The following is a 112,553-nucleotide window of genomic DNA, read 5'->3' as shown; positions in this document are numbered from 1 at the left end:
TGGAGAGAGGATTCTGTAGTTTCTGTATCTGGTTTCTAAAACAAGAGGTTTATGTTGATATGAAGTTCACATGGCAGGTTTACTTTTCAAGTTATCATCTCAAGTTAAACAGGTGTTTTGACCACCCAAAGATCACTCCATCGAGTGATTATGTGTACAATGATTATTTATGATGTAGTGAACCAATTTGTATCTCTTCTTGAGGCAAAATGTTGTGATTTCTGTTCACATTTAAAATATTTTAAGGTAGGGCCTACATTCACAATTTCATAGGAAATAGCGCCACATCCAGTAGTTCATGGAAATGGGTAGGAGAGGATAGTTGTGAATACTCATTTTCCCAGTGTGCAAAGGTTTGTTGTAGCTTACTGTCACTATTGTATGTAATAGCATATTTTCATCGCAGGGTGGTGACAAACACACAGGAATGTTTGGTGTATTGTTACAGTACTGCAGTCTGGAGGCACTGAAGAACTTGGAAAAAATGTAATTGTAATGCCATATAACGTTGTACATATAATGTAATGCCAGTGACAGCTTAACAGCTTAACAGCTTCTACCCCCAAGCCATAAGACTGCTGAACAATTAATCAAATGGCTACCCAGACTATTTGCATTGACGGTGCTGCTACTCTCTGTTTATTATCTATGCATAGTCACTTTACCCATACCTACATGTACATATTACCTCAATTACCCCGACTAACCTGTACCCCCGCACATTGACTCGGTACCGGTACCCCCCGTATATAGCCTCGTTATTGTTATTTTATTGTGTTACTTTTTTTTTTTACTTTAGTTTATTTAGTAAATATTTTCTTAACTCTTATTTTTCTTAAAACTGCATTGTTGGTTAAGGGCTTGTAAGCATTTCACGGTATTCGGCGCATGTGACAAATAAAATGTGTTTTGATTTGATTTGACATATAAAGAATCACATTTGAAATGAGAATATAGTATCAGATTTGAAATGACAACACATAAGGCATATGGCTGATAAAGTGAACAAATGGCAGGAGGAGTGAATAGTTTGTCCTTCCTGTTTTAAGAAATGTCGTCTGACGTAAATGCAAATGTTCCTTTGGGAGAAAAAAAACCTGTAATTGATTCTGCTTAGAGTGCACCTCTGCTAATCTCTGAGCCATAATTGTTATTTGGACTCCTCCCTGTGGGATGACATGTGATGGTGGTGACTGAGCACACAGTACACACACACACACACACACACACACACACACACACACACACACACACACACACACACACACACACACACACACACACACACACACACACACACACACACACACACACACACACACACACACACACACACACACACACACAAACACACACACACACACACACAGAAACACACACACAGACAGCCAGACAGCCAGACACACAAAAACATGAGTGTGGGTCTCCTGGGAAACAATGGAAGACTCACCTGTGCTGTATTAGTGGCTTCCTGGCTGGCTCCTCTAGGGTCCCGTTGACGAAAAGCATGTCTACACTGGGACTAGTCTGTGGTGAAAACGCTGTGCTGGGGAAATCATTAATTGAAATGAATACCCTTTGACTTGGCAGTTGAAATAATAGGTGTAGTAAAGTTTCAGTTACAATCATAGAGAACCTGAAATGTAGAAAAGTGTATTAGTGTAAACACATCTTACATCCATTTAAAGAATCCTTTAAAAAATGTGAAACAACATTTTGCTTGTGAAATGGAGTACCTCTATTATTTCTACAAGATTGGTGTTATTTTTCTCTTTGATTCCTCTATCTATCTTGATACAAGCTGGCTGCCACAAGGACTGTACTGTATGCAGTGAGTTCATGTTGCAGCATCAGTACTGTAACAGTGTTTAGCTGCAGATGTAAATCCTTGCCCCATAGTTTGCCTTTGCTGGCCTGGAGCTCCCATGCATGACCTACTTTTGGACTGGAGCACTCTCTCACGCACACACACACACACACACACACACACACACACACACACACACACACACACACACACACACACACACACACACACACACACACACACACACACACACACACACACACACACACACACACACACACACATTACTGTACCAAATAATACATCCCTTATCCTATCATGACCTCATGGTTGGATGAGGCTTTTTCTCTCTCTCGAAGTCAAAGTCCAGGGGTCAGAAGTAGTGCACTAGGGGATAGGGTGTCATTTGGGAAGGGGCCAACGTATTTATTGTTCTGTGAGGCCTGTTTCTTGTTAAGGAATTTAGTGAAAATACTCTCTGCAAATGACATATTTGTTTAAAGGGCCAATCTGCAGTTGCCACATCCATGTCTGGACTTATGAATTAATGATATATACCCATTGATTCTTGAAGAATATAACTTATAAATGTCTCATGAGCTTAGTTCAACTGTTGTACCCCATCAGAACCCAAAATATGAGCTTGTTATACTCCAATGTTTGTAAACATTTTAAATGTAAACAAACCCTGTATAGCCTCAACAAGTTTAAAACTATAATTTTGATATATTGGATGGTCAGTCCATGCATCAATAGCTCTGTCTATGAATTTAAGAGTGGTTACATTTCTCCATGCTCATCCCTCAGTTTTTTTTTACCAAAACAGAGGTGGGTTGACGGCTTTGTTATTGTTTCATCTGCGGATTGCTCCTTTAAGAAGGTTTGCCTATACTCCTCACCCCTACTCCATCTAGGCCGTCCACCTTGATGACTTCCTTTAGAATCTGAACAATGTAGAACAACAATGCAATAAAGATACAAATCTAAATGTGTCCAGACTAGCATATATCTGATTTACATTTGTTCCAAAGTAGGCCTATTAATATCATGACAAAGTAAGCCACATTTACATTCTGTTCTCCATTGATGCAGAAGTTATCTCTGCAATTATACACTAATCATGTTACCTGTAGTTTACACTGTACAATTGGTATTTTAATATAAGAAAACCTATGTAGCCTATAAATACATTATATCTGTGACAGGGTCATCTGGTGATAGGATTATCTGTGATAGGGTAATCTAAACCCTATCTAACCCTAGGCTAGTATGTAAACAAGCAAGACCTACCCAATCAAATACGACCTCGGGAAATAGGGCAAAATGGTTGAGTCAACATTCTTTCTACACAATTTCACCAAATCACTCATTTGCATCATCATGCTTTTAGATTGAATCTTCAAAACGTCAACATAACACCATTTTATTTATTTCATCCAGCTTTAACCCAAAACATACAAGGTTCAATAAAGGTTTAGTTGAAATACCCTATATTTACTTGTGTTGACAACTCACTCAAATATCAGTCAACTTTGAACTGACTTCTTTGCCCAGGGGTATACTACAGCAGTGGTTCCCAACCTTTTTCGCTTACTGTACCACCAACTGAATTTTGCTCTGCCCAGAGTACCCCTGAAGTACCCCCTCATGTGCATTTTACCAGTACGCCTATGGTCACATGAGTCTTCTCAAGTACCCCCTGTGGATAGGCCAAGTACCACCAGGGGTCCTAGTACCCCTGGTTGGGAACCACTGTACTACAGTGACAAAGGGGGACGAGAGTGCGCTGCGCTTTCCATGCTGCCAATAGACTTATATGTATTATACGAGCGGTTCCTCTTCATCCAATCACAAAGAGGGTAATATCCCATAGGTAAATACAATTGGACGCTTCAGACAGGGCGCATCAGATAGTCGACAGCTCCACCTCTGGTGGGAATTTATGTTTGGGAAGAGGGTACAGTCAGCGAAAGGAAATACACGGACTCCGGTGGCGTTGTAGCCTTTGTTGTCGTTTGCGTCTTTACTGTTAATTATTGGACCGATGGTTACTTATTTGTTTCGAAGTGTACGGTCATGAAGAACCCATATTAACCCCGTGATGCTACATGGACAGTCTGTGCGCTACCTTAATCTATGGCAGCAACGTGGGGGAAATGGACTGAATGCATGCTGATTACTTTCTCTACCACCACCACTTCAAGCAGGGACAGAATAAATACACATTTAGTTGTAAATTTACGTTTTATATAACAGGGTAGATGACAGCTTTTATTTTCGGAATATATCTTTTTTCCGTCTCCGAATCGTTTTCATCGTCTGGTTTTGATTGCTTTGGCGTGCACAGTCCCCATTAAAGAAGGATATGTTTTTTTTTCAATATGAGGAAGCAATATATTACAGAGATAGCAAAAAGAAAGAGGCCTTTCCGTTTTCAGGGCCGGATTTGAGTTCAGTAGGGGAATAATGGTGAAAAATCCAAATGGATAAAATATGGATATTGGAACAAAATATTAGAGCAGTGGGATTTCTATCGATAACGTTACGTGCAAGTTTGATGCATCAAAAAAAGAGAACAACCCATTTCTTCTACACTCAATAAATCTATTCGACTCAAATAAAGGGAAGTGGAACTGTTATTGGAATTGCCACATTTGCAGTTGTGCCAGCAGCTTAAATGCACATTTTTATATGAATTTTATGTTGCATTTTTATTGCAATTTGAGCTGGACCGAGCTTTGACTGTTCAATGGAAGTATGTTATCAGTTACCGGTTTTGCCTCTAGACAGGCCGGTTCCTAAACATGTTCTTAGCCGCAGGGGAGCCATTAGCTTCAGCTCCAATTCGTATTTTTTTGGTGGACCTGCCCCAAGACAGCTGGCCAAGGTAAGAGCAAGGGAAAGAGCAATCTGGGGTATAAACAAAAACAATTTGATGCTTTAATTTTCAGCTATCAAATCAAGGTTGTGCTTGATGGCAGGAAATATTTGTATATTTATATATTTTGATGGAAACTAAGTAGCCATATTCCTTCATCTGTTTACATTTTTAGTGGCCCACCAAATTAATTGTTATCACAACAAGCCTCATATTGATCTAGTAGACCCCTCCACAGGAATGCTCTCAATGGACTGATCTATCATTCTTTATAAATCTTTATCATATTCTCTTAGATCAGTGAGATGCCTGACTTGACCTGTGTGACAAAACCCTCATCCCTAATAATGTGACCAATGAAAACGTTAGTGATATTATTGTACTAATGTTTTAAGCCCCCCTAATCTGAAATGCATAGAGGTTTTGAGCCATAAAAGCTTATTGAAGTGAACCAAAACAGCTCATCTGTCTCTAAGTGAAGCACAATATTACATGGACTCGCTGGTCTGGGTTGTTGACAACATTGCACAGTAGAGGCCTTGTTTTTCATGCCATGTGTTCAAGACAGTTTTTGAAACGTGACAAGTGTTTCCGTATAGCTCAAACAGCTCTGGATAACTTGTGAAGATGGCACAGTAAACTTTTGAACTAGTCCATCATCTGTAACTGTAATGTTTTCCTTGGTGTTGAACCATCCATGCAGAAGGGTAGGCCTGGGATGGCCTGGTGTACGCTGGAGGTTTCTATGCTCCATATGACCTCTGTCTGCATCTGTATGGCAGATATACTGTAGTAGAAGCCTGTTGATATTTTAACAAACAAACCTACAGAAAACGGAAAAACGCATAATAACCACAATATAACCCTAAAGTATACACAAAGCTGTTATTTTAATAAAAGTTGCTCAATCTAAGTAGCCATAATAAAGGACATTGGATAACACATAAAGTGGAACTGACAGCCTTTTAACTACACTGCTCAATCTTATTAAATACTTTTTTTTACATAGTTGAATGTGCTGACAACAAAATCACACATAAATTATCAATGGAAATCAAATGTATCAACCCATGGAGGTCTGGATTTGGAGTCACCCTCAAAATTAAAGTGGAAAACCACACTACAGGCTGATCCAACTTTGATGTAATGTCCTTAAAACAAGTCAAAATGAGGCTCAGTAGTGTGTGTGGCCTCCACGTGCCTGTATGACCTCCCTACAATGCCTGGGCATGCTCCTGATGAGGTGGCGGATGGTCTCCTGAGGGATCTCCTCCCAGACCTGGACTAAAGCATCCGCCAACTCCTGGACAGTCTGTGGTGCAACGTGGCGTTGGTGGATGGAGCGAGACATGATGTCCCAGATGTGCTCAATTGGATTCAGGTCTGGGGAACGGGCGGGCCAGTCCATAGCATCAATGCCTTCCTCTTGCAGGAACTGCTGACACACTCCAGCCACATGAGGTCTAGCATTGTCTTGCATTAGGAGGAACCCAGGGCCAACCGCACCAGCATATAGTCTCACAAGGGGTCTGAGGATCTCATCTCGGTACCTAATGGCAGTCAGGCTACCTCTGGCGAGCACATGGAGGGCTGTGCGGCCCCCCAAAGAAATGCCACCCCACACCATGACTGATCCACCGCCAAACCGGTCATGCTGGAGGATGTTGCAAGCAGCAGAACGTTCTCCACGGCGTCTCCAGACTCTGTCACGTCTGTCACGTGCTCAATGTGAACCTGCTTTCACCTGTGAAGAGCACAGGGCGCCAGTGGCGAATTTGCCAATCTTGGTGTTCTCTGGCAAATGCCAAACGTCCTGCACGGTGTTGGGCTGTAAGCACAACCCCCACCTGTGGACGTCGGGCCCTCATACCACCCTCATGGAGTCTGTTTCTGACCGTTTGAGCAGACACATGCACATTATTGGCCTGCTGGAGGTCATTTTGCAGGGCTCTGGCAGTGCTCCTCCTTGCACAAAGGCGGAGGTAGCAGTCCTGCTGCTGGGTTGTTGCCCTCCTACGGCCTCCTCCACGTCTCCTGATGTACTGGCCTGTCTCCTGGTAGCGCCTCCATGCTCTGGACACTACGCTGACAGACACAGCAAACCTTCTTGCCACAGCTCGCATTGATGTGCCATCCTGGATGAGCTGCACTACCTGAGCCACTTGTGTGGGTTGTAGACTACGTCTCATGCTACCACTAGAGTGAAAGCACCGCCAGCATTCAAAAGTGACCAAAACATCAGCCAGGAAGCATAGGAACTGAGAAGTGGTCTGTGGTCACCACTTGCAAAACCAGTCCTTTATTGGGGGTGTCTTGCTAATTGCCTATAATTTCCACCTGTTGTCTATTCCATTTGCACAACAGCATGTGAAATTTATTGTCAATCAGTGTTGCTTCCTAAGTGGACAGTTTGATTTCACAGAAGTGTGATTGACTTGGAGTTACATTGTGTTGTTTAAGTGTTCCCTTTATTTTTTTTAGCAGTGTACTTTGCAGATGTGAAACAAACAGTCAATGATAATATCAGTAAATTATATCAAATTCCCAGTTGATGCTACAAAACCAACTTTATAAGAGGTTTTAAAAATAGGTTATATTTGACTCAACATTCCATGACGTACACTAAGGCATTGTTGGCAGAATAGATGGATGCAGTTCAATGCATGATTAATATAATTCACCAATACATTTCTTGCTAGTCCCAAAAATATTACCATCAGGTTGTAAATCACAGCCGGCCTGGTACATTGTTTGTTACCTCCATTCGGGATGCACTGTTTCAGTTTCAATTACTCAATATTTTGGACAAAAACGGACGAATGTAACTAAAGCTGGGAATGTCAATACAATCAGACTAGCAAGGGCAATGATCACAAGTCAGTCATAACGTGGCTAATAGGCCAGAGTATCTATTTATGTAGCAAGCTAAAAACACTGAGCCTAATGTTAGCTAGATAGCTAGCCAGCTGCTATGAGGATGTCATGTCATTGGAGGAGTGGGTGAGTGACTGACCTTTTCCCCTCATATAGTTTTTCGGTGGCTATACACTATGCTAGAGATGCAGGTGTCATTTGGTTAGCTAGCAAGAACTTGAAAGACTGTTATCCAGTTAGCTAGCATATCTCTTGCGTTCGCAAATTCACTCTGGCTATCTAGCTACTCCGATTTCAGAGCACTCTCATCTGAGTGTGCCGGAGCGCAGAAAAGCTGATGAATTTATGAACGTGCAACACCCGCTGAATATGACAGTGTCAGTAAACGTAGGCAAAAAAAAGTTAGTCAACTCTGCTAGGGCGAGTAAAATGGTCAGAGCTAACTTTAGCCAGTTAGCTTGGGTGCTTGGTAGGGACAAGCGTGCATTGGCAGGCAAGCTGCAGAAGGACGAGTAGGCTACAATTCCCCATTGTTTATCAGTGCAATTTTGCCAGCCATCTAGCTGAAAGTTTGAGAGGGTTTATCTAATGTTCCTTCGTTAGATTTTAGCACATCTTGCTCTGGCTAGCATTAGTTGTTGATCACTACCTGCCTCCGTCCCATCTGGGCTGGTCCGCGGAATACCCCTTTCCCTCCCGGAGTGCTTTGATGGCGCGCCAGCGAGATGCAAGGGATTCCTTCTGCAATGCGACCTGTACCTTGCTTGCTACGCCGAGGCTGTCTCCGGGAGAGACAGGGTTGCCACAGCCATCTCGGCACTGACCGGACGGGCCCTGGACTGGGGTGCCATGGTCTGGGAGACGGGCGGACCCGAGGTCGAGTCCTATGAGCACTTCACCCTCCTCTTCCGCTCGGTGTTTGATCATCCTGTGGAGGGCCGAGAGGGGGGTGAACGTCTACTCCGACTACGCCAGGGATCTAGGACCGCCTCTGAGTTTGCCCTGGAGTTCCGGACCATCGCGGCCTCCACCGGATGGAACGAGTCGGCTTTGGTCACCGTTTTCCACAGCGGACTGCAGGAGGAGGTACAGATGGAGTTAGCCTGCCGTGATGACAACCTGTCAATTGACCAGCTCATCAGCATGGCGATCCGGTTGGACAACCTCCTGCAGTACCGAAGAAGACCTGCGCGGAATCCGGAGCCCATGGCTACATCTGCTCTAAGGCCAGAGCCGATGGAGGTGGGCTCTGCACGTTTGTCCGAGGCAGAGTGTAGGAGAAGGAGGAATCTGGGCCTCTGCTCCTATGGTTGAGAAAGGGGTCATTTCTCCCCTCGGTCCACGAAGTCCTGGATTCGAGGTGTCGGACGGGGCGTCTCCAGTACCTCATTGACTGGGAGGGGTACGGCCCAGTGGAGTGGTGCTGGTTCCGCACTGTGTTCCTGTGGTCGTCCCCGAGGCTGGTGTTGTCCTGCCGGGGGGGGGGGGGGGTACTGTCACGGATCCCCCCTGTACTGCTGCTCATACCGTTCACCAGTTCCGGAGGTCTACGTCACCGGCTTTCTAGGCGTCACTGGCGTCACTGACCTGGTTCATTACCACCAACCCCAGTCTGTTCCCCATTGTCCTTGTCGATTATTGTCCCATGTCCGTTGGTCTCGTGAGTGCCGTGTATCGTGCTCTTGTTATTACGGGTCTCATCCTGTGGATTGTTTAGAGGTTTACACCTCGCTCTTTTGTTTGGTTTACAACCCTGTGTTTTATTTATTTATATATATATATATATATATATATATATATACGTGTTTGTGTTGGGTGGAGTAATAAAAAACCCTAATACGTATTCCTGTGCCTGTCTTCTAATCATTATACAACGTGACTAAGTATATGTAATTCCCAAACATTCTACGAATTTATGAAAACGTTACAATTACCATATCTAAGTGCTCGCTTGTCAGAAAATTTAATATTTAAAAGTTTAATATTCTTCCTGGGGGTGTAAATCTAACTCTGTGTTGTTTTTATCGCACTGCTTTGCTTTATCTTGGCCAGGTCACAGTTGTAAATGACAACTTGTTCTCAACTGGCTTACCTGGTTAAATAAATAAAAAATTATGAACAGATTTGAATAAGATTTCATGTTGCTAAAATGCTGTCAGTTCCACTTTAAGGTACCCTTTAAGGGGGTTGTAGAGAGATTTTTTTGGGCTGCATGTGACTGATAAAAGTTAATTTGATAGAAAGGGTTTATACAGTGGGGGGAAAAAAGTATTTAGTCAGCCACCAATTGTGCAAGTTCTCCCACTTAAAAAGATGAGAGAGGCCTGTAATTTTCATCATAGGTACACGTCAACTATGACAGACAAAATGAGAAAAAATATCCAGAAAATCACATTGTAGGATTTTTTATGAATTTATTTGCAAATTATGGTGGAAAATAAGTATTTGGTCAATAACAAAAGTTTCTCAATACTTTGTTATATACCCTTTGTTGGCAATGACACAGGTAAAACGTTTTCTGTAAGTCTTCACAAGGTTTTCACACACTGTTGCTGGTATTTTGGCCCATTCCTCCATGCAGATCTCCTCTAGAGCAGTGATGTTTTGGGGCTGTCGCTGGGCAACACGGACTTTCAACTCCCTCCAAAGATTTTCTATGGGGTTGAGATCTGGAGACTGGCTAGGCCACTCCAGGACCTTGAAATGCTTCTTCGAAGCCACTCCTTCATTGCCCGGGCGGTGTGTTTGGGATCATTGTCATGCTGAAAGACCCAGCCACGTTTCATCTTCAATGCCCTTGCTGATGGAAGGAGGTTTTCACTCAAAATCTCACGATACATGGCCCCATTCATTCTTTCCTTTACACGGATCAGTCGTCCTGGTCCCTTTGCAGAAAAACAGCCCCAAAGCATGATGTTTCCACCCCCATGCTTCACAGTAGGTATGGTGTTCTTTGGATGCAACTCAGCATTCTTTGTCCTCCAAACACGACAAGTTGAGTTTTTACCAAAAAGTTATATTTTGGTTTCATCTGACCATATGACATTCTCCTAATCCTCTTCTGGATCATCCAAATGCACTAGCAAACTTCAGACGGGCCTGGACATGTACTGGCTAAAGCAGGGGGACACGTCTGGCACTGGAGGATTTGAGTCCCTGGCGGCGTAGTGTGTTACTGATGGTAGGCTTTGTTACTTTGGTCCCAGCTCTCTGCAGGTCATTCACTAGGTCCCCCCGTGTGGTTCTGGGATTTTTGCTTGTGATCATTTTGACCCCACGGGGTGAGATCTTGCGTGGAGCCCCAGATCGAGGGAGATTATCAGTGGTCTTGTATGTCTTCCATTTCCTAATAATTGCTCCCACAGTTGATTTCTTCAAACCAAGCTGCTTACCTATTGCAGATTCAGTCTTCCCAGCCTGGTGCAGGTCTACAATTTTGTTTCTGGTGTCCTTTGACAGCTCTTTGGTCTTGGCCATAGTGGAGTTTGGAGTGTGACTGTTTGAGGTTGTGGACAGGTGTCTTTTATACTGATAACAAGTTCAAACAGGTGCCATTAATACAGGTAACGGGTGGAGGACAGAGGAGCCTCTTAAAGAAGAAGTTACAGGTCTGTGAGAGCCAGAAATCTTGCTTGTTTGTAGGTGACCAAATACTTATTTTCCACCATAATTTGCAAATAAATTCATTAAAAATCCTACAATGTGATTTTCTGGAAAAAAAATTCTCAATTTGTCTGTCATAGTTGACGTGTACCTATGATGAAAATTACAGGCCTCTCATCTTTTTAAGTGGGAGAACTTGCACAATTGGTGGCTGACTAAATACTTTTTTCCCCCACTGTAAGTAGTTATTAGGTAATATGTAGTTGATAAATCATTAACAAGCTGTTGTTTTACTACTTTTATTGATATAGAACCGTAGACTATACTTGATTTGTTTATCGTTCCTAGCGTTAGGACAATGACTGGAAGTCTATGGGTATCTGCTAACATGCTAGTAGATACCCATAGATTTCCAGTCATTGCGCTACCGCTAGTTAGCATTGGCTCGCGAAACTACCTCTCTTTCTTCATACTGGACGCAGACACATAAAAATGGTATCCACAAGTTCATTGCCAAAATACCGAAGTATCCCTTTAAGAGTTTCTGAGGGGTTTCTTTCTTTTAGTTGAAGACATCATCATTGAATATAGTTGTTTTCTGTTATTATTGAGATATTATCTTCATATACATACTTTATTCTAGTGACTCAAAGTGAGGTTAAATTGTTATATGTTTACATAATAAGATTGCAAATGGAACTATTCATGAGGCCGATATGACATGATGGTCCTTACCTCACACTCCCCTGCAGGCTTCACAGCCCTGCATCACTCTGTGTTCTGTGAGAGGCCAGTAAGGGTCTGTGATTAGTTTATGAACCCCTCACAATGCTCCAGTCCAGACTGTTTGCCTTTCCCCTATATCGCTGATTGTCTTTTATGGCCCTCCCTGAGCCAGACCACGTGGTCTGTCCCATTAAGAGAAGGGCCCATCCAGAGCAGACACACACACCCTCTGAAGTGGGATTTACTACAGGCAACGCACTGGAAGGAATGTGGAGATGCTCACGCTACTTTCCACACTGAAGTGCCACAATTCATGGGGATACTTTGAATTTGTGAAGCACCTTAGAACAGTTTTAGCTCTTGTTTCTTTTACAGTTTAGAGACCGCTTGTGTTTTGGGGACAGGACACTCAAAGGCTAAGGGAGCGTTCATCTGTCCTGTACTTTCCTCCTCTTTTCAGCTTTATTAGTTACATCTCTGTAGTCAGCCAGCCCATTAGAATTGATATGGGATAAACCTGAGCAATGCAGGGTTGACTTGCCCTAGAGTAATAGCCCAGATTAATAAGCCTGATTGGTCTGACTGCTTGATTGATGGATACAATTCAGAATTGAAATGTCAAGGCACCTCAAACACAGTCATTTGTTGCAATGGACTTACTGTACAGCTACAGCACAATGAAAATTACAGTCCAGGTATTTCTGAGTCGCTCAGTGACGCAGCTGCAATGCATTTTTTCAGAAGCACGCCAGAATGTGTCAACGGCTGTGGAAGTGAATAATCTGTTTTAGCTGTTTAGTCATGTAGCCAGCCAGCCAGGCTACTCATCAGACTAGCTCATAGTTAATAGACCTGGCTGTCTGTGACTAAGGTGTGTGTATACTAAACTTTGCTCAGATGTTTAGACCTTTTGAATAATAAATGATGATGCAGATGGAGATAAGGGGACTGCTGTTGAATGGGCAGGGATGGGCCAGTGACGTAAAGAGGTGTCAAGATGCTGTAAGAGTGATGTGGGTAGGACCAGGGAGCCTGTTTAAACATGACAGCCAAAGCCCCTGTGACTGTGTGAATGTGTGTCCATAGTTGAACCACATCAAAGGCATCTGATCTGACTGACAAACAGTCATCTGAACATGTGCATTGCATTATCTGTCCTCTGCAGCAACAAGATAGTTTTGGACTGCAGGTACTGTCTCTAGCCAAGTGGTATTGTCTCTAGCTAAGTCAGGGATGGGCAACTTTGATGGGTTAGAAAAATAAAGAAAAACTCTTGAATGAGTAGGTGTGTCCAAACTTTTGACTGGTCGTGTGTGTGTGTGTGTGTGTGTGTGTGTGTGTGTGTGTGTGTACGTACACACAGTGGGGAGAACAAGTATTTGATACACTGCCGATTTTGCAGGTTTTCTTACTTACAAAGCATGTAGAGGTCTGTAATTTTTATCATAGGTACACTTCAACTGTGAGAGACGGAATCTAAAACAAAAATCTAGAAAATCACATTGTATGATTTTTAAGTAATTAATTTGCATTTTATTGCATGACATAAGCATTTGATACATCAGAAAAGCAGAACTTAATATTTGGTACAGAAACCATTGTTTGCAATTACAGAGATCATATGTTTCCTGTAGGTCGTGACCAGGTTTGCACACACTGCAGCAGGGATTTTGGCCCACTCCTCCATACAGACCTTCTCCAGATCCTTCAGGTTTCGGGGCTGTCGCTGGGCAATACGGACTTTCAGCTCCCTCCAAAGATTTTCTATTGGGTTCAGGTCTGGAGACTGGCTAGGCCACTCCAGGACCTTGAGATGCTTCTTACGGAGCCACTCCTTACTTGCCCTGGCTGTGTGTTTCGGGTCGTTGTCATGCTGGAAGACCTAGCCATGACCCATCTTCAATGCTCTTACTGAGGGAAGGAGGTTGTTGGCCAAGATCTCGCAATACATGGCCCCATCCATCCTCCCCTCAATACGGTGCAGTCGTCCTGTCCCCTTTGCAGAAAAGCATCCCCAAAGAATGATGTTTCCACCTCCTTCTTCTTCCTCCAAACACGGCGAGTGGAGTTTAGACCAAACAGCTCTATTTTTGTCTCATCAGACCACATTACCTTCTCCCATTCCTCCTCTGGATCATCCAGATGGTTATTGGCAAACTTCAGACGGGCCTGGACATGCGCTGGCTTGAGCAGGGAGACCTTGCGTGCGCTGCAGGATTTTAATCCATGATGGCGTAGTGTGTTACTAATGGTTTTATTTGAGACTGTGGTCCCAGCTCTCTTCAGGTCATTGACCAGGTCCTGCCGTGTAGTTCTGGGCTGATCCCTCACCTTCCGTCATTGACCAGGTCCTGCCGTGTAGTTCTGGGCTGATCCCTCACCTTCCTCATGATCATTGATGCCCCACGAGATGAGATCTTGCATGGAGCCCCAGACCGAGGGTGATTGACCGTCATCTTGTTGCCTTCTCACCAAGCTGTGTGCCTATTGTCCTGTAGCCCATCCCAGCCTTGTGCATGTCTACAATTTTATCCCTGATGTCCTTACACTGCTCTCTGGTCTTGGCCATTGTGGAGAGGTTGGAGTCTGTTTGATTGAGTGTGTGGACAGGTGTCTTTTATACAGGTAACAAGTTAAAACAGGTGCAGTTAATACAGGTAATGAGTGGAGAACAGGAGGGCTTCTTAAAGAAAAACTAACAGGTCTGTGAGAGCCGGAATTCTTACTGGTTGGTAGGTGATCAAATACTTATGTCATGCAATAAAATGCAAATTAATTACTTTAAAATCATACAATGTGATTTTCTGGATTTTTGTTTTAGATTCCGTCTCTCACAGTTGAAGTGTACCTATGATAAAAATTACAGACCTCTACATGCTTTGTAAATAGGAAAACCTGCAAAATCGGCAGTGTATCAAATACTTGTTCTCCCCACTGTGTATATGTGTGTATATATATATATATATATATATATATATATATATATATATATATATATATATACACACACATACATACACACAGTGCCTTGCAAGAGTATTCATCCCCCGTGGTGTTTTTCCTATTTTGTTGCATTACAACCTGTCATTTAAATGGATTTTCCTTTGGATTTCATGTAATGGACATACACAAAATAGTCCAAATTGGTGAAGTGAAATGAAAAAAAATAACTTGGTGCGTACATATGTATTCACCCCCTTTGCTATGAAGCCCCTAATTAAGATCTGGTGCAACCAATTACCTTCAGAAGTCACATAATTAGTTAAATAAAGTCCACCTGTTTGCAATCTAAGTGTCACATGATCTCAGTATATATACACCTGTTCTGAAAGGCCCCAGAGTCTGCAACACCACTAAACAAGGGGCACCACCAAGCAAACGGCACCATGAAGACCAAGGAGCTCTCCAAACAGGTCAGGGACAAAGTTGTGGAGAAGTACAGATCAGGGTTGGGTTATAAAAAAATATACAAAACTTTGAACATCCCATGGAGCACCATTTAAATCCATTATTAAAAAAATTGAAAGAATATGGCACCACAACAAACCCGCCAAGAGAGCACCCACCAAAACTCACGGACCAGGCAAGGAGGGCATTAATCAGAGAGGCAACAAAGAGACCAAAGATAACCCTGAAGGAGCTGTAAAGCTCCACAGCGGAGATTGGAGTATCTGTCCATAGGACCACTTTAAGCCGTACACTCCACAGAGCTGGGCTTTACGGAAGAGTGGGCAGAAAAAAGCCATTGCCAAAAGGCATGTGGGAGACTCCCCAAACATATGGAAGAAGGTACGCTGGTCAGATGAGACAAAAATTGAGCTTTTTGGCCATCAAGGAAAACGCTATGTCTGGCGCAAACCCAACACCTCTCATCACCCCGAGAACACCATCCCCACAGTGAAGCATGGTGGTGGCAGCAGCATGCTGTGGGGATGTTTTTCATCGGCAGGGACTGGGAAATTGGTCAGAATCTAAGGAATGATGGATGGCGCTAAATACAGGGAAATCCTTGAGGGAAACCTGTTTCAGTCTTCCAGAGATTTGAGACTGGGACGGAGGTTCACCTTCCAGCAGGACAATGACCCTAAGCATACTGCTAAAGCAACACTTGAGTGGTTTAAGGGGAAACATTTAAATGTCTTGGAATGGCCTAGTCAAAGCCCAGACCTCAATCCAATTGAGAATCTGTGGTATGACTTAAAGATTGCTGTACACCAGCGGAACCCATCCAATTTGAAGGAGCTGGAGCAGTTTTGCCTTGAAGAATGGGCAAAAATCCCAGTGGCTAGATGTGCCAAGCTTCTAGAGACATACCTCAAGAGACTTGCAGCTGTAATTGGTGCAAAAGGTGGCTCTACAAAGTATTGACTTTGGGGGGGTGAATAGTTATGCATGCTCAAGTTTTCAGATTTTTTGTCTTATTTCTTGTTTGTTTCACAATAAAAAATATGTTGCATCTTCAAAGTGGTAGGCATGTTGTGTAAATCAAATGATACAAACCCCCCCAAAAAATCAATTTTAATTCCAGGTTGTAAGGCAACAAAATAGGAAAAATGCCAAGGGGGGTGAATACTTTCGCAAGCCACTGTGTGTGTGTGTGTGTGTGTGTATATATACAGTGGGGAGAACAAGTATTTGATACACTGCAGATTTTGCAGGTTTTCCTACTTACAAGGCATGTAGAAGTCTGTAATTTTTATCATAGGTACACTTCAACTGTGAGAGACGGAATCTAAAACAGAAATCCAGAAAATCACATTGTATGATTTTTAAGTAATTAATTTGCATTTTATTGCATGACATAAGTATTTAATACATCAGAAAAGCAGAACTTAATATTTGGTACAGAAACCTTTGTTTGCAATTACAGAGATCATACGTTTCCTGTAGGTCTTGACCAGGTTTGCACACACTGCAGCAGGGATTTTGGCCCACTCCTCCATACAGACCTTCTCCAGATCCTTCAGGTTTCGGGGCTGTCGCTGGGCAATACGGACTTTCAGCTCCCTCCAAAGATTTTCTATTGGGTTCAGGTCTGGAGACTGGCTAGGCCACTCCAGGACCTTGAGATGCTTCTTACGGAGCCACTCCTTAGTTTCCCTGGCTGTGTGTTTCTGGTCGTTGTCATGCTGGAAGACCCAGCCACGACCCATCTTCAATGCTCTTACTGAGGGAAGGAGGTTGTTGGCCAAGATCTCGCGATACATGGCCCCATCCATCCTCCCCTCAATATGGTGCAGTCGTCCTGTCCCCTTTGCAGAAAAGCATCCCAAAAGAATTATGTTTCCACCTCCATGCTTCACGGTTGGGATGGTGTTCTTGGGGTTGTACTCATCCTTCTTCTTCCTCCAAACACGGTGAGTGGAGTTTAGACCAAAAAGCTATATTTTTGTCTCATCAGACCACATGACCTTCTCCCATTCCTCCTCTGGATCATCCAGATGGTCATTGGCAAACTTCAGACGGGCCTGGACATGTGCTGGCTTGAGCAGGGGGACCTTGCGTGCACTGCAGTATTTTAATCCATGACGGGTAGTGTGTTACTAATGGTTTTCTTTGAGACTGTGGTCCCAGCTCTCTTCAGGTCATTGACCAGGTCCTGCCGTGTAGTTCTGGGATGATCCCTCACCTTCCTCATGATCATTGATGCCCCACGAGGTGAGATCTTGCATGGAGCCCCAGACCGAGGGTGAATGACCGTCATCTTGAACTTCTTCCATTTTCTAATAATTGCGCCAACAGTTGTTGCCTTCTCACCAAGCTGCTTGCCTATTGTCCTGTAGCCCATCCCAGCCTTGTGCAGGTCTACAATTTTATCCCTGATGTCCTTACACATCTCTCTGGTCTTGGCCATTGTGGAGAGGTTGGAGTCTGTTTGATTGAGTGTGTGGACAGGTGTCTTTTATACAGGTAACAAGTTCAAACAGGTGCAGTTAATACAGGTAATGAGTGGAGAACAGGATGGCTTCTTAAAGAAAAACTAACAGGTCTGTGAGAGCCGGAATTCTTACTGGTTGGTAGGTGATCAAATACTTATGTCATGCAATAAAATGCAAATTAATTACTTAAAAATCATACAATGTGATTTTCTGGATTTTTGTTTTAGATTCCGTCTCTCACAGTTGAAGTGTACCTATGATTAAAATTACAGACCTCTACATGCTTTGTAAGTAGGAAAACCTGCAAAATCGGCAGTGTATCAAATACTTGTTCTCCCCACTGTGTATATATATATATATATATATATATATATATATATATATATATATATATATATATATATATATATATATATATATATATATATATATATATATATATATATAGAAACATGTGGGTGGAAATGTATCTGCGGGCCAACTCCCGTGGGCTAAGTTCTTCTGAAAAAATACATTGATATTGGTTATTTCAGCTTTTAGCATAGGCTGTTTCACCTTTCAGCGCAATGGTCATTTCAGTTTTGTCGGCCTACACCCTAAGGTTCTATACAAAATAGCGATGACAGTACGCTACATGGTACATGGTGATGTGTCCGTTACAACCTTACAATACAGTATGCATTCCACAGGCCTGTACTTGATAGGATAGCCTTGTTCAAACTTCAGGTAAATTTACCTATCACACTGTTCATGGACCAGTATCCTGTCAGATTTGAATATATGGTCAACTTTAGTTTGCATTAAGTCTGAATTTGCATACTTGACAGCTCTGAGGCCTAAAGGAAGGATGAACTGATACTAAACGCAAGCCCAGGTTGCGTCCCAATAATCTGTCCTTTGATAAAGAAAAGTTTGTCTTCTGACCTTATTTGCAACTAGTTTCATTTGCTTGTTTGTGTCATGCCAAACCTGAATTACAGGTTAGTCTTCTTTCAAACCAGCTCACAGGTGATTTCAGAATGAAATGCCTTGTAAATCCATGAATGGGAGGGCCTAGGATGCGTCTTAATATCTTATTGTAGCTCTCCCCAACCCGCCAGAAACATGATGAGCTGGAAAAACAAACAAACCTGTGTTATGCTGTTTCCAGCACTCAGATGGCTTTATCATCATCACACTAGACTATGGGACAGAAGCTACGTCCCTATGGGCCCTGTTCAAAAGTAGTGCACTATATAGGGAATAGGGTGCCATTTGGGACGCAGACAAGAGACCTGTCCAGTATAAGATTGTTTGTTGTCACATTATTACACTGGAAAGTAGTATGTGGAATATTATCTATGGTGCATTCGGAAAGTATTCAGACCCCTTGACTTTTTCCACATTTTGTTATGTTACAGCCTTATTCTAAAATGGATTAAAAAAATTATATATATCCTCATCAATCTACACACAGTACCCCATAATGACAGTGAAAACAGGTTTATAGAATTTTTTGCAAATTTATGAAAAATAAAAAGCAGAAATACCTTATTTACATAAGTATTCAGACCCTTTGCTATGAGACTCGTAATTGAGCTCAGGTGCATCCTGTTTCCATTGATCATCCTTGAGATGTTTCTACAACTTGATTGGAGTCCACATGTGGTAAATTCAATTGATTGGACATGATTTGGAAAGGCACACACCTGTCTATAAAAGGTCCCACAGTTGACGGTGCATGTCAGAGCAAAAACCAAGCCATGAGGTCGAAGGAATTGTCCGTAGAGCTCTGAGACAGGATTGTGTCGAGGCACAGATCTGGGGAAGGGTACCAAAGAATTGCTGCAGCATTGAAGGTCCCCAAGAACACAGTGGCCTCCATCATTTTTAAATGGAAGAAGTTTGGAACCACCAAGACTCTTCCTAGAGTTGGCCAGGCATCCAGCTCTAGGAAGAGTCTTGGTGGTTCCAAACTTCTTCCATTTAAAAATGATGGAGGCCACTGTGTTCTTGAAATTGAGCAATTGGGGGAGAAGGGCCTTGGTCAGGGAGGTGACCAAGAACCTGATGGTCACTCTGTCAGAGCTCCAGAATTCCTCTGTGGAGATGGGAGAACCTTCCAGAAGGACAACCATCGCTGCAGCACTCCACCAATCTGGCCTTTATGGTAGCGTGGCCAGATGGAAGCCACTCCTCAGTAAAAGGTACATGACAGCCCGCTTGGAGTATGCCAAAAGGCACCTAAAGGACTCTCAGACCATGAGAAACAAGATTCTCTGGTCTGATGAAACCAAGATTGAACTCTTTGGCCTGAATGCCAAGCGTCACGTCTGGAGGAAACCAGGCACCATCCCTACGGGTGAAGCATGGTGCTGTCAGCATCATGCTGTGGGGATGTTTTTCAGCGGCAGGGACTGGGAGACTAGTCAGGATCGAGGGAAAGATGAACGGAGCAAAGTACAGAGAGATCCATGATGAAAACCTTCTCCAGAGCGCTCAGAACCTCAGACTGGTGTGAAGGTTCACCTTCCAACAGGACAACGACCTTAAGCACACAGCCAAGACAACGCAGGAGTGGCTTCTGGACAAGTCTCTGAATGTCATTGAGTGGCCCAGCCAGAGCCCGGACTTGAACCCGATCTAAGAGCTTGAGAGGAACTGCAGAGAAGAATGGGAGAAACTCCCCAAATACAGGTGTGCCAAGCGAGTAGTGTCATACACAAGGAGACCAGAGGCTGCAATCACTGCCAAAGGTGCTTCAACAAAGTACTGAGTAAAGTGTCTGAATACTTATGTAAGTATCATATTTCAGTTTATAATTTTGCTAACATTTCTAAAAACCTGTTTTTGCTTTGTCATTATGGGGTATTGTGTGTAGATTGATGAGAAGAAAAAAAAACAATTTAATCCATTTTAGAATAAGGCTGTAACTTAACAAAATGTGGAAAAAGTAAAGTGGTCTGAATACTTTCCGAATCTCTTAAATGGATTTCCATTTTATCTTTGAAAGAGCTTATTTTACACAGTAGCTCAGCATGAACATGTTTTTGTAGGACACTGCATGCTTAGTTTTTATATTCCCATTTCCACCAAATGGAAAAGAGGAAGTTAACTCTACAACTGACATTTGATTGATATTTAGGTCTGCTTTCAAATGTCTGCAATCTTTTTGTATAAAAATGTTCTAACAACTAACCTTTTGAAATATGACATGTTTAACGTTGAGGTCTGATGTTTGTCATTATTAATAATTTCTAGGAATACGCATTTATCGTAGGGAAATCGTAACTGTCTTCGCCACTAGTGTATTAGTGGCCCCGCAATGACACTGAAGTCGAGGGAATAATCAGGAAACATCCCAAGTGTCCTGTTAGCTAGATTCTAGAGTGGAATGTTTGCATAGCTGTCCTTGCAGGAACTCTGCTGCAGCATGGAGGACAAGAATTTCCCAAGCCTTGTGTGTTGAGTTCACAAGACTTCCTGTGCCGTGCTGTGGGTTTGAGGCCCTTGCCTGATGATTTTTGGGCCGTCATGTGTCATGGTGGTCTATTTCTGGTCCCCGTTCACCACACTTATCAGCTGTGATGTCGACGTAGGTTGGGGGTCTAAATCGGGCTGTGCTCTGCCTGGGTATGAGGGCATACCTAACCCCTGTTTTGGGACAGCATTTATTCAAGGCTACAGCCCCAGAGCATCTCAGAGAAACGTTCCCCTTTGTCTCTCTCCCTACAACAGCCTGCCAGACTGACTTGTATTGCGTAAAATTGAAACGTATGTTAATAGTATAACTGAATCTTTCTCTAAGCTTATGTAGCGAAAGGAGCCACATTGTTCTGATGACGTTAAGTGCATAGTAGAACAGAGACTGGGAACGTCAGTGATCTCATTCCCCTCATGTTTTAATTGGGGGATTATTATCAGAGATGATTGCTCATAGTATAAACCTTTTGTCTTAATCTTGGCAGCAGAACCCACGCTTTTATATTGTAGGACTCATGTTGTGGCAAACTCAAGTACATGTACCGTAAGTGCAGGGAAATAACACTAGTTTGATCCTGGGAGGTCCAATGGGAATTGTTCTGATCTGGTCCTTGGTTGTGATTCTAACAATGTGGATTTCATAGAAGGTACAGTGAGGGAAAAAAGTATTTGATCCCCTGCTGATTTTGTACGTTTGCCCACTGACAAAGAAATGATCAGTCTATAATTTTAATGGTAGGTTTATTTGAACAGTGAGAGACAGAATAACAACCAAAAAATCCAGAAAAACGCATGTCAAACATGTTATAAATTGATTTGCATTTTAATGAGGGAAATAAGTATTTGACCCCCTCTCAATCAGAAAGATTTCTGGCTCCCAGGTGTCTTTTATACAGGTAACGAGCTGAGATTAGGAGCACACTCTTAAAGGGAGTGCTCCTAATCTCAGTTTGTTACCTGTATAAAAGACACCTGTCCACAGAAGCAATCAATCAATCAGATTCCAAACTCTCCACCATGGCCAAGACCAAAGAGCTCTCCAAGGATGTCAGGGACAAGATTGTAGACCTACACAAGGCTGGAATGGGCTACAAGACCATCGCCAAGCAGCTTGGTGAGAAGGTGACAACAGTTGGTGCGATTATTCGCAAATGGAAGAAACACAAAATAACTGTCAATCTCCCTCGGCCTGGGGCTCCATGCAAGATCTCACCTCGTGGAGTTGCAATGATCAGGAGAACGGTGAGGAATCAGCCCAGAACTACACGGGAGGATCTTGTCAATGATCTCAAGGCAGCTGGGACCATAGTCACCAAGAAAACAATTGGTAACACACTACGCCGTGAAGGACTGAAATCCTGCAGCGCCCGCAAGGTCCCCCTGCTCAAGAAAGCACATATACCGGGCCGTCTGAAGTTTGCCAATGAACATCTGAATGATTCAGAGGAGAACTGGGTGAAAGTGTTGTGGTCAGATGAGACCAAAATCGAGCTCTTTGGCAACAACTCAACTCGCCGTATTTGGAGGAGGAGGAATGCTGCCTATGACCCCAAGAACACCATCCCCACCGTCAAACATGGAGGTCGAAACATTATGCTTTGGGAGTGTTTTTCTGCTAAGGGGACAGGACAACTTCACCGCATCAAAGGGACGATGGACGGGGCCATATATCGTAAAATCTCGGGTGAGAACCTCCTTCCCTCAGCCAGGGCTTTGAAAATGGGTCGTGGATGGGTATTCCAGCATGACAATGACCCAAAACACACGGCCAAGGCAACAAAGGAGTGGCTCAAGAAGAAGCACATTAAGGTCCTGGAGTGGCCTAGCCCGTCTCCAGACCTTAATCCCATAGAAAATCTGTGGAGGGAGCTCAGGCTCGAAACCTTAATGACTTGGAGAAGATCTGCAAAGAGGAGTGGGACAAAATCCCTCCTTAGATGTGTGCAAACCTGGTGGCCAACTACAAGAAACGTCTGACCTCTGTGATTGCCAACAAGGGTTTTGCCACCAAGTACTAAGTCATGTTTTGCAGAGGGGTCAAATACTTATTTCCCTCATTCAAATGCAAATCAATTCATAACATTTTTGACATGCGTTTTTCTGGATTTTTGTTGTTGTTATTCTGTTTCTCACTGTTCAAATAAACCTACCATTAAAATTATAGACTGATCATGTCTTTGTCAGTGGGCAAACTTACAAAATCAGCAGGGGATCAAATACTTTTTTCCCTCACTGTAGGTTATTTGACCCCAGCACACAGTCCGTTTGGACTACTAGGTATCACTGCATTTTTATCAACACTGAGTTGATTTGACTTAAATGATATCTCTCTCATTGTGTGTCCCATGTTTCATATTGACTATTCATACAGTTGAAGTCGGAAGTTTACATACACTTAGGTTGGAGTCATTAAAACTTGTTTTTCAACCACTCTACAAATTTCTTGTTAACAAACTATAGTTTTGGCTTTAGAAGCTTCTGAAAGGCTAATTGACATCATTTGAGTAAATTGGAGGTGTACCTGTGGATGTATTTCAAGGCCTACCTTCAAACTCAGTGCATCTTTGCTTGACATCATGGGAAAATCAAAAGAAATCAGCCAAGACCTCAAATAAAATATTTGTAGACCTCCACAAGTCTGATTCATCCTTGGGAGCAATTTCCAAACGCCTGAAGGTACCACGTTCATCTGTACGCAATAATACGCAAGTATAAACACCATGGGACCATGCAGCCGTCATACCCCTCAGGAAGGCGACGCTTTCTGTCTCCTAGAGATGAATGTACTTTGGTGCAAAAAGTGCAAATCAATCCCAGAACAACAGCAAAAGACCTTGTGAAGATGCTGGAGGAAACAGGTACAAAAGTATCTATATTCACAGTAAAACGAGTCCTATATCGACATAACCTGAAAGGCCGCTCAGCAAGGAAGAAGCCACTGCTCCAAAACCGCCATAAAAAAGCCAGACTACGGTTTGCAACTGCACATGGGGACAAAGATCGTACTTTTTGGAGAAATGTCCTCTGGTCTGATGAAACAAAAATAGAACTGTTTGGCCATAATGACCATCGTTATGTTTGGAGGAAAAACGGGGAGCTTGCAAGCCGAAGAACACCATCCCAACCGTGAAGCACGGGGGTGGCAGCATCATGCTGTAGGGGTGCTTTGCTGCTGGAGGGACTGGTGCACTTCACAAAATAGATGGCATCATGAGGAAGGAAAATGTATGTGGATATATTGAAGCAACATCTCAAGACATCAGTCAGGAAGTTGGTCGCAAATGGGTCTTCCAAATGGACAATGACCCCAAGCATACTTCCAAAGTTGTGGCAAAGTGGCTTAAGGACAACAAAGTCAAGGTATTGGAGTGGCCATCACAAAGCCCTGACCTCAATCCTATAGAACATTTGTGGGCAAAACTGAAAAAGCGTGTGCGAGCAAGGAGGCCTACAAACCGGACTCAGTCACACCAGCTCTGTCAGGATGAATGGGCCAAAATTCACCCAACTTATTGTGGGAAGCTTGTGGAAGGCTACCTGAAACGTTTGACCCAAGTTAAACAATTTAAAGGCAATGCTACCAAATACTAATTGAGTGTATGTAAACTTCTGACCCACTGGGAATGAGATGAAAGAAATAAAAGCTGAAATAAATCATTCTCTCTACTATTATTCTGACATTTCACATTCTTAAAATGAAGTGGTGATCCTAACTGACCTAAGCGGGAATTTTTACTAGGATGAAATGTCAGGAATTGTGAAAAACTGAGTTTAAATGTATTTGGCTAAGGTGTATGTAAACTTCAGACTTCAACTGTATGTACTGTATGGCAACTCCCAAAACCGCAATGCCTTTAGCAAGGCACACATACTGTTGAAGCCAGGCAAGGCAGTCATCTCTTTCTGACCTTTTTGGTTTCTCAAACCCCACGTCATGAATAACGTGACATTGAGGTGTAGTACTGTGGTACAACGTGCCCCTCTACCCTCCCCCCTTCTCTGTGAGAGTGTTTATGATGGTGTTTGGCCGTTGCCACAGTGCAACACCATCCGTCCATATGGGGCTGAAGGGAGAGAGCGTGGTGTGTGCCCCTCACACCAGCCCTTCGCTTGACTGGCAGTCAGTCAGCCAGCCCAGCCAGTCAGTCAGGCAGTCCCAGGAGTGTTAGGACTGGGCAGTCAGTCAGGTGATAGGTAGCTAGAGCTGGAGTTAAGACAGCTGCACAAGGCTCTGCTTACTCCCCGTCCGTCCCCTCCTGCCTGCCTGGGCCTTGAGCTGTCCTTCATCTGCCTGTCTGCTAATATTTATCAGGGCTGGACCCACGACACAGAAACACGCATGTACATCCAGGGAGAGGGACTATGAACCTCGGCAACGCGGTCCAATGGGAATTGTACTGATCTGGTCCTTAGTTGTGATTCTAACAAGGTGGATTTCCCACAAGGTAGGTCCTCTGACACCAGAAGACAGTCAGTTTGGACTACTAGGTAAACTCTCTCTGCTTCTTTATCAACACTGAGTTGATTTGACTTTGAAAAGGTTATCTCTAGCGCAGACAGATGACTGTGTGTCTGTTTACTGCCTTACTAGGAAAGGAGGTGTGGTGAGTCACTATGATTTCACATTGTGATGGTGTGTACAGTATGTCTGCTATTCTCAGGGACTGATATTTTGACTGGTTTCATCAGGAACAGTTAAGACTTTATAATGATACAGTGTAAGCAGAATACCACATTAGATATAAGTGACATATATTGTTAGGAGTAGTTTTGTCAAATGTTTTTGTGTTTTTAGTTTAGGACACCAGTGGGGACCTGTTAAGGTTCCATCATGATTTGAGTTTTTAATGACAAACGTTCTGTTCAAAATCATTGAGGCATCTTTGGGTGGTGGGAAAGTAAGTGAGTGGTTCTCTTTGCTCGATGTGGTTTGTGTGATTTCCCAGTGGCCAATACTGAAACCCATCCTGTTGCTGCTAATTAGACAGCATTCTCTGGGTGAGCAATTTCCCACAGGCCAGCAGTGTTTAGCTTCATTAGCTGAAACTGATCTTGGGTAAGGGTTTGGACAACAGTACTGAGAATCTTTCACAGATCCCTTTAAATCCCATTAACTACGTACTTTACCAAGAAGAGGCACATTTTAATTGAGAGTTTGTATTGAGAGTTTGACTACCATCTTAATTATAGGTCTAAGTTAAAGACAGTGATTTTTGTGTATGAAAGAAGTGGTAGTTAGTGGTAGTAGTAGTAGGGTAAATCCATGTGAATTCAATTACTTTTTGACAGCATCCCTTTTTGATTTTAAACAAAACATTTCCATACATGATTGCCCATGGAAGAAGCGGTCAGAAATTGACTTTTTGGACCTGAATGCCAAAACATTCAGGAGATAATGGCACTCAAAGTTGACCCATTTTGCATACACCACCATACCAAATTGCAGCAGTCTGAAGGGATAGGTCCATTCTATGAATTCCATTTCTATGATTGAAATTACACCTACCCTGTGTTCAAGAGCATGTTATGTCTCAACCGATGGCGGGCACAAAACAAAAACCTCAGATTATATAAAATAGGGTCTAAGCTACAACATATGCGAATATGATTTTTTTTTAACTTTACGCATTTTTGGATAATTGACAATTAAGCTTAATAAATGACATAATTTGTATAAAACAGTTTGACAACCCTGTTTGTACACTTTTAAATGATATCAGTCTCACCGTTTTTTATTTTCCAGTGATGAAGACATGGATGTCTCATGGTATGGTGGGGTATGCAAAATGGGTCGACTTTGAGCACCTTTATCTCCTGAATGTTTTGGCATTCAGGTCCAAAAAGTCCCTTTCTGACCACTTCTTCCATGGGCAAACATGTACGGAAATGTTTGTTTAAATCAAAAGGTATGCTGTCAAAATGTTATTGAATTCAAATGGATTTACCCAATAGTACTATTAGTAGCAGAAGTAGTGGTTGGTTTATAGGTTTATTGATTTAGCAGCAGAATCATAAACATATAATCCATTTCACAAGACATAACATATACTGCACATACTGTACATACATTGCACAGGAATTTTTTGGCTCATTTTATTGGTGGCTTAAAATATGAGGTCTTGATAACACAGTCTTAGGAGTTTTGTGATGGATAACTGAATTGGGACAACACAGAGTTGAAGTAAAATATCTGAATGTGATGTTGAGTTGGAAGAAATTGTGGGTAACAAGGAATACCATTGCATTTCTGTTCATTCACCAAACTTGCTGGTTTGGATGAAATTGTACCACTGTGTGATGTTTTAAAGGATGTTGTATCAGTACCAAATGTCTGATTTTACTTTTGACAACCATGGAATCAATCATGATGACGTACTGAGATTTATTTACTGAATGATGAAGCCAGTCCACTTGCTTTGAAGAGAGCAGGGGCCGATTCCACAAAGCGTCTGAGTAGAAAATATTTTACTCTTACTCTTATGGGTAAAAATAAAAGCTATGCATGAAGTCTCTTTGGTCATTAGAGTCCCACCTAGTCTACAGATAGTTAGGAGATCTCATGAGGTGTCCTAACCAGTTAAGAGGTGTCTTGATAATAGAAGAATGCAGCGAGTCAGTGGTTACTGCGCCACATGCAGTTGCTTTGGAGTTGTTGAAAGAATGTTTTGATATTTCTATATGATCAATCCAAAAATAATCTAGACCTACATGCTTTTGAAAATGATTTCACATGAGCCCTATTTCACATGATATGCCTAAATACTTATAACCACATAGGGTAATAAATAATGTCATTTTTCTTTCAATTATTGAATTAACCGACATCATGTTATTTCAAGTTATCCCTTTGGAGCGCAATAACACGTTGTTAAAAAATATGCCTAAAATTGGGCATGCCTAGAAGTTGGGCAATTAAAGGCATCTAGGGCCTATGTTAACTTTATTGTGTTCAATTAAAATTATAGACCCTTCAAACGTTTTATGCAACATTATCGGCAAGTGATTTGATGCCAACTGTGCCAAAGCGTTGTTAAATGGTAGTGACGAGTGTGTTTGATATAACGGTAATATTATAGGACCTTTCCTGGGATGCTTTGTGGATACGGGCCCAGAGTCGTGAGCAGCAGTCGTGTGTTGACTTGTGAATGTAGCATTGAATGTCAAACATTTTAACAGGAGCGAGTGGCATGAGGGATGGAGGCATATGTCTGTTCCAGCCTGACAGACGCCACAGTGTTTGGAGTGCAGCGAGGCAAGCCGGTAGTGACGCACGCTGGGCCTGACACAGCCCACATAGCGCCATGTGAAAGGAGATGCCAGTTGCTTGTCTGGATAGCTTGTGTGAAGCACATATGGGCAAGGTTGGTTGTCTAACAGCCCCCGTCCCTGTGAGAGCCTGATATATCCCGGCTCTGGCTGCCATAAACAAAACTGATTTGTCTAAACACTGGCGTTGTTTGTGTAAACACTGGCGCCTTCAAACCAAGGTTTTTATATACTGCTTTGTCTGTTTAGTTCATATTAGATTAGCTTTTTTAAACTATAGCCTAGGCTATATGTAATGTTGTAGTATTGTGTCGGCCCATAAACTAAGACCCTACTGTTTGTGCAATTGCCAGTATCTGGTTTGAATTGAGGATGATAAACTAGAGACAGTATCATGGAATAGATTACTCTAACTCAGTAAAAGAATAGTGAAGTAGTACAATGTCCAATCCATGTCAGCATACTGTATCATTAGCTGCCACATAAACACAATAGGAAAACACTCAGCTAACAGACACAGGGAGCAGCCAGTATTAACAGTAGCACTGTCAAACTTTGGCAAGGCTTCTCTTTTCACAGATAATCAAGCGGAAGAGACGTGCTTTGAAGTGTCAACAAAATCTTTGGCACGTTTTCTTGTCTCATAGTTCATACAACTGACTGTTTAACCCTTTACACTGCTACCCGTATACGGGTTGAAAATGGCAGATTTGGGCACTAAGCGGAACGTAGTGGCTGTACAGTAACATGCTATACACTGTATGGGTTTTGATTGACAGCCGTTCTGAACTTGACAATAGAACAAGCTTTCAAATCATGCCCACCTGACCCAGATTGCAATTTATAATGGGCCGTTTTTTGGATTGCAAAAAACAGTAATTGTGTGATGGCGGGGATGCAGGGTTGTGTTCCAAATGAAACTACTACAAGTGTGCTTGCACTAGTTCCTCAACGTTACAGCCAGGAGAGCTAAAAAAACAGCATATATATATGCATGCATGCATGCATGTATGTATGCATGCATGTATGTATGCATATACAGCGCAAACTGGCTCTAACCAGAATAGAAAGAGGAGTGGGAGGCCCCAGTGCACAACTGAGCAAGAGGACAAATACATTAGTGTGTCTAGTTTGAGAAACAGGCGCCTGACAGGTCCTCAACTGGCAGCTTCATTAAATAGTACCCGCAAAACACCAGTCTCAACGTCAACAGTGAAGAGACTACTCCGGGATGCTGACCTTCTAGGCAGAGTTGCAAAGAAAAAGCCATATCTCAGACTGCCCATCTTAATCTTTTCTTTTTATTGGCCAGTCTGAGATGTGGCGTTTTCTTTGTTCTGTGAAGGGAGTAGACACAGGGTTATACGAGATCTTCAGTTTCTTGGCAATTTCTCGCATGGAATAGCCTTCATTTCTCAGAACAAGAATAGACTTGACGAGTTTCAGAAGAAAGTTATTTGTTTCTGGCCATTTTGAGCCTGTAATCGAACCCACAATTGCTGATGCTCCAGATACTCAACTAGTCTCAAGAAGGCCAGTTTTATTGCTTCTTTAATCAGCACAACAGTTTTCAGCTGTGCTAACATAACTGCAAAACGGTTTTCTAATGATCAATTAGCCTTTTAAAATGATAAACTTGAATTAGCAAACACAACGTGCCATTGGAACACAGGACTGATGGTTGCTGATAATGGGCCTCTGTACGCCTATGTAGATATTCCATAAAAAATCTGCCGTTTCCAGCTACAATTGCCATTTACAACATTAACAATGTCTACACTGTATTTCTGATCAATTTGATGTTATTTTAATGGAGAAAAAAATTGCTTTTCTTGCGAAAACAAGGACCCCAAACTTTTGAACGGTTGTGTGTGTGTATATATATATATATATATATATATATATATATATACAGTGAGGGAAAAAAAGTATTTGATCCCCTGCTGATTTTGTACGTTTGCCCACTGACAAAGACATGATCAGTCTATAATTTTAATGGTAGGTTTATTTGAACAGTGAGAAACAGTATAACAACAAAATAATCCAGAAAAACGCATGTCAAAAATGTTATAAGTTGATGTGCATTTTAATGAGGGAAATAAGTATTTGACCCCTCTGCAAAACATGACTTAGTACTTGGTGGCAAAACCATTGTTGGCAATCACAGAGGTCAGACGTTTCTTGTAGTTGGCCACCAGGTTTGCACACATCTCAGGAGGGATTTTGTTCCACTCCTCTTTGCAGATCTTCTACAAGTCATTAAGGTTTCGAGGCTGACGTTTGGCAACTCGAACCTTCAGCTCCCTCCACAGATTTTCTATGGGATTAAGGTCTGGAGACTGGCTAGCCACTCCTTTGTTGCCTTGGCCGTATGTTTTGAGTCATTGTCATGCTGGAATACCCATCCACGACCCATTTTCAATGCCCTGGCTGAGGGAAGGAGGTTCTCACCCAAGATTTGACGATACATGGCCCCGTCCATCGTCCCTTTGATGCGGTGAAGTTGTCCTGTCCCCTTAGCAGAAAAACACCCCCAAAGCATAATGTTTCCACCTCCATGTTTGACAGTGGGGATGGTGTTCTTGGGGTCATAGGCAGCATTCCTCCTCCTCCAAACACAGCGAGTTGAGTTGATGCCAAAGAGCTCGATTTTGGTCTCATCTGACCACAAAACTTTCACCCAGTTCTCCTCTGAATCATTCAGATATTCATTGGCAAACTTCAGACGGCCCTGTATATGTGCTTTCTTGAGTAGGGGGACCTTGCGGGCGCTGCAGGATTTCAGTCCTTCACGGCGTAGTGTGTTACCAATTGTTTTCTTGGTGACTATGGTCCCAGCTGCCTTGAGATCATTGACAAGATCCTCCCGTGTAGTTCTGGGCTGATTCCTCACCGTTCTCATGATCATTGCAACTCCACAAGGTGAGATCTTGCATGGAGCCCCAGGCCGAGGGAGATTGACAGTTCTTTTGTGTTTCTTCCATTTGCGAATAATCGCACCAACTGTTGTCCCCTTCTCACCAAGCTGCTTGGCGATGGTCTTGTAGCCCATTCCAGCCTTGTGTAGGTCTACAATATTGTCCCTGACATCCTTGGAGAGCTCTTTGGTCTTGGCCATGGTGGAGAGTTTGGAATCTGATTGATTGATTGCTTCTGTGGACAGGTGTCTTTTATACAGGTAACAAGCTGAGAATAGGAGCACTCCCTTTAAGAGTGTGCTCCTAATCTCAGCTCGTTACCTGTATAAAAGACACCTGGGAGCCAGAAATCTTTCTGATTGAGAGGGGGTCAAATCCTTATTTCCCTCATTAAAATGCAAATCAATTTATAACATTTTTGACATGCGTTTTTCTGGATTTTTTGGTTGTTATTCTGTCTCTCACTGTTCAAATAAACCTACCATTAAAATTATAGACTGATCATTTCTTTGTCAGTGGGCAAACGTACAAAATCAGCAGGGGATCAAATACTTTTTCCCCCTCACTGTGTGTGTGTGTATATGTGTCTGTATATATATATATATATATATATATATATATATATATATATATATATATATATATATATATATATATATACAAATCAAATCAAATTTTATTGGCCACATGCGCCGAATACAACAGGTGCAGACATTACAGTGAAATGCTTACTTACAGCCCTTAACCAACAGTGCATTTATTTTGAATAAAAAAGTAGAATAAAACAACAAAAAAGTGTTGAGGAAAAAAAGAGCAGAAGTAAAATAAAATAACAGTAGGGAGGCTATATATACAGGGGGGTACCGGTTCAGAGTCAATGTGCGGGGGCACCGGCTAGTTGAAGTAATATGTACATGTGGGTAGAGTTAAAGTGACTATGCATAAATAATTAACAGAGTAGCAGCAGCGTAAAAAGATGGGGTGGGGGGGCAGTGCAAATAGTCCGGGTAGCCATGATTAGCTGTTCAGGAGTCTTATGGCTTGGGGGTAGAAGCTGTTGAGAAGTCTTTTGGACCTAGACTTGGCACTCTGGTACCACTTGCCGTGCGGTAGCAGAGAGAACAGTCTATGACTAGGGTGGCTGGAGTCTTTTACAATTTTGAGGGCCTTCCTCTGACACCGCCTGGTATAGAGGTCCTGGATGGCAGGAAGCTTGGCCCCAGTGATGTACTGGGCCGTACGCACTACCCTCTGTAGTGCCTTGCGGTCGGAGGCCAAGCAGTTGCCATACCAGGCGGTGATGCAACCAGTCAGGATGCTCTCGATGGTGCAGCTGTATAATTTTTTGAGGATCTGAGGACCCATGCCAAATCTTTTCAGTCTCCTGAGGGGGAATAGGCTTTGTCGTGCCCTCGTCACGAATGTCTTGGTGTGTTTGGACCATGATAGTTAGTTGGTGATGTGGACACCAAGGAACTTGAAGCTCTCAACCTGTTCCACTACAGCCCCGTCGATGAGAATGAGGGCGTGCTCAGTCCTCTTTTTTTTCCTGTAGTCCACAATCATCTCCTTTGTCTTGGTCACGTTGAGGGAGAGGTTGTTATCCTGGCACTACACGGCCAGGTCTCTGACCTCCTCCCTATAGGCTGTCTCATCGTTGTCGGTGATCAGGCCTACCACTGTTGTGTTGTCGGCAAACTTAATGATGGTGTTGGAGTCGTGCCTGGCCATGCAGTCATGGGTAAACAGGGAGTACAGGAGGGGACTGAGCATGCACCCCTGAGGGGCCCTTGTGTTGAGGATCAGTGTGGCAGATGTGTTGTTACCTACCCTTACCACCTGGGGGCGGCCCGTCAGGAAGTCCAGGATCCAGTTGCAGTTGCAGAGGGAGATGTTTAGTCCCAGGATATACAGTGGGGAGAACAAGTATTTGATACACTGTTGATTTTGCAGGTTTTCCTACTTACAAAGCATGTAGAGGTCTGTAATTTTGTATCATAGGTACACTTCAACTGTGAGAGACAGAATCTAAAAATGTATTCCAGAAAATCACATTGTATGATTTTTAAGTAATAATTTGCATTTTATTGCATGACATAAGTATTTGATCCATCAGCAAAGCAGAACTTAATATTTGGTACAGAAACCTTTGTTTGCAATTACAGAGATCATACGTTTCCTGTAGGTCTTGACCAGGTTTGCACACACTGCAGCAGGGATTTTGGCCCACTCCTCCATACAGACCTTCTCCAGATCCTTCAGGTTTCGGGGCTGTCGCTGGGCAATACGGACATTCAGCTCCCTCCAAAGATGTTCTATTGGGTTCAGGTCTGGAGACTGGCTAGGCCACTCCAGGACCTTGAGATGCTTCTTACGGAGCCACTCCTTAGTTGCCCTGGCTGTGTGTTTCGGGTCGTTGTCATGCTGGAAGACCCAGCCACGACCCATCTTCAATGCTCTTACTGAGGGAAGGAGGTTGTTGGCCAAGATCTCGCGATACATGGCCCCATCCATCCTCCCCTCAATACGGTGCAGTCGTCCTGTCCCCTTTGCAGAAAAGCATCCCCAAAGAATGATGTTTCCACCTCCATGCTTCACGGTTGGGATGGTGTTCTTGGGGTTGTACTCATCCTTCTTCTTCCTCCAAACACGGCGAGTGGAGTTTAGACCAAAAAGCTCTATTTTTGTCTCATCAGACCACATGACCTTCTCCCATTCCTCCTCTGGATCATCCAGATGGTCATTGGCAAAGTTCAGACGGGCCTGGACATGCGCTGGCTGGAGCAGGGGGACCTTGCGTGCGCTGCAGGATTTTAATCCATGACGGTTTAGTGTGTTACTAATGGTTTTCTTTGAGACTGTGGTCCCAGCTCTCTTCAGGTCATTGACCAGGTCCTGCCGTGTAGTTCTGGGCTGATCCCTCACCTTCCTCATGATCATTGATGCCCCACGAGGTGAGATCTGGCATGGAGCCCCAGACCGAGGGTGATTGACCGTCATCTTGAACTTCTTCCATTTTCTAATAATTGCGCCAACAGTTGTTGCCTTCTCACCAAGCTGCTTGCCTATTGTCCTGTAGCCCATCCCAGCCTTGTGCAGGTCTACAATTTTATCCCTGATGTCCTTACACTGCTCTCTGGTCTTGGCCATTGTGGAGAGGTTGGAGTCTGTTTGATTGAGTGTGTGGACAGGTGTCTTTTATACAGGTAACGAGTTCAAACAGGTGCAGTTAATACAGGTAATGAGTGGAGAACAGGAGGGCTTCTTAAAGAAAAACGAGTAGGTCTGTGAGAGCCGGAATTCTTACTGGTTGGTAGGTGATCAAATACTTATGTCATGCAATAAAATGCAAATGAATTGCTTAAAAATCATACAATGTGATTTTCTGGATTTTTGTTTTAGATTCATTCTCTCACAGTTTAAGTGTACCTATGATTAAAAAAAATGTTTTACAGACCTCTACATGCTTTGTAAGTAGGAAGACCTGCAAAATCGGCAGTGTATCAAATACTTGTTCTCCCCACTGTATATATATATCATAAAAATGCATTACAATTGCTTAGGAACTGTGCACACTTTGTGTGGCCACTTGGAGACACCAGTTAGGCCTCTCACTCAAGCCCTTGTCATTTCTTTGTCTTATGTTGCACCTACCCCACGTTTTCCAGGAGTAGTCTTATCATGTTACTGAATGTATCTAGAGTATTTTCCGATTTCGTTATCAACAAATGCGTCAAAGTACAGTAAATGTAAAATGCACATAAAATCAACAGTTTAATGTTTAGATTCAGTCTTGTGTCAGGTGAACTGTTGTGTTCTCACCTTTTGGTCTAATAATTTTCCCATTATCTCCAAACTGTTCCCTTTTAATTGCTACCATGGTTATGCATATACTTTTCATACTTTCAATTTAGCCCTATCCATATAGGCCAATTCCCACGAGTGTAAAGGGTTAAAGTAACGAATTACAGTACGTGTGATGCCCTAAGCTAAGCACACAACACAGTCCATACATGCACTAACAGGGTTGATTCTAGTTCATTGCTGTGCTGGTGGCCTGCTACTCATGGTCAGTAGGTTTCATATAGCGTAGAAGCGCTTGATGACCCACTAGGGCTGTTGCGGTGACCGTATTACCGCCACACCGGCAGTCACGAGTCATGAAGGCAGTCAAATTCCACGTGACCGTTTAGTCACGGTAATTAGGCTTCTCCAAGCTCTGATGCTGCTGATGGTCATTAGTAGCCTACCAAACTTGCTAACTGCCTGGTACTCAGCACTCTATTGTCCCTCTAATCACTCTGACATCAATGCAAATGTAATCGAAAATCCCATCAAACACTTCATGAGAGCCCATGAGCTCATGTCGCGCAACATTTCTATAGGCTTTGCAATTGCGCGAGAAAACAGAGTGATGGCCTCTACTAAAAAGAGGAGGATCCCATCACCTTTCTACAGATTTATTTCTCTACTTTCCTAATATTAAGCACATTGTTTATCTTTACAACAGGAGTATAGCCTACCTGGCTGGCATGAAAATGAACCACAGGAAAAGCGTCCTCCATTCGCTATTTAAGTGCATAGATTACATGTATTTTTTCCCACTGCCCCTGTTTCGAGACAGGTGCATGATAATGGTCCATTCTAAATCCAAACAAATTTCACACATATATTATTTAGTAGATGTAAAGACAAGATTAAATCAAGAATAGTCTGATGGGTGACAATATTAGCCTATCACTTGTGAATTATATATTATCACTTGTGAATGATGCCCAGCATAAGAAACAGCCTTTTTTTTGCTACTTTTTCGAATCATAGTCGCACACCTCATGTAGCCTAGCCCATAAGCCTATATGTTTTGATAAGGTTTGTATCACAACTAAAGTGGCCAAATAACTTCTTAAAATTAAGCACATTAATCCGCTTTACAAGGGGTATGGAGCCTATCTGGCATACATAAGCAGTGCGTGAGTTTCAAGTTTGGGGAAGATAATTTTCACCATAAAGATACACCTTTATAATAAAAGCATTACATGCATAATCGCATTTGCAGTCACTTTTGATAATTGTGTTTTCCCGCTAATGGAACATTTGCGCTTATAGCCTACTGCCATGTGCGCATTGTTGCGCTTATAATGTGAAGAAATAGCCTAATAGTTTAACAACATTTTAAGCTAAGTGTTCTGATCTGTTGCGTCAGCCACATTGTGTAAAAAAGTTTTTTCTGATGCTAGTGGTTGTATTAATTTGGGATCTATTGCACCCCACAACTGTCCCAGACTATGTTTGGAATATGTATTTATTGCACAGAATAGAATAGGTCGACTTTTGTACTATGGGGGATAGTAGATTGACATAGGCTAGTGCTTTTGCTGTTCGTTAGGCCTACTCATCTTGTTGGCTTACGAAAAGTAAATGTGGACAGTTTTTCCAAAATCTTCAATATGCACCTCGGAATTGGGTAAGGACGCGCGCAGTTGTGTCCCCGATGTGTCTGTCTTCACTTGTAGCCTGTGAGAAAGACCCGATCGCGTGACGGAGAGCCATGTGAGTGAGAGGTGCTTTGGATTGTGCAGCACACTCAGGGAGAAGGGCACAATGCACCACTCCGGCCCGCAAATGGGATGCTGCCATGAAATTCGAGGCATTATCAAGTGCTTGTCAAATTGTGAATGAGAGACTGAAGTGTGTACAGCCTGTGCAAAAAACAAAGCAGAGCTCATGCCTTTCAAGCAACTTTTTTCAAATCATCATTAGTCTCATCATGCAGCCTTACAATGTATTAAAAATCAAAACATATAGCCCAACGTTTGTAGAACAACTTAAGTTACATTAATACCTCTAAATTAAGCATATAGGAGGACCTATTTCTTTGTTAACCGCTCAACACAGAATAGCCACATGTGCGCACTCCCTCAAATCGTTTGTAGAAAATATTTATATTTTATTCAGCTTTGTTCAATTGTATTCTCCATACTATAAAATAATATAAAATAATGCCACGGAATTCTAAGCAAATCTTGTCTGCTAAATGAACTAGTGTAGCCCACAGCCCTTTGGCATAGCCACATCAGGACCTAACATAATGACAACTCAGAATGTGCTATTCTTTTCTTCTGAAATAGACTACATTTTACTCATATCATGCTTCTTTAGACCTGTCTGAAATAAAGAATGGATTCATTGTGAAGGTGTAGGCTATATTACATGGATTTATTAGACCTTTTAAAATGTAGATGTTCCAAAGGTCTGCATCAGTGGCTTGTAGGCTGTGTGTGGAAGCCAGGAGATGCTAAATGTGTTTATGTTAATTAACGGTAAATTACCATGAGACCAACAGTTATTTGCTTGACAATCACTGGCTGACGAAATTTCGTGACCGCCACAGCCCTACCCACCACCACAGTTTGTGTCGTCTGTCAGCTGGGCCATTCCATACGAGGTTGGCGCAAAGATATTTATGATGTTTAGGATCTTCCTGAAATGAAGTCCATAGAAAGGTCATTTGGTGGAAGGATGCATTTGGCATACTTTAAAAATCTGTATCCAAAATAACTACTGTAAAGTTGGGAAACGTGTGTGATTTTGGCCTTACCCAGGCCTTCTTTAAAACACTACAACGATGAGTCTGTAGATGCTACAAAACCAGTCTTGGTGTCATTTGAAACTTACTGTGTGCTCTGAACTGTAAGTAGTGTTTAGAGAAAGAATACAATTTCTGTACATTCATTTATTGATACTAGAAAATATATGTAAATATCTTAAAAGTACCCTTTTTGAGATTGAACTTCACTCAACCTTCTATGCAAGACTTAGTATGCAAAACTAACTATGCAAGAGATTGTCTTGTAGGCAGAACGCACCGGAGTAGGATTCTATTGCATTGACAGGCATGACACTACAGACCAGTGCGACATAACCAATCAGAGCTGCAGTATCCCTATATGCAAATAGACCATTGCCATACAGTTTATGGATCTGTGCCATTCCTTTGAACTGGACTGTGTTTACAGCATGAGTGGTCGCAAGTAGATGCACTTGTTTTGAGATCTGCATGTAGCCACTTGTGCACATTTGTTCATATTCTTTGCTAGTAAGTGAGTTAATGGCCCAGTTATAGCTAATTTCTAGTCATAAGTGGGGGAGGGGTTGCTTCCTACAAGAGCACAAAACGTGTGCATTTCTAGGCATTTTTGAAAAGCGAGTCAGGTAAATAAATGTTTTTCTGTCTTAAAGGGGCAGTGTTGTATTTTGAGACATGCTTGAATAAGCTAAGTAGCCAATAGGCAGAGGGTAGCATAGTTTGTCTGATTCACTGTAATAATGGTATGGGATTAATAATTAACTTTATTTTGTAAATGTTGTAAACAAATCCAGTCACCTCCTTGTCTGAAGGACAAGTGGATAAACAGGTTGTCAAGCCCTGCATATTTTGTCCAAAAGTCTCACTGAATCGAGGCCTACATTGAACACCACACATTGGCTGCTACTGTAGGCTGAATGATAGAACAGCTATTTCCATGTTCAAATGTTATGGGATGCATTTTCTCCATTGTTTATGTTAGGCCACTCTGATAGGCCTACGTTATGATCAAATAGCCACAGTAGCCTACTTGGCCATTGTTATAACAGTAACTTAAAGCGGGTACAGTCTCAGTGTTCATAATAAACGCGCGTCAGAAGTTGCATAGAATTTTCACAACCTTCACGTTTGCGCTCAGCAGACCTGGAATTTACTCAGTGCCGAAAAGAATGAGGGAACATTGTCTACAAGTACCACACATTTCAGGTCTTGTAATCTAACCTAAGTGCAAGGTCACATGCGAGACTTTATAAGTACAGCCACTGGCCAGAGAAGCCGGTATGGCATCTGTCTTATGCCTTTGTATTCAACAGCACTTATGCGGCTAGGGCTTGGCTGATGGAGGAATATCAATTATGCAAATACGTTCAGCAGATTGACGTCATAGTTCGAATTTTATGCCATCTGGGGAGAGAGCATTTGCATCAGAGGGCGAGGGGAAGAGCAGGAAAAGAGGAGGGGAGGGGGAGGAGAGGAGCATTAATAAATATTGTTAGTAGTTTTGTCAAATGTTGTTGTTTTTGTTGTTTAGGACACCAGTGGGGACCTGTTAGGGTTCCATCATTTAATGACAAAATCATTGAGGCGTCTTTGGGTGGTGGGAAAGTTAGTGAGTGGTGACATTTGAGTGGTTCTCTTTGCTCCATGTGCCTTGTGTGATTTCCCAGTGGCCAATACTGAAACCCATCCTGTTGCTGCTAATTAGACAGCATTCTCTGGGTGAGCAATTTCCCACAGGCCAGTTGTGTTTAGCTTCATTAGCTGAAACTGAGCTTGGGCAAGGGTTTGGACAACAGTACTGGGAATCTATCACAGATCCCTTTAAATCACATGAACTACTTTACCAAGAAGAGGCACATTTAATTGAGAGTTTGTATTGAGAGTTTGACGAGATGGATAACTGAATTGGGACAATACAGAGTTGAAATAAAATATCTGAATGTGTTGTTGAGTTGGAAGAAATTGTGAGTAACAAGAAATAACAGTACATTTCTGTTCATTTACCAAACTTGCTGGTTTTTGGAAGAAACTGTACCACGTATGTTTTAAAGGATGTTGTATGGGGGGGGGTTCGTTCAATGTTTCTGTTTTTACTGCGTATTAGGTTACCAACTCTGTGAAATGTGCGTCATTAAAGTTTTTATGTAAATGCTTTTGTAAGACCACCCGCTGTAGACGTATGACTGCCGAAATTTTTCACACGATTCTACATGTAAAATCGGTGCGCACTCGGCCAGCAAACCTTATTGGTGTGTCTGAGCCCTTAATGATCCCTTCCTTGTGTCCTTGCAGAGACGAGGGGCGATCTCTTATGACAGTGAGGATCAAACAGCTCTCTACATTCGGATGCTCGGTACGTATGGTATGATATTCACTTGATTTTTCTCAATCCATAAATATTGAAACATTGTATGACCTTTTTCACCACCCATATGAATATTGATGATTTAAGGAATGGTTTGATGCATGTTTGTTAATTAGTAGATAAGCAATAGCCCTACTGCTGCAATATCTTCCATGTCTAATCTTATGTGTACATCTATGGGTACTTTTACCCAGCAAGGTGGCTGATATCCTAGTGGTTAGAGCGTAGGCCAGTAACTGAAAGGTTGCCGTTTAGAATCCCTGAGGCTCCTGTAAGTCACTCTGGATAAGAACGTCTGCTAAATGAATAAAATGTCAATGTAAGGTCTAATAGTACTTTAGCCATGCTGACGAAGAAAGGGAATGTGTTTCTGTTTTACGATCATGTCTCTTATGAATACAGGATCTTTAACACGTGCTCTTTCTTAGTCAGTATGGCTAACAGTTCTTTATTTTTGGGGGGGGGGGGGGGGGGTAGATCAGCTTAATATTGCAGATAGAATGTAACTTCCATCAATGTAATTGTCTGCATCACTTCCAATCCCCCATGTTTTATATATATATATATATATATATATATATATATATATATATATATATATATATATATATACACACATACACACCCACATACATACATACATACATACATACATATCCTTTAAAATAATATATATATTCCCCTTTATTACTTTCCAACCCCGCCACCCTTTCCCCACTTGGAGTAAACTAGTGAACAACAACGCCTAGGCCTCTACTTCCAGCCCATACCCACTATCTACATTTTATGGACACAGTCAATTTTACAATAATTACATTCTGTTTGTTCTTTCTCCTGAACTTCTTCTAGTCTCAACCTCTCTGATCATTTTCATGATGTCCATCCGGTTTGCTTCTATATGCCATATCTTTCTAACTGTGCTCCTTCACAAAAGCTCCCAACCTACAACCCATACACTTATTATGGACACAGCGTGCCTACATTATTAGTTATCTTGTTATTGTTTGTCATTAGTTGTTATTAGTCCCATCCATCAATTCCATTCAACACCTCCCATCTATCTTTTAACACCATCTATATAGGATTTCTATTTGCCATATATATTTCAACTGTACTGTGATGTCTTACAAAAGTTCTGAACCTTTCTATTCTCATTGTTTCTACAGATTGTGAATTGAAAATAAACATTGTTGCTAATAGTATTATTATGTTATTGATCGATTGACTATGACTTTTCAGATCACCCAGTAGTGCTATCTGCACAGTTCTTAAGATATTTTAAATCACAGGCGAGGAATGCAAGATGTCTCCCAACTAGATAACTACCTAACTCTATCTAATATAACTGCAGAGTCTGTTTTGATCTAGTCTGAATAGAGAAGCCTGCCTCTTCTCCAGCTCACTGACACCAGTGTGAATACTAATTTGTCACAGCCATGCTTCCTGTTCAGCTGTGTCTGTGTTGCCTCAGCCTTTGTCTCCCAAATGGCACCCTATACCCTATGTAGTGCACTACTTTTTACCAGAGCCATATGGGCCCTGGTCAAAAGTAGTGCACTACATAGGGAATAAGGTGCCATTTGAAACAAACACACCCTCAGTCTCTGCAGGCCCAATGCTTTATTAAATGAAACCCCTCTTTATTGCCAGTACCTTGAGGACCATGTTTTCCCATTCCTTCTAGGAGATGTGAGAGTCAGAAGCAAGGTGGGGTTTGAACCGGAGCGAAGAGGGTCCCATCCCTACTTGTATGTTGATTTCCGAACTTTGCACTGTAAGTATGAACCAAAAACTCTCATTCAATGTGCGACCACCCTTTAAAACCTATTTTATCAATAAAGAAGCTGAACCATTTTGCAACCCATGATTTGTTGCTTGTTGCTCTTATGATTGAAGTAACCCTGTCTGATACATAGACTTATGAACTAAATGGTAGATGTGAAGTGAACACTCAATCCCTAATCTAAATGTTGGCAAGATACACATCCACATACTGTAGTGGGTATAATGGATATGAGACTTAAGTGAGTTCTATTTTTGCTACATTTAAACTGTCATGTGCTTGAATTAATTAAATTAAAGCATTTGATATTATTCACTTGTCAAATTAGATTTTCTGAAAAGGTCTATGAAAAGACCATTGTACAAAGTCTCTCTAACAAATTGATAAATGGAAGCCATCCAGCTGGCTGTCCTATTGACGTGATATGTGTTGTGTTTGCTGACTGTTCAAAACTTTCCAGCAATCAATATTGCATTTTAGAATGTTTTGGGACCATCACCTATTAGACATTAGACATTAGACATTAATTTGTCCTGGCTTTGTCTGTTAATGCCTTGATCTTTCCAAGAGTCTTCTAGAATGCTGGTTTGCTGCTAGAGGCCATTTGAAGCTTGCTAGTCTGCCATGGTTGGTGAGTGTGCGTTGACAATGCAGGACTCAGATTGGTGGGCTGCCAGCTGGCTGGAGAATGGGCTGCTGTGTCAGCAGCATGTCTGCACACTCACACCTCTTTGCACCAGTCACAGTGGTGGGGGTGGCCACGGCATGGCGGGCTCAAATCCTCTCTGTGTTTGTCCTCTGTCAATGCTACTCACTGTTTGAATTGACTTGGGATTCTTTACACTTCCCTCGTCTTTTCAAAAGGTTTCACAGTATACAGGTTAACTCTTTTATGAAATGCATCTGTTGTATATTGAGGTTAGTACAGTACAGTACAGTATCAACCCTAATGTTATTGACTTTTTTTTACGTGTTTTTGACTTTTTCCTGAATGATATGCTGTGCTCTGCTTTTAGTACAGAGAGTGTAGATTAGAGTTGTGTACAGATATGGAGAATGAAATTCTGTAATAGAACTTTGTTTGAAAACCTTTCAGTGTTCTAGAGCTCCAAAAGCCAACAGACAAATGGTGTTTGTTTTTTAAAAATCATAACAATATTGCATGTGAAGTAGCTAGCTAGCTAACTGCAACTTGAAATACTACTTAGCTATGGAAAAGAAAGGTAGTAAGTGAACTTCTGGCGGTTGTGGAGATGGACATCTCTTGAAAGCTACTTGAAAAATAATGCAACAAAGCATCATGTTACTCTTACCTGTAAATGAATTAAGTTGTTAGCTATATAAACTTGGCTTAGCTTTAGAGCAAAGTGAGTACATTTCAACCATAGCTAATCATCCTGTGCTTTTGTTTCCACAGCCCGACCCCAGTCTGCGGGGCCTGTGTCTGCTAGGAATGTCCGCAGGCAGCTGAGCTTTCAGAGGTACCTCCACTCGTCACAGTTCATCCGCGGTATCCCAGCCTCCAACTCTCTAGGCTACATCCTTGACGATGACTACACAGGTCAAGCCAAGGTCAGTGGCAATCTATCCAGCAACAGTCTTTCCTAAATATGTAAGTATTATAGTATCACTGAGTAATAATTGGTCAGGTGATAATTGTAACCCAATATATTTCTTCATGTGTTTCAGTTAATGCTGGAGAAGGTTGGAAACTGGAACTTTGACATGTTCCTTTTTGACAGACTTACAAACGGTAAGGTGTTTTCCTAGGTGATTGTTGCCCTCTGCTGTTTGAGAATTACAAATGCAATGCATGCCTGCTTTATTTTCTGACCCTGACACATATTGCTCTCTATTTTCATTTGGAAAATGTTCAATCACATAATAGTTTTCTATAAATGCGGATGGAGAATGACGTGATGTTTTTGTGGATGGCGTTTTGCTAGTCAGACTAATTAGATGTGGTTGGAGTTCAGCTTTAGATTAAGGAGTAGGACTATTACATTGTGTGTCCCTTTCCTTGTCTGTTATTACAAACTGTAGTGTTATTATGCATTTGTTGATTCATTGTTTCTGTTCTGCTTACTTACAGGGAACAGCCTCGTCAACCTGACTTTTCACTTATTCAACAGTTATGGGTTAATTGAGCTCTTCCAGTTGGACATGGTTAAACTTAGAAGATTTTTAGGTATTGAAATACATACATTTGAAATGATTAAATACACCATATTGCACTGGGACATGGGTTTATTTAAACCCAATATTGTCTACTTGAATGAAGTGGTGATGCATAGTTGAAACTCTACAAATGAAATGAATACCCAATGTGTTTGTTTTTGTGGTTGTTGTTGTTATTAGTCATGATTCAAGAGGACTACCGCAGCCAGAACCCCTACCACAATGCAGTCCATGCTGCAGACGTGACTCAGGCCATGTATTGTTACCTGCAGGAGCCCAAGGTGAGAGGAAATTACACTGTTTACCACTAACAATTTACTCATCTACAACTGAAAAGGTCATTCAAATATATCAATACTCTAAGCTTTTCAAATGTCTTTGAAAATGTGTTTATTTGTTTGTAATGTTTTGTGATTTATTTTGTAGAAGGATGTGTAGATTTTTGTAAGACATTTGAGCTTGTATCCTTCAAAATTTGTGGACAAAACAAATAAAATAAAAAATCTACAAGTACACCTGGAGAAGTTTGTTCCAACTGTAACTATTCATGAGGAGTCTGATGAGGAGGGTTCTGTGTGTTTGCAGCTTGCTGAGACGCTGACTTCCTGTGATCTCCTGCTGGGTCTGCTGGCTGCTGCCACCCATGATTTGGACCATCCAGGCGTCAACCAGCCTTTCCTCATCAAAACAAACCATTATCTAGCAGCACTGTACAAGGTAAGGCCCTATACTGGAAATAGCCCATGGGCTCAATGCTGATGAAAAAAAAAATCCAAACTGGGATCAACAACGTACTACTCTACTTTCTCTACTAGGGCTGTCCCCAACTAAAAACAATTGATTGGTCGAAATGTTTAAACCTATTTTTCCATATATAGACAGACACACGCTGTGTTTGAATAAAACCAACTACATATGCACTGAGCTTGTCTGAAGCTTTAAGCACACTGTTTGATTAAATAATTAAAACATACAAATGACTCAAGGAAGAGCCCGATGGTCACGCTGTGTTAAAAAACGAGTGCACGTTGTCTTGCTCTCCTCCCTACTGCAGCGAAAAGGCAGCACAGTAAGTGTTTATTGCGCTGTCTGTGCTGAAGCTGCAAGATCATTTCAGCCATTTAGTTTCTGACTGAAAAGTTCTGTTACCGAAACATTCCCTATTCCCTCCACCCTTGCTCTCTTTACGTGAAACAAGCATCGCATGCATGTGACCAATAGGGCCTGACCTATAGCCTATCCTAATCACATCAATAAATTGCTTATAACAAACTCCGAACACAGTAATGTCGACAGCAAAATGGATGCGGAGGACGTGAAAAAGAAACTCTAAATGGGCAAATGTTTACTGGTTGTTCAGGAGGGAAAGGGGAAGTCAGATCTGTGGTAGACATTTGACATAGTTGTGGAAACTACTGGAGATCAAGAAAAAGGAAGGTATAGGAGCAAGCGTTGTGTGAGTGTTATGTGTGCCAAACAGTTGCTGTTAGATTACAATATTTTTTCTGACCATTTGGAACATTGTTAACAACACTAAATAAATAAGTGTACCAGAGAGTCTGTGCTAACGCAATTTTTTTATATATATAAAGCCTTTATTACAGCAGAGTATGCATTCGTGAATTGCGGTTTATTTATTGTTTAGGCTAATTATTAAAACAATTAAATGATTGATTTGCATTTCAAAGCATGAATGTCTCGTATGCTGTGTGATGGCATGAACAAATAAATTATTGATTGATTGATACAGTAGCCTGTATATTGAAAGTAAGTTACGATATTAAGACTAAACAGGACGCGCTCTTAGGCCTACAGCTAGATGGTGGTTATACAAGGCTACTATACAAAGGCTACTAATGATAACGACATTACTTATTATTATAATGTCATAATAATAATTGTAATAATAACAATAAGAAGGAGATCAAGAAAAAGGAGGGTATAGGAGCGAGAGCTGCGTGCATATTATGTGTGACAAACAGGTGCTGTTAGATTACAATATTATTTTTCTGCCTGTTTGGAACAGTAATACCAATAAGTAATACCGGTCTGTTCTAACCAAAAAAAATTGTAAAGCTTTTATTACAGCATAGCAAAGATAAAAAAACAGCCAAATCTGTGAAATTGCTTTATCCGACATTTTGCCATTGCATGAGGCTTGGTGTTCATGGAATCAGTATGCTATTAAACAAACACTCAAACAGGCAACAGAAGCAAGATCTGTCTTATTTCTGTAGATATACATTACCAGTCAAAGGTTTGGACACACCTACTCATTCCAGGGTTTTTCTTTATTTTTACTATTTTCTACATTGTAGAATAATAGTGAAGACATCAAAACTATGAAATAACACATATGGAATCATGTAGTAATCAAAAAAGTGTTAAACAAATCAAAATATATTTTATATTTGAGATTCTTCAAAGTAGCCACCCTTTGCCTTGATAAATATGACAGCTTTGCACACTCTTGGTATTCTTTCAACCAGGTAGTCACCTGGAATGCATTTCCAACAGTCTTGAAGGTGTTCCCACATATGCTGAGCACTTGTTGGCTGCTTTTGTGTTTTGTGCTTGTGCACATAATTACATTACCCGACCACCCCCAGTAAAACTAATCCCGTTCGAATAGGGCTTAAGACAAGGGCTGTTTCCTCGTCTCTGCTGCTGGAGCCCCTGCTGCATTGTTCTCAATCCCAATATGCTAGTTAATTTTGCTATTATGCACATATCAACATAGGGAAAGGCGCCAATTCTACGGCGCACTGAAGATTATGTTTCAGAACTGTGGACAGCGACCATATCCAACGCGGGAGAAAGTGCATTTGTTATAAAATATGAGATTTAGATTGCACCATTATTTTTACATAATATAACGATATATAATTTCAGTATCACGTCTGAGACAGATGTGAATCAGACAGGTGTCTTGTGCACCAGGAAAAAATGCATTAATTGCGACTGCTCGACTAAAGAAATCTCGGTCGAACATCAGCCTATCGACCAAACAATCGACCAGGGGGTCAGCCCTATTCTCTACTCATTATTTGAGTCTCTTTGATGGATAAAATGCTGATATAGTTGTCCATAAAATGTTGAATGACTTTAAAATTCATGTTAATGGCTGGCATCAGACATCAACTAGCCCATGTACAATATAATGATCTCTTTAATACTCTAAGTATTTTTTGGTTGTGTTTGCCATTGTAGAATATCTCTGTTTTGGAGAATCACCACTGGAAGTCTGCTGTGGGCCTGCTCCGAGAGTCAGCACTCTTGTCCCACCTTCCCACTGAGGACAGGTCAGTTTACAGACAGAGCACCTACTATAACAACTTTATTTGTCCCTTTAGGGCAATTCTAACAGGACAATATGGAAAAAGTCAAGGGGTCTGAATACTTTCCGAAGGCACTGTATATAGCGCCTGTAGGAGAGACCTGTAGGAGAGACGTTTTTGTTTTGTTACTGGAGACAGAGAATGACAGGACATCCTCTGTGCCTCTGAATTGTGTTTCCTCTAATCTGGTGTTTTATTGCATGCCATGAACCATTTTTGATTGGATTAGGATCGTTATGTAATGTGTTTGATTTGGTTTTAACAGATGTATGCGATTACTGCTTGCATAGACTTAGTGTTGTGTTCGGAACTTCTTGCAGCAGTTAATTTGCCACAACTTTGTAGAAAAATATGAATTGGTTAAAGCCCTTGGAGTTTTTCATCTTGTTTTCTTTAACTTTATTACATTTATTTTATCTAGGGAGCTACAGTATATTAGTGAAGAGCTAGGGTTCTTTCCAAAGTATAATTTCATCCATTCATTAGGCATAACCCATGTTACAGTGGGGAGAACAAGTATTTGATACACTGCCGATTTTGCAGGTTTTCCTACTGGCAAAGCATGTAGAGGTCTGTAATTTTTATCATAGGTACACTTCAACTGTGAGAGACGGAATCTAAAACAAAAATCCAGAAAATCACATTGTATGATTTTTAAGTAATTAATTTGCATTTTATTGCATGACATAAGTATTTGATACATCAGAAAAGCAGAACTTAATATTTGGTACAGAAACCTTTGTTTGCAATTACAGAGATCATACGTTTCCTGTAGGTCTTGACCAGGTTCGCACACACTGCAGCAGGGATTTTGGCCCACTCCTCCATACAGACCTTCTCCAGATCCTTCAGGTTTCGGGGCTGTCGCTGGGCAATATCGACTTTCAGCTCCCTCCAAAGATTTTCTATTGGGTTCAGGTCTGGAGACTGGCTAGGCCACTCCAGGACCTTGAGATGCTTCTTACGGAGCCACTCCTTAGTTGCCCTGGCTGTGTGTTTCGGGTCGTTGTCATGCTGGAAGACCCAGCCACGACCCATCTTCAATGCTCTTACTGAGGGAAGGAGGTTGTTGGCCAAGATCTCGCGATACATGGCCCCATCCATCCTCCCCTCAATACGGTGCAGTCGTCCTGTCCCCTTTGCAGAAAAGCATCCCCAAAGAATGATGTTTCCACCTCCATGCTTCACGGTTGGGATGGTGTTCTTGGGGTTGTACTCATCCTTCTTCTTCCTCCAAACACGGCGAGTGGAGTTTAGACCAAAAAGCTCTATTTTTGTCTCATCAGACCACATGACCTTCTCCCATTCCTCCTCTGGATCATCCAGATGGTCATTGGCAAACTTCAGACGGGCCTGGACATGTGCTGGCTTGAGCATGGGGACCTTGCGTGCGCTGCAGGATTTTAATCCATGACGGCGTAGTGTGTTACTAATGGTTTTCTTTGAGACTGTGGTCCCAGCTCTCTTCAGGTCATTGACCAGGTCCCGCCGTGTAGTTCTGGGCTGATCCCTCACCTTCCTCATGATCATTGATGCCCCGCGAGGTGAGATCTTGCATGGAGCCCCAGACCGAGGGTGATTGACCGTCATCTTGAACTTCTTCCATTTTCTAATAATTGCGCCAACAGTTGTTGCCTTCTCACCAAGCTGCTTGCCTATTGTCCTGTAGCCCATCCCAGCCTTGTGCAGGTCTACAATTTTATCCCTGATGTCCTTACACAGCTCTCTGGTCTTGGCCATTGTGGAGAGGTTGGAGTCTGTTTGATTGAGTGTGTGGACAGGTGTCTTTTATACAGGTAACGAGTTCAAACAGGTGCAGTTAATACAGGTAATGAGTGGAGAACAGGAGGGCTTCTTAAAGAAAAACTAACAGGTCTGTGAGAGACGGAATTCTTACTGGTTGGTAGGTGATCAAATACTTATGTCGTGCAATAAAATGCAAATGAATTACTTAAAAATCATACAATGTGATTTTCTGGTAAGAGCATTGAAGATGGGTCGTGGCTGGGTCTTACAGCATGACAACGACCCGAAACACACAGCCAGGGCAACTAAGGAGTGGCTCCGTAAGAAGCATCTCAAGGTCCTGGAGTGGCCTAGCCAGTCTCCAGACCTGAACCCAATAGAAAATCTTTGGACGGAGCTGAATGTCCGTATTGCCCAGCGACAGCCCCGAAACCTGAAGGATCTGGAGAAGGTCTGTATGAAGGAGTGGGCCAAAATCCCTGCTGCAGTGTGTGCAAACCTGGTCAAGACCTACAGGAAACGTATGATCTCTGTAATTGCAAACAAAGGTTTCTGTATCAAATATTAAGTTCTGCTTTTCTGATGGATCAAATACTTATGTCATGCAATAAAATGCAAATTAATTACTTAAAAATCATACAATGTGATTTTCTGGAATACATTTTTAGATTCCGTCTCTCACAGTTGAAGTGTACCTATGATAAAAATTACAGACCTCTACATGCTTTGTAAGTAGGAAAACCTGCAAAATCGGCAGTGTATCAAATACTTGTTCTCCCCACTGTAGCTGTCAGATCTAGTCTATATTTAACTACATTTACATCCACTAAGACATTTAGTTGATGAAATACTAACTATGGAGTCCCCAGATTTAGCTAATTTAAATGTATCTTCAGACTTAAGTGTAATCACCCATTGCCATTGGAACATTGCAGTAAAAAAGGGCTTTATGTTTATGAAAATGACTCTACTTCATTAGTATGTACTAATGAATATTGATTGGATGCTGTTGTCTTTTAGATTGAACATGGAGGAGCGGCTTGGATCCCTGATTCTGGCCACGGACATCAGCAGGCAGAATAACTATCTGTCAGAGTTCAGGACGCACTTGGACAAGAGAGACCTCTGCCTCACTAGTGGAGGACATCGACACTTTATCCTTCAGGTGAGCAATGGGTACCACCTAACAAAAATAGCATTAATGACTGTATTATCCATCGCCCTTTTCCACTTTTGTGGCATTAAGAGATCATCATCTCAGAGGCAATGAAGTGTTGCAAAATGTGCTGCTTGAAACAGTAAAAGTGAATCATCCGTGCGGTTGAGGCTGATGGAGGAAAGAGAGCGAGCGAGACATACTGAGCGATATGTTGTCCTTTTCCTGAGTCTCCGCTCTGTTTTCCCCATTGACCCTGTAAAGATAGCTCTGAAGTGTGCGGACATCTGCAACCCCTGCCGACCGTGGAAACTCAGCAAACAGTGGAGCGAGAAAGTGACAGAGGAGTTCTTCCACCAAGGTACTATATCATGAAACCCTGTACTGGGCTAATCCCTTTTAATCTTAGTCCAGGTGTTTATTAAGAGTGCACACAAGCGTGACAGTATGGTTTATATAATGAGTATTAACCAATCCTTCTTTTCATCAGGTGACATTGAGAGGAAACATAGTCTTGATGTAACCCCACTCTGTGACAGGCAATCCAACTCGGTTGCCAATATACAGATTGGTAAGGTTACCCCTCTTAATCTAAGTCCGCTATAAGCATATGATTAATTGATATTTTATTATGATTTGGTGTCCTGTCCAGGGGATGTACATCAAGCTGCCTCACGCTACAGAAACAATAGATACTCCTGCCCTCTGGGTCATTCTGGTTCAGACAAGGCTACTTACTGTACTTGTAATGATTTAAAATGTGCTCCTACTTAATATTTGTACATTTGCTTGTGGTTGTGTTTTTCTCCTCCTGACCTTAGCAGCATTGTGTGATTTATTAGTCAGAACTTGCTCTGAATGAGAGATGTCTTCGTCTCCTGCAGGCTTCATGACGTACGTGGTGGAGCCTCTGTTTGTGGAATGGTCACGCTTCTCTGACACACGGCTGTCCCAGACCATGATGGGCCACCTGAGCCTGAACAAGCAAGGCTGGAAGGAGGGTAGGGACAAGCAGGAGGCTAGTGCTAGTAGGGCCTCAGAGGAACAGAGGTCTTCTGCTGCCAAGGACTCAAACTCCAAAGAATTACCTCAGGGAAGCAAACGGTCATGACACACCAAGAGAGTGAAGTGTCAGGAAGTTAAGAGAATCTCCACATAGGACAGAAACTACATTACCCATCACTCCCTGTACCACGGCACCTCAGCCACATGCTCCCCATCTAGGTTAACCACTGTTTTTGTTTTTCACATAATTTAACTTAATTTATTGAATTTGGACCCTTTACTTTAACAACATAGAGCAATACATAGATACCTCATGTTGCTTCTGCTGTATTTTGTTTTTTTATTTCATATTTTATTTATTTTTACTGTAGTTTTGCTCTGACATCACTAATTTGACAATCCACCCTTTGAATGGAGACCTGAAGGGAATGTTTTCAAAAAGACCCTTCTGATTAAAGTGCCATTTGCAAACATTTTGTTTTAATGTTTTTAAAGTGAGAAAGTGAGGAAACCTTCTATTCAGAGAGAGGTTCATGTTGAGTGATTGAGACAAACTTCTGTGGGTTTCTGCATTTCAGACTAAAAGTAATACTTCCTCGTACAATAAATAATGTGAAGAGCCCACTTCAATGCTGCCTCTGAAGACTGTTTACAAGCATCTACTTTGTGTTGTATTTTACAAATTAAACATTGGTTCTGTAAAATAAAAAAGTACATACTGTATGTGAATAACCACTCACATGATATAATTGTCCTGTTGACAACATACTGAACAAACATCTGATTGCAGATCAACACACCAAATGCCCTGAAAGGACTGTTTTGGTCCGTTTGTTGCTCCTTGCACTGTGAACTATAACATGTTTTATGACCCAAGACTCAGAGACTAATTGTGTGAAAAAAGTATATTTGATGTGGTATGAAATCAATTTCTTTCTTTACCTGTATGGTGTTGGGGATTTAACCATAGCCTGATGTTTTGTAAGGGGGAAAGGGGGCATGCATGTGGCCTTAACCACAGAAATAGAATCTAGATTCTATTTCTATGGCCTTAACATTCTTTCAACACTTGAATAACCACTCTTCCATACTAGTAACAGATGACCAGAGTTATAAGGAATAAACAGCAAGACTACTTATTAAGAGAAATTAGGAGGTTGAAATTAGGAGGTCTGCCTCTGGTAGATCTGCGCCATGACATACAATGTTATTTTAGAGAGTTGAAGCCCTTTCTAGAATGCAAACAGGCAACTTTTAAGACTGGTAACAGATACTTTAAGCTATGCACAAAACTAAGTGACCAAACCAGTTGTTTTTTAATAAGGTGGATCATGTATTCTCAATGCATTGTCTGACTGTTTGCCTCTGGTGTGGAAGGAAAGTACTAGGCATTAGTAGATTGGACAGTGACTCAGTCAAGATAAAACATTCCATATTTAATTTATTTTTGGTATTGTTTTTTGATTCTATACACAAGGCACGATCGTGTCTCTGGTTGGACTTTCAGTATATTGAATGAAAACCGGTGCTTTTCATTATTATGGCAAAACATTTTATTTTCTGGTAACTGAAAGACTGTTTGATATAACTGTTTACCATGTTAATGTAAGTCATTTTGGGCTAGATACTTGCGTGGCAAACTATTTTGTGAAACGCTTTGCCAAATTGAAATTTTGATACATGCCAGTTGCAGTTACATTTTCATTAATAAAACAACTTGTCACACGTGCGTGCTTTCTTTTCCTCTCTTTTCAGCAGTCTACAGTTCTATAATGTTTTTATTAAAGATACTGGGGCGTATACAGTAAGCTGATTCTGTTACAAAACGCTTCTTAAACGCAATCAAACGGGGAGGGACCTAGACAGAATTAGACGTTAGTAATTTAACAGGATATCTATGGGACCTACCTGAATTTGTCCAAAAGAAACTCGTTATAGTTGCACGTTTTGCAACTGTTTGGACTAATGATTACACCACAGATAACTAAGCTTTCCTATGATATGTGGTTTGTTTAAAAATAGCGCTCTGCAGAGGCCTGACAATACAGATCTGGGATCAGTGCATTGAGGATCAGTGTTAAAAAATATAAACCGCAAAACTGATCTTAAATCAGCATACCGAGGCATCATCTGACATCAGGCACCAGGGCCAAGAACAATGAAGCTGAATGGCTTGTGAAGTGAGCATGTAGCCTCCAACGTCCAATCGGAGACGTTTATATTGCAGTGGCCGCTTCGAACAGTCCTGTCCAGTTTGTGGCTGGCCGAATACCACATTTGTAATGCAATAATAACAGAAAACAAAAGCGTCTGGCTACATTTGTGTTATTTCACCCGTTGGATTTTGTTCATGCTGTCTTTCTTGGACGCTGTGAGCACATTGTGCAGGTCGGAAGAGGCATTTATTTGAAGGTATGCGGCTGTGTTGCTAGCTTACGTTCGTTAGCTAGCATACCCTAACTAGCGAGGTTGTGTCCAATCGTCATGATTTGAGCCATTGTTTTGCTAAATACTTTTGTAATTGCCTGCCAAACATAATGGTGTATCTATATTGCAAGCTTGGTAGCTAATATCATACCAATTATTGCTAAATTAGTAGCTAGAGTGAACACGGTCACCCAATCCCACCAGTATCGAGTTAACTAAATGCACTAACGTTAGCTAGTTAACTATCTCTTCCACGTTGGCTCGATCATAAAAACAATCTCACATATCCTCCTGACAAACACGTTAGCTAGCTAGATAGGTAAGAAGCACGCTTGGTAGCTAGCTAAGTTTGATCCTGGCAGTAAAATAAAAACCTAGTTATCTTTATCTACTAAACACATATTATATTGGAGTATAGAATGTTGCCCTGCGGAATGTAGCTAGCTACATACTGTGTTTACAGTATACTATTGAACTTACTATTGAGCTAGCGAAGACATTTAACAGCAAAAGTTGATGACATGTTTATTAATGTCAGCCCCTCCATATCTTCTCCTCTCCCTCTGTCAATTCAGTCTTGTATGGGTCTGTAAGAGGCATCATGAGTGGGGAGCCAGACGCTTTGGCTGTGGTGAACCATTTGAGGGATCTTGCTGCAGATCCTATGAACAGAAGAGCTATCGTTCAGGACCAAGGTTGCTTACCGGGACTCATCCTGTTTCTGGACCATCCCAATCCCCTGGTTGTCTACTCAGCACTCATGGTAAGGTCCCCTTGAGTGGATGCATTGCATTAAAAGAGTCAATGCACCTGGTTACTGAAGTGACTGGGACGCTTTGAAGTCTGTGTACTAGATACGTACACCCAACAACAACAAAAATGGTTGTTGGGTATCTAATCGTAATCTTAATTCAAATACCATGCTCCTTAACCTTGTATGTGGGAATGTCATTTTGCTGTGGGGTGAATGTATTCTCTTGTGTTTCTTGTGTTCCTAACTTGTGATTGTGTCCCCTCCAGGCTGTGCGCTACCTCGCAGAATGTCGTCAAAACAGGGAGAAAATGAAGGGAGAGCTGGGGATGATGTTAAGTCTTCAGAATGTCATGCAAAAGTGAGTATATGACCCTTGCGGAAGCCCAGATCATGATAGTGTTGTCTCACTCATCTTGTCTGTTGATCTTTATCAAATAGAAAATATTTTGTATTCTTTGCAACTTATCTTTTTCTCTGTGAGACCCAAGGTTGCAAAAATGCAACAGGTCCTAAACTCATGTCAAACACTACATACCTCATCTCCTTAGACCCAGTGGGGGGAAAAAAAGTATTTAGTCAGCCACCAATTGTGCAAGTTCTCCCACTTAAAAAGATGAGAGAGGCCTGTAATTTTCATCATAGGTACACATCAACTATGACAGAAAAATTGAGGGAAAAAAATCCAGAAAATCACATTGTAGGATTTTTAATGAATTTATTTGCAAATTATGGTGGAAAATAAGTATTTGGTCACCTACAAACAAGCAAGATTTCTGGCTCTCACAGACCTGTAACTTCTTCTTTAAGAGGCTCGTCTGTCCTCCACTCGTTACCTGTATTAATGGCACCTGTTTGAACCTGTCCACAACCTCAAACAGTCACACTCCAAACTCCACTATGGCCAAGACCAAAGAGCTGTCAAAGGACACCAGAAACAAAATTGTAGACCTGCACCAGGCTGGGAAGACTGAATCTGCAATAGGTAAGAAGCTTGGTTTGAGGAAATCAACTGTGGGAGCAATTATTAGGAAATGGAAGACATACAAGACCACTGATAATCTCCCTCGATCTGGGGCTCCACGCAAGATCTCACCCCGTGGGGTCAAAATGATCACAAGAACGGTGAGCAAAAATCCCAGAACCACACGGGGGGACCTAGTGAATGACCTGCAGCATTTCAAGGTCCTGGAGTGGCCTAGCCAGTCTCCAGATCTCAACCCCATAGAACATCTTTGGAGGGAGTTGAAAGTCCGTGTTGCCCAGCGACAGCCCCAAAACATCACTGCTCTAGAGGAGATCTGCATGGAGGAATGGGCCAAAATACCAGCAACAGTGTGTGAAAACCTTGTGAAGACTTACAGAAAACGTTTGACCTGTGTCATTGCCAACTAAGGGTATATAACAATGTATTGAGAAACTTTTGTTATTGACCAAATACTTATTTTCCACCATAATTTGCAAATAAATTCATAAAAAATCCTACAATGTGATTTTCTGGAGAGAGAAAATCTCATTTTGTCTGTCATAGTTGACGTGTACCTATGATGAAAATTGCAGGCCTCTCTCATCTTTTTAAGTGGGAGAACTTGCACAATTGGTGACTGACTAAATACTTTTTTCCCCCACTGTATCTCTTAGTTGCATTTCTTGCGTGTCCTGTCTTCTAAGATGTAGTGATTATATAGAAAAATAAGTAGAGAAACAAACATTCTGAGCCAGCGCTATAGGTATTTTTGAAAGTGTTGCAAAACTGTATTTGTAATTTTGCTTGGGTCTCACAATTAAGAGCCAGTATGTTAATACTATGTTGAGACTAAAGATTTTAGTCGTCTAAAATCAATATTTTCCCCCCTTAGGACAACCACCCCAGGAGAGACCAAGCTGCTGGCCTCAGAAATCTATGAACTCCTCCAGGCCTCTAACAGTGAGGATGTAGAGAAGCCAGAGGGGCCCTCTTGCAGACGCAAGGCCCAGTTCTTCCTGGGCTCCACCAACAAGCGGGCCAAAACAGTGGTTCTCCACATAGATGGCCTGGATGACTCTGTGAGTGCCCCCATACTGACCAATAAGTGTATCAATAAGGAGACGGGACGCTGTCATATTAGCTCCAGTAACATCTTTACTAAGATAAAACCGGATATGTTACACAGAGCATTATGGGTTCTGTAATACATCATGCTACAATAAGTAGCTATTAGCTCAGGTGACAGTTCTTGTAGTCCACTATAAGAGGTGAGGTGAGTTTATACAGTTATTCCCATTCATCTCCTCCAGAGCCGGAGGAGCCTTTGTGAAGAGTCCCTGTTGAAGATCCGAGGCGTCATCAGCTTTACATTCCAGATGGCCATTAAGAGATGCATCGTCAGAATTCGCTCAGACCTGAAGGCAGAGGTGAGTCACATCCTGTCTGTCCTATTAGCCTACAGCATACTCTAGGGAGGCAATGGAGGAGGGCAGAGACGAGTCTGTCTAATCTCGGCAACCCAGAACAAAAATCTTGCAGCTACTCGATTAGGTTCTGGGGGGGAGGTATGAGGGCACATCACTGCATTCTGTATCAGAAAGTAGGTCTACCCTCCTTGAAGTCTCGTATGCATTGCATTATTTTTTGTTTATAAAGCCCTCCTGCATGAACTTCCGCCGTACCTTACTTCATTGTTAACTTATAGACGTACGAGATACCAGACCCGATCTCAGGAATGGCTAACTCTGGAGAACTCTTCAAACTCCACTGAGTTAGGTAAATCTGCTTTTAGTTTTTTTGCACCTTATGGGTCTCTAAAATTGGATGAATTGGTGCCTCTAGGGCAATTCAAAAGGCTGGCTGAGGACCTTTTTACTGAAGAATGTGTTTGTTTTCTATGATTGTGTTTTGCTTTTAGTGTATTACATTTTAGTCATTTAGCAGACGCTCTTATCCAGAGCGACCCACAGTTAGTGAGTGCATACACCTCTTCACACTGGCCCCCGTGGGAAACGAACCCACAACCCTGGCGTTGCAAGCGCCACGCTCCACCAACTGAGCTACAGGGGACACCCTTTAATACCTTGGGTTCCAGTTTAAAAGCGAGGGACAAATGAATGGCACAAGATCACTTAATACTTGAAGCGCTATATTGGATTTGTAGTTTATTTATTTTTTGCACTTGTACAAGTAGTGACCAGTAAACAAATCAAAGTGCTGTTTTCATAAGATTGCTCTTTCACACTGACTAGTTCCTGAAACCCGTCACCTGACCTCTACGTGACATCACAACTTGCCCCAGCAATATGAGTCTTGTAGTTAATTTTTGTGAACTACTCAAAAAATTGATTTGTAGCTTAGTGTTTAATTTGTTTTATTATTAATTGCAGGCATCTTTAGTCACTATGATCAGTGAGTGGATGGCCTGTAGAGTTTAGGGATCTTAAATATCCAGGAACTACTTCTTGGGCTGCGCAATCATGCTGTACCAGGTACAGGACTCGTCGCTTACATTTACATTACATTTTAGTCATTTAGCAGACGCTCTTATCCAGAGCGACTTACAGTTAGTGAATACATATTTTTTTATACTGGCCCCCCGTGGGAATTGAACCCACAACCCTGGCGTTGCAAACGCCATGCTCTATCAACTGAGCTACATCCCTGCCGGCCATTCCCTACCCTGGACGACGCTGGGCCAATTGTGCGCCGCCCATGAGTCTCCCGGTCGCGGCCGGCTGCGACAGAGCCTGGATTCGAACCAGGATCTCTAGTGGCACAGTTAGCACTGCGATGCAGGCCTGAGGTCCACTTTGGCCATAGTTGGACAACCAGTCCGTCCACAGGCACTCATCCGGGGAGCTGATCGGACAGGGGAGGGAAGAGCAGGGGATGATCTTGCAATCGCAGCTGCTTTGGTAGCGTTGAATCAAGCGCATCATTTGTGTGTCACTCGAGGCCTCCCAGGTCCTAATGAAGTTACACATCATTATTTTCACCGTTCCATCAGTATTCAGCCTGCCTGTGATGAGGAACTCCTTGTTGGTATTGATGTATATATTGATGTGCATAGTGTATATTGATGTTTTAATGTCTATACATGGCTCATCTGAGAAAGAGACCTTGGTCTCAGCATGACTCCCTGTCGAAATAAAGGTTAAATAAAAAATACATAAAACTAGAGTGAGTGGCAGAACCAGGATGGATCCTCTTTGGTAGCTCAACCCAACTCTCTCTGAAAGTCTCGGGCAAGTGTATGGGCCAAAAGTCCCCTCCTGAAAGATGCCAGGTGTAGGCTCACACATGCAAAGTCTTGATTTGTCCAAATAACCAGTGACAAAAAAAACTGAAAAGTTGTTCCTCGTTTAAACGCCTGTCCACGAGCATCCTCAGCGGGGTCGGAATCCGGATGCATCCAGTTTTCAGGCGAAATAAAAGAGTATTTCTGCATTAACAATGCGACACTCCATCTTAACTCCTCCACATTTACTGGACTGGTTGAACAGTGCAGAAGAAAACCTCCCCCAACAGTTATTTTTCTCTCGTCAGGACCAGTAAGAAGTAAACTTCGCTCAGACGTTTATTCTACGCTACGCTTCATTAGATTAGTCCACGAGAGATAAAGGTGTCAGACAACTTGCTGTCCTGTTACAACATTCTGGAGAGGGGATGAAGGAGGGAATCATGGCTGATGTGTTGTTGGTGTTAATTCAAAACTCTGCTTCCTTTGTAGGCTCTGGGTTCTGCCATCGCCTCAACCGAAGTAATGAAAGCGCAACAGGTGGTCAGGGGAGAGGATGGACAAGAGGTTTGTCTTTCTGAATTAACTCCCAGTGTTTTGTTTGTTGTCTTAACAACAGAGCCTTGGTTGAATCAATGTTTTATAGTCTTTCTATTGCAATTGATTTCCCCGAGAAGGTCTGTTTTTTGGTCTACAAATATTATCAAGGAATTATCTTATCTTAAGGATAAAGCTTACAGAAAGGAGTTGGATATCTAATTAGAATCTAAATTCAAATACCATGCTAATTGACCTTGTATGTGGGAATGTCATTTACCTTTTGGTGCACGTTGAATTGAGCACTTCCTTTTGCCGTTCAGGTAATCATCCCATTCCCGGAGGATGGTTCGGTAGCGGTGGAGCAGAATGTGGATCTGCCAGACTACCTTCCAGAGGAGGAGAGCCCATCCCAGGAGCCAGACAAGGCTGTGACCTGCGTGGGCACAGGGCAGGATGGAGCAGGCTGGCTAGGCACTGCGGCTAACTTCCTGTCCCGCTCGTTCTACTGGTGACACTCCCAGGCCACCCACACCTCTTCAGATACTACAGATACAGAATCAGGCTCCCAGCTGCCAAAGAGCTGGACTGCCAAAGGCAATGTGTAACAACAAACTAGTCCAATGCGTGCAGTACACACATGCACCCACAATCTCACACCCACCTTGCACCATACAGAATCACCAAGCCATTAAGGGAGAGGACTGGCTTCCGGAATGGATTCTTATTTCTTATCTTTTGGGTTCTGATTCAGAGCTAGACTATTCTTTCTGCACATGTAAACGGGTCCATGTTTTTGAACACCAAAATGTCTTGTTGTGAGGAGCGTTATTGTGGTAGCATTAGAACTTGATCCATCATAAAGGGTCCAAACTTTGCCACAAAATGAAGTTCCTGTAGTTAGAAATATTTTTAAGGGAAGGATCTGAAATCGCGTTTGCATTAAGGGTCTTTTCCCCCTACCTTTTTATCTGACTTTTCTAATTCTTTGACCAAAAACTGACCCATCCTCCCCTTTTTTTGTCAATGGGTGTTCCAGAATATGCTGTAATCAACGTGTGTTCAGTTATCGTGCCTTTCGTTTCATTCTGTTTACATGGATACCCTTGTGACTGACTGTCAGCTTTAGTTCTGAAAAGTATTCTGCCTGTAAGGCTCCCTCCTTTGATATATTCCAAAGGTTACTGACGCAGACACTGTATAAATGCCAATGTGGGTACTCTTAAATTCCAATGCCTACTGAAGTCATTAATGGAATCTGTCGTGGGTTATGAGAAATGTTTACAGGACTGTGTGGCTGGTTGGAGACGAGACATTTTCTCTTCAGAAACAGCATGGAGATTTTGCACAGTGTGAACACTGGTATTCTCTAACAATGTGGTGTTGTGCATTGTTAGCTTGGTTTATGATAAGTATTACTCATTAAAATAACAATATTAGAATATCTTTCCTAAGGAAGAGCATTGTTCCTCTTTCAGGGACAGCCTCTGACATTTCCCCAATGTCTTGCGTGATTTAACACATAGTTAAAGAATATAAGGCTAAACGTAATCTCTCGTGGACAGACTACATAAACATAAATGGTTAAGCTTCTGACCAAATGACGCAATATTTAAGTTCTGGTTTAACCGAGATTAGGCTAAACCTAACATTAATAATTTTCTCTGAATATATGTTGATGGAAACACATTGTTAGATTTAATTGGAAATGGATTGGCCAGCAGTGTCCTTAAACCTGTGGTTAAAGGGAGCTCATGTGGGTGCTGCCTTAGGTCAGGGTTATCTGTAAGTGTAGAATGGTGAATGTTCTGGATGGTTCAGTCAATATAGTGGATCACTTGCCCATTGCCCAGCCTCTGAAATAGCTATGCTATCAGTGCATGTTAGTGTATGAATGGGAAATGTTTGTGCTGAGCTTATTATTGTTCAAAGTAAATCTCTGCATGAGAAGTATTCAGTTTGGACCACTTATTTTACAGATAACAACCTCTTTTTATAGTTCTCCCACTGCCTTATAGAACATTACAAATTTTGCCAAGAGTGTTTCTTGAAAGTCATTTTCTGTCTGTGGAGGAAAAAATCCTTGTATAGAATTGTCTAGAAATGTACCGTTGTCCTCTTCTGTGTGTTGTTGTCCTATAGACTCTCCCACCTCGTACAATCAAACCTGACTAGATTGTGTTCATCATGCCAGGGCAGCATGCATCTTATTTGTGAATACTGTCTAGTTCACACTCATCAATACTGTGCATTGGTTGCCAATTAAGTCATTCACCAAAAATATATTTGTCTTATCATTGACATGCTTTTTGTTCAGAAACCATTATTAGGTCAACTATCATAAATTAAGTCAGCCTCTTGTCAGCTTTATTAGACTCAGGTGAAATTACTATTACATAATCTACAATCTAATCACTCATGTATTTAAAATTAACCCCCAAACATTAAGTATTTCCTTTCCCTCCTGACTATTAAAGGGCAATTCAACCACTTTTCAATCAAATTTTCATTATCTCCAGTACTATACCAGTGTCTCCATATGTGACAATTGTGCATTTCTACCCGATGACATCAAAAGTTAAGACATTTTAAAAAGTGTTTTTTAAACACTATGAGATTCGTGGGGACCAAGAAAATACCCTCGCTCTGGCTAGAAACTCATTGCAGGTTTTGAAAAGCACTTTAAAAATTATCCTACACTGTGATGTCACAGAGAAGCATTTTATAGGACCTTTCTTTTATATTTTTAACCACGGATCATAGAAACACACTGTTTTCAGATATGTAGACACTGGTTTGGTGCTGGAGATGAGGTTGAAAAGTGGCAGAATTGCATTTAACATTACAACCTATTTATGTTTGAGTTGTGTTTCTTTTCACCAATACAGTATTAACACCTATCACACAGGAATGTACAGTATGTATGCACATCACAGGCATGTTTGCTGCCTGTCAGTTTGTCTGTAGTATTATGGGCCATTGTGGTTTTGATGTGAGTTATGATTCCTAAGTGTTATATCAAAGAATGTTAAAAACCAATGTTATTTTATGAAATATGTAACTGTTCATTTTGTTGACACTGATGGGATAGGGTACTGCCTCGTAAACGGAGGACATGACAGTTTATGCAACTTAATCAAAGATGAAAGATATTGACCATGTTTGGTTTCAATGAATGAATGAAATGTCCCTTTTTACTGACAACTGATGTCCTTCTCTGAGAAGTGTCTTTCTCACTTTCATTTAGTGTCAATAATGTTCTGTATAGTAGATAACTAATGCCCTTATCAGTATCGAAAGAAAGTCAAACCCACTGACTTGGCTTCCCTCTAATGTACAGTACAGTATGATTCACTTGTGATTGTATTCCCAGAATAGTGGAGAGAAACAGAATGTTGGTTCCCTGGGACATTACTAAAGGGCCTTGTCTTAGAGCTCCTTCCCAAAATGCATGCTCTTCTCGCTATTACTTTGGACCCAATAGGCTTGGCAAATGTCCAACCTCCTACATTTGAAACTAGTGGGGCCCTGGAGAGGAGAACAGAACAGAGGATGAGGATTATGCTATTGTCCATCTTGGCCAAGGGCCTCATTTATAGGTTTAGACTTCAGCTCTTGCCACTGACTTGCTGCAATCCCAGCTCTCATGGAAGCTGCTCAACTGGAAGAAAAACGTGCTTCAACTTGCACTTCCAAACAGCTACAGTGGCTTGCAAAAGTATTCACCCCCCTTGGCATTTTTCCTATTTTGTTGCCTTACAACCTGGAATTAAAATGGATTTTTTTGGGGTTTGTATCATTTGATTTACACAACATGCCTACCACTTTGAAGATGCACAATATTTTTTATTGTGAAACAAACAAGAAATAATACAAAAAAACAGAATACTTGAGCATGCATAACTATTCAGCCCCCCCAAAGTCAATACTTTGTAGAGACACCTTTTGCAGCAATTACAGCTGCAAGTCTCTTGGGGTATGTCTCTATAAGCTTGGCACATCTAGCCACTGGGATTTTTGCCCATTCTTCAATGCAAAACTGCTCCAGCTCCTTCAAGTTGGATGGGTTCCGCTGGTGTACAGCAATCTTTAAGTCATACCACAGATTCTCAATTCGATTGAGGTCTGTGCTTTGACTAGACCATTCCAAGACATTTAAATGAAACCACTTGAGTGTTGCTTTAGCAGTATGCTTAGGGTCATTGTCCTACTGGAAGGTGAACCTCCAGCATGATGCTGTGTTCTAGGGGTGATGAGAGGTGTTGTGTTTGCGCCAGACATAGCGTTTTCCTTGATGGCCAAAAAGCTCAATTTAAGTCTCATCTGACCAGAGTACCTTCTTCCATATGTTTAGGGAGTCTCCCACATGCCTTTTGGTGAACACCAAACGTGTTTGCTTATTTTTTTCTTTAAGCAATGGCTTTTTTCTGGGCACTCTTCCATAAAGCACAGCGCTATGGAGTGTACGGCTTAAAGTGGCCCTATGGACAAATACTCCTATCTCCACTGTGGAGCTTTGCAGCTCCTTCAGGGTTATCTTTGGTCTCTTTGATTAATGCCCTCCTTGCCTGGTCAGTGAGTTTTGGTGGGCGGCCCTCTCTTGGCAGGTTTGTTGTGGTGCCATATTCTTTCAGTTTTTTAATAGTGCTCTGTGGGATGTTCAAAGTTTCTGATATTTTTTTATAACCCAACCCTGATCTGTACTTTTTTCTTTTACATTTTAGTCATTTAGCAGAAGCTCTTATCCAGAGCGACATACAGGAGCAATTAGGGTTAAGTGCCTTGCTCAAGGGCATATCGACAGATTTTTCACCTAATCGGCTTGGGGATTAGAACCAGTGACCTTTTGGTTACTGGCACAACGCTCTTAACCACTAAGCTACCTACTTCTCCACAACTTTGTCCCTGACCTGTTTGGAGAGCTCCTTGGTCTTCATGGTGCCGCTTGCTTGGTGGTGCCCCTTGCTTAGTGGTGTTGCAGACTCTGGGGCCTTTCAGAACTGGTGTATATATACTGAGATCATGTGACACTTAGATTGCACAAAGGTGGAATTAATTATGTGACTTCTGAAGGTAATTGGTTGCACCAGATCTTACTTAGGGGCTTCATAGCAAAGTGGGTGAATACATATGCACGCACCACTTTTCCGTATTTTTTTTTTTTAATTTCACTTCACCAATTTGGACTATTTTGTGTATGTCCATTACATGAAATCCAAATAAAAATCTATTTAAATGACAGGTTGTAATGCAACAAAATAGGAAAAACGCCAAGGGGATGAATACTTTTGCAAGGCACTGTATGTCCACACAACAAGTCTAGATTTAGTTATACCGCTGGGTTGGTCATTTATTTAAGTAGATGTGAAACAGCTGCAAGACACACAGACAGAAAAGAGCAGTGCCGTAGTCGTCATGGCAGACTGTCTGTGACTGACTGACAATCATAATGAAAATGCAGAGGAAGCAGAGCCCCATGTGACAGCATCAATGGGATTCCTTTTGGGAATCTGCCCGCTGTCATCACCATAGCTGCCCTTTTGTTCATGTTGCAACAATGGGCAAACTCCATTCACTCCATGCATACTGTAAGAACAATCAAAAAGGAAGCCTCTGCTTTTTACCCTTGTATTCAGGAGCTTACCTCAGTCTGAAATACAATAAAGTAGACATAAGGTGTCAGTGTTGCATCACCACTGTTGGCCACCAAGCTGCTTGAGGTGAATGAACAGAGAAATGCTTGATCATATAGATTGGGCCTATATGTTCTCTTATTTTGTAATGTTAATATGTTTTGTTTAAAAAGTGATCCAAAATGATCAATCAATTACAGTAGCACATAATACTTCAGGTAATCTTATGTGATATTACAGTAGAAAGAGCAGAAAGAAACATGCAGAGCCATGATATGTAAAAAAAGGTGGTAATTTACCGCCTGACAATAGCTATTCCCATACAATACAATATGTTGTCTGCATGAATGCTGTTATGTATTAGGCTTCCTCTTAGTACCGTCTATTCGTAGTTACTAGAGGGGAATACTTTTATCGTCAGAGGGGCGTAAGAGAGACCTGTGCCAGGACCTACTGAAAGCTGTTACTTAGCAACACAGAAACTACCACAGGGGGTTCTTAGGGACAAGAAGGAGGTGGCATGAGCGAGGCCACAGGACGTTGATATAGCTATGCTAAATAGAATAGTGCTTACTGTGAGTGCATGCAACATTATTTTGAACGAGAACCACTAATACCATTATTGGTATTAACTATCAGAGCCTGTCTGAACTTGCTGTGGGTGGAACAAGCAAACTATAATGGCCATACTGAAATCTCAATAGAGGTTGTAGATGATTTGTTGCTGTCACAGCAAGTGTGTCCTTTAAGAGGGGCTAGAGCAGGGTTCTTCAATTCCGGTCCTGGAGGGCCGAAACATCTCTGTTTTTCATCCTCTCCTTCTAATCAGGGGCTAATTCAGACCTGGGACAACAGGTGAGTGCAATTAACTACCAGGTAGAAATAAAAAACAGACATGTTTCGGCCCTCCAGGACCGGAATTGAAGAACCATGGGCTAGAGTATGGGGATCACATAGCTCAGAGTATCTAAATAATATATCACCATGCAAATATGAGAGGGGGTTGAGTAGCCTAAAATGTGAAATATTTATGTTTTAACAATGCTATGAATGCCAGCATAACCCTGACCTGCACTTAATTCAAATGACCTCGTTTATCCCCTTTCCCTGTTTGGTGGTGTGCAATCAATCAAGATCAATTAACCAAAATGTTGAATCATTAAAGTCATTATCATTAGTTGAGGTAATTAGGTAATTATCGCTATTTGGAAAATGAATGGCTCATTAACTTTGTTGTATATTCAATCTCCTGCGCTCCAGATTTGTTGTGATAAACAGTTTCAGAGTATTACATCTTTCCCCCTGAAGTTGATTCTTTACAAAAATAATTTAGATCTGAATGATAAGATCAACATGTGATCCTGTATCAACTCACCTGAACTTCAAGAGTGATGTAGTGTTGGAGATGAATGAAAGCAAGACAATATAACTGGTTGAACTGGTTGTGCACTGTTGACAGACAAAACATCCAAATACTGAACACTGGCCTCTATTATGTTGGTCAGATTAATCCACATTTACATACAGGTCTTCTTTTTTTTTTTTTGTAGCTTGTCTGTTGGACACTAATGTTGTAAACTGAGGATCATGACACATTGAAGGTCATTCATGCCTGGTTTCATCTTGAGGGGAGCCTATGTAAAATAAGCAGAGAGAACAGACCATGAAGTCCCAGCCCATATGGCACTCCTCCCACACCCAGCTGGGCTCGCCATGTGTAGCGGCAACACACTGCAACATGCATGGAACACACACACACACACAAACGATTACCATTCAGGTCTTGCAGAGTGTGTTTATTTAGTCATAACTGTGCCTGAACCAAAGGACAGGTCATCAATAGACTGTAGAGAGAGTGTGGACTCTGCTGAGGTGACTACAGTAAGTGTGTGTAAATGGACTATAGTACCATTTACACACTCTTACCATAGTAAGAGATTGGTATTGGCTTATTTAGAATAGACTTAGTGAAGCTGATGCGTCATTTCCCCCAGAGTGAAATGGAATGCAAAGATTTGCAGATGGTACTGTAAAACTGTGCATTCCATTGCTTCACTTGAATAAAATTACATTTTGTTCCAAGAGCTAGCCACCCCCCATGGCCATTTTACTGGAGGCCATAATCTTTATACCCCTCAACCTCATCAATTTGGCCATAAGTGTCATTGGACCTGAGCCAAGCCAAGATGTAGTTTTGGGTGGGAGTCATTCGAAAGCAGTTATTGTCAGTGATGGCCAGCTGTTTTCTAACAGCCCGTGACTGACTAATAGAGGCGTAAAGTTTTTTTTGACTGTATCTTTCCTTGGCCATTGTCGACATGTCTCACATTCCAGAAAATAACTTTTATTTATACAGGGTGGGTCACCATTGAGACCAGGGTCTCATTTACAAGGGAGCACCGTGAACATGAACATACACAATAACATGTAATACAACAAAATGTAAAATAACAATATCAATACAACAAGATGAATCAAAACAAACACAACTCTCACATATCACCTCCCTTAAACTCTAAACTGTCCAATATAGTTTGTATTTGTATTTATTAAGGATCCCCATTAGCTGCTACCAAGGCAGCAGCTACTCTTCCTGGGGTCAAGCAACATTAAGGCAGTTGACTGACTTAACTCATAAATCTCAAATTAACTAAGAACAAAAAACTCTAATCACACAAAAGGCTGGAGCATGTAGACCTGTAATAAAATGCAGTAGGCGAACGTTAAATATGAATATCTTGGCCTTTTCACTCACGAACACATTCGAACACACAGTGTCTAGGACCTGATGACCGGAGGTATACACTGAGTGTACAAAACATTAAGAACACCTTCCTAATATTGAGTCAGAACATCCAGGCCTTGGGAGAAATGCAAAGCAAACAACTTTGATTATAGCGATGTGTGAATCATCTTTCATGGCAGAACCCATGCCAGCTAGGAGGCCTGTCTGTGTATGTAGGAGGAGGAACAGCTTGGGTGTACGGAGGAGTGAGGCTCCTAAGGGGTATGGTTGTACACTCTAAAGACTCAAAATAAGCGAGTGTGTGTGTGTGTGTGTGCCCACCACCATCTGGCTCTGTGCATGTGGTCCGACTGGAGGCCAGAGCCCAATCTGTACCATCATGACTCTCCAGAGATGCCGGCTGCCATGCAATTATGGTGACAGATGGCAACGCTGCTGCTTGCGGCCTCACCAAGGAGACCAAATTCACCTTCATTAAACTCTGACTGGCATCATGGGCCCTTCGCCTCCTTCAAAAGATTACTAGTTTTTTTTCTTGTGGAAGGAATCGTGGGTGAGATGTGTGATCTATGGAAGCCCGTTCCCAACACCCCCACAAAAAATTCTGACTACGAGTTATGAGTACGGTGCCGTATTACTGCCACTCAGATTATTATTATTATATTACTAGATAAGATCACGTTATTACAAAATAATTCAATAACTTGGTATAACCAACTTGGTATAACCCGGAAGCCAGCCGCACCAATGTGTCGGAGGAAACGACATCCAGCTGGCGACCGAAGTCGTCTTACAGGCGCCCGGCCCGCCACAAGGAGTCGCTAGAGCATGATGGGACAAGGAAATCCCGGCAGGCCAAACCCTCCCCTAACGCGGACGACACTGTGCCAATTGTGCGCCGCCTCATGGGTCCCCCGGTCACGGCCGGCTGTGACACAGCCTGGGATCGAACCCGGGTCTGTAGTGACGCCTCAAGCACTGCGATGCAGTGCCTTAGACCGCTGCACCGATTATACCATTTCTAGCACAGCCAACTAGCTAGCTATAGCAAGCTATATTAATGATGCACTGAAATTAGCTACTCTCAATGGGATCACTATGGTAGCTAGCAATGGTTTAAGAACAAGCAAGGCCCTATCTGAGAAGAATGTCTGACTGATCGAGCATTCTACTCAATGCATTGTCAATGAGCGCTGATTTCATCAAAAGTGCATTACAGTGGCTTGGAAATACAATGACATTGCAAAAAGAGGCAAATATTTAGTAGGAAAACCTTTTGTCATCATTTTGATGTCGCCAGACTGACTTTAGATGCATTATAATGTTAGCTAGCTAGCTAAGATTGAGGGGAGACCACCACTATGGCACTGCCAGCAGAGGGCGGCTTGAGAACATTCATAACAATGGCATGACGCGACCCAGTAACGGAGGTGCAACCTTTGAATAGCAACATTTGTTTTGCATTTGTCTATTTTGCCCAGCTCTCAGACTGTGTGTGTGTGCAGGGCCGGCTCCAGGCATAAGCAACGGCCGCTAGAGACCCCTGACCCAAAACCATTTTTTTTAATGAACTCAGTCGGGGTCTCAACTTACTTTTGAGAGTTAGAATAGTAGAATACAAGTTCGAAATGTGGTTGTGCATCAGCAGTTTCTCTTGTTTTGTCAGTCACCTGACAGTCACTCAATTAGCCATGTCAGCAAACAATATTTAGATTGGTAAATTAGTTTAGCCAGTTCTCAATTTGTAGTAATTATGGCCGAATACCTTGCCCAGGGGCCCTAACCTCCAGGGGGCCCCCATTGATTTTGTTAGTCACTCTCACTCTGATATCATTAATATGGCATTAGTCATGGCAAAATGTGTAGAATTGCAGGAAATTAACTTTAAAACTAGAATTTTTATCTCCGCTGTCAAGATGGGGGACACAATTATTTTTTTGGGCCAATTTCCCCCCGCTTGGAGGGGGGGCGGACCCCCCCCCCCCCAACCAAATCTCGCTTAGGGCCCCCAAAAAGCTAGAGCCGGCCCAGTGTGTGTGTATGTCTGCCTGCCAGCCTGTCTGTCTTGGAGTTCCAGATGTGGCTGGAAGAATAGTGGTGGCCACTGGATGGCAACTTTAATACTGTAGCACATGTACTGTAGGAGCGCATGGTCATTAAGTTAATCTATAACAGTTGATACAAGTATCCTATATTAGGTATTACTACAATGCTAAATAGTACTAATAATATTTTATTAATATACAGGGTCCACTTTGACCCAAGAGAACAATCCAGACTAAGAATTTGCAAAAGGTAAGATCATAATGAATACTACAATACTAATATATGGACAGAGTGGACCTGATCCTAGATCAGCACTCCTACTCTGATGGCAAATTCTCTCTCTCCCTCATCCTTTCTATCTTCAGATTGACCCACTGGTCTATGATTAGTAGATGTGGGTGATTGGACATACAGATTTGGGACTAGCCTAGCAACATAAGCTCTTCTCAACTATTGGCAAGGATTTATTTGACATCCAATCACCATGAGAGATGCTTTATTCTGCATTCAACACTTCTAGTCTAGGAGCGGTGAGCACCTATTAGATCCCTCTGCTGTCCTTCACCCCTTGGTGCAGCATGCTGACCATCAATGAGGCCAGGAAGAAGTCTGCCAGCCGAAGTAGGAGCCAAGTTAATCGCCATGCAATGCTCTACTGACCAAGGTAGACTATGCTTTAAAGGGATACTTCAGGATTTTGGCAATGAAGCCATTGAACTACTTTTCCAGAGTCAGATGAACTCGTGGATACGTTTTTATGTATCTGTGTCCATTATAAAGGAAGTTAGAGGTAGTTTTGCTAGCCAATGCTAACTAGCGTTAGCTTCTAGTCATTGCACTAACGCTAGTTAGCAATTGCACTGGTTAGCAATTGCGCTAGCTAGCAACTGCGCTAGCTAGCAACTTCCTTCAAACTGCATGCAGAGACATAAAAATGGTATCCATGAGTTCATCTGACTGGGGAAGTTGATAAAGGGCCTCATTGCCAAAATCCCTAAGTATCTCTTTAAGTAGCAACTGACTGACTGACAGGCAGTCAGGCAGGCAGAGACAAACACGCTCACATTTGACTTGACTTTATATTGACAGCACTCTAGTCACAGATATTCCCCTCTCCATTCCCCTCCCATTTATCTCCCGTCTCCACCCTAGGTGCCACGTGGTCTCCCACCTCCTTCATAGTGGCCTCAGCTGGACCCCATCGCATAACCTCTTGGTCTAGACAGGTGAATCAAGAGCTTCACCAGAGACGGAAGAGGAAGCGAGACATACCACTCCCTATTTTTTTCTGTTTCAGTGGATGTCAATGAACTAAGTAGACCAGACCCAGCTGCTATCGCCTTGGGTGTCTATGGGAGATCCACCCTCTTAAGTAGACAATGGTAACCGGCCTGAGTGAACGATCTTCATTTATCCACCATCTTTGGCTTCACCCAGACCTAGCCGGTCCGGGGACTCTGAAATTCTACCTTCAATGTTTCCCTTAAAGATGGAGGAAGCCCACCTGCTTGTTCTACCCCTCCAGTACCGTTTACATCATATCTGCTTGAACAATAAAGTTGTTGCTTGAGTCAATACTTTTAAAGAGACATCTTACTTCACAAGGGTTAAAATCCTATATTTAATGCATATTACGTTTTTCCTTGCCACTGTCAACATGAAATGGTTGTGTGAGGTATAATGTAAATAAACAATGTTGATATCATTAGGTCATTGATTTGTCATGCCCAGTTTGAACATTTAAACCATCCCAAGTTATGTTAACGATATACCCTTACTGTACCCTTGGGGACCTGTGGTGGAGACATTGTCCTAAAGGTTACACAGTCATTATTGTCCTAAAAAAGCACCAGAGGTCAAGAAACAGGTTACAATTTGTATAAGTTTCATAAAATATATACCCTGAGTATACCAAACATTAGGAACACCTTCCTAATATTGAGTTGTACCCCACCCTTTTGCCTTCAGAACAGCATCAATTAATCTGGGCATGGACTCTACAAGGTGTTGAAAGCGTTCCACAGGGACGCTGGCCCATGTTGACACCAATGCTTCCCACAGTTGTGTCAAGTTGGCTGGATATCCTTTGGGTGGTGGACCATTCTTGATACACACAGGAAACTGTTGAGCGTGAAAAACAGTTCTTGACACAAACCGGTGCACCCGGCACCTACTACCATACCCCATTCAAAGGCACTTACATTTTTTGGCTTGCCCATTGATCCTCTGAATGGCACACATACAGTACACAATCCATGTTTAAATTGTCTCAAGGCTAAATAATCCTTCTTTAACCTGTGTCCTCCCCTTCATCTACACCAGGGGTGTCAAACTCATTCCATGGAGGGCCTAGTGTCTGCTGGTTTTTGGTTTTTCCTGTAAATTTAGACCTAGACAACCAGGTGAGGGGAGTTATTTACTAATTACTGACCTTAATTCATCAATCAAGTCCAAGGGAGGAGCGAAAACCCGCAGACACTCGGCCCTCCGTGGAATGAGTTTGACACGTGTGATCTACACTGATTGAAGTGGATTTCAAAAGTGACATCAATAAGGGATCATAGCTTTCACCTGGTCAGTCTATATCATGGAAAGAGCAGGTGTCCTTAATGTTTTGTATACTCAGTGTAAATTTATCTTTAAGTTACAAGATTAAAATCACTGGCACTTTTTGTTTGTTTGTGAGCCAGTACCAACAGTCATCAATCAATAATATATACCCGGATGGTAGTCTCTCTAGAACAGCATTTCCCAACTCCAGTCCTCGAGTACTTCCAACAGTACACATGTCTAAGGTAGCCCCAGACAAGCACACCTGATTCAACTTGTAAACTAATCATCAAGCCCTTGATGAGTTGAATGAGGTGTGTTTGTCCAGGGCTACAACGAAAATGTATATGGGTGGGGGTACTGGAGGACCGGTGTTTAGAAACACTGCCCCAGCACAATGAGGGAGTTTGTTCTATTAACCTGAGCCGTGGTGCCCCGGTCTATGGCCAATGACGTTAACAGGCAAACATGGTGAGGGAGGAGTGCCCTTCTCAGATCGAACAATAATCTGCGCTGCTCGGTCATGTTGTCAACAAGGCAGCACGGTGCATCATCCAGAAACATACATATATTCAATAAAATATATGTTAAACTAGTTTTCATTGGGAAGGCAGATAAAGCGTTTTTATCTAAAGCAATCACTTTTGCATGTGAAAACACAGAATCCTACTCATTACTCCACATGCTTAATTTAGCCTAGGCTACGTCACTTTTGTTTTGAGCCGACTTTGCCATGGGCTTTGAACAGGGCACCTGGCTCACGCCCAAGAGGCAGTTCCAAAACAAATACAATCACTTTTCACCCGGTGAAAACTCCCCCCCCCGGGGTAACCCGGGCCAGATAATCAAATCCCCTCAATTCCTGCCTGCATTTTAAGCCCCGTCCACCCAAACGTGTGATTTGTTAGGAGAGTTGTCTGTCTGAGGAGGACCCTCCCCGGAACAATTTTTTGAAGTTACCAATAGAGTCAATCATTAATCCCAAACCTAATCACTGCTGTTGCCTTGGTCTGGTTTTCCAAGACTACCCAGATGGTGGCTTGCGCTCTACTCAATCAATACTTTAAATAGCTTGGACTACAAAGCAATAAGTTAATTTATGTTTCATAATCATAATAAATACCTTACCGAAGCCACCATCACACCGAGCATGGGGAAGCACGTGGAGTAGCGCTTGGGGCAAGAACTACAAAAACAACGATAGCCGACAACCATGAATGCAGGGCGAACTATGTTAGGACAGACGCAAGATTGTAGCTAGCTCCAACCAGAGCTCTGCAGCTCAGACATTTGCAGTTTGGACCGACAGCTTGTTTCTTGGACCCAAGTGCCATGGTCACGTTCCTGCTCCCCGCACTGCCCTAACAGAGGTGCTCGACACCAAACATAGGTGGTCTACAGTTTATAAAGAGGCAGAGGGTGTGAACTGCAAGAGAGCAACAGTAGTTAAGTAGTATGCTCCAATCACAGGAGGATTGCGGTTAAAATCTTCACACAATTAAACACATTTGGTTGGAGTGGAGGCTCAGTAGTTGGAGTTTCGAGTCCTGTAGGATGGTTGTGGTAGTAAGGAAGGTTTCTGGTTTCTGGAAGGGAGATAATAAGCACAAAAAGTAGGATACACATAATATAAAAAGTGCATGCATGATAAAGTAGTGGCAAATGACAAATATGTAGGGAGAGTGCCAGAACTGAGCAAAACTGTATAATAGCGTACCCAGAGTGTGGATGAGGAGGATCCTATATAGTACTTGAATATATTTCATATTCTGGATGACAGAAAAACATGGCTTGCCTTAAACTGTCTTGTCCATAGTTATCAGTTTAACACACTAAAAAGTCCAGGGGTAAATTAAACTTTTCTGAGAAAGGAGGTGCTACTGAGGGAACTTTCAGCCATTTTGGTGTGATAAGAAGACTGATATCTCAATATACAATAAACATATTTATCATACAAAAGAGCCCAAACTCAGAGTGACGTTTCAAATGTTTACTCTGCGAAGATATCCAGCTGAATACATACATTCAATACAGTGCAGTGTCCACTTACACCCTTAGCTCTCACCCCCTCCCTTCCATAAAGATGTACTTCAGTACTTTTCCCTCCCCCCGGATTTATCTGTGCTCCTCTGTGCATATCACAGGACTTCTTATCAGTCAGGAGAGGCCATGAGTTGTTGGGAGAACACCTTCCTACAGTCCACTGCAGTCCACTAAATAATAGGACTTTTTGTAAAAAAATAAATAAAAATAACCCATCCCTGTTCGAAGGACACATATCTCTTTTTTGTTTTTACAGCTTTTCAGCTACATATACATACATTTGTCATACATGTTACTTTTATATACAGCAATCACATAACAATAATACATTACCGAACATAAACTCTTTAATTCCACCCCTCAGACACTCTCAGCCCATCCCACCTATCACCATATTTTTCAATTGTGCTGTGATGTTTTACATACATTTTTAACCTTTCTAATCGCATAGTATCCGCAGATTGTGAGCTAAAGATGAAAACCTTTCCTACGAGTATTATTATATTATTGATTGATTGACTATAGCTTTCCAAATCGCCCAACACTGCTATTTGTAAGGTTAATTTTAAGTGAATGTTGTGATTTTTTTAACCATTCCTGAACCTGTGACCAGAAACAAGCTACATAGGGGCAATACCAGAATAAATGATCTAGTGATTCTGTCTCTTCGCAGCACAATCTACAGAGATGAGATTGTTGTATGCCCCATATATACAGCATTCTGCTGGTGGCAAGAATTTTGTATAATAATTTAAATTGAAAAATTCAAGGTGTTGTATCAAGTGTTGTTTTTTGTATCAGTTCATAAACCATGTGCCATGGAATCGGTACATAAAAAATCTCTTCACATTTATTTTGCAACCTGTATGGAGCAGCTGTCAACATTTTTGTCCTCAAATGAAACTGGTATATTTTTCTATTTATGACAATCCTTTTCAGCCAATTTGTATCTTTAATATATGGCAGACAAACAAGTTCCCTACCTTCTCCCTCTTCCACTTGCCTCCTCCATTTTTTGGGTAATGCTGCAGTCAGTTGGTTGTAAGTTTGTATTGAGCAGACATTCCCATATACAGTGGGGGAAAAAAATATTTAGTCAGCCACCAATTGTGCAAGTTCTCCCACTTAAAAAGATGAGAGAGGCCTGTAATTTTCATCATAGGTACACGTCAACTATGACAGACAAAATGAGAAAAAGAAATCCAGAAAATCACATTGTAGGATTTTTTATGAATTTATTTGCAAATTATGGTGGAAAATAAGAATTTGGTCACTAACAAAAGTTTCTCAATACTTTGTTATATACCCTTTGTTGGCAATGACACAGGTCAAACGTTTTCTGTAAGTCTTCACAAGGTTTTCACACACTGTTGCTGGTATTTTGGCCCATTCCTCCATGCAGATCTCCTCTAGAGCAGTGATGTTTTGGGGCTGTCGCTGGGCAACACGGACTTTCAACTCCCTCCAAAGATTTTCTATGGGGTTGAGATCTGGAGACTGGCTAGGCCACTCCAGGACCTTGAAATGCTTCTTACGAAGCCACTCCTTCGTTGCCCGGGCGGTGTGTTTGGGATCATTGTCATGCTGAAAGACCCAGCCACGTTTCATCTTCAATGCCCTTGCTGATGGAAGGAGGTTTTCACTCAAAATCTCACGATACATGGCCCCATTCATTCTTTCCTTTACACGGATCAGTCGTCCTGGTCCCATTGCAGAAAAACAGCCCCAAAGCATGATGTTTCCACCCCCATGCTTCGCAGTAGGTATGGTGTTCTTTGGATGCAACTCAGCATTCTTTGTCCTCCAAACACGACGAGTTGAGTTTTTACCAAAAAGTTATATTTTGGTTTCATCTGATCATATGACATTCTCCCATTCCTCTTCTGGATCATCCAAATGCACTCTTCAGACGGGCCTGGACATGTACTGGCTTAAGCAGGAGGACACGTCTGGCACTGCAGGATTTGAGTCCCTGGCGGCGTAGTGTGTTACTGATGGTAGGCTTTGTTACTTTGGTCCCAGCTCTCTGCAGGTCATTCACTAGGTCCCCCCGTGTGGTTCAGGGATTTTTGCTCACCGTTCTTGTGATCATTTTGACCCCACGGGGTGAGATCTTGCGTGGAGCCCCAGATCGAGGGAGATTATCAGTGGTCTTGTATGTCTTCCATTTCCTAATAATTGCTCCCACAGTTGATTTCTTCAAACCAAGCTGCTTACCTATTGCAGATTCAGTCTTCCCAGCCTGGTGCAGGTCTACAATTTTGTTTCTGGTGTCCTTAGACAGCTCTTTGGTCTTGGCCATAGTGGAGTTTGGAGTGTGACTGTTTGAGGTTGTGGACAGGTGTCTTTTATACTGATAACAAGCTCAAACAGGTGCCATTAATACAGGTAACGAGTGGAGGACAGAGGAGCCTCTTAAAGAAGAAGTTACAGGTCTGTGAGAGCCAGAAATCTTGCTTGTTTGTAGGTGACCAAATACTTATTTTCCACCATAATTTGCAAATAAATTCATTAAAAATCCTACAATGTGATTTTCTGGAAAAATATTCTCAATTTGTCTGTCATAGTTGACGTGCACCTATGATGAAAATTACAGGCCTCTCTCATCTTTTTAAGTGGGAGAACTTGCACAATTGGTGGCTGACTAAATACTTTTTCCCCCCACTGTATATATCATCTGATCAGGATTAACAATATATAGTAAAAACCTTTTTATTCTATGTGCTATGCATTTCGCCAGGATTTTCGCATCACAACATTGAAGTGTAAGAGGCCTACAGTTTTTTAAATGGACTGGATCTTGTTCCTGTTTCAGTAGTAATCAAATCAGATCTTCTTGTTGAGTACCTGAAAGTCTTCCATTTTTATAGGAGTAATTAAAAAATGCTAATAATGGATCTTTGAGTACATCAAAAATTGTCTGATATAAAGTGGGGAGAACAAGTATTTGATACACTGCCGATTTTGCAGTTTTTCCTACTTACGAAGCATGTAGAGGTCTGTAATTTTTATCATAGGTACACTTCAACTGTGAGAGACGGAATCTAAAACAAAAATCCAGAAAATCAAATTGTATGATTTTTAAATAATAATTTGCATTTTATTGCATGACATAAGTATCTGATCACCTACCAACCAGTAAGAATTCCGGTTCTCACAGACCTGTTAGTTTTTCTTTAAGAAGCCCTCCTGTTCTTCACTCATTACCTGTATTAGCTGCACCTGTTTGAACTCGTTACCTGTATAAAAGACACCTGTCCACACACTCAATCAAACAGACTCCAACCTCTCCACAATGGCCAAGACCAGAGAGCAGTGTAAGGACATCAGGGATAAAATTGTAGACCTGCACAAGGCTGGGATGGGCTACAGGACAATAGGCAAGCAGCTTGGTGAGAAGGCAACAACTGTTGGCGCAATTATTAGAAAATGGAAGAAGTTCAAGATGACGGTCAATCACCCTCAGTCTGGGGCTCCATGCAAGATCTCACCTCGTGGGGCATCAATGATCATGAGGAAGGTGAGGGATCAGCCCAGAACTACACGGCAGGACCTGGTCAATGACCTGAAGAGAGCTGGGACCACAGTATCAAAGAAAACAATTAGTAACACGCTACGCCGTCATGGATTAAAATCCTACAGCGCACGCAAGGTCCCCCTGCTCAAGCCAGCGCATGTCCAGGCCCGTCTGAAGTTTGCCAATGACCATCTGGATGATCCAGAGGAGGAATGGGAGAAGGTCATGTGGTCTGATGAGACAAAAATATAGCTTTTTGGTCTAAACTCCACTCGCCGTGTTTGGAGGAAGAAGAAGGATGAGTACAACCCCAAGAACACCATCCCAACCGTGAAGCATGGAGGTGGAAACATCATTCTTCGGGGATGCTTTTCTGCAAAGGGGACAGGACGACTGCACTGTATTGAGGGGAGGATGGATGGGGCCATGTATCGCAAGATCTTGGCCAACAACCTCCTTCCCTCAGTAAGAGCATTGAAGATGGGTCGTGGCTGGGTCTTCCAGCATGACAATGACCCGAAACACACAGTCAGGGCAACTAAGGAGTGGCTCCGTAAGAAGCATCTCAAGGTCCTGGAGTGGCCTAGCCAGTCTCCAGACCTGAACCCAATAGAAAATATTTGGAGGGAGTTGAAAGTCCGTATTGCCCAGCGACAGCCCCGAAACCTGAAGGATCTGGAGAAGGTATGGAGGAGTGGGCCAAAATCCCTGCTGCAGTGTGTGCGAACCTGGTCAAGACCTACAGGAAACGTATGATATCTGTAATTGCAAACAAAGGTTTCTGTACCAAATATTAAGTTCTGCTTTTCTGATGTATCAAATACTTATGTCATGCAAGAAAATGCAAATGAATTACTTAAAAATCATACAATGTGATTTTCTGGATTTTTGTTTTAGATTCCGTCTCTCACAGTTGAAGTGTACCTATGATAAAAAGTACAGACCTCTACATGCTTTGTAAGTAGGAAAACCTGCAAAATCAGCAGTGTATCAAATACTTGTTCTCCCCACTGTACCTCTACTGTTTTTCCAGACTGAAAATATTTATTTGCCTCAAAAAGTTCCTCCTCTGTAAGTTGTCCTTCATACAGGTCTTTCTGAACATTTGCTAATTTTACATTATTAGTATTAGGAAATGAATCCTTAGTTAACATCATTCAGTGGAGATGGAGGAGACTGAAAAGAAAACATATGCTTGAAATATTTTGCTTCCTCTTTCAAAATATAAATTGGTGAGTCATGGATGACCCCATCATTTGTAACGAGTTTCTGTAAAAAGATTTGGGTAGCATTTCTATGTTGAAAATTCAAGAAGAATTTAGTGAATTTTTCACCATTTTCCATCCAATTCGCTAAGCAACTTAAAGTCATGTGTGCATACATATTTACGTATGGGTGGTCCCGGGGATTGAACCCACTACCCTGGCGTTACAAGCGCCATGCTCTACCAATTGAGCTACAGAGGACCATTTGTCTTAGTTAAGAACAAATTGTCATCCAGTAGGCTTTGATTAAATTTGCTATATCCCCATCCACGTGGAAATTCTGTAAGAGTTATATGGAGGCCAATTAGATAGGGGTCTGATCGTATTCGGTCTCCTATTAATACTTTTAACACTTTTGATGCCAGCAAGAATGAGACCAGGAAGTAGTCAAGACGGCTAGCTTGATTAAGCCTCCTCCATGTATATCTCACTAGGTCAGGGTTTTTCAGCCTCCATATATAGACTAGTTCTAATGTATCCATGATATTAATGATCTCCTTAAGTGCATGAGGGTGATAGTTTGTAGTGTGATTTCCTTTACGATCCATTGAGGTACTTAAAACTATATTATAATCTCCCACCATAATAATAGATTCATTCATTGCTTGTGAGCTCAATAGATTATTAAATATATATATATTTTCGAAGAAGTGTGGATTGTCATTATTTGGCCCATATAGATTAATTAGCCAGATCTGTTTTTGGTCCAATAATATATTTAAAAGGATCCATCTTCCTTGAGGATCTGTTTGCACAGTTTGCACAATCGGATAAAAATTGTTGTTAATTAATATAGTCACCCCTTTTGAGTTTCTTTGCCCATGCCAAAAATATATTTCTCCCTCTCAGTCCTTTTTCCACCCAACCTCATCTATATTTGTAGAGTGAGTTCCCTACTATATAGCCAATTTTGACATTGTGGCTGTGGAATCTAGTGGAAACCGTTTATCATCCGCACATGGATTTGAAAATCACAGCACCAGATTAAGTACCGCCTTCTCCCAATCCTGATTCATCCAAATAATCAATTATGACAACCCAAAACTAGGAACTACTGCTGCGCAATCACATAATTCTATGTGAGCCTTGACAGACTGGGACACACTCTTTTCATGCCACTTCGATACAGCTACGTCCGGAAGTGATTTTCTTAGCAGATTTGGAGAGCATTTTCGCTAACCCTAACCCTTTTCCTAACCTTAACCTAATTCTCCTAACCTGCTACGTTAATTATCCTAACCTGCTGCGTAAATTCTCCTAACCTGCTACGAAAAAGTAACTTTGTCGTAGTAGTGTTGAAGTTGTGTGAAAATAGTGTTTTTCTTGACGGATTCTTGCCGTTTCACTGGCCACGAGAATTTGTCCACGAGACGAGAGATTACTACTCACTAACAGCATGAACAGTGTTTGAATGTGTTCTGATTTGTGATGTTGTGTGTTCCCTGCTATTCTTGTATTAACTTAATCTACTGTACAAATGACAAACAGAGAGAGATGGAAATTGAATCTGCACAATTTTTTAAGTTTGTACAGGACTATTATTGAAGAATTTATATTTAGAGAGACAAGATCACTGCGGATTGTAATGAGGAGAAATGTATTCTTATAAGAAATAAACCATCAACACCCCGCCCCACCACCCTCAGCACAGAGGACACTTTCCTGGAAACTGGAAACTTCATGATAAGAGCGACACAAAGTACAAAATAGCACCCTATTCCTTATATAGCGCACTGCTTTTGAGAGCCCTGGTCAAAAGTAGTGAACTACAAAGGGAATATGGTGCCATTTGGGACACAGCCAATGTTAACTCTAATAAGACTACATAAACACACAGTCTGAAATCAATGCTCTTCATTAGAATGCTAATAGAGAGCATGTACATTTTAATCATTTAGCAGACGCTCTTATCCAGAGCGACTTACAGTTAGTGAGTGCATACATTTTTCATACTGTCCCCCCGTGGGAATCAAACCCACAACCCTGGCGTTGCAAGCGCCATGCTCTACCAACTGAGCTACAGGAGGCCTACAATGTAGGACATACTGTGTATCTGAATTAGGGTTGCAAATTTTTTTTCAATAAATTCCCTAGTTTTCCTGAAATCCCAGTTGGAGGATTTTCCAGAACTAGGAGGGAATAAGCAGGAAATCCTAAATCTTTCAACCAGGATTTCTGGAAAACCAGGGAATTTATTGAAAGTTCCCGGAATTTTGCAACCCTAATCTGAATTATACTAATCACATGAGGGGTGCTGATGAAATACTTCCTGCCCTGATTAATTACAGTAGTTAGTAAACCATATTAGTAGGCCTAATCTGTATCTAGGAGTTTGTTTGAGACTATAGAGAAAAGGCTCTTTTGATATGTGTAAACTTCCGGCACTGAAATCATACTTTCTCAGGTTTTCAAGTTACGAGATGAGTGAAGTATGTTTGTCTAGACATGGTGTTACAGAGAGGCATTTCAGGAATGTGTGGACTTTGTTAAAATGAACAGTATATGCCCCCACAGTTCACCGTGGCCATTAGTCAGTTGGAGGCTAATTCTGTTAGTTGTCTTGGAAAATGTAATGGCCTCTGTCTCTGTCCTATGAATTCCACTATGACTTCCACTATTCATCAATACACTCATCCTTTCCAACAAACACTTCTCTATTTGTATTAACCACAACATTTATTAATCATACATTGAACTGTATGATGTTGACATCACTTCTGTATTCTCTGTAATTATTTCTTCATCGAGAAATGGATATTACAATTTTACATACAGCACAACACAACCTGCTTAGATATCAATGATGTGATACTGCACAGTTTGTGAATCAATGGTATTTGTTGAAGGGTCGAAGCCTGTATAATCTCTTGTGGACAGATCTGACCAAACTAGGCAATATTTTAGTTCTGGGTTAACCAAGATTAAAGCCTATATAAATCGAAGATACATATGAGTCAAATGGAAGGGGCATTTTCATCAGAAGGCAAGCCTTTCAGCAACTGTGCATTGATGTTGACATTTCCATGATGACTCTTTTTTTTCTTTGTTTACATTCATTAGTAGCCAAGGCAGGTAGGCTAAGCCTCAGTTTTTAAGACATTGTTTGAGCATATGCAGCAACAAGATAGAAGGGTGTGAGTGCATGCAATGTATGCTACCAATTAGAGACGGCAAAATAACAAACCATCTGGAACATGTCTTGAGCTGTGGTTTGTATGTCACGTTTGATTTTTTTCTCTCACACTGTTGCTCAACAGCATTGCTTCATTCCTCAACTCTTTTAACTAATGTACTTCCTGTAATAAAAGCCACATTGCCCAGCATAACACACGTCTGGTTAGAAAGTGGTCAGGTCAGAAACAGCGCGCCCACGTGACCAAACTCGAACAGTGGCAATATGAAGGAGAGCGGTTGACTTCGACTATCGATTACAACTATTGATTTACAACTTCCCGAAGTTTTCCCTATTGTGGAACGTCTTATCATCTCCCAAGGAAATGTTAGAGTTTGTTTTACCTTTGTTGTTTGGCTTTTTGGTGCTCTACTTACTCAGCGTGCGGTTCAGGAGAACAAGGCAAGTGGTGGATGAATTCCGAGTTCATTTTAAGAGTTTGTGTGATAACTCTGTTGGTGTTCGCGTTGATGTTTAGGAATATAAATTTTGCCTAAACACTTTAAGCTGATAGTAGTTCAAGGTCCTTAAAAACACATGTTATTTGTATAGCTTTCATGCAGGAGAAGGTTATCACACTGTTGTGTAAGAACATGAAGAAGATTGCCTAAATCAATTAAATAGATAGACTGTCTTTCAGACAGTTTATCCTAGATGGTTATGTTTCTTGAGTGAGCGTCTTGTTGTTGCTACATTGTTACATGACTTTTTAAAAAATAACTAGTGTAACTATAGCCAACAAGTTATAGCCTGCAACTTCGTGTGAAAAGTTGTAACAATGTTGTAACAATGTAGCAACCATAAATGTGACGGTGTACACATTTGCTGAAATGAAATGCATTATTTTAGGAATTATAAAATCTGCATTGGCCAATGGCCAGATAGGTGAGAGATGTTTTCCCAATTAGACTGAAGATTTACATTGTTAAAAATACTATGACTGTGTAGCCTATGTATGCCACTGAGTGTAGCTATATCCAAACAAACAGTACTTTACCTTTTCTTCAGTGTTGTTTTCTCTTTGAACATAGTTTTCATAATCTTAAATATCTTTATTATTTCCCCTTGATAAGATAGTAGGTTGCAGTTATTGAATGTCTTGTTAAGTTCCATTTGCTGCTGTTGCTGCGAATTCATGGGACTGCAAACCCTGGTTTCATCCCAAATGACAACCTAGCCCTAATAGTGCACTACTTTTGACCAGAGCCCTGTCAAAATTATTGCACTATAAAGGGAATAGGGTGCCATTTAGGACTGCAAACCTACTGTGTTCTCTGTGAGAAGTAGGTCAGCCACAAACACAGGCTCTAAAGGCATTTCCATCAGCATTGTTTGCAATGGGCATCTCACTGAGGATCAGACCTGGTGGGTTCAAATACTATTTGAAATATTTGAGCGTTTGCTCGAGTGTCTAGACAGCCTGGAGGGCCAGATGGTGGGGTTTACAGTTTTGGGACTAATCTATTGGTTAAATTGTGCCAGACAAGCTCAATCAAGTGCAGATAAAGTATTTCAAATTATTTCAAATAGTATTTGAACCCAGGTCTGCTGAGTATAGTCATCATCCCCAGTGTTCCCCACCATGCTCTTTTTATCTATTTAAAAGGGAAGTACCTTGCTGTTGATGATCTTGAGTAAGAGGAACATGTTATGGATTGCATAAGCTTGCCCCTGCAAGCTAATTGCAACAGAACTTAATGATGGGTTGCAACTTCCTAGCAAATAGGGCCTCAACAGTAAAGGTAAATGGGATTCCAAATTCTACATATCATCCATTTTTGTTTAATGTGAAATATAACAAATGACCGGTCTAATTGATAAACACTCATTGCTGCAGTGTGGACATCTGTTGTTATATTGTTACTGACGCATGGGGCCCTTATTCTGATGCTGACCTATCCAAATGTGCTCACTGCTGGCAGACACTATCATACTCCCTGATTGCTTCTGACAAGTGGCTGGCAGGCAGGCAGACAAGCAAGCAGGCAGCAGTGTGGACTAGGTGGGGGCACAAGCACAACAACAAGCAAGCCTGGTCTGACTTGTCAGCTTGAGGCCTCACAAATAGCAGATAGTCTCTCATGACCAGCTCTCTCCACACCCTAGCAGGAGAAATGGAATCTTATCCCTTGGATGGATAAGCACACACATGAGTTAGTTTAGCACTGACATTGCCCAGATTAGTACTGTTTTGTTGATTGTCATGCATTATTTTGTGACACGGGAGACTGTACTCCGTGCTGCACCACGTCAGCTCTAGATACAGTATCTTCCTGCATAAGACATTATGTGTTTTGTGTTTCCAAAAACAGGTACAGGACAGGAATGATATTGAAATCTATTGTAACAGTTAGCCTATGTATTTGTTTTCAATGACACAATACTTTGTAGTATACTGCACCTTACAATGCTGCCTCTGTTATATCAGTATAATGACCCACTGACATTGTGTGTCTATAGGGCAAATAAGGGAGAAGATGACGGGTAACATTGTGCCCCTAACTCATGTATGCTAATAGTCTAGTGGACACACCCTGTGGCTATAGCCTATATAAGCAAATGTCTTGCCAGCTCAACCTCTAACTGGTCAAATAAACCCTGATTGGTAACCATATCCTTAAGCTTCAAAAATCATTGAACAAATATTTGATAGTAGCTTTCTGAATCTTCTCAGTTTGTATTACAGTTTTCTGTCCACTCCCGCAAGATCATCCACGATAAAGGAGAGAGGATGTTCTATGCTTAGCGTTTGAGTGGAGTTAATATAATATAAGGGTCTGTCCAGTGTGTGTCTGTAATGTAATGTAACGCACATACACACTAACACACACTCACAGCCAACGCTGCTGTCCCATGTTGTAGAGGCATTGAACCACTGGTCACTTCCCATTTCACACTGTGTATTTAAATACTCTATCCCTGACATAGCTTATTGTAATATTTCCACTACTGTACGTTGTATTTTAGTTACACTGTTTATTCACACCGCATATTTATTTATATACTGGATTCTTGACATATCTCAATCTAATATATGTACTACTGTACATGTCATTCTTAGTTCATCTTGTGTAAATTCCCCAGTGTACATATGTATAGATTGCATTTTGATACTGCAACAGTGCTATTGGGGTTGTTAATTGGATTCGCCTGCCGTTCTTGATTTCATGCCTTTTTTTGTGTGTATTTTTCTTTACATGTTAATTGTTTGACATTTGACTGCATTGTTAGGAGCTAGTAACATAAGCATTTCACTGCACTGCTATAACACCTGCTAACTGAGTACGTGACCAATAAACTTTTATTTGATTTGATGTGTTCTGAAGGACCAGTGTGTGTGTGTGTGTGTGTGTGTGTGTGTGTGTGTTTTAAGGGCCCAGTGTGTGTGTAGATGTAATGTGTGTTGAAGGCCCAGTGTGTATGTGTGTTGAATCCTGTTGACAGGATCAAAAGTGCCCCTGCCTTTCTTTAACCAATGTTAATGCATGGATTATTTTTACTGCACACACACACGCGCATGCACACACACACACACACACACACACACACACACACACACACACACACACACACACACACACACACACACACACACACACACACACACACACACACACACACACACACACACACACTCACATACATGGATAAGAAGGTAATATTTAATTTGAACTGTAGGATAGACAGTGAGAGAACAGAGCAGTGTTAGATGTACAGTGTTAAATTTCCCTGGGAAAATAACCAGCCTACTCTTCCTGTAATCGCTAAACTATTATATTGCTATGCAGGACTCCCATGTTGCCTTCTTTGTAATTGTCTTCCATCTGTATTCACTTCAGATTAGGGTTGCAAAATTCCGGGAACTAAAAAAAAAATAGAAAAAAACGAAATCCCAGTTTGAGGTTCCCTGGAATCAGGAGGGAATAAGCAGGAAATCCGGAATCCTTCAGCCAGGTTCATTTTGCAACCCTACTTAAGATATAGCTGTTTGAGTTGGATACAATTTGTAAGGCCCTGGAGTGATTTGTGCGCTGTCATTTAATTTTGTCTGAGATGCTCTGTGTCATGTCTGTGTGCTCAATTCTCGGTCTTTAAATTCTTCCTTTAAACCTTGCCACCCAGCAGCTGCTGTATTTGTTTGTTACACTGTATATGTGTTAAAAGAGAATAGGTGTTGGGGATAGCTGATACCAGTCCAGCTTGAAGGTTTGATAGATGCTCGATCACATGCCTACGCCTTGTCTCTGTTACCAGTTCCTATTTCCATAAGATCACATTTATATTGTATCTGAATCAGATAGATCAATGCTTTATCTCTTATTTCGCCTGAAAGATTTTAGATGCATATATTTGTTGATGGTATGACATATCCAATATTACTTCATGTAAAATACAATTTTCTTATGTTTTTCTCTTTTATAGGAGAGATGGGGAGCCTCCACTTGTAAATGGTTGGATTCCATTCCTTGGGAAGGCTTTGGAGTTTCGAAAGAATGCACATGGATTTCTTGCAGCACATAAGGAGAAACATGGAGATGTATTTACTGTGCTGATTGCTGGTGGGTGATACTAATGTTTTATGTATACATTTCATAATAATGTAGTTCTAAAAAGAAGCAAATGAATATTACTGAAATGGTTGATAAAATATATGTATTGTGCTTATTACTATGCTTATTACTTATGGCATAATGCTCTTTTAAAACAGTAAAGTTACGAACACACATCAGACAATCTGATTAGACAATACATTACACAGTACACGTGTTTCATGTCTATTGAAATACAATCCTGTCCTCGTATTTCCCCTCAGGTAAATACATGACATTTATAATGAACCCGTTGCTGTATCCATACATCATCAAACATGGCAAACAGCTGGACTTCCATGAGTTTTCTGACCAAGTGGCCCCCTTGACGTTCGGCTACCCCCCTGTCAGGAGCGGCAAGTTCCCCGGCATGGACGAGCACATCCAGAGGTCCTTCCGCCTTCTGCAGGGCGACAACCTCGATAACCTGACAGAGAGCATGATGGGAAATCTCATGCTTGTGTTCGAACAAGACTACCTGGATGGGGAGAGCGAGTGGAGGACTGAAAGTATGTACCAGTTCTGCAATTCTGTCATGTTTGAGGCTACTTTCCTGACCATGTATGGCAAGCCTGCCCACACCAACAGACACAGCGGAATTGTGACACTCCGACAGGACTTTGTCAAGTTCGACACTATGTTCCCCCTCCTCATCGCCAGGATTCCCATCTCTCTGCTGGGAGGAACCAAAACCATCCGGGATAAACTCATCAACTACTTCCACCCTCAGAGGATGTCTACATGGTCCAACACGTCTGGGTTCATAAAGGAAAGAGCAGCACTGTTTGAACAGTATGACTGCATGGGAGACGTAGATAAAGCAGGTACACACAGCTGATATACTGTAGCACCTGGGCCTATTTATACGTTTCTGTGATGTACTTTACCATACTTCCTACATTTGAATATGTAAATCCATCTCGGTAATATGCCTTGCTACCGTGATATATAGGCCTAAGGCCGAGACAATAAGAAGACACAGTGGCAGAATAAATTCAACCACACCTTTGTTTCATCACAAAACAAGAGAGCAACATCTGTCCGGTAAAGTCCACAACACATATTGCATGTAACAAACAGTTACATGACCTACAGCATGGTCAAGCAAGTTAATGTTTCCGACATTTTCAGACTACTAAACATCTATTGATTTAGAACCTGGGAGAGTTACCGCAAGTCGCAAAGTAAACAGGCACTCACTCCACTATTCCAGAACCATTTCAACTGTAACATTTCAACATCATCTAATCACCTAGGCTTAGTCTAATACAGTGACAACTAAGAAATAGCAAAAACGATTTAGTCCAATTAACGTAAGCTTAATATGATGTGGCTGTCCATGGTACAATTCAAGTTTTTTCTGTCAATTATATTTAGCTTTTGATGTGATGTGATTGGTGTGAAGCGAAATCCAAACTGGCTTCCCTTGACACTTTTTTTTGGTGCACTCACTCAGTTTACCTCAACGCTGATTGGCTATAATTTTTTTCTTTTTTTATCAAGGGAGGCCAAATGCTTGTTGGCTTCCCTTGCATTCAATGCTACGGGCGGCAACAATGTCATACTCTTTTTGACCAGAAAGCATCAGATAGATGGGCTACGCAGACTGAGACAGAGGGGCGCTGTTTTGATGCTTATTCCGGTGAGATACATTCAGCCTCTTGGGAATTGAAGTACATTTATAAAACACAGAGAGATGAAAGATACATTATTTTGTATGTTTCGCTGTTGTTTTTTTGTGTAAATGTTTAAACTACACTAAAGCTACCCTTAAGAAACATATATTTAACTTAACTGAAATTACTTTGAAAAAGTAGTTCACTACATCCAAACTTCTTCGTGAAAAATTATCATTGCAAGATAGATCACTTTGGGGTCATATGTTAACAGAATGTGTAATTTAGCCTATTAAACACGTCTGATTCCCAAAAATAAAGGAAATTATTGCCGATGTACTGATCCTAGCCCAAGTTCATAGGATTTCACCCCGATCATGATAATTTGTCTGGGACGGCAAGATTGTGGCGAAATCGTGTAGTGTATGCCCGGCATTACTCTTAACTTTACCATATACCCTTATACCTACACAGTAATAACTGTAGGAACAACATTGTATTACCATGTAGCTGCATCTCTGTATACACCTACAACATAACATGTGCTACTTTGACTTCAACCAGAACATTCCAAACCTAACTATAAGACTCTCTTCTCTGTACCTGCCCCAGCTCATCATTTTGCCATTCTATGGGCGTCGGTGGGAAACACAGTCCCAGCCACCTTCTGGGCCATGTATTACCTGGTGACACACCCAGAGGCCCTTGCAGTAGTGCGTGAGGAGATCCATTGTGTCCTGAAGGTCTCAGGACTAGAAGCAGACCACAACCGAGACGTCACCTTCACCCGAGAACAGCTGGACAGCCTACTGTATCTGGGTAGGGTTTCATTGTATTCTACTATATCTGGCTTATCATTTTTGCCTACTTTATCTGGGCAGGTTATAATTGTGGTGTGTCATTGTTAGGTCTGTCTGCATAGTGTCCAATTTGTCCAAAGCATTTTATGACTGATATAATGTATAATTGTATCCCTCTTTGATTTAACTAAGTGGTCTTTTTGTACAGACAGAGTTCAGTTGTCTATGGTAGTGTGGCTTTGAGAGGGCCTTCCAATCCTCTGTATATCTGAATATACATACATACATATACAGTGACTTCGGAAAGTATTCAGACCTCTTGACTTTTTCCACATTTTGTTAGGTCACAGCCTTATTCTAAAATTGATTAAATTGTTATTTTTCCTCATCAATCTACACACAATACCCCATAATGACAAAGCAAAAACAGGTTTTAAGAAATGTTTGCTAATTTATTAAAAATAAAAAACTTAAATATCACATGTACATAAGTATTCAGACCCTTTATTCAGTACTTTGTTGAAGCAACTTTGGCACCGATTAAAGCCTCAAGTCTTCTTGGGTATAATGCTACAAGCTTGGCACACCTGTATTTGGGGAGTTTCTCCATTTCTGACTAGTCTCCCAGTCCCTGCCACTGAGAAACATCCACACAGCATGATGCTGCCACCACCATGCTTCACCGTAGGGATGGTGCCAGATTTCCTCCAGACGTGATGCTTGGCATTCAGGCCAAAGAGCTCAAACTTGGTTTCATCAGACCAGAGAATCTTGTTTGTCATGGTCTGAGAGTCTTTAGGTGCCTTTTGGCTTCCGTCTGGCCACTCTACCATAAAGGCCTGATTTGTGGAGTGCTGCAGAGATGGTTGTCCTTCTGGAAGGTTCTCCCATCTCCACAGAGGATCTCTAGAGCTCTGTCAGAGTGACCATCGGGTTCTTGGTCACCTCCCTGACCAAGGCCCTTTTCTCCCGATTGCTCAGTTTGGCGGGGCGGCCAGCTCTAGGAAGAGTCTTGGTGGTTCTAAACTTCTTCCATTTAAGAATGATGAAGGCCACTGTGTTCTTGGGGACCTTCAATGCTGCAGACATGTTTTGGTACCCTTCCCCAGATCTGTGCCTCGACAAAATCCTGTCTCGGAGCTCTACGGACAATACCTTCGACCTCATAGCTTGGTTTTTGCTCTGACATGCACTGTCAACTGTGGGAACTTATATAGACAGGTGTGTGTCTTTCCAAATCATGTCCAATCAATTGAATTTACCACAGGTGGACTCCAATCAAGTTGTAAAAACATCTCAAGGATGATCAATGGAAACAGGATGCACCTGAGCTCAATTTCTGTCAGAGGTGCTGATGTCTAAGTGGTGGTGGAGTCAGGCGCAGGACACAGAAGCTTAGTCCAAACAGACTTTACTAGTCAGGGAAAAGGACAATACAAAATAAAGGGCCTCGAACGACGGAGGCGCGTGATACGCAGACAGTGCGTAAAACACTAAATATAAGAGATGCGCAAACAGTGCGTCAATACTCTTGATAAAGAGAATGCAAAAACAAACAACCCCAACGGACAGGCGTACAATTACACACAAATAACTACAAACAAAACGAGAAACTTATAGGAGACATAATGAACACTAAATGGAAACAGGTGTACAAAGAAGACAAAACCAAACAAACATCGATAACATTCAACGGTGGCAGCTAGTACTCCGGGGACGACGAACGCCGAAGCCTGCCCGAGCAAGGAGGAGGAGCAGCCTCGGCAGAATTCGTGACAGTACCCCCCCCCTTGACGCGCGGCTCCAGCCGTGCGCCGACCCCGGCCTCGGGGACGACCAGGAGGACGCGGAGCAGGGCGCGTGGGATGACCACGGTGGAACTCAGTCAGGAGGGATGGATCTAAGATGTCCCTCCTAGGCACCCAGCACCGTTCCTCCGGGCCATACCCCTCCCACTCCACGAGATATTGGAGACCCCCCATCCGACGTCTCGAATCCAAGATGGACCGAACTGTGTACGCCAGAGTCCCCTCGATGTCCAGTGGGGGCGGAGGAGTCTCTCTTATCTCACAGTCCTGGAGTGGACCAGCTACCACCGGCCTGAGAAGAGACACATGGAACGAGGGGTTAATGTGATAATCAATAGGCAGTTGTAACCTGTAACACACCTCATTCAATATCCTCAGGACTTTAAATGGCCCCACAAACCGCCGACCCAGCTTCCGGCAGGGCAGGCGGAGGGGCAGGTTTCGAGTCGAGAGCCAGACTCGATCTCCAGGTGCGTACACCGGACCCTCACTGCGGTGGAGATCGGCGCTCGCCTTTTGTCGACGGATGGCCCGCTGCAGATGGACGTGTGCAGCGTTCCACGTCTCCTCCGAGCGCCGCACCCACTCATCCACCGCAGGAGCCTCGATCTGGCTCTGATGCCATGGTGCCAGAACCGGCTGATACCCTAACGCACACTGGAAAGGGGTTAGGTTGGTGGAGGAGTGGCGGAGAGAGTTCTGTGCCATCTCTGCCCAGGGGATATACCTCGCCCACTCCTCCGGCCGGCCCTGGCAATAAGATCTCAGAAACCTACCCACATCCTGGTTAACTCTTTCTACCTGCCCATTGCTCTCTGGGTTGTACCCTGAGGTAAGGCTCACCGAGACCCCCAAGCGTTCCATGAACGCCCTCCAGACTCTGGAGGTGAACTGGGGACCTCGATCAGACACAATATCCTCGGGCACCCCGTAGTGCCGAAAGACGTGGGTAAACAGTGCCTCAGCGGTCTGTAGGGCAGTAGGGAGACCCGGCATTGGGAGGAGACGACAGGCCTTAGAGAACCGATCCACAACGACCAGTATAGTAGGATTCCCCTGAGAGGGGGGAAGGTCTGTAACGAAGTCCACCGAGAGGTGAGACCATGGCCGTTGTGGAACGGGCAGGGGTTGTAACTTCCCCCTGGGCAGGTGTCTAGGCGCCTTACACTGGGCGCACACCGAGCAGGAGGAGACATAAACCCTCACATCCCTAGCTAACGTTGGCCACCAGTACTTAGCGCTAAGGCAGTGCACTGTCCGGCCAATACCTGGATGTCCAGAAGAGGGGGACGTATAAGCCCAATAAATCAGACGATCACGAACTTCGAGCGGAACGTACGTCCGACCCACAGGACACTCTGGGGGACTAGGGTCAGTACGCGACGCCCGCTCGATTTCCGCATCGACCTCCCACACCACCGGTGCCACCAGACAAGACTCCGGCAGTATGGGAGTGGGCTCAATGGACCTCTCCTCTGTGTCATACCGCCGGGACAGGGCGTCTACCTTACCGTTCTGGGACCCAGGGATGTACGTTATTTTAAATATGAACCGGGTTAGAAACAATCTCCTAGCTGCCGGATGTACTCCAGGTTACGGTGGTCAGTCAAAATGAGAAAAGGGTGTTGAGCCCCCTCAAGCCAATGCCTCCACACCTTTAGGGCTTGAACCACGGCTAACAGCTCCCTGTCCCCTACGTCATAATTTCGCTCCGCTGGGCTGAGCTTCTTGGAATAAAAAGCACAGGGGCAGAGTTTAGGTGGCGTGCCGGACCGTTGCGACAGTACGGCCCCAATACCGGCCTCTGACGCGTCCACCTCTACCTGGAATGGTAAAGTGGGGTCCGGATGCGCCAGCACCGGAGCCGAAGTGAACAGGTCCTTCAGTTTACCAAATGCCCTGTCCGCCTCAGCTGACCACTGCAAACGCACCGGGCCCCCCTTCAGCAGGGAAGTTATGGGAGCTGCCACCTGTCCAAAACCCCGGATAAACCTCCGGTAGTAATTGGCAAAACCCAAAAACTGCTGCACCTCTTTAACCGTGGTTGGGGTTTGCCAATTACGCACGGCTGACACACGGTCAACCTCCATCTTCACCCCTGATGCGGACAACCGATAACCCAAAAAGGAGACAGACTCCTGGAAAAACAGACATTTCTCTGCCTTGACATACAAGTCGTGCTCCAACAGCCTACCCAACACTCGGCGCACCAGGGCTACATGCTCGGCTCGTGTAGAAGAGTACACTAGAATGTTGTCAATGTACACTACCACACCTTGCCCATGCGTGTCCCGGAAGATCTCGTCCACAAAGGATTGGAAGACTGAAGGAGCATTCATTAACCCGTATGGCATGACAGATAGAACAGCGCCGGAGAAGATGGCTGCCGTTTTACAGCCCTCTAACCAATTGTACTATTATGTGTGTTTTTCCGCGTTATTTGTAATTTATTTTGTACATAATGTTTCTGCCATCGTCTCTTATAACCAAAAAGAGCTTCTGGATATCAGGACAGCGATTACTCACCTCGCATTGGACGAAGATTTTTTCTTCAACGAGGCGGCCGCGAAGGATATCCTACAAACACCCGACAAGGCCCAAATCCCCGTCATTCGCGTGAGGAAGAGACGGAGATATCGCGGACGCAGATCCGGGTGCCTTGTAAGGATCCGAAGGCGAGCGAGTAAACTGCCTCTCCCATCAATCCTATTAGCCAACGTTCAAGCTTTTGAGAATAAAATGGACGATTTAAGATTACGGTTATCCTACCAACGGGACATTAAAAACTGTAATATCTTATGTTTCACGGAGTCGTGGCTGAACGACAACAATGATAACATTCAGCTAGCAGGCTATACGCTACATCGACAGGACAGAACGGCAGACTCTGGTAAGACAAGGGGTGGCGGTCTGTGTATATTTGTAAACAACAGCTGGTGCACAAAATCAAATACTAAGGAAGTCTCGAGGTTTTGCTCGCCTGAGGTAGAGTATCTTATGATAAGCTGTAGACCACACTATTTACCAAGAGAGTTTTCATCTATATTTTTCATAGCTGTCTATTTACCACCACAAACCAATGCTGGCATTAAGATTGCACTGAATGAGTTGTACAAGGCCATTAATCAACAGGAAAACGCTCATCCAGATGCAGCGCTCCTAGTGGCCGGGGACTTTAATGCAGGGAAACTTAAATCCGTTCTACCTAATTTCTACCAGCATGTTAAATGTGCAACCAGAGGGAAAAAAACTCTAGACCACCTTTACTCCACACACAGAGACGCATACAAAGCTCTCCCTCGCCCTCCATTTGGCAAATCTGACCATAACTCTATCCTCCTGATTCCTGCTTATAAGCAAAAACTGAAGCAGGAAGCACCAGTGATTCGGTTAATAAAAAAGTGGTCAGATGACGCAGATGCTAAGCTACAGGACTGTTTTGCTAGCACAGACTGGAACATGTTCCGGGATTCTTCAGACAGCATTGAGGAGTACACCACATCAGTCACTGGCTTCATCAATAAGTGCATCGATGATGTCGTCCCCACAGTGACCGTACGTACATACCCCAACCAGAAGCCATGGATTACAGGAAACATCCGCACTGAGCTAAAGGGTAGAGCTGCCGCTTTCAAGGAACGGGACTCTAACCCGGACGCTTATAAGAAATCCCGCTATGACCTCTGACGAACCATCAAACAGGCAAAGAGTCAATACAGGTCTAAGATTGAATCATACTACACTGGCTCTGACGCTCGTCGGATGTGGCAGGGCTTGAAAACTATTACAGACTACAAAGGGAAGCACAGCCGCGAGCTGCCCAGTGACACAAGCCTACCAGACGAGCTAAACCACTTCTATGCTCGCTTCGAGGCAAGCAACACTGAAGCATGCATGAGAGCACCAGCTGTTCCGGATGACTATGTGATCACGCTCTCCGTAGCCGATGTGAGTAAGACTTTTAAGCAGGTCAACATTCACAAGGCCGCAGGGCCAGACGGATTACCAGGACGTGTACTCCGAGCATGTGCTGACCAACTGGCAAGTGTCTTCACTGACATTTTCAACATGTCCCTGACTGAGTCTGTAATACCAACATGTTTCAAGCAGACCACCATAGTCCCCGTGCCCAAGAACTCTAAGATAACCTGCCTAAATTACTACCGACCCGTAGCACTGACGTCTGTAGCCATGAAGTGCTTTGAAAGACTGGTCATGGCTCACATCAACAGCATAATCCCAGAAACCCTAGACCCACTCCAATTTGCATACCGCCCCAACAGATCCACAGATGATGCAATCTCTATCGCACTCCACACTGCCCTTTCCCACCTGGACAAGAGGAACACCTACGTGAGAATGCTATTCATTGACTACAGCTCAGCATTCAACACCATAGTGCCCTCTAAGCTCATCACTAAGCTAAGGATCCTGGGACTAAACACCTCCCTCTGCAACTGGATCCTGGACTTCCTGACGGGCCGCCCCCAGGTGGTAAGGGTAGGTAACAACACATCTGCCACACTGATCCTCAACACGGGGGCCCCTCAGGGGTGCGTGCTCAGTCCCCTCCTGTACTCTCTGTTCACCCATGACTGCATGGCCAGGCACGACTCCAACACCATCATTAAGTTTGCCGACGACACAACAGTGGTAGGCCTGATCACCGACAACGATGAGACAGCCTATAGGGAGGAGGTCAGAGATCTGGCCGTGTGGTGCCAGGACAACAACCTCTCCCTCAACGTGACCAAGACAAAGGAGATGATTGTGGACTACAGGAAAAAAAAGAGGACTGAGCACGCCCCCATTCTCATCGACGGGGCTGTAGTGGAACAGGTTGAGAGCTTCAAGTTCCTTTGTGTCCACATCACCAACGAACTATCATGGTCCAAACACACCAAGACAGTCGTGAAGAGGGCACGACAAAGCCTATTCCCCCTCAGGAGACTAAAAAGATTTGGCATGGGTCCTCAGATCCTCAAAGAATTATACAGCTGCACCATCGAGAGCATCCTGACTGGTTGCATCACCGCCTGGTATGGCAACTGCTTGGCCTCTGACCGCAAGGCACTACAGAGGGTAGTGCGTACGGCCCAGTACATCACTGGGGCAAAGCTTCCTGCCATCCAGGACCTCTATACCAGGCGGTGTCAGAGGAAGGCCCTCAAAATTGTCAAAGACTCCAGCCACCCTAGTCATAGACTGTTCTCTCTGCTACCGCACGGCAAGCGGTACCGGAGTGCCAAGTCTAGGTCCAAAAGACTTCTCAACAGCTTCTACCCCCAAGCCATAAGACTCCTGAACAGCTAATCATGGCTACCCGGACTATTTGCACTGCCCCCCCACCCCATCCTTTTTACGCTGCTGCTACTCTGTTAAGTATTTATGCATAGTCACTTTAACTCTACCCACATGTACATATTACCTCAACTACCTCAACTAGCCGGTGCCCCCGCACATTGACTCTGCAACGGTACCCCCCTGTATATATAGCCTCCCTACTGTCACTTTATTTTACTTCTGCTCTTTTTTTCTCAACACTTTTTTTGTTGTTGTTTTATTCTTACTTTTTTGTTTAAAATAAATGCACTGTTGGTTAAGGGCTGTAAGTAAGCATTTCACTGTAATGTCTGCACCTGTTGTATTCGGCGCATGTGACCAATACCATTTGATTTGATTTGATACTCATAATGACCCGAGGTGGTACTAAATGCTGTCTTCCATTCATCTCCCTCCCTAATGCGCACCAAGTTGTAGGCGCTCCTGAGATCCAGTTTTGTGAAGAAACACGCTCCGTGTAATGATTCCGTCATACTCGCAATCAGAGGGAGTGGATAACTGTATTTCACAGTGATCTGATTGAGACTACGGTAATCAATACACGGGCGCAACCCTCCATCCTTCTTCTTCACAAAAAAGAAACTTGAGGACGCAGGGGAAGTGGAGGGACGTATGTATCCCTGTCTCAGAGACTCGGCTATGTATGTCTCCATAGCCACCTTCTCCTCTTGAGACAGAGGATACACATGGCTCCACGGAAGCGCTGCTCTTGTCTGGAGGTCTATCGCACAATCCCCCTGTCTATGAGGCGGCAATCGCGTCGCTCTCGTTTTGCTGAACACAAGTGCTAAATCCTCATACTCAGGGGGAATGTGCAATGCGGGCACTTGGTTCGGACTCTCCACCGAGGTCGCCCCCACGGAAACACCTAGACATCGCCCTACACACTGGGCAGACCACTCCTTGAGAGCCCTCTGTTGCCACGAAATGGAGGGATCATGGGTGATTAACCAGGGAAGCCCCAGCACCACAGGATACACAGGAGAGTCGATCAGATATAACTGAATAGTCTCCTCATAACCCCCCTGCGTACTCATCTTTAGTGGTGCTGTGACCTCTCTAATCAACCCCGATCCCAACGGGCGACTATCTAGTGCATGGACAGGGAAGGGAGCATCAACAGGCAGGAGTGGAATCCCTAACCTTACACAAAAATTCCGATCAATAAAATTCCCAGCTGCGCCTGAATCGACTAGCGCCTTATGCTGGGAATGAGGTGCAACCTGAGGAAATCTTACAGGTATACATAAGTGAACAACAGAGAGCTCTGGGTAAGTGGGGCGCCTACTCACCTGAAATGACTCCCCAGTGCGTGACCTGTTGTCCCGTCCCCCTGGAGACCCTCCCCAGCACCTGGCCGCAGTGTGCCCTCCACGGCCACAGTTGGTGCAGGGGACGGCCCCCCTCGGGCTCCCTCTCCTCCTCTCTCTAGCGCCAGCACCCCCGAGCTCCATAGGGCTCGGCTCGGAGGTGCTGGAGGATGGAATGGACGGCCCCAACTCGGGACGTCCGCGGGTGGCCAGCAGGGTATCGAGACGGATGGACATGTCCACCAACTGGTCGAACGATAGGTTGGTGTCCCTGCAGGCCAGCTCTCGACGAACGTCCTCCCGTAGACTGCATCGATAGTGGTCGATGAGGGCCCTCTCATTCCACCCCGCATCCGCCGCTAGAGTCCGGAATTCCAGGGCGAACTCCTGTGCGCTCCTCTTCCCCTGTCGGAGGTAGAATAGACGCTCCCCCGCCGCTTTCCCCTCAGGTGGATGATCGAACACTGCCCTGAAGCGGCGGGAGAACTCCGCGTAGGTGATGGTGGCGGCGTCTATTCCCCTCCATTCGGCGTTGGCCCACTCCAACGCCTTGCCGGTGAGACAGGTGATGAGGGTGGAAACGCTCTCGTATCCCGAGGGCGCCGGGTGTATGGTGGCCAGGTAGAGTTCCACCTGCAGGAGGAACCCCTGACACCCGGCTGCGGTGCCATCATACGCCCTCGGGAGCGAGAGCCGAATCCCACTGGATTTCGGAGCTGGGATGGGAAGACTGACCGATGGTGGTGGTAAGGTTGGAGGAGGTGTGGGCACTCCTCCACTCTCCCATCGGCGCAGAGTGTTTATCACCTCTTGCAGGGCGGATCCAAGTTGCTGGATCCTGGCGTCTTGACCGCTGACTCGATCCTCCAGCGACTCGGGTGCCGCCGCTGCTCCTGCTGACTCCATAATGGTGTGTAATTCTGTCAGAGGTGCTGATGTCTAAGTGGTGGTGGAGTCAGGCGCAGGACACAGAAGCTTAGTCCAAACAGACTTTACTAGTCAGGGAAAAGGACAATACAAAATAAAGGGCCTCGAACGACGGAGGCGCGTGATACGCAGACAGTGCGTAAAACACTAAATATAAGAGATGCGCAAACAGTGCGTCAATACTCTTGATAAAGAGAATGCAAAAACAAACAACCCCAACGGACAGGCGTACAATTACACACAAATAACTACAAACAAAACGAGAAACTTATAGGAGACATAATGAACACTAAATGGAAACAGGTGTACAAAGAAGACAAAACCAAACAAACATCGATAACATTCAACGGTGGCAGCTAGTACTCCGGGGACGACGAATGCCGAAGCCTGCCCGAGCAAGGAGGAGGAGCAGCCTCGGCAGAATTCGTGACAATTTCAAGTCTCATAGCAAAGGGTTTGAATACTTATATAAATAAGGTATTTCCGTTTTTTTTATAAATTTGCAAAAACGTCTAAAAGCCTGTTTTCGCTTTGTCATTATGAGGTATTGTGCGTAGATTGCTGAGGAATTTGTTTATTTAATCAATTTTAGAATAAGGCTGTAACGTAACAAAATGTGGAAAAAGTCAAGGGGTCTGAATACTTTCCGAAGGCATTGTATACTCCTAGGTCTTCTTATTACACTCATACTGTAATGGCAGGTGCGCTATGTGTGGCTCTGTGTACAATTTAGGGCAAATCGTCCTGTCCCACCCCCCAACAAACCAGTGTCTGTGATTGTAGTAATGAAGCCAGTTCAAAAGGATCCCTCCAGACTCTGTACCTGTCACATTAGATCACACTGCTGCACCCACCATGCTGACTGTAGCCTCATCTCTTCTGACAACTGCATGCTCAGAGACAAATGCCACTGGTCTAGGCTGGCTGTGGCTCTCTCTCTCTCACACACACTACTGACAATTTCATCTCCTCAGGGGAAGACAGTGGAATATCTGTTTCACATCTGTTTGTTCTTATAAGTGATAGGGGGTTGAATGAGTCCTTAGTTAAATTTAGGATTCTTCTCTCTTCTTTGACCTATAGTGTCTTGTCTCGGTTAAGATTGTAATGGTTTTAATGAAACACTGCTAGTCAGGATTCCTTGATGGATACATGTGGAAACAAAGCTATGTATGACTTGGTTACTCAGCTTGTGCTTTAGCCATTTTGCTAAAGCAGTTCATATAGCTAACTAATAGCCTTCAAGTCTCCAAGCTTTCCCTTCTGTGTGATTACATGTATTTAGTGAATCAGTAGTATTGTGGCCACTCAAGGTAAAAAAAAGAACAGATTGGCCAGAATAAAACCCATGGCAATGTTGGTAACTATAAAACAAAAACCCATGGTGACTAACTGAACCGTTCTGTGTTCTGTTTTCAGAGAGCTCCATAAACGAGAGTCTGAGGCTGTCTTCAGCCTCCATGAACATCCGCGTGGCCCAGGAGGACTTCAGCTTGCGGCTGGAGGGAGAGCGCTCCATCGGAGTGAGGAAAGGAGATATCATCTCCCTGTATCCCCAGAGCATGCACATGGACCCCGAGATCTACGAGAATCCAGAGGTAAAGAAGACCAGCCGTCCTCAGAATTCTGTGGGCGTTCTAGAAAAGCTGTAGGCTCTCTTCACTGTGTGTAGTCTAGTCTGGTCTGGGGGTTGTTTATGTTCTACTGTAGTGCCTCCCTCCACCACCCACACCACCTGCTATTTGTGTGTGTGTGTGTGTGTGCGTGTATGTTTGTCCCCAGGTTAGATTAATGAGGAGCATGCATGGACTGTGAGTGATTGAATCCACCCACTGGCCTTCAGAAGGTCACAACATGCATGCTAATGTAATCAGGGTGTGATGGGTGATAACCTTGCCATGATCTGTGACTGAACAAAATGGAAACTTTCCTGGAATATGCAATAAACAGGAAATATTACCCTTTATTATATCACTCCTTTGGGGTGAAGGAGCTTTAAAATATAGAAGGTCGAAAATAATAGCCTGTCTGTGCTATCATGCCAACTCCTTGTCACTCCTTGTCACTCCTTGTCATGCCAAACATGGACTTGGTTTGGCTTGACAATGACATCAATGGAGTTGGCAAGAGCATAAAAAGATCTGGGATCAGGCAAATAATAATAATCACAAAAATGCGCTAGAAACATATTATTTATTACTCTTCCAACAGATGTACAAGTTTGACCGATACGTCGAAGACGGAAAGGAAAAGACGGACTTCTATAAGGACGGCCAGAAGCTGAAGTACTACCGGATGCCATTTGGCTCAGGCTCCACTAAGTGCCCAGGAAGGTACTTTGCTGTGAATGAGATAAAGCAGTTCCTGTCTCTGCTGCTGCTTCATTTTGACATGGAAGTGGTGGAGGGGCAGGAGCCGTGTTCCCTGGACTCCAGTCGTGCTGGCCTGGGCATCCTGCTCCCTGCCACAGATGTCCAGATCCACTACAGACCACGTCAAGCCTGAGAGGAAGAGGGGGACCTCTGTATAAACGAACAATAGAGGGCTGAGCCCCATGCAGCTCATATGGATTTTTACTATTTTCTCATAGGGTGCATATTTCACACATTGTGCACTATTTTAGAACAGGACCCATAGGGCTCTGGTCAAAAGTACTGCTCTATATTGGGAATAGGGTGCCATTTGAGATGCACCCATGTATTTTACTATTTTTTCATAGACTGATGTTAACTCTATGGTTATTCATACGATAAGTTATTGACTGAACAGCAACGTATTGCTAATTTGTCAATGTATTAAATAGGCAAGCTCTAGCAATGGGTAAGGCTAGTGAATCTGCTAGCTAGGAACCATTTGGTGTTTTATTCCATAGGACAGAATGATCCAATAATTAGTTAGTTAGCTGTTTTTGCTGTTAAAAATTGATAGTATTTTCATTTAATACAAAAAATATATGGTAATGTTTATTATGCCTTGCTTATATTATGAAATAATCTGTAGCCTACTGTACGGATAGTATAAAATAGTTGAACTATTTTACAGGGTAAAGCACAATGTGATCATAGCTTTATGTATTAGATGGTGTTGTCCCTAAACATTTCTGATGACTTTGAATTTTTCAATAACAATAACCGACCATTTAAAGTTATACATTCAAATGTCTTTCCTATTTCAAGACACTAACAGGATACTTACTATTTACTATAAAATAAATTAAAACCTAACAAACCAATTCTGCACGTGGCTGTAATTGTATTCATACATTTTGTGGTCCTCTGTAGCTCAGCTGGTAGAGCACGGCGCTTGGAACGCCAAGGTAGTGGGTTCGATCCCCGGGACCACCCATACACAAAAAATGTATGCACGCATGACTGTAAGTCGCTTTGGATAAAAGCGTCTGCTAAATGGCATATTATTATTATTATATTATTTTCACCTAAAAGTGACCTCTATTCTTTTAATGGGGTCATTGGAGTCTGCAAAGTTATCAACTATGATCAAAGACGAATTGTTTTGTTTGACAAACTCACTGTGGCTATGACTTGCCAATCATTGTTTGAGTCTGTGTTGCTTTGCTTGCTACTTAAAAGACCCCATTTATGTTTGTTAGGCTATATGGCTGAGCTTTTACATAGTATTTAGTATACATTAATAATAATAATAACAATTAATAACAAACTTAAATTGATAGAAATAAATGGTCGATAAATTGTGACTTTCAGTTGTTAACTGTAGCCTTACTTTCAGTCCAATTTGGTTGGAACACGTTTGGCATGTGGTTGTACATAGACGATTTAGAATATAATGCAAAAATATAGACCATAAAATCTCTATTATATCACCAATACAATTTATTCATCGAACATCATCGAATCAAACTGAATGAAATTAATAAAGGCCTACATAATGGTCAAATAAATAGACTGGACTTGCATTGTAATTTGTTAAAGTCAAATTAGCCTCACCATTTTGACCATGTTATGGAGCTGGCATTTCGTTTGGTGTTGCAAAAACAACAGCAATTTTCGATACATAATCACCATGAAATATATAACATAATCATATACAGTAAGAATCCATATTTTGGTAATGTGGTTACTTCTCAGTCAGTCACGCTGGTCCCATCAATTCAGTTTTGTGCACGAAACTTGAAGTCCCCTGTTAGTGTCGTCGGCCACAATTGTTCAAGGTTTATGGTTGAAGTGTTTATTAAAGAGATTTGCATTGCTATGGAAAGGGTCTGGAGTCACAGCAGAGAACGGGTATCCTGTCGGCTGGTCATAGAGCCCTAATCCGGGTGCACCAGATGTATTCGCCGCGGTAACGCCGGGTCCATGGTTAAGATAAGTGACAAGTCTTCTCATCTCTTCGAGTGCTTGCGCCTGCATGAGGATGTAGTTTTTGGCGAGGAGCAAAGTGGCTATTTTGGATAACTTCCGTACGGACGGGCTGTGTGCGTAGGGGATCACCGACCTCAGTTCATCGAGCGCGTCGTTCAGGTCATGCATCCTCCTCCTCTCCCGGGCGTTAATGTTCAGCCGCAGCACTTTCTGCTCTTTGTGTTTCTTACCTGCGTCACATTTGGCCATTGATGCCATGAGCCTTTCCTCAGGAAAAAGCACCATGTCACTCCTGCCAATGCCATCACTGTCATCATCCTGACTCTGCTCCCCGCCGCTGCTCTCCGCCGCAGCTGCGGCGGCAGCCGTGTGTTTTAAAAATTCCCCGTACTTTACGCACAAGGATTCAGATGGGAAGCCAAGTGTTCCCGCCTGAACTCCGGCCATTGTTCCCGGCTGTGAGTGCTCCTGATCAAAACTCATGGATGATTGTCGATCTCTGGGAGAGGGAGACAGTCCTATGCTGGAGCCCGATCTGAAAGAATCCATCCTTTTGCGTCCAAACGCTGGATATTTGTGAAGAAGATCTCTACTACAGCGTTCTGGTGTGCGCAGTCCTGTTAAGTTAGTGGTCCCACCCCCCACCCTTTCTCGACCACTGGTGATTGCCCTGGATTCTGGCCGCCGCTTTTAGTAAATATTGATGTTACACTTGTCCAGTGACGGTCTAATATGATACAGTACAGTGCGCCCTCAGAGGTTCACCTTCACGAGATAATAAAACACATTAGGAGAAGCAGGATTATGAGGTAGACAGTTTTCTACTTGATTAACTCCAGGCAGGAGTGAGAGGTTTATTTTATGGACCAATTCGAGAGACAACAACCAATGCATAATAGGATACATGATGATGCCATTGCCCATCATTAACGTTAATGTGCGCTGCGATGACAGGGATGGAGATAATGGTTGCATCCCTTGTCAATTATTGGTTTCAATCATAAAACCGATCATCAGTTGACTTGACTACTGTTTTAAATGCATCTTAAAGATAACTCATTGTGGTATTGGGCAGCATAGCACAGGTCTATATTGGACTGGTCCATAGCAGGCTTCTGTGGTCTGTGGCCTTCTTCCTGATTCTGTTACAAATCCTCAGATGTGTGGATATATGATTTTATTTTATTTGTTAGGTGAGCTCAATTTGGCCCTAACATAAAATATATTTCTCCAAGGCCCAAAACAACTGCAAAATTATAACTTTCAAATGACATGGAGAAATAAGAGATGATTCATGCTTCCAATCATGCTTCCAAGTATTTGGAAGCATGACATATCAATTTTTTTTAGAATGTGATCTTATAATTATGTATTATATCAAACTAAATAAACCTGAGAAAGGCAAGTTAACAACTGAATATACCATAAGCTCCTCCCCTACTGCAGAGTGCAACAATTATGAGACTTCTCAGCTACAGTGGATGGAACATAAAGTCTATAACAGTCTATTCTTCCTCTATACATGAATCATAATGGAACATTGTCTTAGGAATACTTTACTTATCCTGGCTGCATGCTATTTTGGTACAGTATAGTGCTTCTCCTTTCTACAATCTCATTCTCTGAACCTTAGCCTGTTATGTGTTATAAAACCCCAAATGGACATGTTGCTGCCCTTGAAGGAGGACTGGTAACACTCAGCTGTACCTACACTACCAGTAGTCCATCTTCTAATCTCTTCTGGTACATCCAGTTAACTAGGGACTCTCCTCAGTATGTCCTGAGAAGAGATCGTTATTCAGAAGGGAGCGATAGTGATGAGTTCAAAGAGAGGTTTGGTTCCAGGCTGAATTTCACATCTAGCTCTGTCCCCTTGACGATCCAGAGGTTGCAGCTGTCTGACTCTGCTGTGTACTACTGTGCTCTGAGGCCCACTGTGACAACAGTAGATTCAGTCACTGTACAAAAACTCAGGGTAGAGTGTTGTTCAGACAATGTCACAAGCTTCTCAATGTTTGACGATACACAGAAAGAGGAGGAGACAAGGAGTTCATAGTCTCATCATGGTCTAGTTACATCAGAGTGGTATTACTCTTCTCCCACTGATCTCACAGTAGCAGGTATGGAACCCTGGCTGAAGAATATACTGGTTCTTGCTGCATGTTGTTATGGTATGATAATATTTTCCTTATTCGTTTACTGCCTTTGCTCCCATTCCTATTGCTACTATTAATATTATATGTTTTTATTCTCCCAATCATGTTGCTTGATAATTTTTTCTCCCTAATGCAAATGTGTATTATATTATTTTCCAGAATGCAGAAGAGAAGAGTCAATCACTCAGCCACCAGGAGATGTGATCGCTACTGAGGGAGAACCGGTCACACTGGACTGTCAATTTGATACTGTGGATACAAATCCAGACCTGTTCTGGTACAAGCAGGGAGCTAATGATTTCCCAAAGTATATGCTGAAGTGGTTGACCTTTGGATCAGATAATGCCATTGAATTCCAGGGGAGATATGATGCCCATCTCAATTTAACTACATTTAAATCAGCATCAAAATCAGTCCCCTTGACGATCCAGAGGTTGAAGCTGCCTGACTCTGCTGTGTACTACTGTGCTCTGGGGCCCACTGTGACAACAGGATATACAGCCCCCTTACAGTACCTAAACATTTGAACTCCTTGCATCCAATCAGATTATTCAATTATGTTATTGGTAGTAAAACATATATTGATGAAGCAGTCATTTAAATGTGAGTAATTAAGTTGATTTCAAAAAGTCTTAAAAAATAAGCAATTTCTTTCAATCACTTTTATTATCTATTTTTCCTCTGCAGGAATGGTATCTGGAGATAGTGTGACTCCTAACAAGGAGGAGTACACTCCCACTGAGGGTGATACAGAGTCTCTGAGAGGATGTACAAAAAGTAGTACACTGATAATTGATATAGGGTTGACCATATCTCTAATCATCGAGATGAATCTACAATGTCCCAAACGTCAACTACACTCATGATAAAACAAGTAACTCTGGCAGACACAGCTCTCTACTACTGTGCCCTGAAGGACGCCCAGAGATACAGAGTCTCTGAGAGGATGTACAAAAATACTACACTGATAAATGACTTGTTTTAGATTAGCTTGTTGGTCATTTGCTGACCACAGTTCATTATCATGCAGCAGAGAGTCTGTAGATTAGATTATTGTGGTGGTGTGGTTCTCAATCAGAGGCAACGTGAATCAGCTGTTGCTTGTTGTCTCTGATTGGGAACCATACTTAGGCAGCCTGTTTTCCACAGTGTGTTGTGGGATCTTGTTCCGTGTATGGTTAGTGTTTGTAACCAAGGACGTCACGTTATCGTTTTGTTGTTTTGTTCGTGTGATCATTCAAATTAAAAGTATGTTCGCATTCCACGCTGCGCCTTGGTCCTCTGTGTATGACGATCGTGACAGTCATGCACAAAGTAGATGTCCTAACCGACTTGCCAAAACTATAGTTTGTTAACAAGAAATTAGTGGAGTGGTTAAAAAACAAGTTTGAATGACTCCAACCTAAGTGTATGTAAACTTACAACTTCAACTGTACATGGTGGCAGTGTCAAGCTTTCCTGCAACTACACAGTATCTGGTGGAGGCAGTGTCTTATGGTATCACCAATATCCCACATCTGCTCCCCAATTCCTCCTCCCCATGTCAGTGTATTCATCATCTGCTGAGACAATAGTTACTGCAGAACCACCGTATCTTCGACTGTCAGTTAACGTTGACAAAATGGCTGAACGTGTGGATCTGAAGATCTCCTCTGCTGAAGTGACAGACTCTGCTCTGTACTACTGTGCTCTGAGGCCCACAGTGACAGGAAACCCAGAGGCAGGTACAGCACTGTACAGAATCAGGGGATAACAATCCTGGTTGTGAACTGTTTCAGATGTAATTATTATCTGTCAGTTCCAACTCAGGTTGACAACACCTTAACGCTTAAAGAAGTCCACATTATCAGTCCTTCTTCACCCCAATCAATACCATTTAAATCAACAAGATATACAGTATAACTCCCTATCTTTAGAGGGCCTCACCTCAACACCACACAAACCTCTATTTCTCTGAGCAGGTGGCTCCTCCTCCTGACAGTGGAGGTAGTTGCAGGGCAGACAGACAGCAGCCAAACAGTACATATCACATATCACATCCTGCAGATCACAGTACACTGCATATCACATATCACAATAAACTGCATATCAGACAGTTGAGTTAACACCTGTCCTGTAGCTGCATTCTGTCACATACACCATGATGTTGCTCACTTCAATCTTACTGTTTTCAGAACTTGTTGGTAAGTAAGGTTTTATGTAAAGTCATTTCCACACTGTCTGGCATTATTTCATTCGTAAATATTGGGCTGCTTCAAATATAAAATAAGAGGTTTTGATATTTAGTCTCATGCTTGTATGCACTCACTAACTGTAAGTCGCTCTGGATAAGAGCGTCTGCTAAATGACTCAAATGTATAATGTAAATGTAGTGCTTATTTTCGTCTCCTTCACAGGTGATACTTTAGAGGATGATATTACTCCAACCAGCCCTGAGGAGTATTATTTAGAGGGTAGCAGAGTTAAGCTCTCCTGTAACTATACAGTAATAGCAGATAGTCTGCTGTGGTACAGACAGTACTCTGGATCAGGTCTCCAATTCCTTTACCTCGTAACAACTACCAATAATCCATATGAAGTGAGAGGTGATCCACAAGACTTTCGACTGTCTGTTACACTGAACAAGGAGAGAACCTGTGTGGATCTGGAGACCTCCTCTGCTGAAGTGACAGACTCTGCTCTGTACTACTGTGCTCTGAGGACCACAGTGACAGGAAACCCAGAAACGCTACAAAAACCTGACAACATATACTGTAGAAAGAAAGACACAACAGAAAACATTTCACAGTGGTGTTAAGAGGTGGGGCTGTATAATCAAAGATCCACATGTAGCTTATGGGATGTTATTGTTCAGGAAGTGGCTAGTCAGTCAGGTCTCTCAGTGATGTCTGTCTGTCTGTATGTCTGTTTCTCAAAGGCCTAACAAGATGTTGCTCTTCTCATTAGTTCTCTTTTCAGCTTGTTTAGGTGAGTTATTATATGATTGAATCCTTGCTCTCATCTGTGAATTTAATCTTACTGTGAATGAAGAATATATTTTAATCAAAACACTTATCTTAGTACAATAATATCGTAGATGTTAATATTATATTTTTAACAGTTATGGAACATTTGTTAAACGTCAGTTACAACTACAATTTTTACTGTTACATTTTTTGCAGGAAACAGTTTTGGGGATTCAATAAACCCTGCGACAACTAAAGAGCTTGTTCAGGAGGGAAGGAATGTCCATCTCTCCTGCAAACATGATGGCACTGTCTACAATCTACAGTGGTACCGCCAATATCCCAGATCCAAACCAGAATTCCTCCTGTCACTCCTCACATCAGAGGGGACTATATTTAAAGCTACTCCCCCACATCCTCGTCTGACAGTTACCATCGACAAAGTGGACAAACGTGTGGATCTGAAGATCTCCTCTGCTGAAGTGACAGACTCTGCTCTGTACTACTGTGCCATGGCGCCCACAGTGAGAGGAAACCCAGACACACTGTACAAAAACCTGTCAAGTGCCTTGGGAAGAAACCAATGAGAAGAGGAGGAGCTACAGTAAGCAGAAATTAAGTAAGATACGTCAAGGCAACAGAGGAGTAAATATTCAGAGATAGCCAAGATGATGTTTCTGTATGCAGTGCTGCTGCTATGCACATTTGTAGGTAAGTGACACTTAACTGATAAGTATGCTTAAAAAAATTATATTATGTTTTATATTACATTTTCTTTTCATTAACATATGTACTACAACTACACTTAAAAAAAAAATACAGATTACAGTTTTGAGAATGCTATTGCTCATTTGAGAAATTAAGGGCATGTCTTGGAGGGAACCACTCTCACCCTGTCCTATAACTGCTCCTCAAGTTCTACAATTGGAAAAAGATTCTACTGGGATCATCAAACCAGTGCTGGGAAAATGCCAACATTCCTTCTATGGATGATAGATACAGACCTCCAAGAGAATTGGTCGCCTGCTATTCTGTTAGGTTATATTGATACAGAGACCAAACGTGCTGATCTGAATAACTCCTCTGCTGAAGTGACATACTCTGCTCTGTACTAATGTGCCATGAAGACCACAGTGAACCATGGGAGGAAACAGACATATTATACAGCATACAGTACTTAAATAACATACCTACTGTATGTTAAGGGGAGGGACTTATGGTAGAGGAGGGGCTGAACAGCAGTATAGAAACATAAAAACAGGAGGAAACTTTCAGAGACCGCTTGGATCTGTCTGTCAGTATGTCTCTGTTAATCTAAGATGGTGTTGCTGTATTCAGTGTTGTTCCTGACCATATTTATTGATAGGCAATACAATACAAAACAATACAGTACAATTCAATTCAATACAATGCATTGCAATAATTGTCCATTTGAAATCAATTCCACTTCAAATATATTTTCATGAACAATTAAATGTGTGTTTAAAAACCATTCTCTATGCAGGTGTCAGTTGTGATGACCTCACTCCAGTCAAGAAAGAGGAGTTCTGTTTAGAGGGAACCCCTGTTACCCTGTCTTACAACTACTCCAGAACAGCTACTGGTGGAGATGAATTATATTGGTATCATCAAGACACAGCACAAAGGCCAGAGTTCCTCCTCTACATCTCAGGTTCAGAGTTTATAAAGAATGCAGATCCTTTGACCACTCGAATATCTGCAAAACTGAATGAAGAGAAAAAACGTTTGGAACTGGAGATGACAGGCTCTGCTCTGTACTACTGCGCTGTGAGGCCCACAGTGACAGGAAACCTAAACACACTGTACAACAACAAAAAAACTCAGAAGGGACCACATCAGCAGGAAGTTATCTGGTTGCTTTTTTAACTTGTATCTAACCCATACTTTGTAGATATCTAAACACTAATGAATTATATTAATGTCTCCGATAAATAAAGCCTATGACTCAAATGTTTCACCTGTCCTTAATTTGATTTGAGCCTTGATACATTCTGTCAATTTGATGGGTATTCCTATTCTGCTACAGTCAGGCCTCTTAACCACATCATATACAGTGGGGGAAAAAAGTATTTAGTCAGCCACCAATTGTGCATGTTCTCCCACTTAAAAAGATGAGAGAGGCCTGTAATTTTCATCATAGGTACACGTCAACTATGACAGACAAAATGAGATTTTTTTTCTCCAGAAAATCACATTGTAGGATTTTTAATGAATTTATTTGCAAATTATGGTGGAAAATAAGTATTTGGTCAATAACAAAAGTGTCTCAATACTTTGTTATATACCCTTTGTTGGCAATGACACAGGTCAAATGTTTTCTGTAAGTCTTCACAAGGTTTTCACACACTGTTGCTGGTATTTTGGCCCATTCCTCCATGCAGATCTCCTCTAGAGCAGTGATGTTTTGGGGCTGTCGCTGGGCAACACGGACTTTCAACTCCCTCCAAAGATTTTCTATGGGGTTGAGATCTGGAGACTGGCTAGGCCACTCCAGGACCTTGAAATGCTTCTTACGAAGCCACTCCTTCGTTGCCCGGGCGGTGTGTTTGGGATCATTGTCATGCTGAAAGACCCAGCCACGTTTCATCTTCAATGCCCTTGCTGATGGAAGGAGGTTTTCACTCAAAATCTCATGATACATGGCCCCATTCATTCTTTCCTTTACACGGATCAGTCGTTCTGGTCCCTTTGCAGAAAAACAGCCCCATAGCATGATGTTTCCACCCCCATGCTTCACAGTAGGTATGGTGTTCTTTGGATGCAACTCAGCATTCTTTGTCCTCCAAACACAACGAGTTGAGTTTTTACCAAAAAGTTATATTTTGGTTTCATCTGACCATATGACATTCTCCCAATCCTCTTCTGGATCATCCAAATGCACTCTAGCAAACTTCAGACGGGCCTGGACATGTACTGGCTTAAGCAGGGGGACACATCTGGCACTGCAGGATTTGAGTCCCTGGCGGCGTAGTGTGTTACTGATGGTAGGCTTTGTTACTTTGGTCCCAGCTCTCTGCAGGTCATTCACTAGGTCCCCCCGTGTGGTTCTGGGATTTTTGCTCACCGTTCTTGTGATCATTTTGACCCCACGGGGTGAGAACTTGCGTGGAGCCCCAGATCGAGGGAGATTATCAGTGGTCTTGTATGTCTTCCATTTCCTAATAATTGCTCCCACAGTTGATTTCTTAAAACCAAGCTGCTTACCTATTGCAGATTCAGTCTTCCCAGCCTGGTGCAGGTCTACAATTTTGTTTCTGGTGTCCTTTGACAGCTCTTTGGTCTTGGCCATAGTGGAGTTTGGAGTGTGACTGTTTGAGGTTGTGGACAGGTGTCTTTTATACTGATAACAAGTTCAAACAGGTGCCATTAATACAGGTAACGAGTGGAGGACAGAGGAGCCTCTTAAAGAAGAAGTTACAGGTCTGTGAGAGCCAGAAATCTTGCTTGTTTGTAGGTGACCAAATACTTATTTTCCACCATAATTTGCAAATAAATTCATTAAAAATCCTACAACGTGATTTTCTGGAAAAAAAATTCTCAATTTGTCTGTCATAGTTGATGTGTACCTATGATGAAAATTACAGGCCTCTCTCATCTTTTTAAGTGGGAGAACTTGCACAATTGGTGGCTGACTAAATACTTTTTTTCCCCACTGTACATACAATATGCATGGATTAAATGGCATCATTGGTCTCAACATGGACCTACCTGTAAAACATAACACATACAGTGCATTCGGAAAGTACCCCTTGACTTTTTCCACATTTTGTTACGTTTCAGCCTTATTCTAAAATTGATTAAATTGTTTTTCCCCTCATCAATCTAAAAACAATAACCCATAATTCCAAAGCAAAAAATAGGTTTTGAGATATTTCTGATAATGTATTAAAAATAAAAAACCACAATATTACATTTACATAAGTATTCAGACCCTTTACTCAGTACTTTGTTGAAGCTCGTTTGGCAGCGAATACAGCCTCGAGTCTTCTAGTGTATGATGCTACAAGCTTGGCACAACTGTATTTGGGGAGTTTCTCCCATTCTTCTCTGCAGATCCTCTCAAGCTCTGTCAGGTTGGATGGGAAGCGTCGCTGCACAGCTATTTTCAGGTCTTTCCAGAGATGTTCGATCGGGTTCAAGTCTGGGCTCTGGCTGGGCCACTCAAGGACATTCAGAGACTTGTCCCGAAAACATTCCTGCGTTGTCTTGGCTGTGTGCTTAGGGTCGTTGTCC

The 112,553-nt window shown here is 42.5% G+C and overlaps 4 protein-coding genes across 4 annotated transcripts; 3 read left to right on the top strand and 1 right to left on the bottom strand.

The window, feature by feature from the left end:
• The first annotated feature begins 3,792 nt into the window (after positions 1-3,792).
• LOC311098749 (high affinity 3',5'-cyclic-AMP phosphodiesterase 7A-like) lies at positions 3,793-52,043 on the top strand. Its single transcript, XM_084139299.1, has 13 exons — positions 3,793-4,694; positions 40,292-40,361; positions 42,049-42,138; positions 43,565-43,719; positions 43,837-43,900; positions 44,240-44,335; positions 44,506-44,606; positions 44,911-45,042; positions 47,536-47,627; positions 50,430-50,574; positions 50,830-50,926; positions 51,056-51,136; positions 51,450-52,043. The coding sequence occupies exons 1-13, from the start codon at positions 4,557-4,559 to the stop codon at positions 51,674-51,676; spliced, it is 1,488 nt and encodes a 495-aa protein (XP_083995425.1). The 5' UTR covers positions 3,793-4,556; the 3' UTR covers positions 51,677-52,043.
• Positions 52,044-53,727: 1,684 nt separating this feature from the next.
• On the top strand, positions 53,728-61,776 carry LOC311098645 (armadillo repeat-containing protein 1-like). The gene is made up of 7 exons (XM_084139178.1): positions 53,728-53,982; positions 54,573-54,760; positions 55,018-55,109; positions 56,608-56,794; positions 57,026-57,142; positions 59,449-59,523; positions 59,817-61,776. The coding sequence occupies exons 2-7, from the start codon at positions 54,599-54,601 to the stop codon at positions 60,006-60,008; spliced, it is 825 nt and encodes a 274-aa protein (XP_083995304.1). The 5' UTR covers positions 53,728-53,982; positions 54,573-54,598; the 3' UTR covers positions 60,009-61,776.
• Positions 61,777-82,559: 20,783 nt separating this feature from the next.
• Positions 82,560-102,088, top strand: cyp7b1 (cytochrome P450, family 7, subfamily B, polypeptide 1). The gene is made up of 6 exons (XM_084188292.1): positions 82,560-82,867; positions 86,888-87,024; positions 87,279-87,878; positions 89,283-89,489; positions 100,278-100,456; positions 101,070-102,088. The coding sequence occupies exons 1-6, from the start codon at positions 82,791-82,793 to the stop codon at positions 101,361-101,363; spliced, it is 1,494 nt and encodes a 497-aa protein (XP_084044418.1). The 5' UTR covers positions 82,560-82,790; the 3' UTR covers positions 101,364-102,088.
• A 585-nt stretch (positions 102,089-102,673) lies between these two features.
• Positions 102,674-103,747, bottom strand: LOC311150691 (class E basic helix-loop-helix protein 22-like; the record flags this gene model as incomplete). Its single annotated transcript, XM_084188201.1, has 1 exon — positions 102,674-103,747. The coding sequence occupies one exon, from the start codon at positions 103,745-103,747 to the stop codon at positions 103,043-103,045; it is 705 nt and encodes a 234-aa protein (XP_084044327.1). The 3' UTR covers positions 102,674-103,042.
• Positions 103,748-112,553: the final 8,806 nt, after the last annotated feature.

Source organism: Coregonus lavaretus (assembly GCF_964263955.1).
Source record: "Coregonus lavaretus genome assembly, chromosome: 23".
Taxonomy (NCBI): domain Eukaryota; kingdom Metazoa; phylum Chordata; class Actinopteri; order Salmoniformes; family Salmonidae; genus Coregonus; species Coregonus lavaretus.
This window is presented reverse-complemented; position numbering and strand designations above follow the sequence as displayed.

Coding starts and splice junctions, on each gene's coding strand:
- LOC311098749 (XM_084139299.1), top strand. CDS start 4,557: ATGGAAGTATGTTATCAGTTACCGGTTTTGCCTCTAGACAGGCCGGTT. Junction 40,362..42,048: donor TCGGATGCTCGGTACGTATG/GTATGATATTCA, acceptor CATTCCTTCTAG/GAGATGTGAGAGTCAGAAGC. Junction 47,628..50,429: donor CACCTTCCCACTGAGGACAG/GTCAGTTTACAG, acceptor GTTGTCTTTTAG/ATTGAACATGGAGGAGCGGC.
- LOC311098645 (XM_084139178.1), top strand. CDS start 54,599: ATGAGTGGGGAGCCAGACGCTTTGGCTGTGGTGAACCATTTGAGGGAT. Junction 55,110..56,607: donor CTTCAGAATGTCATGCAAAA/GTGAGTATATGA, acceptor TTCCCCCCTTAG/GACAACCACCCCAGGAGAGA. Junction 57,143..59,448: donor GCTCAGACCTGAAGGCAGAG/GTGAGTCACATC, acceptor CTTCCTTTGTAG/GCTCTGGGTTCTGCCATCGC.
- cyp7b1 (XM_084188292.1), top strand. CDS start 82,791: ATGTTAGAGTTTGTTTTACCTTTGTTGTTTGGCTTTTTGGTGCTCTAC. Junction 87,879..89,282: donor GGGAGACGTAGATAAAGCAG/GTACACACAGCT, acceptor TACCTGCCCCAG/CTCATCATTTTGCCATTCTA. Junction 100,457..101,069: donor AGATCTACGAGAATCCAGAG/GTAAAGAAGACC, acceptor CTCTTCCAACAG/ATGTACAAGTTTGACCGATA.